General features: G+C 43.7%; 1 protein-coding gene and 1 pseudogene across 1 annotated transcript; one reads left to right on the top strand and one right to left on the bottom strand.

Annotated features, from left to right (window-relative positions):
- Window positions 1-4,166: 4,166 nt before the first annotated feature.
- LOC109730617 (small nuclear ribonucleoprotein G pseudogene) lies at window positions 4,167-4,396 on the bottom strand (annotated as a pseudogene).
- A 34,377-nt stretch (window positions 4,397-38,773) lies between these two features.
- On the top strand, window positions 38,774-141,486 carry TGFA (transforming growth factor alpha). The gene is made up of 7 exons (XM_012750167.3): window positions 38,774-39,059; window positions 39,160-39,474; window positions 74,949-75,002; window positions 124,940-125,060; window positions 135,355-135,504; window positions 137,921-138,030; window positions 138,846-141,486. Exons 1-7 carry the CDS (start codon window positions 38,774-38,776, stop codon window positions 138,851-138,853), a joined length of 1,044 nt encoding a protein of 347 aa, XP_012605621.2. The 3' UTR covers window positions 138,854-141,486.
- The last annotated feature ends 2,693 nt before the right edge of the window (window positions 141,487-144,179 follow it).

Genomic DNA, 144,179 nt, shown 5'->3' with positions numbered 1-144,179 from the left:
TTTGTAGGTTCAAAGAATCGGCCACTGTGGGAGTCTTGGTGGTATCTGAGGCCAGCCTTCTGTGACTGAAGTGAAGAAGCCAAATACTTGTCCTCCCAGAGCCCTAGCAACTGGAGCCCCGTTGGATGGCCTACGTTCAGCTAAGGAAAGCTGTCCGGGGTCTGAACCCAGAGGAAGGGAAATGAAGAGCAGAGGCCTGTGTCCTGGGGCAGTGGTCATAGCAGCACAAGACTTTAAGCAGGTGCTCTTGGGTGTGACCTTGGTCTAGCTTTCTGCCGCCTGCCTGCCCACTTCCCCAGCCCGGCTCCCCAGGCCTCCCACCAATTTCATAGGATCCACCAAGTACCCTTTCACTCAAATCCCTTTCTGTGCAAGTTAACAGAGGGCTTCTCTTATTTGGCAGCAAGATCCCTGACTAGTATAATACATCTAGTACATGTGTTGATAGATACCAATTTATTTTTGGCCTTGAAAAAATATACATATGTATAAACATATGAAAGTACATATTTAACCTAAAGATATACATAATCTAAATATGTATTTATTTATGTATATTTAATCTGAAGATAATCTGTAGTAGAATAAAATGGGATATAAAACTTGCAAATTACTAAAAAGAAATCAAATAAAAGTTGGTCAATACACCAAAAGATAGAAAAGTAGAAATGCATGTAAACATAATATTGAAGAGGTTAGATTAATCTTATTAGTTACCATAATAAAATGCACTGGGCTACACTCCCTATTTGAAGCAGAAGAGCTCTCAAAATTCAAAAGGATAAATTCAGCACTTCATAGTAGATTCTTGGATTGGCTCTGCCAACTTCCATTCCATCTTCCTTCTATTTGGAGAGATTGTAAAACTAAAAATTACCTTTTCCAAAGGCCTCCAAAATGAGAATGCTAGGTGTAAAGTAGGTTGGGCCAGTAAGATGCAATTGAGGGAGGTTTGGCAGGTAGAGGTGAAGTGAAGGCCACCTTCCTGCTGCTGGTTGATGGAAAACAAGTTTGGATAGACAGGACCAGTGGCAGTGGCCAGACCTGCCATGTCTGGTCACCAGCTTCCAGGGGTAAGAGGCAGTGGTGCTGGCAGCAGCAGTAATAGCTTTCTGCCGTGATCAGTGGATGTGGGCTATGAACTTGGAATCAATAGCCCACTGGAGGCCGCCAATCTCGTCACTCCTCTAGCCTCTCCTAACACTTCTGCAAGCACCTAATTCCCTGTATTAAATCCCTTTCTGCTTGAACTACATAAGGCAGTTTCTATTTCTTCCAGAGAAATTGAGTCATATTTATTGTTTACAAAAGGTAGGCCTAAAATAAAGTGACCCATAAACCTCTTCTTTAAAAGGATGAACAAAAATATAGTACGTAAATGAAAGCAAAACAAAGCAAAAACTAAAGCAGGAATGGCAATATTAATATTAAACAAAAAATAATTCAAGAAAAAACATCATATAGAATATCATATCAATACAAGATGCAAATCACAAAGAAGATAGGCTCATGAATATTTAAGTTCTGCACAAAATAGCAGCTAAATTTTAAAAATAAATCTGGTCAGGTACAGTGGGTCATGCCTGTAATCCCAGCACTTTGGGAGGCCAGAGAAGGAGAGGATCGCTTGAGGCCAGGAGTTTGAGACCAGCCTGGGCAACACAGCAAGACCTTGGCTCTATAAAAAATAAAAACTGGGCATGATGGTACATGCCTGTAGTCTTAGCTATTTGGGAGGCTGAGGCAGGAGGAGCACTTGAGCGTAGGATTTTGAGGTTGCAATGAGTTATGATTGTGCCACTGCCCTCCAGCCTGGGCAACAAGAGAGACCTTATCTCTGGTGGGGGAGGGGAGGAAGTCTTAGAAATAAAGAATAAGAAGAAAATGATAAGACTATCATCTTAGTGGTAACACATCATTTCTTTCATAGACTTTGATAAATCAAATGGACACAAAGGAATTAAATAATATGTTTCTCACCATTTACAATGCACAAACAGCTAATTTATATTCCTTTAAAATGGCTCTGGGATATTTATAAACTAAGATAATACATTAGACCATAAAAGAAATACTAGTAAATTCTTAGATATAAACTCTCTTTAACCTTAATCTAACAATACAAAGAATTAGTAAGAAAAATATTAAATAGTACAATACAAATACCAGGAAATTAAGCAATGTTCTTCTAAATAACATGTAGGTAAAAAAGGAAATAAAAAATAATTAAGGCCGGGCGTGGTGGCTCACGCCTGTAATCCTAGCACTTTGGGAGGCCGAGGCGGGCGGATCGCTCAAGGTCAGGAGTTCGAAACCAGCCTGAGCGAGACCCCGTCTCTACCAAAAATAGAAAGAAATTAATTGACCAACTAAAAATATATATACAAAAAAAAATTAGCCGGGCATGGTGGCGCATGCCTGTAGTCCCAGCTACTCGGGAGGCTGAGGCAGTAGGATCGCTGAGCCCAGGAGATTGAGGTTGCTGTGAGCCAGGCTGACGCCACGGCACTCACTCTAGCCTGGACAACAAAGTGAGACTCTGTCTCAAAAAAAAAAAAAAAAAAAAAAAAACTATAAAAAAAAAAAAAAAAAAAAAAAAAATAATTAAATACTGTTTTGAAAATAACAACAACAATAATAATACCAGATTTCAAAACTCTTGGCAGATGACAAAGCTATACTCAGAAAAAGAATCATATTCTAAATTACTATTGTAATTTTTTAAAAGTAATAATGAAAATAAATGAATGAAGTATTTATCTCAAGAAGGAAAACTTTTTAGTATAAAATAAATGTAAAGTAAAGCTGTTAAAAGATATTCATATTATGAGAGCAGAAATTGATCATTAATTGAAAAACAGAAAAGTATCATTAATAATTCCATCCAAGATGGGTTTTGTAAAAAAGAAAAAAATACCAAAAATAAAAACATCCTATGTGATGATTTTCAGGGAACAAAAGAAACAAAAACAAAAAACAGTAAATTAGACAACCCTTTAAAAATTTAGTAAAAAGAGGGAGAGAAAAAACTACACTAGCATGTTTGAGGATCTTGATGAAGGGTTTGGATCATAATCCCAAAAGACACAATCTCAAATGCCATAATCCCAAATGTTGAAATCCCAAAAGATCAAATCCCTAAAGTCTAAAATCCCTAATATCTAAAATCCCCCAAATCACAATGACAATATAGTTGCATCTTGTTAGAGGGAACTATTACCTAATTATTGTCTTTATTAGGAAATTAAGTATGGTTTAGATGACTGAAGTTACAAAGCTGGGTGCACACAATTACCAACCAAAGTGACCTGTGTTCATACATTTCCCTTTCTGACCTATTTCTTTATGAGTTTTTATGCTTGCAAAAAAATGTTATTATTGACTATTTTGTAGTGTAAAGTTGCCTATGAAGTATTCCGTAGTTTTTGTTTCTCAAATAAATCTCCTTTTAAAACTGTAAATAAATGCATTTAAAATAATTTTTAAAATTATTTTTTCCAGAATTATATTTTTGGGATTTTGATCTTTTGGGACTTCCACATTTGGGATTATGGTACTCAGGATTGTATCTTTTGGGATTATGATTGGCTCCCTTTGATGAAATGGAATGATTTTTGAAGGAACATGTAAGTTACCAGGCCAGGCATGGTAATCCTGGCACTGTGGGAGGCCAAGGTGGGAGGATTGCTTGAGGTCAGGAGTTCAAGACCAGCCTGAGCAAGAGTGAGACCCCCGCCTCCACCCCCATCTCTACTAAAAGTAGAGAAAAATATTAGCCGAGCATGGTAGCACTCACTTGTAGTCCCAGCTACTTGGAAGACTGAAGTCCAGGAGTTTGAGGTTGCTGTGAGCTAAGCTGACACCATGGTGTTCTAGCCCAGGCAACAGAGCAAAACTCTGTCTCAAAAAAATAAAAAATAATAAAAGTAAAAGGAACATGTAACTTACCAAAATGAACTCAATAGGAAGTAGAAAAACTGATTACATGACTCATTCATTTTTTTCTTGACTATTAAAAAACTTTATTTAACAAAAAGTTTAATATGAAAATGTACATTACCCAATTTTAACATCATAGTGTAATAATAATTTTTAAATTATTTTAAATTATTTAAAATAGGCCCTTTGGAGAGGGGACATGGATTTCTCTGCTGAATGGCCATTATTTATACTTGTTCCAAGGCTTCTAACGTGATGATACTATTTCTTCATATTACCACCATTCCAATATTGTTCTGTTGCCCACTAGTTGCCATTCCACACATTGATCTATCATAAGATTCATAAAGGGATAAAATCCCCACAATATTCCTGGGACACATCTGCTGCCAGTTAATTTCAATGATGACTTCTTGTCCATAAATTTTTTCAACTCAGGAGGGTGAGCTTTGCTCATGGTATCTATTCTGCTGGATCAGAGATGACTCTACATTACTCATTATTAAAGACATTTTAAAAGTTATGAAAGAAAACTTCTAGTCACAGTGTTTGGATGGTTTACTGGATGACTCTTGGGCACTGCTTGGAATCCTCTTGGCCTCAGCTCTTTTTTCAGCCACAACTATGGCTACCAGTTCCGCTCTGGCTTTGGACAGTATCCAACAGGTGTAATCCAATGGCACCTTGCCCCTGGGCTTCTCTGACACCCCTCAGTGTAGGATCCTTGGAACCCCATCTGCTCAACCAAGGTAAGGAGTAGTTAATGTCCTTTGGGGCAACCCTCAACAAAGAACTGGGGGGCAAGAGAGAGCAATGGACAAATGCTTTCCTGTCTCTTTCCCCAGGAGCAAGGCCTTGAGCTGCATGTCATAGTGCTGCTCCAATTGTCCACTGAGACTGAGCACCCTGTAGCAGTTGGTCAACTTGATAACACGTCCTTGTTTTGACTCTCCCTCTTTCCTTGTTTTGATCTCCTATCTTTTCTTTGCTCCTGTCCTAACATCTAGATCTACATTCCCAAATAATCACACATAAGCCTTTGTCTCAAGCTCTGCTTTTAGGGGAACCCAGGCTACAACAGTTGGCACTAAGAGCAGTCCTAGAAAGTGAGCCTTCAGGGCAGGACTTTAGATGGGCCACTCACTGGTCCAATGGCCATCAGTCTCTAGGCTGGTGGTTAGTAGGGCGACAAGAATTCCTCACATGCATTGACATCACAATTAATAGGACTCTTACCTGAGGTGGACTGGGATGAGGTACAGGTGGAAGGGGATGTGTGGGGTTGAGTGGTAGGGGTAGTTCTTCTATAGAATGTTTAATAAACCCCTTCTTTTCAGCAGCTATGGGCAGACCGTGTCAAAAATCAGGCCCAGGATTTTAAGTGTAAAGGTAGCAAAACATCAAAAGAGACAAATGCCCACAATATATCCACTGGGAACTGTCATTACCATTCTGGCCACCTGGTTAGTTTGCTGCCATCTCTTTTGACTGATTGTAACTCCAGCTCACCTCAGCCTTCTCTTTGGGCCACAATTAAAATATGAAACTTAAACATCCTTGGGCTTGAGGAAGAGGACATACACTGTTCAGTGCTTTGCTATCTTGGTGATGGGGAGAATTCATCTGTGTGCAAAAGTGCCTCCTAATCCTGACTGCCTTCCTCAACACATCTGCTTGGCTCTTCGATGCCTTGAACCTTTGAGGAGTTCACTCTAAAGTTTGGCATTATGTTCCCTTCTGAGGTAGAAGGGGCTAGCTTGTGAGAAATATGTTAAATCTCTCTTTTAGGGAAGCTGTGCATCTGAAAATGTCACCTTTCCATTCACAGCATGAGAGCAAGCCGTGTGTTTAAGATGCTTGGCTGCTGCAGGTGCGGAAGACTCCAGTGCGATGATCGGAAAGAGAACGTGTTCAGAAGGAAGATCTGGACCCATATGATGGAATTAACGTCTGGACTCAGTCATCTTTTGGAGCAAATTTTTTTCTGCTGTTTGCTTGTTGTTTACTCATCAGTCTAATATATTTAGCCAATGCAGTAAAACAAACAAAAAGAGATAAAGAAGAGAAAGACATGCATATAGAATACTTGAACTAATAAGATCATTCAGTCGTGATGTGCTCAAACATGTATTTAAAAAACAAGGGTTTTACTATATGTTAGCAATAACTAGTTAAAACTATCTAATGGAAAAAAGGTTTCCAATGACCATAGCTACAGAAATTGTCAAATATCTAGAATAAACTTCATATGAAATGAGCAGCAATTTGTCCTACCAGATGTTACAACAAAATAATACATAATATATAACATTAGTTGAGATAGGCTAGGAGCAACATAGGCAAAGGGTGACAAATTAATAAAAATGAATTTAAAGTCCAAAGAAAGATAAAAATATACACAAAATTTTAATACATGATAAAAGTGGCCCCTCAAACTAGCTATATAAAGGGGAAATTTTTCAACATTTGGTCAAATGACTAACCATTTAGAAAAAAATGAAGTTCCTACTTCATGTAATAAATCTGCCTCAGCACCAGATAGCTTAAAGATATGAACATAAAAAGTGAAATTACAAAAACCCCAAATGCAAATAAAGAAATAGTTATATACATTTTGGGTGGGGAAGTACTTTCTAAGAATCATACCAGTGACAGAAATTATAAACAAAACCATTAGATTTTGACAATATTTTTAAAATCTGTATATCAAAAAATGTCTTAAATAAAATAAACAGGCAGGCTGGGTAAGATGGGGGGAGAGGGCAATGAAGGGAAAAAAAGAATATAAATGTATTTATTACCATTGAACTGTATACCTTAAAATGGCAAAGATGGTAAATTATACATGTATATTTCACCTCAATAAAAAAATTAACAAAATGAAAAGGAAAAGAATAAACTTATCTCTCCTTAAAAAATTAATAGGCAAAAAACAATATGGGGGGAAATATTTGCAGCTTGTAAAGGAAAAAAAGATTTGATGTCCATAATATATAAAAATCAATAGAGAAAAAGACAAATTGTCCAACAGAAAAATGAACAAAGGACATGAGTATGCAACTCACAAAAAGAAGAAATATAAAAAAATAAGTGACCAAGCTCAATAATGATTGAGAGAGTGCAAATTTTAAGAAATGAGATACCATTGTATACATACCCACCACAGTGGCAAATATTTAATAATGATAAGTAAAATTAAACAAGACATGAGAAATGCGTACCCTCATGCCCTGATGGCCTCTGTATAATAGACACAAACTCTTTGAAGGACAAATTGGAAATAAATATTAAAAATCTGAAAAATGTTTATAAATTTTGAATCAGAAATTCCACATCGAGGGTCCATGTCCAGGGCATTTATATTCAAATATACACAAGACTTTGATCTCAAAATTTCATCGTCAGGCCGGGCGCGGTGGCTCACGCCTGTAATCCTAGCACTCTGGGAGGCCGAGGCGGGCGGATTGCTCGAGGTTGGGAGTTCGAAACCATCCTGAGCGAGACCCCGTCTCTACTAAAAATAGAAAGAAATTAATTGACCAACTAAAAAAATATATATACAAAAAATTAGCCGGGCATGGTGGCGCATGCCTGTAGTCCCAGCTACTTGGGAGGCTGAGGCAGGAGGATCGCTTGAGCCCAGGAGTTTGAGGTTGCTGTGAGCTAGGCTGACGCCACGGCACTCACTCTAGCCTGGGCAACAAAAGTGAGACTCTGTCTCAAAAAAAAAAAAAAAAAAAAAAATTTCATCGTCAATAGCAAAACCAAATAGAAGCAACCTAAATCTATAATAATTGGGAATAAATATATTAATATGTTTATATATTAACATATAATATGTTAAGTGTATATTTTAATATGTAATGTGTAAAATATTAAATAACATATAAAGCATTTTATATTTTAATATATAAATATTAAATATATTGAATAACATACAAAATAACTTTATATTTTAATATAGAAACATATATTGTATGGTCAAATCCTATGCAACCATTAAAGATAATTTCTAGAAATATACTTTGTGACTTGGAAAGACTGGAATATGTTGTGAAATTAGAAATTGGTTTACTAACATTTTTATAAAACAACATATTTCTATATGATTAAAAAAAGATTGGAAAGAAAGAAATACACCAAAATACCACAAGATATATGTCAAGAGTAGTTATTACTGACTTGTGGGATTCAGATTTAATTTATATTATATTATCTTTCATTGCTTTCTGCCTTTTCTAAATTTCTTACAGGAAACACAGCACTTGGATACTTTTAAAAACCATAACTGCTAAAACAAACATTAAAACGCTACTATAAGGTCACACCTCAGAAGTGGCTAAAATTCTTTCTGTTGGGCTTGTGAGCCACCCAGAACAAAAGTGGCAATAGGAAATAGGGAGTGAAGTTATTATTCTTGCATTAATTACTATTATTATGGATGCACAATTGTAGTCTGTCAGTTACCAAGTTCCTGTTATTACCTAAGTCTAAGTCTTCAGGGAGTCTGTGTTCCTCTGGCCTCTTTGATCAACAAATCTCAGAGCATCACATAAACATCCCCATCCAGATAAGTTAGAAATGTGGCAAAAACCATGCCCAGCTTTTAGATGGACAAACTGAGCTTCAGAGGGAAAGGGGAGTGGCCACATCCCAGCAGTGGAATCCCTAAATCTCAGACCTCAAAATCATCTTAGGAGGCATCATGTCACTCAGCTCAGTGCAGAGTTCCTGTTCCCCCATCTCTGGTGGGCCACTGAGCTTACACGTAGGGCCTGGGCGGGCACTACTCACACAAGGCCTTCCATCCTCGTATTGGACCTTTGTCATAGTCAGAAGAACCCTCCTTATACCAAGGCAAACTCTGGAATTTCTGCTCACTGGCTTTGGCCAGAGAAAATGGAATCTTTCCAGTTTTCTAATGCAGCTCTGGGTTGTGCTAGAGTCGCCAGTGGTTGTCCATCCAGAAGGAAAAGCAGCAGCAATGACTCTTGCATCTGTAACATTTCTCTGTGTTCCACCTTTTTTTTTTCTTTTTATTCAACAGCTTTATTGTGGTATAATTCACATATTATAATGATTTTTGGTAATTTTTAGCTAATGATTTTTAGTATATTTACAAAGTTGTGCAACCATTACCACAATCTAATTTTAGGACATTCCCATCACCCCAAAAAGAAACCCCATACCTAACTGCAGTCACTTCCCCATCTCCCCCCTTCCTACCTGCCTGCAAGGTTTCTGTTTAATGCAGGAGCCCACAGCTAGGGTGTCTCTTATCATCTTTGTGGCTGGCATTGTCTCCATACCCCATTTAAAAAACTGTTTGTAGCACTGTTCCCTGCTCTAAAAGGCCCAATTCTAAAGAATCCAGGCTAACTCAGTGCTGCGGTCTAAATGTCTGTATCCCTCTAAAAATCATATGTTGAAACCTACTCTCCAATGCAATAGTTTCCATATGGCTTTGGGAAATGATTAAGTCCTCAAGAATGAAATGGGTGTCGTTATAAAAGAGATTGAGCCTTTTCCAGACACCAGATTGGCTGTTACCTTGATCTTGGACATCCCCGCCTCCATACTGTTAGCAATACAGTTCTGTTGTTTCTAAAGTACCCAGTCTAAGGCATTTTGTTATAGCAGCCTGAACAGACTAAAACACTCAGGGTAAGAGACTGCAGGAGGCCTAAGGCCAAAGCGATGCCATGTCCTCGCTGTGCCCGGCTGCCTCTGGGCTAGGCCAAGCCTACACCTTTGCGAGCAGCTTTGGAATAAGGTGGTCAGTGTGCTCCTGGATGAGCATCTGGTGTGCTTTGGTTCAGTTTACTGGAGCCATCACAAAGCCCAGGGGAGGACAGGACCCAGAGATTCGCCTCTGAACGCTGCTGGGAGATTTAAAAATAAAGCCCTTGCTCCTTGCTCACCACACTGCCATCCGTGATGCCAATCCGAGAATAATGTCAGCCCCACATCACACTGAACTGTGACGGGTGCTGGGTGTCTTAGGCAGAAGCCCTTCATGTGGCATTTGGAGGCCAACGAAAGCCTTCCCAAGTCCATGTCCAGGGCAGCTAGGGATGCAGTGGAGGCAGAGACAATGGGATGGGAAAATTTGGGTGGGTCCTGAAAAAGAGACCAGTATTGCCATGCCAACACCCCACCACCACCACCACCATTTCCCAGGGAAGAAGGCTTGTATCCTGTTTGCTAAATACATAAACCAAAGCAAGGAGCCACAGAACGAATGACTAAATCCTGAAGACTTTTTTTCAAATTAAATCTCCTACCAGGAAGAGAAGTCTTAAACTGTGAAAACACATCTGTAGTGTACTACGCTGGCCATGTGTTTTTAATTAACCCAGTCATCTCCCCCCACCCCTTAACTTTCATGTTTGTTAATATCATCAAGCTAATCTCTTAATCGGCTACCCACTTCAGCCCACCCCCAGACATGATTTTTGGTTATGTTTTTAAATCTTCATTCCACAAATAAGATTGCAGCCATTATGTCTAAACTAAACCAAGATGTGTTTAAGGTCTCCTCCAGCCCTCACTTGCCATAGATTTTACAAAAAACTACATACCCAACTTGTTTCTCAGAAAATGCTTCCTCCCCCGTGAATCTGAAATGACTTATTTCTGGGGATGCGGTAGGGGGTGAGTGGTGAGTAAACCCTCCAAAAAGTAGAAATAAAGCTCAGGAAAGGGTTTTAAGTCCCTTTGGGGTTTACATCTGGATCTGGGACATCACCAACCTCAAGCCACCTTCCCTTCCTGTCTCTCTCTTACCTTGGCTATTTGATGATATTTTCCAAAAGACTTGAAAACAGAGAAAAGCTAGATCCAAAACTCTGAGAAAAATGTGTCACACCAAACCTGAAGCTGGTTTTTAAACACAATGGGAAGCTTCAGACTCAGCCCCCTCCCTCCTGCCTACACCTGTCCTTCCTCACGCCCGTCCCTCAGAGGCAGAAGCTTTTCCAAAGAGACGAGAAAACCACATCACACTCCTAAGTGTGAAACCACAAATTCTGATTTTTTAAAAATAAAGCTCAGAAAAGTAGAAATAAAGACAATTTTTTTAGTCCTTATAGGTATTTGTAAACCATTAGAATCTTACTTGAAGGTCTTGCCGGTCAGGCCTCCCTAGTAGATGGTCCCCCACCACATACACACACACCCACCACGCATGTGCGTATGTAACAGCACTACCCACACGCTCCCCTCACGTCCACACGTTTTTCCTGCGGTAGCTTCTCCAGCAAGCAGATTATAAGAAAGAAGCACAAAAAAGGGTTTGCGGAAGATGAGTAGGTCAGCAGGCAGCTACGATGTGCAGAAGAAACGTTGAGCGTTGTTCTGTGTGCTAAGAGGAGTCACCTGGTGGGAAACACAGGACCTGCAGAACACAGTGTTTGGAACATGTGGCATCGAGGAGGAAGGGTGAGGAAAGGAGAAAGGAAGGGAGAGAGAAAAGGTGGCCTCTACTTCTTAAGAAGTCTCAGCTCTGTCTTCTGATTTGGGATTTTTACAGTCTCCTCTTCACTCTACAACCTGCATTGCTGAATCAGCTATAATCTTTATGTTTCCTGGTGGACTATAGTACTATGCTTGGGTGATGTTTGGAGCTAGAACTATGAGCAGACTTTAACTTAAAGTTTGGTAGAAAAAAATTTATTAACCTATAGGTTGGGGGAGGGGAATAGAGGTATACACACATCCATATATATGCTTATAAGCACATATATGCTTACAAATATATATATATTTCCTTCTGTTGGCACACATGCAGAGATGGATAGTGGGAAGATAGTTTTCAAGCTGCACATTAGAATAAACATCAACTTTATGCAGTTGAATTAAGTTGCTTTATTTGAGAAGCAGCAGAATGGAGAGATACTGTGAGAGGCTTCATCTTGGGACTCACTGGGCTGTAGGACTCCCCCAGGCTCCACTGGTGTCATATCAGGGCATCTAAAAGCATCAGCTCCCCAAATAAAAAGTAGTTTCATAAATATAAAGTGTCAACCACTTTTTTCTTTCTCTTTCTTAGCACCAGGTAGTCAGATTGTCAATTTACTGCAGAACTATTTTCAGTTAGAGATCCTAGTACCCCATTCTTTCTGCTGTGTGGATGAAAGTTGGATTTTTGTTCTTGTTGCTCAGTTGTCCTCTGTCATATTATCAGCAAGCTTTCAACAACATCCTAGAGAGCTCATAAAGAATGCCACAAAAGAATTTATTGTCATTACCTGAATCGTGGCATCATGGTGCCCTTGGTTGGTATAGTTTTGTTTTAGCATTTGCAAGGGCAACGGTGTCTATTATTTTTAGGACACACTTAAAAACTACTAGTACCAGAAATGAGGTAAAATGTTCAACAGAGAATACTATGCGTGTATTCACAGACCATTTATAACAGAACAAATCGAAACTCTTACAGAGTAAACAATTCCAATTCATGCTCTACTAGAAACAAAACAAATAGACTACATGTATCAAGAATTTTGGTTGAAAGTGACGGATATAACGAATAAAAAAGAATAGCCAGTGAATATATTGAGAAAATGATAAACTTCACTGGTACACAAAGAAATGCAAGTTAAAGCTGGCCACGTAGAGTGTTGGTGGGAATGTAAAAAGTGGTTCCATCCGTAAGCTTCAGGCGGCAGTACAACTTCCATGGCTGCCAAATTGTCCTTGGGGTCGCTCTTAATTGCAAGTTACAGTTGTGTTTAGGAAACCCTAGTATTGCCCTTGGTACCCAAACCAGGCTTTACGAGCCAGAGACAGCAAGGCTGAGACTGGGGACACCCACAGGCGTATCCACCATAGCCACCGCAGACTGCTGGAGGGCTTCTGACCCTGATCTTGCCCCTCCTGTTTATTTTTTTGTAAAGGGAAAAAGTCTGGAAAAGGCACAGAAACAATTTTAGAATCAGCCCGCAATATTAAAAACTTTTCAGTTTGTTTCTTTGATGAGCCCAGGTCCCATAACAAAGGCCCGGAGCATCTGTGGGTGACTTCCTACAGTACGTTGCTCCTGAGGGTGTTTTCAGCGTCAGCTGCGTCACTCTGATGTAAACAACTCACTGACATCACATTAGTTAAAAACTGGATACTGACAACGTTTCTAGATCACACTTTAATGTGCTACAGAGCAAAAGAGCAATTCCTGAGGATGACGAGGTTAACACCATTGTGGTCCAAAGCGTGGGTGGGACCCGGGCAGATGCACTTTGTTATTTATAGTTGTGTGATCGAAACCAGGCCACCTCACCCTAAAGGGTTTCGCTATGAAGTTGATTGTCCTACCCTGCTTGATTTCCAACATGAGCAGGACGAAATCCCAGCTCATGAAGCAGACCCTCTTATTTCATGAAGGTTCAAAATTCATACCTCCAGCCCAGACTGTATATTCAGCTGCCTACTTGCCATCTGTGCTTAGCTATCTACTCTTAAACTTGGCATGTCCAAAACTGAACTCCCCCATCCCACCGCCAAATTGCTCCTTTCATTTTCTTCCTCATGTCAGTAAACGTCAGTTGCTCAGGCCAAAAATCTTTCTCTCACACGTCCATCAGCCAACCCTGCCATCCCTATCATCAACCTGTCTTCAAAATTCAACCCTTTCTCACCAGCTCGACTGGTATCATCCTGTTCCCAGTAACCTTCTCCTCCCACTGCATCATGGCTACAGCCTCTTCCCCGATTTCCTCGTGTCTATTCTTCCACCCTACATTCCCTTCTCAACTCCACAGCCAAAGTGATCCTCTCCAAAGATAAATCCTATCATGTGATTCCTCTGCCTAAAACCTACCATGGCTCCCGCCATCACTTGGCTAAAAGGCAAAGTCCTCACACCAGACTGCAGGGACCTACCCAGCCTGCCCCCACTGCCAACTCCATCTGTGCTGCTGCCCACCCATTTGTCCCCTTTGCTCCAGCCACACAGGCCTCCCAGCTGTCCCTCACAGAGGCAGGCATGCTCTTGCCTCGGGGACTTTGCACTTACTTTCCTTTTGCCTGGACCCATCTGTCTGCACAGCTCACTCCCTCACCTCTGCTAGGTCTTTGCTCAAATGTCATCTTCTTAATGAAATCTTCCCTGACCAGCCTTTTCACAATAGCCACTCACCCCTCATTTACTCTCCCCTTCTCTGCTTTATTTTTCCTCATGGTACTTATCACCGTCCTATATATTTTATTTGTTTATCACCTATCTTGCCACTAGAATGTAAACTCTATCGAGGTAAAAATTGTTGTCTGTTTTTTTCTTTTTCCATTGCTGTGTCCTGAGCACCTAGAACAATGCTTGATACATAGTAGGTGCTCGACATTGATAACTGTGCTAATGAATTCATTAACTTTGTCAATCACAGTATATCAGATTGAGTGCTACGGCTCTTTTTGAGTGCATTTAGCATGTTTCCCAATACCCGGAGAGGACAGAAACATTTTGCTATGGGAGTCAACATCAGTCCAGAAGGTTTTTGTGCTTTTACTTCGTAAACATTAAGGTGTCCCCAACGAAAAGACTTTTCTGAGCTCTTATGGGGATGATAACCATCATTCCACTTGGGGACGTAAACTTAAAACCGCTGCATATATTTTTCCATAACTGTGGATCACCAACAAATTGAAAAGCATATGATCCAATGTTCTGCTGCGGCTCCCACTCTAGGACTTTGTATTCTGTCTGATAATGAACAAAAATGTGGGAGCTGCCAAAGACATATGAGAAAATGGTTAAATACATTTCTTCTGACAGTCATACTCAGACATGGTTTGTGCTATGAAAACTATTCTAAACATTTTCCAAAACATGCTAAGTCTTTAGTTTTCTTGGATCTATCAAAGATGAAGATCTGTAGATAAATAAATACGTGCTTTGAATGGGGTTGGCTTCCTCGGAGCCTATTTCCTGCCCCCTTGTCTCTTCTCCCTTAACCTTTGCTCTAGAGGCTATAGGTGAATTCCAGATTTCCCAACTACTCCTACAGCCAGGGGGCCCCAAGGGACATAATCTGGCCCAGGAGACACGGGGAGAAGTCCGCTGGAGTCATCCATCTCCCTTTTATCTCCCATTTTCCAGCATTGCAATAAAAAGCATGCCTACAGCTATAACAGACATTCTAGCAAACATGAAATCAAAAGAAAAAATGTGCGGCACAGTGAACCAAAATGCCAAAGGGACCAGGAACACTAATAACCTTGTGGAGGGTGACAGCAGCCTCTGCTTATGATGTGAGAAAATGAATATCCACTTTGAATATACAACTATGGAGCTTTCCTATTGCTGGCCACCAAATGCATTCCCAAATTTTACAAACAGAGCAGGTGAGGTAATCTTATGTCTAGGATGACCAAGTTGTCCTGGTTTGCCTGGACTTCCTTGGTGTGGACACTGAAAGTCCTGCCTCCCTGGAACCCCTCAGTTCCAGACAAACTGAAATGGTTGGTTACCCTATATTTGTGCAGCACGTACATTCAAGGGCAAACATCGGGAATCTTCAAGGGTGTAGGCTGCCTTTAACATGCATTTGTTCATTCAGAAATTCATCTGTGCTATTTTGAAATTTTGCCTTTATTGTTCATCAGTCAAAGTATTTTGGCAGATGCTGTACTGTGGAACAACTGTCGCTTCGGAAAATGAGATGGACACTATGTCACACAGTGCAGTGGATAGATACGCATAGAGATTTAAACCTTAAACATTTCACATATTTGACCCTTTAAAATTGCTCCCAATAAAGTTGGTAATGGGATTTCCTGGAAGCAAGAGCCATTTTCTACATTCAGCAAGAACAGCCAAGGATCTTTAAAGTTGGTTTAAAACCCGTAAGAACTCTAAAGTGTTGTACCTCTGTGCAGGTAATAAAGACTATGAGATAAAGAATCAGTGTACTGGGCTTGATCCTCAGAGAAAGCTGTGTCATTAGTGCAATATCCTAAAAATACTGGCAGTGGCATACCTAGCATATTTGATACATGGAGCAGAGTGTTTTTATTTTTTTTAATCTCCCTCTCCTGTTTACAATAAAATTATTTTTAGTAATAATCATGAAATGAAACAGATAATAATAATGACAGAAGAAACAGTGAAAAATTTCTTTTATTGAAATTTTTATATATGATCATGCCAGTAAAAAATTAATATGAAATATTACTATATAACGAGGGAAAAAATATAGATAAATACATTTTAATTACAATTATATATTTTTTTGAAAGAAAAGAAAATATATACCTACATATTGGTCTGCTACAGAATTGACTTATGAAATAATAATAATAACAGTTCCTCGTTTTGTGACTTAACTTCTATAAATTTGTCACTGTTTTCATAAAAAGTGAACTTTTTGCATGTTCATATTCGTTGAATGGTATGGCCAGATTTATCAACATATCTTTGTTCATAGTTGAAAAAAGGATACTTTTTATTCATTTTAATTTCAAAAGATTTTGTCACACAAAGCACCAGATACACAAATAGTTAGGAAAAGTCTGAAAGACAAAGATGAATTTGTAGAAATTGCACTTTCAAAAACAATGCTGTCACTAAAATATCATCACCAGGAGATTCATCATAAATTTCTATTATATTTTATAAAAACTTATGAAGTTTTTCTTCTTATGTAAAAAGCATAGAAAATAGGTAAATGATAGCAAACATTGCCATGATTTGATCCACTGTTTTTGAGTGAGTTTCCAGTTCTTGAAGAAAATGATTGAAGCACTCAAACCTTGCCCTTTTGAATTCTTTATCAGTGGTCACATGGCCAGATCGAAGTAATTCGAGCTGTTTGTTTGTCCTTACAAGTCACTGTGCTATTATTGTTTATTGCAAATCTACTCTTTCAGTTTAGGACTATGTAGTGCCACAGAATTGGAGACACAAAGTGCCCCTGAAGCAGGATCAAATGATTCTAAATGGTTAGAAACTTACTTTCCAAACAACCTGTGTAACTAAATCTATGTGTGTCAGCCTGTTTACTAGAAGGTCTCCATTAATTTCCATGTAGGATACAATGTTTATTAAAGAATAAGTGACTGGGCACAGTGGCTCATGCCTGTAATCCTAGCACTTTGGGAGACTGAGGCAGAAGGATTGCTTGAGCCCACAAGTTTGAGGTTGCAGTGAGCTACGATGACCCCATTGCACTCTAGTCTGAGCAACAGAGCAAGACCGAGTCTCAGAAAAATAGATAAATAAAAAAGAATAAGTAATGAAAATCTGCTAACTTGAAACTTACGTATTATTAAAACTCAACAGTTACTGCAACTATTATTGTTTAGAAGTTAGACAAATTATTTTTTAGGGGGAAGAGTATTTTATCACTGACATTGTTTAGAATTATCCCTGTAAACTGATAATAAAAAGAAGCCAGACTTCTAGTGAATTTATTATTGTTTTTAAATTCTCTAAAGGCAATACACCCGTGTATTGCCTACACTCAGGGAGGGCTGCTCCCACCACCCCATCCATCTAACACCTTTCCAGGTAGAAAATTTGATCATATCTTTAAACTGATCATTTTTTTCTCTGCCTTTCCAATCTATACTTCTTATTTTTTTAAAGATGTAATTGCATCGATTAGAACTTCCAGGAAAGTGATAAGAGTTGGTGATAGGTGTTCCTTGTCTTTTTCCTGGTTTGAATGGAATATCTCTAATGTTAATCATTAAAAATAATATTGGCAGTTGGTTTTGTTTAAATATATTTTATCATATTAAGAAAGAATTCCTTATTTTCAATTTACTAGAGGATTCATAAAAAATAAATTTTGACTTTTATCAAATTACCTTTGACATCTATTAATATCATTTTTTCTCTTTGACTTAAAAATGTGATAAACTATTATGCTGCATATTTATACCATTCTTATATAACTTCAGTAAGGTCTACTTGGTCATGGAGTATTTTCTTTCAAATGACAGCTGATTTCAATTTACTAGTATTTTATTTATGATTTTTTAAAAATGTATACTAATAGGTAAAACCAATAATTTGAAGTACTCTATTTTTTTTCATAATCATTGTCAAGTTATCAGGGTTATGCCAGCTTTGAGAAATGCATTGGAAAACGTTTCATCCTTTCTTGTTCTAAGATCATTCAAACAACATGAGAATTTTCTGTGCTAGACCTTTCTACAAGTCTTTGTTAATACAATAAATGTTCATCACATTACATTTAAGGTACAAACAGTTGTTATTTCCTTTTAAATTGTTGTTTATTACTTTTGGAGCTTTTTTTCATTACTTGATCAATATATTTTCTCTTCTTTTCTTTGTGAAACAGTCTCTCTCTGTCGCCATGGCTAAAGTGCAGCAGTGCCATCATAGCTCACTGCAACCTCAAACTCCTGACCTCAAGCAATCTTCCTGCCTTGGCCTCCCCAAGTGCTAGGATTACAGGTGTGAGCCACCAAGCCCAGCCTAATATATTTTCTACCTATAAAATTTGTTTGAGTATCTTGAGTTGCAATGGAGTACATCGTTATTTTTCTAATTAAAGTTAATGAAAATATATTTTCATTTAATGGCTTTTTACTTAGCAATAGGGATTTCAAGAATGGATTAAAGTCATTAAGCAAGAGATATGTATATGTTTCTTATTTTTACCTGATCTTTTTATTTCATATAAATGGAATCGTATTATATGTATTCTTATGAGACTTGCTTCTTTAACTCAACATTATGTTTTTACATTCATCCATATTGCTGTATATATCTGTAATTTATTTATTTATTTATTTTGTTTTTGCTGTAATTTATTGTTGCTATGAATATGCCACAATCCAATGGACCTACTTTTGATGAAAATGTTGGTGGTTTCCTATTATTCACTACTATGAACAATGCTGCTGTAATCATTTGTTACTTATAAAATATGTAACTAGAAGCTGAATTGCTGGGTCACAGGGTAACTACATGTTCAACTTTATTGCGTAATCTAAATAGTTTTCCAATGTAGCTGTACCTCCCCAATCAGCCATCTATGAGAGTTTTCATTGCTTCATATTTGCTGAAACAAATCCAAAAATGTCAGCAGCCTAACACCATGAAAGTGTCTAATGTGGAGTTTCTGGTTTGTGATGGAGCTCAAGGAGGAAGCTCTGCTCCACACAGTCATTCAGGGACCATGGCTGATGGAACATGTATCATCTTCAACTTGTGGCTTCTGAGGTTATCTGGGACATCAAAATCTCTCTGGTAGAAAGAGAAAAGAAGGTATAATAACTTTTTAATTGCAATAGTCTGGAAATAGTATGTGTAACTTTCATTGATGAGAAGTAGTGTATGGCCTGTGCTAGATACACAAGGTTCTGGGAAATGTAATTCCCGGCTGTGAAGCTGCCTCCCATTTTGACCATTGCTAGCCCACTTTGTTCCGGTTCTTCTTCAGTAGTGTCAGTTAGCTGAAGGTTGGTCACCAGCCTCTTTTGTCCATACCCATAATCTTCTCTCTCATCCTCTAAATCATGAAATAGATTTTCCTGTTTTTTCATTCTCATAATTACTTCAGTTTTCTTCACCACCAATTCTGCTTTTTACTGAACTCAAAGTGAATTTTAATTTGGTTATTACGTTTTAGTTTCCATTAAAAACTTCCCTGTGTCATTCTTGTTCTTTTCCCTAAAGAATAGGTTGATGGTCTATCCCAGGTTTCTCAGAACAGTCTTTTTTGTACACTTGTTATACTGGCATATTTTTTTCCTTGTTTTTCTTTCTATTTTTTAGTAGGGGTATAATATACATGCAGTAAAGTATGGGGAATCACTAATCTTAAATATATAGCTCAATTAATTTTTACATGTGTAACTGCTATCCAGATTAAGATACAGAATGCTTCTAGCATCCCAGAACACTGCCTTATCCACTGCCCCCCAAAGGTAATCACTATTCTGACTTCTATCATCATAAATTAATTTTGTTTGTTCTTGAACTTCATATACAATAGTTTTTGATTAGCCATGGGGTATATGTTCTGAAACCCCTGGTGGATTCCTTAAACTGCAGGTGGTGCCAAACCCAATATAGACTATGCTTTTTCCTATACATACATACCTATGATAAATTTAAGGCCAGTTGCAGTGGCTCACATCTGTAATCCCAGCACTTTGGGAGGCCAAAGTGGGAAGATTGCTTGAGGCCAGGAGTTCGAGAGCAGCCTGGGCAGCATAGTGAGAGACCTTGTCTCTACAAAACATTTAAAAATTAGCAAGGCATTGTGTCATGCACCTGTAGTCCCCACTACTTGGGAGGCTGAGGCCAGAGGATCTCTCGAGCCCAGGGGTTTGAGGCAGCAGAGTAAGACCGTGTCTCCAAATAATAAAAAAATGAAGACAAGTTTTAAAAAGAAAAAAGTTTAATTTAGAAATCATTTACAGTAAGAGATTGATAATAACTAATAGTGAAATAGAATAATTATAACAATATACTGTAATAAAAATGCAAATGTGATCTTTTTCCCTCTCTCTTTTATTCTTTCTCTCTCTCCCTCCCTCTCCCTCTCTCTCAAAATATCTTATTGTACTGTACTCACCTATTTTCAGACCCCAGTTGACCATGGGTAATTGAAAGCAAAACTGTGGCTAAGGGAGGGACTACTGTAAATGGAAACATATAGTATGCGTTCTTTTGTGCCCTGTTTCTTTGGCTCAACATACTGTCTGGGATCTTCACCGATGTTTTTGTGTGATATCAGTAGTTTGCTGTTTTTATTGCTGAGTAGTATTCTGTTATATAAATATATCATAATTTATTTCTTCTGTGTATGAACATTTTCATTGTTTCCAGTTTGGGGATGTTATCAATTAAGGTGCTATGAACATTGTTACATATGCCCTTCAGTGAACATATGTACTCTTTTCTACTGGGCACCTATGTAGCAGTGAAATTTCTGGGTCATAGGGGAGGAATATATTAATGTTTAGCTTTAATGGATATTGCCAAATATTTTCCAAATAGGTTGCACTGTTTTACACTGCCACCCTATACTGCCACACATAGTATGTAAGAGTTCCAATTTTTCCACGTCACTGCCAAGACTTGGTCTTTTTAGTTTTAATTTTAGTCATTCTGTTGAGTGTATGGTGGTATCTCACTGTGATTCTAATTCCTATTTTCTAATGAGTAATGATATTGATAACCTTATATATGCTTATTAGCTATTTATACATTATTTTATTTTTTTACTTAATTTTTTTTTTAGGAGACAGGGGTTTCACCCTGTCACCTAAGCTAGAGTGCTATGGCCTGATCATAGCTCACTGTAACTTTGAATTCCCGGGCTCACGTGATCCTCCAGCCTCAATCTCCTGAGAAGCTGGGATTACAACAAGTGTGTGCCATCATGCCTAATTTTTTAAAAATTTCTGTAGAGGTGGGGGTCTCTCTATGTTGCCCAGGTCTCAAACTCCTGGTCTCAAGAAATCCTCCTACCTCAGCCTCCCAAAGTGCTGTGATTACAGGCATGAGCCCCCGTGCCTAGCAACATTCTCTTTTATAAAGTGACTGTTTAAGGATTTTGCAAACTTTTTTATTGGGTCATTTGTTGTTTTTTTCTTACTACATTTCTGGCATTCTTTTACGTTCTGCATACAAGTCCTTTTGTCAGATATGTTTTGTGAAAATCTTCCCCCAGCTTATCACTCACCTTCTCACTCTCTTAATGGTATTAATATACTTTGACAAATAGAAGTTTTTAATTTTAACAAAATCCAGTGTGTCATTTTTGAAGGTTTATGGTTAGTTCTTTTTGTGTCCTGATTAAGAAACCTTGTGTACTCCAAGGTCCCTGTTTTGGTAATTCTTATTGCATAAAAAACCATCTTAAAATATAGTGACTTAACAAAAACAGTCATTTATTATTTCTCATGGTTCCTGTGGGCAGTAATTCCGGAAGGGCTTAGCCCTATGCTTCTGGGGTCTCTCATGCAATTGTGGTTGCATAATGGCTAGGGCTGGAAATCAGGAACTAGAACAGCTGGGGATTGGCCAAGCATTTATAGTCTTCTTTTCATATAGTCTTTAGGTCTCTCCATGTGATCTCTCTAGATAGGCTACTTGGGCTATTTAGTACAACATGGTGCCCCAGTGTAACTGGACCACTTACCTGGCAGGTGAAGTCCGAAGAGTGAGTATTCCAGTAATCCAGGTTGAAGCTTCACTGCCATTCATGACCTGCCTAGGAAGTTATGTAGCATACAAGCCCACCTATATGCAAAGATAGAAAAATTAGATTTCCTCCATTGAGGGGGCAGTGGCAAAATTGCACTGTAGAAGAACACGTAGGATTTGGAATTTGGATTGAGATTATAATCCAATTTGGAAAAAATTGACATTTTATCAACATTATGTGTTTTGATTGGTGGATATGGTATATTTCTCCATTTATTTTGGTCTTTTAAATATTTTCCTTTCAATGTTTTGTAGTTTTCAAGGTAGAGATCTTAAACATCTTCTGTTATATTTATTTCCAAGTATTTGATTATTTTATGGTGTTGTATATAGTATTTTTACTTTATTTTAAATTATTTATTGCTAGTACATAGAAATTAATTGACCTTGTATTCTGCATCCTTGCTGAGGTCACTTATTAATCCTAAATGTTTGTGTATTCTATTGTATCTCCTACATAGCTACATATGCATCCCCCTTTCAGATCTGGAATACAAGTTGACATGCGTGGATCTGGACCAATGTTCAGTTCCTAGCAGGCATGTACCAATGCAGCTCCATTCTACTGAGGTAGCACATTTCCCCACCTGGTTCTCTAGTCCTCTGACCCATGGAGTCACCTGCAAAACTGCAATTGATAGTGCATACTGCTATTAGAGATCTTCCTGTCCCCACCCTTGCCTGTAGTGTTTAGCTTGCAGAGGTTGCCCTTCCCAGGATATAGTACAAAATTGCTGGGTCCCCTTCCTCCTCCTCCTCCCCCTTCCCCACACATATACACATGCTTCCTGACCAGTTGTTTCCTGGGAGGTGCTACCTCCAAATAGATGTAGTATTAGCATCCCAAAAAAGCAGCACTTCCATGGCATATGGGCGCCCGCCCAGTGTTCTAGCTGGTACAGACCTTGAATCTCAGTGTCTGTAACAAAAAGTAGGGGCAGCTGGCTTCCCACTGACCTCTATTACATGAGGCATAACTTGGATGGGTCTGTGTCAATCCTGTGTGTACTTTAAAATTGATAAAAAATGCCTCCAAGAATCTGGGTAAGTCAATGATCTGGTCAAAGCTTCTGGTGTTTACTGTTTTGAGTTCTTGTCTTTTTCTTTGTTTTCAAAAATATCATAAGGAAAGTTGGGAGAGGCTGACCGAGACACTTCTACCCAATGGCATTTAAAGCCAGAAATCATCTCTTTGTGGCCACCTACTTTTATCTATGTGTTTAGAACTGTAATTAAGGGAAGAGGCAAAGTGCCAGAAATCTGCAAAATAGGACTGTTTTTGGTTGGGCAGAATGGCATAAAGAAATAGAGTCCAAACATTAGGGAATGCTATTATCTTGTCACTTGTAATGACATATTTACACAGGACCTGTTTTTCTCTATTCATCAAATGTCATTGCATTGATTTCAAAACGAAGGAACCTCCTTTCCTGTCTCTCTTCCTCTACCCCCTCTTGGCAGGTCACATTTTCTAATTATTGGACACTGCACTAGTGCCTTTCCCATGAGCTGAAACCTCCTAGAATGTTCATCTCCACTCAGTAAGTTCTCTGCAAAGTGAAAACTCCAGTCTTGGCTGCTTTTCAGAAGTCTCCATCCTGAGTTTATTCTCATAAACCCATTTGATCAGGCTGTTAAATCTGACATTAAAACAATGACTTTCTTTTGGCAAAAGCTTCCAATAAAAGGACTTGGAATTATTAAAAGATTTAAGGATAATTTCAAAAATTAATTCACTCATTCATTGAATGAAAATTGAGAATCAACCACTTTCAAGACTTTGTGCTGGGTATATAAAACTTCTAACAAGGGAAGGTAGACATAAAAACCAACAATTGTGGAAGTCTTTATGTAATTACTATTGTGGTACAGCTATAATAGTTATGAATTTAAATAAAAGAAAATACCCTTTATTTTTCTGAAATCAAATTAAATCCAGCTTGAGAAGCTACTTGCCCAGGTTGATGAAGCTTGTCCAGGTGGCCCCTGCTGTCCTTGGGCTAATGTCATGCAGGAGAGTGTGGTAGGCCTACTGCTCAGGCTGGGTGGCTCCCACGTTGCTGGCCCTTGCCTGGCCCACGCTGCCCTGCAGCGGCTGCCTGTTCTTCAGGAAGCTCCACTTTCTCCTTCCAAGCTTTACCATGGCGAGCTCCCACTGAGGGACCCAACTTGGTGGGCTTGGTGCCTGAACTGCACAGCACCTTAGTAGCTCCCCATCTAAGGCTTTGCCATTGCAGGGAAGATGGTGACATGCACTTGGGCCACAGAATCAGCAGATTTCTCCTCCAGGCCTAATCCCCATGGTTCCACCACCCAGCTTGGCTACCACCTCCACCCAGGAGGCCCACAGCCTCCAGATCCAGAGCCTTCTGGAGATCCTTCCTCCTAACACCCCAGGATACTTGCAAGGCCAAGAGAAGCTAGTGAAAGGTGCACTGGGATGGAAGGGCTTCCATACCTGCACTTTGGGGTCAGATAAAACACCCTGAAAGGGGAGGAAAGGAAGTGCTACAAGTGGGAAGCCTGCAGGGCACCATCAGATTCCGCAGGGGGCCCTGACTCTGAGGAATCAAGAGAGGCTGCCCTGAGGAAGTAAGGTTTCAGCTGAGCCCTGAGGGGTGAGTGTGAATTAGCCAGGAAAGATCGAAACTTGGTAGCGCATGTGCGTGTGTGTGTGCGTGTGCGTGTGTGTGTGTGTGTGTGTTTCTGAGAATGTGAGAATGTGGTAAGGGTGGGAAGTTAATAGAATCAGAAGGATGACCTTTTGATTGTGAGCATAGCTGGGTGAGTACAATTCCCTCAACTAAATCTCATGTCTACATATTTCTTATCTTCTTCAGATTACTGGAGACATCCCCAAGGTATTGGCTCTTAATGCCCTGCCGAATTCTGCAAGAGCCATTCAGAAATGTCTCCCAAATTTTGGGTCATTTAGAGTAATCTCCAGGAGTAAATCATTAAACATGTCCCAGGCTGTTTGTTCTATGAGTTCTTTCAGATCCTTCACCACAACCATACATGTTAGAACATGTTCGGTGTCAAGACTTTTGTGTGTGAAGAGCTGCACAGGTAGAGCCCCTCCCAAGGAAGGACATACTTGTCATTCCTCCTTCTCTTAGTCACTGTGTTCTCTGCCCAGCTCCTTTGTAGCTTCTTTCGGCTGTAATGATTTCAAGCAGTTTTAAAAAATTTCCCTTTCTTCTTCTTTTTTTTTCCCATTCAAGTTTTTACAATAAGAAATGGGCAAAGCCGGCTTTCTTTTGTGAATGAAAATACAGAACAAATGGAAAAATTGTGGTATTTAACCTTCACAAGTTTGAGCCTTCACAAATAATGCAACTGAGTTTTATATTTTAAAACTTGGCCTTCTATGTACACTTAATCTTCTCTAACTTGGTTCCAAGCCTAATCTTCATTCCCAATTACACCAATTCCATTGTTATCTAAAAAGCAAAAGCCTTCCCAGTTGTTGTCAGAAACTACTGTTTAGCTTACCCCTCCCCGGCCTGACCAACCACAGAGAGGGCAGGGCACAGCTGAGCAGCACATGAGGGCTGCTTCATCTTTACATGAATCTGGTTGCTCACATTTCTACTGTATTGTGCTAATGACTCCCAACTCTTATCCTCTGTGAGAAATGGGGGATCCCTTTCTTTTTCATGAAGGTGGTATATAAAACCACGGTCTCAGCAGCTGAGCTGGCAGGGGAGATCAAAGGGGCCAGGAGAGTTCTGAGATGTGAATAGTGAATATCACAATAGGACCAGGACTAATTCCTCTGTGCCAGGGATCCTGGAAAGATGGGCCTATGGGACAGAAGCAATGACTTTTCTTTAGCCTGTGGCAGATGTGATAGGAAGAAGATATGTTTACTGAGCCCACACTGTGCCAGGGCTCCTGAATTTGGAGTTCTGAAGGTCGGGGTTCAAGTTCTTGCTCTGATACTTCCTGGCTGTGTGACCCTACATAACTCACCTAGTTTAGGGATAACATTAGTAGCTTCACCTTACAGGGCTGACATAAGGATCAAATGAGATAATTATTCAGAAGCTCTTTGTAAGTGGCACCATGAGAAATAAATTTTGGTTATCTCATTCAGGGTGATCCAACAGCAGTGTCATAGGACCTATCCCACCTAGAAGTCCCATCCAAGGGAATTCCAGGGTCCTGTCCAAATGGAGAAGCACGTTACTTGCCCGATTTCTGTCTGGCATCAGAAAGAAGCCCATGCTAGCTGTCTGGCCAGATCTCTAGTGACATTTAAGTCAAGGACTGGGCAGGTACATTTTTCTCTGAACTGGGGTGTAGTTTCAGGGCAGAGGTGAAGGCTGTATCGTGGGCAGGAACTGAATTATGCTGATATCTCATGTCTAGATATTTCTTAAGTACTACTACACTTACAAACATGTACCGTCCACTTTATACAAACACTCGCAAGAAAAGCAAAATTAAAACCAGAGGTCCAGTTATCTAAGACCAAGAAATAAAATAGCAGGATAAAGTATCTTTCAGATCAGGATGGAAGTCAAAGGATTGTTGTTCATTGAAAATGCCATACACACAGAAAGGAAAAAAGTCAAGTGAATCACATCTGAATAAAGGTCAACTAAATTTAGGTTTTTTGATTAAAACAAGATAAAATGTCAACATGGTCTCTTAAAATCAAGGATGTTAAAATTTAATAAAAAATCATATGAATGCCTAGTTTCTCCTATTGCTGGTAAGCGGAGGGAGAAAGTGGGAAACGGGCAGAGTAAGGAAAAGAGGGAAAGGAAGAGTCAGTTGACAGCCGGAGGGCGAGACAGGAAGCCAGGCACCTGTGGGTGGCAGGGGAGAGGGCACAGCAGGGGGAGAGAGGAAGCAGCGAAAGGCCTAAAGCTGGCCCGGAGCCAAAGTGATTCCTCTTGTCTTGAAGCACAGACCTCCACGTAAATCGTCACTGACTTCCGTTTTCTGATGCTTTCTCAGAACAGTCACTTCTGCCCTAACATCACTCATCTATGTGTTTGGGGAGTAAATGCTTGTTTCCATTGGAACTCGGAAAATGTTATGAGGTGTGAAGGAATGACTTAAGTTTGGGAGATTTGTGTGTGTGTGTGTGTATGATCTTGGCTATATCTTAAAAATCTGTTGGCTCATGGCAGGTCCTTGTTTCGTTACACTTTTGGGAAAGAAAAACTGATTCCTGGCTGGGCCACGGTTTGTGTGGGATCTGCACGTTCTGCCCATGTCTGCATGGGTTTTCTCCAGGTGCTCTAGCTTCCTCCCACATCCCAAAGATGTGCATGTTTGGTTAATTGGTGTGTCCAGTGGTCCCAGTCTGAGTGAGTGCACCTGCAATGGGATGGCCTAGCGTCCAGGGCTGGCTCCTGCCTGACACCCTGAGCTGCCAGGAGAGGCTCTGCTCACTCATGAGCTTGAACTGGAATAAGTGGGTAAATAATAATCTTACTTGTTTTTATTAATCCTTCTTAAGTGTAAATGTATCATAGCTCAGATTTATTTCCCTTTTTGTTTGTTTGAGATAGGGTCTCATGCTATCATCTGGGGTAGAGTGCAGTGGCATCATCATAGCTCACTGCAACCTCAAACTCCTGGACTCAAGTGATCCTCCTGCTTCAGCCTCCCAAGGAGCAGGGATTGCAGGTATGCGCCACCACATCTGGCTAATTTTTCTATTTTTTTTTTTTTTTTTTTTAGAGATAGAGTCTCACTATGTTGCTTAGGCTGGTCTCAAACTCCTAGCCTAGAGAGATCCTCCCACCTTGGCCTCCCAAAGTGCTAGGATTATAGGCCACCGCGCCTGGCCTATTCCAATGTTTAATATTAGAAATGTTTTTATCTTTATTTAGAAGTTTGGTGATGTCTTTGTGAACAGAAATAGGCCATAAGACTTAACTCTTGTGTATGTCAAGTAGCCTATGGTCAAATTGGTTTCTTTATACATCGTTTCTCATAAAGTTGCCGTTTCCAAGAACCTACCGATAACATTAAGCGAGGACTTACTGTACTTTTTTTCTACATTCCTGGTGGTGACCAATAGAAACTGGGGATAAAAGGAAGTGAGAAGGCTCTGGCATGAGATTCATCACTGAACTGCATTCCCAGAAGGGCTGACTGAGTATGAGTCAGGGTTCTCCAGAGAAACAGAACCAATAGGAGATATGAACATACATAGAAATAGATTTATTACATGGGCTTGGCTCACACACTTGAGGCTGAGAAGTCCCAGATCTGCCATCCCAGGAAAGGCATTGGTGTAGTTCTAGTCCAAGCCCAAAGGCCTGAGAGCCAGGGGAGCCCGTGTTGTAAGACCCAGTCTCAGTTCAAAGACCCAAGAACGGGGGTCCAATGGTATAAGCCTGTGTTCAAGTCCAAAGACCCAAGAACCAGGAAAATTGATGTCCAAGAGCAGAAGAATATGGACATCCTAGCTTAGTCAGAAGCAAATTTGCCCTTACTCCAGCTCTTTGTTCTAGTCAAGCCCTCAGTGGGTTGGACCATGTGCATTCGCACTGCGGAGGGTGGATCCTCTTTACTCAGCGCACCAATTCCCATGCCAAGCTCATCCAGAAATACCCTCACAGCAATACACAGAAATAATGTTTTACCATTATAAGGGCATCCCTTAGCCTAGTCAAGTTGACACATGGAATTAACCATCACACTGAGAAACCCTTATGATCTGGAATATTACAGCAAATGTCACTTCAGATATTTACCCCAATGATGCTAGTAACGGCTTAGAGTTGACAAGGCAGAGGATGATAAAATGGATCTAAATTATTGGGCTCACTTTCCCCTTTGCACACCATTCATGTGCACACCACACCCCTGTCATCACAGGTGGCCATTCTCAGTCTCACACTGCTACAAGAGCAGGTTGGACTCTGAGGACAGGGTCAGACATGGAGTGCAAAAGCCCCTCCCCAAGATTTATGTATCCACTTTCTTTGATGATTACTGATATTATGATAGCTACTCAAAATACTATGGTAGTTACTCAAGAATAACCCAACATCGGACAGAAAATTGCTGTCCTGGAAAACTGTAGTTTGCCAGTCCTATCCATACACCAGTTTCGCCCCATCTTCCTGAATTTGGCAAATGCTGTAACTGCCTATTCCGTGTAAGGTGATAACAGCTGCAAATCACAGCAGTGATGACAACCACTGTGCATAGAGTGGTCTGCATGTGCCAGGCTCCGACCTCTACCCTTTAACACACATCATCTCTTTTTGTCTTCACAGTGACTCTGCACTGGGTATCATAATATCCTCCATTTTATAGGTAAGGAAATTAACAATTACAAAAGTTCAGAGTGTGGTCCCTGGGTCCACTTAGAGCCAGAGCTAGGATTTGAACATAAAATCACAAAAGTCCATACAATTTTCACCATGCCACTATGATCTTCAAGGTCTCATTCCCTGTAGTTGCAGATACAGCAGGACCACCTTGACTTTTATGATTCAGACTCCTATATCTGATTAAACTTCTACCCCTTTGAAGGTCTTATTTTATAAGAGAAGGGGGTTTGAATGAACATCTGAAAGGAGAGGAGTATTCCAATGTGTGGGAGGTTGGAGGGGAGGGAGGGAGGAGGAGTGTGTACAGGATTATGTGGGTGCTTCCAACCTATAATGAGACTATTGCAAAAGGGCAAAGGTCACTTGGCTCGGCTGACCAAGGAATTGGGAATGCCCCATTTTCTTGGGAAATGAATGGACAATTCAGGGGCCTAGTCAGTCACTGCTACTTCTTAAGCTTTAAGCCATAAATCTAAAAAACATAGTAAACAAGGGAAGCTCTTTAAGACTCTCTCAGCAATCTGGTCTGATTTCTATTCACGGAAGATGCCAAAAAAATCCCTGACTTACTACAATTTGTTATTTTGTAGGAAACTGAAAAGAGGGAAAACTCAAATGTTTTTGCTGTCTCTCATTTGAGCATTTCTAATCCAAAGTAAACAGGGGACCTCTGTCCTTTGTGTTGGACAGTGGAAGACACAGGGCCCTTGTTCCAGGAAGGAGCCCCACCGGCCCATCACAGGCCCAAGCTCACACTGAGGCCTGTGTCCAGGCTGTGAGATGGGCACAGATTCCTGCCTGCGCTGGTGCGGCAGCACAAACAGTTGACGTTCAGACTTCGTCTCTGCATGACCCTCATCATCTCGACCTCTACCAAGGAAGGGAAACCCTCCCAGCTCTCATTCCCCACAGCTCTACAACCCCCAAACTGCCCTCGCTGCCTTTCCTCTTGAAAGCGATGAGTCTGTTTCTTATTCCAAATGTGAAATACATTCATTGTGGAAATTTTAAATAAAGAAAAGCAGAGAAGAATAGACAAAGAATGACTCCATTTTACCATCCAGAGTATTGAAACATGTTGGTATATCTGTTTCTCTGTGCAGATACAGTAACATATTTATGGGGGTAGGGACAACATTTGGATCATTCTATACGTTTTTTAGGGATGTATTGTAAATAGTCATCAAAATTAATTTCCATTGGATTAAAGAGTTAAATGTAAAAGTTCTGGAATACAGATGAACATTTACTTCAGATGTTGTTAACCTGGGGGTCCATGCATACACTCAGAGTCTATAAACACCTTTACTAACATGTGTAATTTGGTATATAGAGATACGGACATAGATATAAATAGAGATATATGGAGGCAGCTGGAAAAACAGTTTATAGTTTCCATCAGATTCTCTAAGGTATAGGTCATCTAAAGAATCAGCAATTTATATTAATGTGGCTTGGGAAAAATATCCACTGTTGGAAACAGCCTAAAACAGAGCTGGTAGGAATGTTATTTAATAAAACTTTTCTGTAGGGCAGTTTGGATATGTGTGTGTGAGAGAAAGGTTTAAAATAGCCATAAGAATATATTATGAAGTTAAAATAATGCAAAACAGTGTGAAGTTGGGGGGGGACAGAGATAGACAAACATATCATTACTATAGAAGATAAAGCTTGGGCAGGGAAGTTGAGACCAAGAATATAAAACAATTTGTGATGTGATAAAGGTACTATCTCAAATCAGTGGAGAAAGAATGCATAAAGGTAATGAGTATCAAAAAACCTTAAGATTCTTCACCACCAAATCAGACTGTATAAAAAATGTTACATAATGGAGATTAAATTAGCATCCTTGTTTGGTTCCTCCCTCTAATAGGAATGCTTCTAATGGTTTAATATGAAGAATTTTATCAATGCTGACAGAGCTACTCCTCATGTTAATGAAGTATCCTATTTCTAGTTAATGAACAACTTTTCCAGTCACTCTAGAGAAAATGATAAGTTTATCTTTGATGTAAAAATATAATTGTTTATATTAATAAAACATTACCTGAATTACTGGAACAAACTCTATCTGGTCACAGTGTATTATTTTTAATAACATTGTGCTTTTGATTTGCTAAGCATTTTATTTATGTTTTTTCATCTAGACTCTTAAGTAAGGTTGTTTTGTTTTTCATTTTTTGTTTGTTTTCCTTGCTAATTTTGTTAGTTTGGGTTAATTTAGTTACTGTCAGGGTTCCTTTAGTTTCAAAAACTGAAATGGGGCCATTTTCATCCTATTTTATGTTCTGGAACATTTTAAACAGCAAGAACATTAAATTCCTTGAGGGTGAAAAGAAATCCACTGTATAACTAATTCTATAAAGCAGGATTCTTTTATGGAATAATTATTTATTTAGCAACCTTTCCCTTTCTTCTCTGATTATTAGTCTTTTCAAGTTTTCTAGTTCTTGTTGAGTCAATTTGGCAATTACATTTTCCTAGAATATGTATTCATTTTAATAAGATTTTCCAATTTGTTAACATTGAATTATACATACTATTTTCTTATAATTAAAGTAACTTTTCCACATATGTTCTATCCTACTTCTCATTCCCAACACTACACATTTTAAATTTTCTCACTGTTCTTCATAGTCTTGTCATGGTTTTATTGTTCTTTTTAAAAATACTCTTACATTTATTTTCCAATTTTTGCATTTTTTAATTCATTAATTTCTGCTTTAACTGTGATCCCATCTTTTTGCCTTCCTTAGATTTACTTTATTCTTTTTTTCTATTTCAGTGAAATTGTTACTTTATTTAGTTTTGTTTCTTGATATAGTTTTAGCTGAATCCCAGATGTTTTGATTTTGTGCTCATAACCATTTTACAGCATAGTTTCAATTTTCTCTTTGGTCCAAGAGTAGTTTAAGGAAAAAATTTTATTTCTAAGTAATTGGATGTTTAAGGTGTCCTTTTGTTATTAAGTTCTAATTTAAGTGTCCAGGCCGTAAGATGCGTACACACACACACACACACACACACACACACGCTCCCAGCTTTTACATCTTAATATTACATGCGATCTCTCTCTTTCTCCTGTTCCCTCCTTTTTTTCCTTTAGAAATGTGGGTGTTGTATGTTCTTTTTTATTCTATTACTAGTTATCTTTAAATTTTAAAAATATATTTATCTGACAGAAAAAAAGAATCTCACAGTAGCTGTTATGTCTCCTCAATGAAAGATGAGAAAATAAGCACATTTTTACTTTCCCTTCTCTGATGCCACCCTGTCCTCCCAGTTTCTATGGCAATAATCTGGGCCTTTAGATTTAGATTATCATCATTATTATTATTTAATCCCAACTCCTAATCCATGTATATTTAAGAATTGTCTTCCATCTCTCAGACATTAAGGACATTTGATTATATCACACAGAAATGAGTGTGAAGGAAGCAGGTCGAGGGCTGGTTCGGAAGCTCTGCCATGCCAGGGTGCTAGGTGGCATCTCCCAGGTGCTCTGGGCCTTCTCCTCATGGTCACAAGATGGATGCCACAACTCCTGATAGTTCATCCTTCAAGGCAGGAAGAAAAGTCAGCATACCTCACTGCCTATCTTAATCAAGAAGCAAATTCCTCTCTTAAAAGTCTAACAGATAGACTCCCCCCGACATTTCATTGGCCACACTTAGTCACGTGCTCACCCCCAGGCCTATCATCAGCAATGGCCAAATTTTGTCGCACCTCATGCTATGACAGCATGCCTGACAAGGCATGCTGTCAATCAAACAAAATTGGGACTTTGTTAGCAGGAATGAAAGGAAAATTTCCACTCTACTGGCAACCAACAGTGAGTGCTGCCACATATTAAAAGTCAGAGATTAGGCTCAAAATTAAATTTGACTGCTTTTGTTATTCCCTGACATTGCTTTTACACTGTTGAGTTTGCATGGCTGAAATAGTTTCTGTGGATTCTTTTTTATTTTTTTCAGTTGGGGTGATACACAAATGTTTACTTTTTCATAGCTTCTTATCTGATCTATCTTGGTAAGAAACAGAAATTTGCGTCTCAATCGTTTCCCCTCAAAATTCCATGGATACTGCTTTGTCTTTGGCATTTATGTAGCAAATGTCAGTTACGACTGCTTTTTCTTTTTTTCTTTTACTTTGGAGGCAATCTGATTCTTCTGCCTGCGTGGCTCCACAAAGCAGAAAATGCTTCCTTGTCCAATGTCAAATCCCCAGTGCCTAACTCGGTGCCTGGAACACAAGAGGCTTGCAATGGGTAGGCGTGGAATAAATAGATGGAAGAACACTATTAAGAGCTAATTGTCTGTAGGGACTCCCTAGAGAGCAGAGTTTTACCTTCACATTGAAGAGTTTCTTTCCCCCAAGTGTTGTAAGCACATAAAGCTAGCTGGGAGCCTCTGCTGCTGCCCCACTTTTGGATATTTTCTCTGTGCCAGGCGCCAAATGTGAGCCCCGCACAGTGGGATCCCTGCTGTATATGCACGCCAGTGCCCGGGCACTTCCTGGATGCTTCCAGAGGACGGTTGGCCCCACCTGACCTTCCTGTGGTTTACTTTTGCCTGCAGCCCTTGTCACAACAAACTTGGGGAGCATTACTGGGTTCTGAAGGAGGTCCCTCCCTAAAGAGGCTTTTCTCTTCTATGAGGTGAATTGAAGGTTGTCAAACCTTTCTTTCAAACTGGTCTCATCTGCATGAAGTCTTATAGAAATTCCTTGAAACGTCTGGTAGGTGGGTGGAATCCTTTCTCATTTTTGAACAATGACATAGATTTTCCCCTATCATTATTTTCCTTTGGTGCTTCAATGGCAGTTTGGAAGGGAGCTGGGATAAGAAGTTCAGTGTGAGGGTCTGGATGTCTGTCACAGAATGGAAGTCTGTCCTTGCACTTTTCATAGTCCCTTTAAACAAGATCCTCTCTACCTCGCAGACACACCCAAGGGAGGTATACCCCCTCCTCTCATCACCAATCCCTCCCTTTGTGGGATGTGAGAACAGTTTCTCTTCTCTCCATGCTGTGCTTTCTGAGGTGCCCCTTAAAAATATTTTGGATATCCTGGCTTTGTCTTTCTCTGTCTCATATCTTAGCTCTCCTATTTTCCCCCCTTTTCCTCTGAGCTTGGGAAGAATTTTAAAAAAAATAATTATTAAGCCCCTTTGTAGCTCTCTATAGTTCTTTGAATTCTCCTCCCTTTATATTTTCTTTTTCCTATCTCTCTTTTGCTTCTGTGGATCATCACCACTCTCTTTCCATCAACATCATTTAGGAGCACTTGCCTAAGGATTTCTGGGCATTTGACTTGGGACTTTCCCATGGGCGCTCCTGAAAATTCTGGGGACAGTCCTCCCAGTCTCCGAAGGGTGTGGCTGTATGGCTGAGGTTGCTGAGCGACAGCAGCAAAGACAGCGAAGACAGAGCTAAACGCCTAGTTCTTTTACCTGCAAAATTGCTTAATGGGAGGGTTTGACACCAGCTGTGCTGAATCCTCTGGGCCCCTCTACTGCATCCTGGTCATCTGGAAGTTCATGAACTATATGATCTCTTTCATTGTGGCTGCCACCTGATGACCCTGAGTCCTAGAGACTCTGACCTAGTGCCTTGACTAGGACTTGGAGCTGCTTGGACAGCCCATGGAACCACCCACCTCCAGACTTCAATACTGGGCTTTAGAGCCATTCTGTGATATCTCCTCTGGAAAGGAACCCAGTCAGGCTCCCAAGTTACTGCAGGCAAAAATCAACCATAGGAAAGTCAGGTGGAACAAATCTCCATCCTCTTGAAGGAGGGATTCAGAATGAATCCACAATTTCTATGTGCTTTCCAAAGGTAGACCCAAGAGCTGGGGGATGAAAGACGGTAAGCAGAAGGTCAGACCAGTCTTTGGACAACATTGGCAATGAAAATCACCCAGGTAGCTGAGGAAGAAGCAAATGCCTTTTATTGCTTCTTACCCCATCCATTATGCCGGTAATGAAAACTGTGTAAAAATGAGCTCAGCATACTTTTTCCTTTGGTTAGAGATAAGGAACATAATAATAGCTGAGGCCTCGGCGAGGGCTGATACTTGGACAGCACCTTGCTTTGGATTAGATTTCTTTTTCTAAATCCCTTAACACATTAAAATCTCCTTACTCTGTCTAAACAGAGTTCTCCAGAGTCCTTTATAAAACTTCTCTAATACACAGATGAAATCTGACCTTTGCCCTCCTACTGTGCCAGGAGCCCCCCTGTCTGCTGCAGCCACCTGAAGCTAGCAGGGTCATTGCTCTCGGGGCTTGTCTGCAGGAACTGTCATTCCTCCCTCGCTGTGGTCCATGGCTGCGCTTCCTCCCTGAGAATGTCTGGACTGTTTACTCATTAGTATCTTGGGTAACTGCCGAGCTCCATGGAAAACTCAGCTGTCCTGAATCACCCAGGGAAGACTCTGGTGCTTGTAGCCCCACAATCACTTCCACAAATGAATCAGGAAGGAGGGGGAGGCTGATTACAGTGAAGAAGGGGACTCTTTAAACATACCCTCTGTAATAAGCACGTAGAAGAAAGGCAAGGGAAAACTGACAGTGGGATGGCACTGGCCTGTCAGTAGAACACAACATAGTTCTCCTGTTTGCGCAGGGACAAGGGGCTGTGACTGGCTCGCTCTAGGAGGGATCATACTGAGCTGAAGGCCAGCTGCAGTGAGCATGCGCAGAGGCAGTGCAGGCATATTCCTAGTGGGGACGCCGCGTAGTCATCAGGTCCACAGGCAGAGAAATAGGAACTTCAGCAACCGAGCGAGACAGGTGCAGAGTCTGTAGGTGAAAGAACACCTGAGTCTCCACCCAGCTTCAAGGGGCTACAGCTGGAATTTCACTCAGCTCAGACAGCAAGGTATTCTGTATTGCTAAAATACAAAAATGTCACACTACTCTCTGGAAAAAATGATTTCTTTGCTCTAAATTGCATTCTGTAATTTTTTTTCTCATTCCTCTCACACCACAGGCTGAGAAAAAAAAACCCAAAAAACCTATAGCTTCTTATGTACCTGTGAAACTATTTCCCATAGGAAGGGGTGTGCACGTGTACACACATGCATATGTCCAGGTGAAGGAACTGATATGAAAATGATAAGAGAAAGATAATGATAGGGAACTGAGAGAAGGGAAAGGCGTATCCACTGTGGGGTTTTTTCTTTAAACAGTAGCTAGCTTTGTTGATGTCAAACGTTGTGCTAAGCATGCAAATAAATTCTTGTATTTAGTCGTCGCATCGACCCAATGAGTTAGGCATTATCCTTATTAAAAATGTGAAAACTGAAGCAGCACAGCATAGACCCCAACACACGAGCCTTGGAACCAGCTTGTTTTGCTTTCAAAATCAGGCTCTGCCTGGTTTGAGCTGTGTAATTCTGGGTAAATTACTAAATTCTCTCAATCTCAATTGTTTTCTAATAAAAGGAAGAGAGGCTCTATCTCATAAGGTTGTTGTGAGGATTAAATGAGATATATAAAATGCCAAAGCCAGAATGTCAAAAATTTAGGATATGAAATTTCCTCCTAGTTTTATGAGTAAACATTCAAAAATCATTTCAGTTCAGTTCACAAAAAATGATGTTTAAGTTAAAAAGGAAAACCTGATTATATGTTTGACTTGAATGAATTGGAAGGTTATAAAACTACAGATATAGACCAGCTTTTGAAAAATCTTGGGAGAGAATTACTGATTTTCAAGCATTAGGATGCATTTTGATTTGGCTACTCTTCAGTTTGCAAGATGGCAAATTATTTCTTGATTTAAAAGATTTTCTAATCCTGAAGGGTACAAGCTTGACTCTACTACTTCCCTCCACCCGCAACTTTGTGTGTGGGCAGGGGAGAGAGAAGCTGAAACTGCTTAACCTGCTCCTCAGCTGGCTGGGCAGCCAACCCTCAGCCACAGTGAGCTTGATGTGCATGTTCCAGAAGGAAGCAAGGTGACAGGTCCTTTCTCCAGTCCTGGAGAACCTGCAGCCAAGGCAGGCTAGTCTAGGGAGGAGACAGGGGAGCCACTGAAACAGATCAAGACCAATCCAAAGGAAGTAGCCCAGATGCTAAGGGAGTCAGGACAACCTACTAGAAAGTGCATGTGTGCCCTGTACATGCCTGGGTGGAATGAGGGGAAAATGTATCCCAGAATTTATCATAAAATCTTCCCTGAGGCCAGGGGCTGTGGCTTATGTCTGTAATCCCAACACTTTGAGAGGCCCAGTCAGAAGGATCACTTTAGGCTAGGAGTTTGAGACCAGATTGGTCGATGTAGCAAGATAGCAAGACCCATCTCTACAGAAAATTTTTAAAAATTAACTGCGTGTGGTGGTACACGTCTATAGTCCCAGCTACTTGAGAGGCTGGGACAGGAGGATGGCTCGAGCTCATGAGTTGGAGGTTACAGTGAGCTATGATGGTGCCACTGCACTCCAGCCCAAGCAACAGAGTGGGATCCCAACTGGAGAGAGAAAAAAAAGCTCTCCCTGAGGATCATTAAGGGTTATTAGGGGTTGAAAGAACAAAGTACCTTCTGACAAATGTATTGAAAGGAATGATTCATCAACGTAAATTTACACCTTTTTCAAAATCCTTTTATACTGGCGCTTTCTGCAGGAATGTGGAGACCAATGGCCTGGTGCTCCCTTCTTGAAACCAGGCCCCTCCCCGCATAGGAAACAAACTTGGCAAGTCAACCCTGAGTCTGAGCCGCCTGCCAAGGGAACAGCAAGAGATTCCCCACCCCGACACCCCCACGCCCCCATCTCCTAGAAGAGCGGGTCTACTCCCGAGCAGCTAGGCTGGACGAGGCAGGGGAAGAGGGTCAGTCCGTGAGCTCAGGGCCCCTGGAGAATATGGCTGGTCACTTACTCCCCGGGTGTACTGTCCCCTACGCACAGTCCCCAAGGAACCTATGGATCTTCAGTTCTCCACCCAAAATGTCTTCCTCTGTCCCCACTGCCTCCCCAAATTCCTGCACCAGGGGTCAGCTGAAAGCCACAGATCCTGAAAGGGCCACCCAGGTGACTCTGACCCACACAGCCCTCTCTCGGCACACACCAGGCAGGGTGGGGGTAGTGGTGGTGGTGTATAACCAGATTCCTCGTGGACAGGGCCCATCTTCATTATCAGCCAGAGGCCAGAAGAACAAAGACCCAATGATCTTGACAATGTGCCCCCCTGGGGACATAGGGTGGCTGTGCCCAGGCAACAGGGATCTCCAGAATTGATGGGGATGGGGCACAGGTGGGAAACCTGGTTTAACAAATTCTTTGCTTGATTCTGGGAAACACTTTCCTTCACTTGGGACCAGGTCTTGGCAGGTGGCCGATGAAGGTCATAGGTCCTTTTACTGGCCCCATCCCAGTTTCCCAGTTCCGGGCCCCAGTGCGGCCGCGGGAGCCGCCCTCGGTGCAGGTGACCCGCACCCGGGCGGCTCCGCTCCGCCGCCTAGAGCCCAGAAGCTGCCACTGCGCGCCGGGACCATCCTGCTCTGCCAACCCCGCACGCTGGAGTCCGCGGCCGCACTGCGCGGGCAATCCGGGGTTGGTGTTTGAAGTCAGGCGCTTCCTGCCGTTTTCCTTGGCCCGGGCGCCTGGCCCGCGCGCGGTGCCCGGTTTGGGGATCCCGAGTCGCCCCGCCCCGCTGGCCGCGCCCTGCTGGTGCGCTCAGCGTCCCCGCCCCCAGTCCCAAACCCCCACCCCCTGTGTCCTTAGGGGGGCACCCCCATTGGGGCGGGAGGAGGTCAGCCGTGCCCGGGTCGCCGAGTGGCGGGGAGGTGACGGTAACCGCCTTCCTATTTCCGCCGGGCCGGCAGCGAGGTGGGTGCGTGCCAGCAGAGAGGTGCTCGGTCCTCCCTCCGCCCGCCCGCGCCGGGGGCCGGCCCTGCCTCGCCCGCGCCTTTTTCCCCCGCAGCGCGGCGCCGCTCCGCCACTCGGGCACCGCAGGTAGGGCGGGAGGCTGGAGCGCCTGCTGCCCGCTCGCCCGTAAAATGGTCACCTCGGCTGGACAGCTCGTCCTGCTGGCGCTGGGTACGTACGCCGCCTGCTGCGCGCCCCGCGCCCCCGGCTTTCCCCTGTCCCCTCCGTTTCTCTTTCCTGGGGGTTCTGTGCTCCGGCCTAGGCGAGTGGAGGGAGGCTAATGCTTTTAATGGATTGGTGCCTGGGAGAGAAAGGGAGTCCCTAAGAATTACAAGAGGGGGACTGTGGAGCGCCCCGGCTTTCTCCCGAGAGTGGCTGCCTGGGCCGTGCGTGAGAGCGCCTGGGAAGGGGGAGCGGTGTGAGAACAGGCTTGAACTTTAATCTGCGGCGGCTGTGTCTGTGCATACACATGCCCACACCTACCTGCTTACCTGGCTGCCTGCAAGCCCGTCTTCACGGGCGTCGGTGCAGTGTAGATGAGCCGCCTTCGAGCGCGTGGCGGGCGTCCGACCCTCTGGCCGGGTCTTGCCTGCTCCCCTCTCCTACCCCCGCCTTCCCCTGCGCCCAGCGACAGACGGAGGTTCACGATCAGCGGAGGGGCCCTCAATCTTCTAACTTTAAGATCTCTTAAGCGTTGGGGTAGGTTTTGGATTTTTGTGCGGATTAATTGTTCTTTTAATCGACTTCCCTGGGAGAAGTAGTTTCAGTGACTGCGGAGGGCAGGAGTGAAACCCTAGAGCGTTGCCCGTTTCCTTTGAGTTTGTTCTTGGAAATGAAGGAGGGATGGGGCAGGGGTGGGGGAAGGGAAGTTAAACCCCGCAGAGCCAGGTCGGGTCTGCGGAGCAGGTGCGTTCTCCGAGAGTGAAGTCCACAGGTCTGTCCGTAAGCGATGAGGGGCGCAGTGCCGCGCGCCGCCTGGCCTGCTTCTTGCCCTTCGTGGTGTCGGGTCTTTTGGGTGTTGAGGCGGCTGAGTAACAGCCCAGGTGTCCTGGTTATTGCTGCAGCCTTCCGTGAAGTGTATTGTTCGGTCGGTATCTACCGAGTTTAACCCTTTATAGCATGTTGCTCGCTACAGGGTCAGAGTCTGTGGAAAGGCATGGAACTCCTCCCCTAAAATGCCCAGAGCCGCAGCCTCACCCGGTTCCGCGTGCAATTCCAGGGGGTTCGTGACCCCGCCGGCAATCCTGCCCTTGAAACGCGGGTTAAGAACCGCTGCTGAAGGAGAGGCATCCTGTAAGCCTAAGGCAAATACAGGGCAGTCGCGGAACCGGATGCTCCCAGCTGCACCCCCACCTGAAACTCACCAACAGGTGACAGGATTACGGGCAGCCTTTCTTGCCCATCCTTTTTCCCAGAGCTAACTTTTTTGTGTATTTTGACGATGGTTTTGATTTCAAAGTTTCTAAAGAGCAACAAAACATTACCGATACAGTGGAAGCCTCCTGGATACGATTCTCTGTTGTAATGTTTTTGCAAACAATAGTAGTGAATAGTAATAATAGCTAAGGAGCGCTTTACTCTGTGTCAGGCAGAGTTCTAAAGTGCTTTACATTTATTAATTCATTTAGTCTTGACACCAATCCGATGAAGAAGGTGTTGTTATCATCCACATGTTGTAGAAAAGGAAAGTAAAGCACACAGGGTCCACAGTTTGTAAGTAGTTGGACCAGGAGTATTAAAGAGTATAGAAGAAGTGTGGATATCAAAAGTCACTCAATTTTTGGTCAGTATAGTCCCAGCTCCCAGGTTTGGGACTTTACCTTAAGGCGAGATCATGTGGTATATCATGGAGCTTGCTGTTACATTGGATTTTCTCTTGAACTCCTAGCATCTCCTAGGATCTCTAGGTGGTTATTCAGTGAAAAGTAGAGGCAGAAAATGATGATGGTAAGCAAATTTGAGGAAATCTTTGAAATTTGTCCCCAATCCCCATCGCAGTATACTTGCCCATGAAGACTACATTCATTCATTGTGTAATTTTTCTCTTTTGCCTAGGAGTGTTCTCTTCAGCTTGATCTTTGTTTCTTAAAAAGAAAAACAAAGTATAAATTTAAAGATTGATCAATATGTAAAGCTGGCTGGCTCATACAGCGTCAAAATGTAAGCAGTTGAAAAAAGTAGAGTGAAAAAAAAAAAGGCAGGAGTAATTTACACCAGTGAGGAACTCCTTTTTATTTATATTTCTTTAAAAGAAAAATCAGAGCCGTTAGCTCTGTGCATTTACTAGAACTGCTGCCTCCCACGTGCATCCTTAATTTGCATGTTTCCTCCAAAGCTGCTTGCCTCTCTAATTTTTCTTAAATAGTTGAAGGCAGTTCCAGGCAAATCAGCCAGTGTTTCGTCACTAACCAAGATCTAGAAAACCTTCCTAGGAAATTGTCAGAGAAGGAACTGGCTGTTAAGAGTCTCAGCTGATGCTTGGTGACTTGGAACCTGAGCAGTGATTAATGTTTTGAGTGAAAGAATGTGGAGACTGTTGCCCAAATGGCAGCACTGAAAACATAAGCCAGGTTTATGTGGTGGCTGCCCTCCCATCTCAGGTTTCCATCGCTGGCAGGCAGACCTCACAGGGGCTTGGCACTTCCAGTTGCATGTCCTCCTCTGTGTCCAGAGAGCAAGATGTGTAATTTTGGTGCCATGTTTTTCTCATTTGTAAAATGGGGAGATTAGTAGGGTTGTTGAATATATTTAATGTATGTGCCTGTCACATAGTAAAAGCTTGATTAATCTTACTGCCATTGTCATCATTGTTGTTACTTTGAGTCCCATGGAACTCCAGACATCATTGCAGGTTATGTGGGTTCTGTAACTGGGAGAGTTTGTCCATTTTAATTTATCTCATCTTCCTGCTCTTCACCCTTCCTAAGCCAGAAAAATATCCCTCAACCTAAACACCTGCCTTAGTGATTTCTGGTGAATTTGGCAGATGACATATTCAAGCAAGTTCGAGAGTTCTTCTGGACCTCATGAATTCTTTATTTTTTTTTATGCAAAGCATTTGTAACTCCTTTTTAATATTCAATGATTATTTATTGAGGTCAGCACTAAGTTCAAGTTTTCTTGTCTGTCAAGTGTGAGTAATAAAACTCTGCCCACCTCACAGGCTGTTATGAGAATCAAATGAGATGATTAATATGGAAGCTATTTATAAACTATGAAAATTCAGGCTATAGACAAAATAGAATTGATTTTATGATACAGAAATGGGTTTTATAATCTGGAGATAAACCTTATTATTTTTATGACAACTCCCATAAGTGAGGACTGAATGTAGACCTGGAGAAGGATGCCCAAGGACACGAGGAGGCATTAATGATGGGCAGAGGTGAAATAAGTCACCTTCCCTGTGGAATTCAGGACTGAGAGACCAGGAGGAGGACAGAAGTAAGATGTTTCTTTTCTCCATTCCATGGAAATGATGTCTTTCAGAGCAGACAGTGGAGGTTTCCCTAGGACACATGTTTTCCGTATTAGGCAGCCATAATTAGTGTTCACTTAGAATGTGGGCTGTAAAGGTGTATATGGAAGCCTTAGAGGCTAAGTTTCCCGTATTTGCTTTTCCAAAATATGATTTCTTCAGGATAAAGTGATCTTTCTGTAAATACTCAATGTCCCCTGCAACAGGGACTTTTCTTACAAGAATAAACGATGCTTCGTGTCACTGTTACTGTGGGTAACACATGAGAAACAGATGACTTTTCTGTTAGACCTATCTAAGGACCTTTTCAAAGTGTGTTTTGAACAAGGTCCTACTCTTTGCGCTGCCCACAAAAAGGGACAGGCAATGGGAATAGGTTGGGTCAACTAAAATGAAAATGACTCGCACACCCTGAATTGGGCCTCTTGTGCTTGGTTTCACACTCAAAGTCTCTGTGGAATCTTCTATAGCAGTTCTTAAATCAGAATCATTTGGAGAACTGGTTAAAACAGATTGCCGGGGCTTCCCCCCAGAGTCTCTGATTCAGTAGGTGGGAGAGTCTGCATATCTAACAAGTGTCCCAGTGTGGCATGTGCTGCCGGTGAGGAGGAGGGACTCTTCCAGAACCACTGCTCTTCAGTCATTCACTGTTAAGGCAACTTCTGGCTTAATGTCAGTATGTTCTGACATTTATAAATGCCATTGTGGATTTATAAGCCCTTATTAAAGACACTTTTAAGACCTGTCTTGCTGACCAGGGCAGTTAGAACTCTTGCTGAGATATCTCAATTGTTGTAAGTGTCCTTGTACTTCACCCATGGAAAATATAATGAATTACCAACAGTAATTGTGTCATACTTCCTTTTATTTGGATTGCCAAAAATCAACCATTGTTTTACTGCCATTTCAAATCACTTAATTTTAAAATAACATAATTCTATGCTAAAGGGCTAATCTGTTTAAGATTGCATCTAGGCCGGGTGCGGTAGCTCACGCCTGTCATCCTAGCACTCTGGGAGGCCAAGGCGGGTGGATCGCTCAAGGTCAGGAGTTCGAAACCAGCCTGAGCGAGAGCGAGACCCTGTCTCTACTATAAATAGAAAGAAATTAATTGGCCAACTAATATATATAGAAAAATCATCTGGGCATGGTGGCGCATGCCTGTAGTCCCAGCTATGTGGGAGGCTGAGGCAGTAGGATCGCTTGAGCCCAGGAGAGTGAGGTTGCTGTGAGCTAGGCTGATGCCATGGCACTCACTCTAGCCTGGGCAACAAAGCAAGACTCTGTCTCAAAAAAAAAAAAAAATTGCATCTAGATAGAAGAAGATTGGAGGATTTTTATGGTGCCTTTTGGTTTTGTTTAGCTTTTTTTCCCTCCTATGAAATGTCAAGTATAAAAGTTTTTCACAGAATCAGGAAATTCAGAAATCTAGACTATCGGAATCATCTCTTAGGAGTTCTTTATTTCAAATACAAGGCACATTTCCTTTATACCAGCTGTAAAATCTGGGTAAATTCTTTTGAAACGTCATGAATTTATTGTATTGAGTACGACAAGAAATAGTTGGTACCTAGGCCTAGAAAAAGTTGGAAGTTTATTGAGATGGAATTTATGTGTTTTGCTAGGGCTTTGTCTTAAGTCCGAGGAAACACTTTTTTCACATGGAGTCTTTCCTCTAGTCAAGTGAATTCTACACTCAGCACTTTTGCCTTTTATTTTTTGTTGTCTCCTCACCATGAAAGGCTTTCTGTTTTTCTCACCTTAGAGTTTGCACTCTTAAAGTACCTGTAGATGCTTAGGGTTTCCTCGAGAAGGAACTCCTTTGTGTAACAATCAGCCTGCTATTGCTTTGCCTTTTTTAGTTGTAATCCTCAAATTTGTTGACTTTTCCAGCTGGGAACCCTAGTGGCAAAGAGAGCCCTGGCTCCTCGTTGTTCCGTCTTGGGTTGAGACTTGGTTGGTGCTTGGCTTCTGTCCGCTAGTTTGAGGGCTCCTTCGTCTTCCGCTATTGGCACCTCTGAGCATAGGCCAAGCCTCAGTGGGGACCAGTAAATATTTGATGACTTCTTGGTTTGCCCAGTGCAGGATACTCCAAGGATAAACTCACTTGACAAACATTTGGCTATATTGTTAATATTCAGCCTGAAAAACTCCTTATTATCATAATCAAGGGTAGTCGCATATAAATGCTTACATTACAGAGGCAACTAGTCTTCAGAATGGTGTTTTAAAAGAACAGATTGGCCAGGATCGGTGGCTCATGCCTGTAATCCTAGCACTCTGGGAGGCTGAGGTGGGAGGATTGCTTGAGCTCAGGAGTTCGACACCAGCCTGAGCAAGAGCAAGACCCCGTCTCTACTATAAATAGAAAGAAATTAGCCAAACAACTAAAAAAAAATTAGCCAAACAACTAGAAAAAAATTAGCTGGGCATAGTGGCACATGCCTGTAGTCAGCTACTCGGGAGGCTGAGGCAGGAGGATCCCTTGAGCCCAGGAGTTGGAGGTTGCTGTGAGCTAGGCTAATGCCATAGCACTCTAGCCCAGGCAAGACAGTGAGACTCTGTCTCAAAAAAAAAAAAAAATAGATTATGATTTAATGTTTTTACAATTCCAAACATATATTTATTCTCTGAAACATTTGGAAAATTAAGGAAAGCATAAGAGAGGATGTCTTAATGACCTATAATTCCACCACTGAAAGTTAATTATGATTAACATTTGGTTTAGAACCTGATGGATGGGCCAGGCATGATGGCTTATGCCTGTAATCCTAACACTCTGGGAAGCCAAGGTCGGAGGATGGTTTGAAGTCAGGAGTTCAAGACCAGCCTGATCAAGAGTGAGACTCCATTTCTACTAAAAATAGAAAAAATTAGCTGGATGACCAAAAATAGAAAAAAAAATAGCTGGGCATGGTGGAGCGTGCCTGTAGTCCTGGCTGCTTAGGAGGCTGAGACAGGACGATCTCTTGAGCCCAAAACTTTGAGGTTGCTGTGAGCTAGGCTGATGCCATGACACTCTAGCCTGGACAACAGAGTGAGACTTTGTCTAAGAACCTGATGGATGAATGTATAGGTAGATATTCTTTAAAAAGCACATAGGAATTCCAATGAGCTCCAAAGCACATAGGAATTCCACAGTTTCATTCTTTTTTGTAACTTAATAATCTTTTATAACAAACATTTTTTTATGGCATCAAACATTCATCTACAACATCATTTCTAGTGACTGAGAAATATTCCCTTGACTATAATTTAACAAATTTTGAAGCATTTTTACTTTATAGGTTTTTTCCTATAAAGTATGAATAATCTACACATTGTTATTAGGAATATCAACTGATACAGTATTTTTTGAAAGTCACTGTGGCAATTGTAGTCAATTTTAAGTGTGCATAGCTTCTTAATCATCAACTCCACTTCTTGAGAGAGCCTACATAAATACTTGTCTAAATGTGTAATGAAAATTTAAAAGATGGTGATTGTCGAATTATTTGCAAGAGCAAGTAGTTTGCCAGTACCATACTATTATACCTATTTAAGGAGATTTTGCAAACAATTTTTTTTATATAACAATGCAATGATTTGTTGTGTATCTATTTAAAATAATAAAGGTTTTCATGATATACTATATTTAAAAGGACAAATTCCAGAACTATATGTATAATATAGTACCTTGGTTTGAATTGGCTGATTTTTTTATAACAAGCATATATATATTAAATTTCTAATGCCTAAAGTCAAGGAAGATAAATAATGTCACATTCTTGTCCATAAATATTTGATATATTTTTTGATTATTTAGTATAAATTCCTAGAAATTGATCTTTTCTCTTACCTTCTTGAATCTTCCATAACACTATAAATTAGATTTAACATTTTCCAGGCTGGTTGGAGAAAAATAATCTCAGCTCAGTTTTTGTATTTAGTATTTGTAAGGGTGAGTAAATTTCTTGGCCATTTGTCATTTTGTTATTTGAACCTTAACCTTAAAAAATGTTTTTCTTGTTGGTTGATCATCCTTTTCTTGGAGTTTTATAACAACACTTTATATTAAAAGGATATTAATCCTTTTTCAGTCATAAATTACAAGTATTTCCCCCATTTATTATTTATCTCTTATTGTATGTGTTATTTTGATATACCTAAGATCTTTATTTTTAGGTAGCAGAAACTATAAATCTTTCCCCTTAAGCTTTCTACCTTTTGGTTACTTATTTAGGAAAACCATCTCTTAGCCTATGATAAGGCAAGTATGTTCTTACTTTTTTTTTTCTGTCTCATTCTTTAGTGGCTTCATATTATGTTGAAATATTTTATCTATAATTTATTCTGGGTATATATGAGAGATACAACTTGTATTTCATTTTTTAAAAACAATCAACCAGTTAGTAGTCTCAATTGCCATTTATGGGATAACCTATCCTTCCCCCTGTGGTTTGCAGTTCATTTTTATCATATGCTAAATTCTTATATAGATACTTGAACCTGTATATGGAATTTCAGTTTCATTATTTTGTATTTTTCCCTTATTGTGAATTCGTTCATTCATGTATTCTACAAATATTTATGGAGTACTTGCTCTGTGCTGAGATCACTTCTGCATGCTGGGGAGTTGGCCAGGAATGAGACAGAGGCCCCATGCTCAGGAGCCGTGTCCTAGTGGGTGAGACATTTCCCCCGCTATCTATTCCAATGGGTTATTGCTGCCATATAAAAGCTTTCTTTCATATTTATATTTTAATGAGTTTTGTTAATTCTAATAGTTCTTCAGTTGATTCTTAGGTTTTCTAGGTAGGTGATTATGTAATCTTGAATAGAGATAACTTTCTCTTCTTCCTTTTAATATTTTTATCTCATTACTTTTTTTCTATCGTGCTGACTACAGCTTTAAAAACAACATTTTTTAAAAGGTAGTAAATAACACTGTATTTTTCACGGCTACACTGATAATGTTTGTGCATTTAGCAGTTCATTATGAGGCTAACTTTTTGATTATATATGTGTGTATACATATGTATACATCTTTAGATAATGAAATGTACTTCTCTTCATAATTTGCTAAAATATTTGGTATTTTGTTTTCTAAAGCAGGATGAGATAATGTATGAGTTTTTCCCCCCAAATGTTTTGAGGACATTTATTGACTCAATTATGTTAAAGCTCTCTTTAAATTCTTGAAATAAACTCTTTTCGGTTATGTGGTATTCTATGTATATACTGTTAGGCTTGGACCATTATGAAGTGTTCAGGGCTTTGTTTTCTTTTTTAGGATTTGATATCAGCATTGTGTCAGCTTTATAAAGTAAATTTTAATAGCATTTTTTTTTTATGTTCTGGTAGTTGACATATCATGGAAACCAACAGTTCTATGAAGGCTTGAAAGAAATTGCTTATGAAGGTTCTGGGCCTGGTTGCTTTTTAGTGATCAGTTCAAGTTTTCTACTTGAGTAAGTTTTGGTAATTATGTATCTTGCTCACAGTTGATTCAACTCCAATATCTAAGTTTTAGCATAGATTCATAAATGATCTCCTTTAAATTAAAATTTTTTCTTTTACACCTGTAGCACCAGTTAATGTGACTTTAACAAATGTGAAACAAAACAAGCATCAAGGCCCCCAAAATAAAATATATCTTAAAGTTTGTTTTTCTTGGTGATATTTAGAAAAGAACTTTAAAAATTATTAAATAAAATTGAAGGAAAAGTTTTATAGTTAATAGTGTTCCCATAAGCCCAGGGAAGTAACCTTAGTTTGTTTGCATAATTGCATATACCAAAGCTAGTGTAATAATTCCAGTTCTGATTTGGAGGGTACATGACTTTGTAATTTCTAGCAGAGAAAGTAGCATCCTGATACCTTCTTAAGCTTTAAAAAGCTTAAAAACTTTCAAATACACTATTGCGTCCATTAAATGCTACTATAGCACAGCCAATGCTTATGTGAGAGAATATTTTGATTTTTGTTTTTAAGATCAGTACTTCTAGATAAAAATCATATATTCTTACCAAGAGACCATATCTTCAGCTTGGGCTCTTCAGGGCCTTTAATCTGAGTTTGAATGAGGACAGTTTATAATTCTCATGGGTGCGCGGAAGATAGAAGTGCCTTTACTCTCATTCATCATCTCCTGCCAGGTTTGAGGCATCCTCTGTGTAATTACTGTGCTTCCAAGAGGCACAGGAGATTAACTGGCTAAATGGTTCACATAATGTGGTGACACAAAAGCAGCCAAAGCTGATAAATGAGAGGTTTGCAATTACACACTTTGCTCCTTTCCCTTAGCCAGGCCTTGGCAACCAACAAGAATAACTCAAATTTAGGACATGTTTTCTGGTTAACAAACAGAGCTAACGACCTGTAACTTTTACCATGGTAGTAGCCCTGAGGAATTGGTATATGAATTATGGATGACATAACCAGGTCACCTTTTTGCCACTGAGCTCAGTTGGAAACTTTGGGCTTGAACCCTTCTCACCTTGGAATGGTGTCTGGGTTATAAGTTTTGCATTGGACGAATGCATCATCGGGCCGGTCTGCATGCTATACACACTCCCTGCCAGCAAATTTAAACAATGACAGATGTTTTTTGCACATAGCAGACTTGGGTGTTATAATTAGGGTTTCAGGGGATGAATCACAGGTCCCTGAACTGGAATGAAAGCAAGCCTGGGGCCTGAGCATTTTTTAGGGATGTGAGGTAAACTCATAGATCACACAGATGGGGAATCCTTCTGGATTTGAACTCTCCCTGAACCTCATCCACTACTCTCCCCTCCAAAGAAAACCCTCAAAACAAACACCCCCCTTGTGCCGGCCACAGTGCTGGCCACTGCCAGTTCGTAGAACACGTGCACCCTATGTGGGTTGTTCAGGACATACTCCTTTTCCACCAGCTTGGTTAAATCCTACACTTCCCCTTCCCCAACTGAAACACAGATCAGAATCTACAAACAAAAGAGTCTAAACACCCACAAATTTGAGTCACCAGAGGCATTGGACTAGTTTTAACTGCCAGGTGTCCTACCACCCTCTTTCTGGGCATGGATACAGATATTTGTATATTCACTTTTTTTTTTCCTTCAAAAATGGCATTTGGTAGATTCTGTTTTAAAATCTGCTTTTCACTTACAGTATATAGAGACAATATTTCTGTAGCAAACATATATAAATATAAACCTATTTTTAATGGCTATTATGTACTCTGTGATACAACTCTAACATTTATGTATCCATCCCTTATTGATGGAGATATAGATTACTTCACACTTTTAAATATTCAAATATGAAATGAAAATTCTTACAGCTTAGTCATTGTCAGTATCTTTTAATTATTTTCTATGGATAAGTGCCCAGAAATGGATTACTAGGTCAGAAGGTTCACACTCTTAATGTGTTTTGACAACCTGCCCTCCAGAAAAGCTGTACAAATTTATACTTCTGCCACCTATGTGTGAATGCCTATTTATTGACAAATTTATCTGTGGTGAATGTTATCATTTTTTAGACTTTGCTAATTATGTTGGCAAATGATATCTCATTGTTTTAATTTGTATTTCTTTGGTTTTTAGTAAGAGTGAATGCTTTTTCACGTCTGAGTCTTTGAATTGATTTTCTTGTGAGTTACCCATTTGTGTCCTTAGACTGTGTTTTAGGTAGGTTGGTTATTTTCTTTGTGAGCAGCTTTCAAAAATATGTTATACATTGAAAATATTGTCTCATTTTGCTTTTTAAATTTATGTGGGTTATGTTTGGGTTTATGAAAGTGTGATTTTGGTTTTCGTTTCAGCTTTTAAGTACTTAAAATCTGTTCATAATTTTTTTATGATTTCTACTTTTGTATACTACTTAGTCTCAGGGTAGAAAGGGATTTTCTGTGACTCTTTGATATCTGATTTACCCTCGTACTTTGTCGTTGTTACTTTTCAGATCTAAATTTTAATTCTTTGTGAATGCATTTTGATGTAAGATGTGAGCTAAAGATCTAATTTGCCTTTTTGTCAAACAGTGATCCAATTATTCTAACATCATTGGTTGAATAATTTATTCTCTACTCACTGCTTCCAAATCCCACCTTGTCACTTAATATATTCTTAGAAGTACTTGGGTCTGTTTGTGGAATTTCTGTTCTGTTCCATTGATCTGTGGATGGTGCCTGTAACAAACCACTCTTATGAGTTGAAACATGTCATTGCACCAGGAAATTGGGACAGAAAATATTAAGAACCAGGAAGGTAAACAGTGTATTACAGTGGATATCCATCACTTCTCACCTTCTTGATCAGACTAATGCTTTCCTCCCACCTAGGGGGTGTTGGAGGGAATGATTACTTAGCATGTTCCTTTCCCTGGAGAGAAAGGATGACTTACCTCATTCCATAGCTTGGCTAGAGACTGATGGGCTTTGGGTCCCACTGTACTGGAAGACATGATGACCCTGCATACACTTTCTCCTGTTCTTTCTGGAACTTTATGCTCTGCAGGAGTTGGCGGTCATGGCAGCCTGCAGTCCTCCATATGACATTCTGGCAAATTAGGACTATGTATTTTCATCTCCCCATCACAAATGGGAGTACCCTTGTGGAGTATGCCATGACGTGTGTGGAACCACAGATCAAACCAGAGACATCTCTCTGGAACAAAAGATAGTTAGAGAATCAAAAAGGAACTTAACTGGCAAGTCATAACATTGTTTTCTATATCAAACTCAGATATGTTAGTGAATAGAATGCAAGATTGAAATATATTAATTTTTAGGATAAAACATAAGACTTCATTATCAATTGTGATTTTCTTTTTTCCATTGAATTGTTTCAGACTGTGCTCCCTGACTAGAGAGATGGATAAGAATTTCTTCTCTTTGCCAATTTGTAGGGGTTTTTTTTGTTTTGTTTTTTTGAGACAGAGTCTTGCTTTGTTGTCCAGGCTAGAGTGAGTACTGTGCCATCAGCCTAGCTAACAGCAACCTACACTCCTGGGCTCAAGCGATAATCCTGCCTCAGCCTGCCGAGTAGCTGGGACTACAGGCACACGCCACCATGCCCAGCTCATTTTTTCTATATTTATTAGTTGACCAATTAATTTCTTTCTATTTATAGTAGAGACGGGTCTCGCTCTTGCTCAGGCTGGTTTCGAACTCCTGACCTTGAGCGATCCGCCTGCCTCAGCCTCCCAGAGTGCTAGGATTACAGGCATGAGCCACCGCGCCCGGCCCAATTTGTAGGTTTTGATGGAAAAATTTGAAAAGTACAGACATACCTCACAGACATTGCCACTTTGGTTCCAGACTACCATGATAAAACAAATATCACAAGAAAGGAAGTCACATTTCAGTTTCCCAGTGCATATAAATACCATGTTTATAGTTACTGTATTAAGTTATGCAATAGCATTGTATCTAAAAACATGTACATAATTACAAATATTTTATTGCTAAAAATGCAAACAGTCACTTGAACCTTCAGCAAGTTGTAATCTCTTTGCTCGTGGAAGGTCTTGCCTCAATGGTGGTGGCTGCTGACTGACCAAGATGGCGGTTGCTGAAGGCTGAGGTGGCTGTGGAAATTTCTTTAAACAAGACAACGATGAAGTTTGCTGTGTCAATGGACTTCCCTTTCATGAAAGATTTCTCTGTAGCGTGTGATGCTATTTGATGGCATTTTATTCACAATGGAAGTTTTTTCAAAGTTGGAGCTGGTCCTCTCAAACCCTGCTGCTGCTTTATCTGCTAAGCGTATGTAATAATCTAAATCCTTGTTGTCATTTTACCAACATTCACAGCATCCTCACCAGAAGTAGGTTCCATCTCAAGAAACCACTTTCTTCACTCATCCATAAGAAGCAACTCCTCATCTGTTCAGGTTTTATTATGAGATGGCAGCAATTCTGTCACATCTTCAGCCTCTAATTCTAGTTCTTATTATTTTCACTACATCTGCAATTACTTCCTCCATTTAAAGTCCTGAACTCCTCAAAGTCATCCATCAGGGTTAGAATCAATTTTCTTCCAAACTCCTGTTCGTGTTGATGATAGTCTGACCTCCTCCTGTGAATCACAAATGTTCTTAATGGCATCTAGAATGGTGAATCCTTTCCAGAAGGTTTTCAATTTCCTTTGCCCAGATCATTCAGAGATATCACTATCTATGGTAGCTATGGCCTTAAAAGGTATTTCTTAAATAATAAGATTTGAAAGTTAAAATTACTCCTTGATCCATGGGCTGCAGAATGGATGTTGTGTTAGCAGACATGAAAACAACATTGATCTCCTAGTACATCTCCATCATAGCTCCTGAGTGACCAGGTGCATTGTCACTGAGCAGTAATATTTTGCAAGAAATCTTTTTTTCTGAGCAGGTGGTCTCACTGGGCTTAGTGGGCTTAAAATATTCAGTAAACCATGCCGTAAACAGATGTGCTGTCATGAGGCTTTGTTGTTCCATTTATAGAGCACAGGCACAGTAGATGTAGCACAATTCAGAAAGGCCCTAGGCTTTTGGAATGGTAAATGAACATTGGCTTCAACTTAAAGTCACCAACTGCAATAGCCCCTAAGAAGAGAGTCAGCCTGACTTTTGCAGCTTTGAAGCCTGACATTGACTTCTCTTTGGCTGTGGAAGTCTTAGATGGCATCTTCTAACAGAAGGCTGTTTTGTCAATACTGAAAATCTGTTGTTTAGTGTAGCCACCTTCATTAATGATCTTAGCTAGATCTTCTGGATAACTTGCTGCAGCTTCTACATCAGCACTTGCTGCTTCACCTTGCACTTTTGTGTTATAGAGATGGTTTCTTTCCTTAAACCTCAAATCAACCTCTGCTAGCTTCAAACTTTTCTTCTGCAGCTTTCTCACCTGTCTCAGCCTTCATAGAATTGAAGAGGGTTAGGGCCTTGCTCTGGATTAGGATTTGGTTTAAGGGAATGCTGTGGCTGGTTTGATCTCTATCCAGACCATTCAAACTTTCTAGATATCAACAATAAAGCTGTTTTGCTTTCTATCATTCACGTGTTCACCAGAGTAGTGCTTTTAATTTCCTTCAAGAAATTTTCCTTTGCACATTCACAACTTGACTACCTGTTTTGAGCAAGAGGGCTAGCTTTCAGCCTATTTCTGCTTTCTAAGCTTAATCATTTCTAGCTTTTGATTTAAAGTGAGAGATGTGGGACTCTTTCTTTCACCTCAACACTTAAGAGTCCATTGTAGGCTTATTAGTTGGCCTAATTTTAACATTGTTGTCTCAGGGAATAGGGAGGCCCAAGGAGACGCAGAGGCAGGAGAATGGCTGGCCAGTGGAGCAGTCAGAACACACGTTAATCAACTAAGTTTGCCATCTTCTATGGGCGTGGTTCATGGCTACCCAAAACAATTACAACAGTAACATCAAAGATCACAGATCACCATAACAGATATCATAATATTGGAAAAGTTTGAAATATTGTGAGAATTACCAAAATGTGGTACCAAGACATGAAGTGAGCACATGCTATTGGAAAAATGGTGCCAATAAATGCCACAGATCTTCAATTTATGAAAAACACAGTATCTGTGAAGGACAAAGTGAAGTGTAATAAAATGAAGTATGACTGTGCTATCCCATGAGGATGCCTAGTTTTCAGATACGTAGCATAGAAGAAAAACAGTAACTAAAATGAATCACTTCATCATTCTTTGGATTACTTTGTATTTAATTTGATTTCCTTTTTCTAGTTTCCTAAAGTGGAAGCTTAGATTATTGAATTTAGGTCCTTTGTTTATAAAATATTCAATGCTATAAATTTCCCTCTCAGCACCACTTTTGCTGTATCCCACAAATTTTGGTGTTGTATTTTTATTCAGTTTCAAAATACGTTTTAAACTACTCTTAAAAATCCTTCTTGGACCCATGTGCTGTTTAGAAACATGTTGTTCAATCTGCAGTATTTGGGGATTTTCCAGCTCTCTCTCTGTTACTGATTTCTAGTTCAATTCCATTGTGGTCTGAGAGTGTATGTTGTGTGATTTCTATTCCTTTAAATCTGTTAAGGTGCATCCGATGGCCCGGGATGTGGTCTGTTTTGGTGAATGTTCCACATGAGCTTGAGAAGAATGTGTCATCTACTATTGTAGGAGTTCAGCTTTGTCTTTACTGATTTCTGTCTGCTGGATCTAACTATTTCTGATAAAGGGATGTTGAAGTCTCCAACACCATGGTGGATTCATCTGTTTCCTTTTGCAGTTCTATTATTTTTGCCTCATGGATTTTGACACTGTGGTTAGGTGCATGTCCACATTAAGAATTGCTGTGTAACTTCATCATTCTTTAATGATTCAGAAGCTATTCCAGGGCCTCTCAGGGCCTAAAGGGCATCACTAGTAAACTCTTTAAGATCCCCATGTGGTACCTGTAGTTGACACAAAGTCCCCATTATTTACCTGTGAATGGGAAGTTCCAATGAGTTGTTTTTCCCGATGCTTTTCTTCCTGACTTAAATAAAACTCTGCTCTATTTTAACTTTCCTTGTAGAAGAAGAAAAAAAGACATTACCCCAATTTCCTGGACATGTGCTCTGTTAGAGTCAAGATAGTAGGACCTTGTTTTATTGAGGTCATCATTTCAAATAAGTTCTTTTTTGAACCCTCTATGGATTGTAGAAGATTTCGGCTAATGAACTGGTTGCGCACCAGTGAACCACTTGAAAGTCAGAGGTTTATGCTTAGGAAAACAGCATCAACCCACTATGTAGTATGAGCTTATTTGCTTGTGAAGTGTCTCTTTCCCATCCTGTGCAGCAGAGGGAAAAATAAACAAAACAGTCCTTTCAACTAAATTGGATTTTTGGAGTTTCAGATAAAAGGCACAGCATTTTTCTTTTACCAATAAGAGCAGAGGCATGTGGAATATCTCAGCTATCATCCCTTGTAGGATATATCTAAATGATCAAACAGTAGTTGTGATTTTTGTGAACTAGGCCTAATGAAACAAACATTTGGTTCTTCACCCAAGGCAGCCACTTTGTTCACTTAATGCTGCATTCTAGAGCCAATGGGATGAATAACAAAAATAAGATCTCTCAGTGCAAAGTGAGGGATCCTATGTATGCATATATTTACTTAGGTTATTTATGCATTGTTCACTTCAGTCAACATTTAATCGTGTACCCAATGCTCTGCTAACTTTGCTGATATTAATGCTAACGAACCATGACCTAGCCCTTGCTCCCAGCCCCTGAATTTCTCTTAAATTGTGGCAGAAGAAAACATACTTTTCTCACAATATGACATCAGGTACACAGTGGGCACCTTGGGCTCAAAAGGGGGGTTCTTGGTATGATGGGGCAAGGGTACTTTCTTTGAGAAGATGATGGCCAACAGTTAAGAAGGGTTGCCTGGCTCATAGTAAATTCTTTGAGTGCCTTACATGTTGTACAAGCTCTTTTAACCCACTTAGCAATCCTACAAGCCATATTGAGTATCACCATTTTGTAGATGAGAAAACTGAGGAACAAAAATATTAGGTAATTTGCCCAAGCTCCCATAGCCAGCACGTGGCAGGATGAGGACATCCTAGCCACCCCACCATTCTGATCCTATACCAGCTGTGGGTGGCCGTGGCTGCTGAGGTGCCTGGAGTTGTCCATGCGTGAGGGCACCATGGTGTGGCAGACGTCGGGCTGAATGCAGGCAGGCTTCCAGACAGCCACTCCCCTACATATTTACCACCTTCAGAGTAATTTTCATGCAGGTGACATTCATGCTGGTTCAAAAGAAATTCCGTTCTTCCCGATGCTATAAAATATGTCATAAAGAAACGATTATGGTAGAGGGCTTTTTTCCCCCTCCTTCAGTCAAGAGTTCAGATGTTCAGAAGACAGCTCATTCATGAGGCATGCTATTTGACATATTCTGTTGTGACCAGGGAACTTCTAATAATAAATTTGTTAATGGTCAGGGGGCTGTTTATTGTTTTGCCATAAATTTTTTAAAAGGCGTGTGATTGAAAGGGCGATCTCTTCTGTTCCTCAGTCTGTCCCCCAGCGGATAACATGCCTGAAAGAGCACGTGAGCCGCAGCCTCTAAGGCTGGCTGCTGGGGCGCTGGCTGCACCTGCTCCTCACCTCACCTCCACACCTCCCAGTCATCATGTCCCCTGCCAACGTTTCCCCCAAATAATGGTGAAAGGCAGCAGAGTCTTTAACACTTTTACTTTAACACTTTTAGTTCTTCACAGTCCGACTAAACATAGAACCTGCGTTAGCACAGTTGCTAATAGCTGGCTTACTTACGGACCCTTTCCCCACCAACTTCAGTGAAGACTTGGACCTGCAGAAAGCACAGGCATCTCTGTTGATTTCGTAGAATAGCAGATAAGGACAAAAAAGAGCATTTGCTGTGTTACTTGTATACAGGAACTTCTTTCAGCTGGCAGCATTTTTTGATGGCCTTCGTGCTTCTCAGTAGACACTTCAATCTCTGGTTCGGGTCTGTGTCCCCATGTGTCGGAGCAGGGCCACAAAGTGGGCATTCTACAAACGTTTGTTAAAGGTGGGGTTACTTTTCCTTTAGGTAAAGGTAGGGGAGTTGTACACATTGGCAAACAGTGTATTACTAACAGAAAAAACAGCCACTAGGACAGACGTCTTTGCACGAGTGAACTTCCGAAAAAAAAAAAAAAGTGGGTTTTAAAAATCCATCTTATTTAAAGGACTTTATTTGATGATCCTGTTCTAGAACAATCTCACCTTTATTTGTTAATCTGAATCATTCACATCACCGCATTGCTTAAAGCAGATTGCACCCACTGCAGTGGCCTCTTCCTCCCCCAAAATTGACTAGTTAGTGACTGTGTAAAAAAAACCCATCCTGCTGGCCCATGGGGGAGGAAGATTTGACGTTTTTTGGGAGCCAAGGAACTAAACTATCTGAGATTTGAACTATCCTGAGATTTGAACACACAGACGGCAGCTCCTTAAAAGAATTCTGTTGCTCCCAGAGCAGAAGCCCTCCTTGTATTTTCCGAGGGTTTTTTCCGTGTTGTACTCCAGGCTGCTTTGATCTTCATTTAGGTCACCTAATCTCTTGGTGACCCCTAGCTAGCATCTCTTCCTCATCCGTGTCCTCTTCCTCATGATGCACTGTAGTTGCAACTCTCAGCAGGAGAGGGGAACAAAAGATTTAACCTCTTGGAACAGAGCAGTCCCTTGGGGTCAAAATTTCTTCATCTTTTCAGCTCGCACCTCAGAACCTGAGGAGCCCGAGTTGCACAAGCTGGTGATGATGACAAGGAAAAGACTCAGGTGAAATGAGTCTCGTTGTTTTCCAGCAGTAAAGAAAATAAACTTGCTTCGTTATTTGTAGATGTGCTTCACCTACAACCGGGGAGCAGCACTTTCCAGCTGTTTTCAGTTCCTCTGTGGGAGGAAGAGCCTGAAGCAGGGGCAGGACTCTGCCCCAGCAGGGGCTGCTGGCAGGCCCAGGAAGGGGATGGACTGTCTGACAGAGGATGGACGGTTTATCTGACTCCCAGCCTTGAGAAATGAACTGCAGGTGTGTGTGTGTGGGGGGGGGTATGTTTTTTAATCCCAGAAAATAAGATACGATATGCATCTTCCCTTGAGTATACTCTAAACAAGGTAGGCTCCAGCTGCCTCTGTGAATGGGGAGGAGGGTCAGGTTGGAAGGTTCACCCCATCTCTATGTGAGTGGCTGCCAAGGCCCCAGAAGCTGGTGCTGACTCAGCCCGGAACGCCCTCTGGGGGCTGTGATGTCATCTGACTCCACTGGGAGCAGAGCAAACGAGGACAAATGGCCTCCCTGTGTGGCCTTGAAGATAAAGTCATTAACTTTTGTGAAAAAGCATGTTTAGGCTCCCAATAAAGTAATTAGAAAGCACTGAAGAAATCTAGATGATTCTAAGCTACCTAGCTATGTGCTGCTTTTGTTTTCTCCATTTTGGCTTCTTCCAGAAATAGTTCAGGCATTGTTTTCACCTGGGTTGTTTATCACCTGATGAGCTATTTTCAGAAGCTTCACAGGCAGAAATTTTCTGAAAATCTGGGGCTTTGCTTATATAAAAACCTTTTGCTTGGAGGAGGTGGATAAGTCTGTTCAAATAGCTACTGATATTACGTACTGTGTCTCTTAGACTGAGGAGGAAAAGAATCCACTTTCATTTCGCAGTCATACCAATGGGTGTCTTGGGAGGACCTCTTGCTCCATTGACAATAATTTTGTCACATTGTGTGTGTTTCATTTATAGGTTTCATTTCCTACTTTAAGGACTTTTTTAATTACGCCTTTCCTCTTGCACCATGTTCAACTTCTACAGTAACACTGACCAATATGTTTTTATTGATGACAAATAATTTCCCTTCAGTGTCTCTCATCACTTCCCTCTTTTCTTCCTGGTCCTCTCCACCCCTCCACCTCTTCCTCCCATAACCTCATTGATATTATATAGAAGCAGATATTTTTTGAGCATAAGTGGGAAATAGTTTATCTTCTAGGCCAACTGTGATCACTTGGCAGTGGCTGTGTAGGAGGACTTGGAGGCCACATCTGAGTTCAGTAAGAAGTAGTGCTGTGATCAATTGGTAATGTCTGCTGTGGGCTCAGCACAGGAGTGGTGATACAATGCATTGTATTTGTATTCCTGCTTAAGGCGGTAGGCCATTTTTCTTAAGAATGTGAAAAAGATGTGTTTCCAAGAATTAGTTGAAGGTGTTCCCACTTATGTTGCTTATATTTCATGCTTTACAATTTTTTTTTAGTATAGTCCTTGGGTTTTTTAAAAGGTGTTCCATAAACCTAATACCATAGCCATGTAGAAGCATTATGAGTCCTGTTAGACAGGATTGGCATCCCAGGAGGCAAGGAGCCTGTAAGGGTGGGGACTGGTATTGTCCTGTCATCCTTCAGGACACACTAGGATATTTGCCTCCCTTCAAGTAAGAAGCAGAAAAGCAGCGCTAATGCGGGATAACTTGCATTGGTGTTCAGATCTGCCGATCCTGGGCCTTGTTGGGTTATTAGCAGGAGTATTCTGGCTGCCTCCTAGTTAGAAGGAACACTGCCTTCTACCTTTTTAAGGGAAGGACTCCGTTCCCTGGATGATATGTGACATATCACAGTGCTCCAGCCCCAGCAGCCATCTCAGCATGGTGACATGCACATCAATGGGGACAGCCATCTCTGTTAAATTCCCTCCCAGGCACTGTGGGGGGATATGAAGGAAAGCGAGGACCTGAGCCAGGCCCTCATGGGGGCTGAGCGATTGCTGCAGAGGTGGTCCACTGAGGACAGAGAAACCTAGATCAGAGCACAGTTTGTGCAGTCGTCACTTGCCCGTGCTCTGTTGCTCTGGTTGCAGGTCAGCACTGAGCCTGTCTGCCTTGATCCTTTGGGCCCTTCACAGCTGAGCCCAGGATACTGTCAGGCCAGCCCACAGGTGGTAGTGCTGGGTATGTGCTTAGCAGGATGAGATACTGTGTGAGCATCCAGAGAGCCTTGGGCACAGCAGTCGTCATCTGAAAGCTAACTTATCCTGGGTGTTTAACATGTATCACATAAGTAAGCCTTGGACTGAGATTCCTAGGACCTATATGCGCATGACCAGGCACAAAACCATTCCAGATGGTGGCATCTTGAAGTATCTCAGGGGTAGCAGGCAGACCCTGGAAGGGAACGTTTAGGCTCTTTAGAAAAGTTATAGATCATCAGGACCAAGATAAGATTTGCTTGTGTAGATTTGACTTGCAAGGGAGTCAAACCTGTTGATGGGTATCTCTAAGCCTGGGATCTTAGTTAGTCATGTGTTTGCTTTTTAATTTTTTGAGGGAGACAGGATCCACTGAGCTGGTCAGGAAAGGTTCTAGAAGACGTTGCTATTTGAACTGGCCTTGAAAGTTGAACATGGCCTGGGAGGTGAAGGGAAGGCAGTGGGCAGAGCAAGTAGAGGCTGAGGGAAGAATGAGGCCAGCGTGTGTACCCCACACTCTGTCCCTTGGTGTGTCCTGGAGGCTCTGTTTCAGTGACATTCTACATCCCACAACTTCTCATATCCTCTGTGGCCACCACCCTCATTATTCACCTGGACTTTTGCAGTGGTCTTGTCTCACCCCATTCTCCCAGTTTCCATTCTTGCCTCCTTGAGGCCTCTTTAGTCCCCAGCACTCTGAGTGACTCTTCTAACACATACATCGGTGCTATTGCTCCTCTGCTCAAAACCCTCCGGGGGCTGCCCAACTTGGAATAATGTCCAGATGCCTGGTGGCCCCCACCAGGAGTGTCTGTCATTTCCCAGCATGCCGTTCCTGAACCCCACCAGCCGCTCACCCTTTCTGGGACTGGTGAAGTTCACGCCCACCTTAGTGCCCTTGCTGTTCCTTCTGCCCTGGATGCTCTTCCCCCAGATATTTTCAGGACTGATTCTCTCATTTTATTCCCATCTCTGTCCGATGTCACCTATTCAGAAAGGACATCCATGATGACACTGTTTATCAATCTGCACACCTGTGATGAAGAACATGCTCCAATGTCTCTGTTATTTCTTAGATAACCATCATCACAGAAAAGTTGTAACAGTATCTTCTTATTCCGTATCTAGATCCCACAAGGTCCTTCGAAAGTACTCCTGCTCAAATAGGACTTCAAGTGTTGTCTTGCTTGGTTCACTCTCCCTGGACCCCTTTGTGAAACTGCCTTGCAGATTTAGTTTGAAAAGAAACTGAGTTCATGCAGCAAGTATTTGCTGAGCACTGTCTATGTGGCAGGCACTGTTCTGGGCACTGAGAACATGGTGAACCCCCAATTACTCCCTCCCCACTGTACACTGAACCAGTCCCAAGGAGACAGAAAATAAATACCCAGGAAAATGTGGGGTTGCAACTGGGCTGTGGACAAAGACAACGCCAGGAACGGGGAGTGAGCAGTGTCTTGACCCCACACAACACTTTCACAGTGCCGGGCAAGCGCTCTCTTGTTCCGTTTCTGCCTGGAGTGTAGGAACGGACACGGGGAGGAGAGTGGAAGAGTTCTCTGTCGCTTCATGTTGTGAGGAAGGCTGCGTCTGACACCCACTTGAGAGCCCTCTCTTAGATATAACTGTGGGGTCAAGAAGTTGAATTCAGCCACATTTCTGATGTTCTGCTCCCTCAGTCACAGAGCTCGCTGGTAACAGAGAGAAAATTGTGTTGATAACTTATCCCCAGCTGAGAGACTGCTCACCTAAGATACGTCATCTATTTCATTCAAGAAACCACACAGGCAAGGCCGGTTGCCCTGAAACCAGGATCCTGGGTTTTCTTGGTTCTTTCAAAGGCTCTTCCAGATTCCTGGCTGTGTGCCTGTCAGCCTCTCTATTGGAAGGTTTCTCTGGAGGACCCCTCACGCATCGTCCCTCCCTTCCTTCCTTCCGCACCTGTCCCTCCCCTGCCTTTTCCATGGTCTGCTTCCAGAGGGATGGAGGTTTTCCTCTGCTTCCTCTCCTCTGACATACTCCCAGCTTGAGAGGAAGCCTTGGGGTACTCTTGGTGTTGTACATTCTTGTGTTTGGACGGATTTATAACGACATGTGTCCACCATCATAATATCATGCAGGTGGAATCGCTAACAGTCCCCCATGCTGCACCTAGCCATCCCCCTTCCCACCTCCCAACTCCCTGGCAACACCTCATCTATCTACTGTCTCCATAGTTTTGCCTTTTCTGGAATGTCATACTGTTGGAATCACACAGTATGCAGCCTTTTCAGACTGTCTTCTTTCACTTAGTAATATGCACTTAAGGTACCTCCATGTCTTTTAGTGATGACACCAAAGAAATGGCTTGATGGCTCACTTCTTTTTATCTCTGAATAATATGCCATTGTCTGTACCTACCGCAGTTTGTTTACCCATTCACCTCTTGAAAGACATCTTGGTTGATTCCGAGTTTTGGCAGTTATGAATAAAGCTGCTATTAAACATCTCTGCACATGTTTTCTGTGGACATAAGTTTTTAACTATTAATAATTTGGGTAAATACTGAGGCGCACTATTGCTGGATCACATGATAAAAGTATGTTTAGTTTTGTAAGAAACTGCCAAACTGTCTTCTAAAGTGTCTGTAGTACTTCATCAGCTGGTTTTGATTCCTAAGCCACTTTCATTTAGATGAGTCTAATTTTTCTAGAAAATACTTCAGAAATATACCAAATATGAATAATACAAGACCCTTTTCTCACTGCGCTTTTATGTGGGACTTAAACGTGAGGCACAGCCAACTTCCCTCTTCCTTCCATGGTCTTCCTGCTCTCACTAGAGCAAAACCATCTCAGCAGAAAATGTCCTCTTTTCCCTGCTCCCTCTTCCCTTTTGCTTCCCATTTCTGCCCTTCCCCCACCAAAGTTCAAGGGGTAACTAGGGAAATGGGCAAGAGCAGAGTTGGTAGGGAGATCCCACTCCCATTTTCCCACAGAAGAGCTATATTGCATCTTCTCTGGGATTTTTGTTTTCCTTTAAAATGCTTTAAATTGGCACTGCTAAAAGGTACACAATGCTCTCTTCCCCGAAACCCTGGGGACTGCATGCCTCATTCCTCACTGGTTTGTCTCCAGAGTGAGCAAATGAGATTCTGCCCATACGACTAAGTGCATTTGGGGCGTTCGCTGAGCAGCTCTGCTACACGTGGCCGTAAGAATGCACATTGGCCTGAGGAGATAGGACAGGGGCCCTAAAATCGAGCAGTGGACCAAGACAAAGTCAAATGCATCACCCCTGTGTGTTTCCTCCCTCTTGCCCCCCCCCCCAGTCTCTTTGGAACCCACAGCTATAAAACACCAGGAGTGAGTTTTGTTTGTGACTTGTCAGCCTTGTTACTTTATAAATAGGCTTCATGTTGTGCAACCTGAACACTCTGGGTTAATATAAAGAGACAGACAGGCATGGACAGATGGACAGAAGGACAGAGAGAAGCACTGATAGGGGAAAGGAGCATTCCAGGTAAATAAGGGCAGATCGGATCGTGGAGGTCCCGCTACAGCCTTTCGCAAGGCTCTAATGAGTGGCCTGGTCAGCTCATGTGGCTGCCAGTTTGTTCCATTTCCCCTGAGTTTGGGTACTTCTGCCTATCCACAGTTGGAGTCTCGATGACCTGCAGCTGAAGGGACTTTCCCTGTTGCGGTCCAGAATTTTCCAACAGGGTGCACTATTAGCATGTTAAGCAGGACAAAGTCCTATGTATTACAGAAATTTAGCATCCCTGGCCCCGCCCATTAAATACCAGCAGTGCCACCCTAGTTGTTGTGATAATCAAAAAACAATCTCCACAAGTTCTCAGTTCCCCCCAGGGAGTACTATAAGCAGTGACAGCCCCATGGGCAGTGGGGTGGTCTGGTTGGGGTCTCCCAGTGAAAGGGCATAAATCTGAGCCCCACCCCCACACCTGCCCTGGGCTCCTCAGCAGCTGGAGCCTGCACTTGTCACCCAGGCCTTTCTCACCTACTCTTTCCTCTTCTCCTTCCTCCCGCCTCTTGCTTCTGAGGCCCAGGAGGAGAACTAGAGATCTTGCCAGTCCCCAGCGTGATGTGGGCTGAGAAATGTGAGGCTATAAGAACTTCAGGGTGTTTTCCCCTTAACTCTTGAAAATCTGCCATTCTGGGGATTTCTTTCCTCCTCGGTCTGACCTTGCTTCTTAATCAGCTGCCCGTATCTAGTCAAATGAGAGTTCCCAGGGGCATTTACCAGCCCCAGTGGTGGATGGTGGTGACTGGCATCGGTGCGCCCCTTCCCCAGGCTCTGCCCCAGGCTGATGCTGCATCCATCTGGGATCCGGCCGAGTCACACTGGCATTTATGTTGGCTCAAAGCCCAAGCTTCTCAGTGCCTCCTGCAGGGTGGTTCCAGGGTGCCCTGAGTGCCGTGGAGCAGGGGGAAGAATGAGTCTGTCATCACCAAGCTATTCACATGCAGGAAATAGGACACAGTTCAATAGTTGCTTATTTTTACCTCCTCCCTGCTCATACCCTACTTCTAACCCACTCGAGTAAGTGATGTCTACACATGGCCTTGATCGAGCTGAGAGGATGGGCCTGGCTTGACTGGGGATGCCAAGAGGCTAACTCTGCTGGCCTGGGGTCCACATGAGCAAGCCACTGCTGACCTGCACCCAGAAGATGGCAATTCTTGGGCCCCCACAGGCCATGGCAGCTGAGATGGGGCCAGTGGGCCTTCATGGTTGGGGAGGGGCTTGCAACATCCCCACGGATTCTTCCAGAGTTGGCGTTTGGTTCCTGTACTTCCTGGCAGCCAAATGCCGTCTGCTGAGCTGGTTCCCAGTGCCAAGGGCCCAGAGCACCTCAGGTTGGCACGGTTTCTCTGCAACCTCAGAGCTCGGCCCTAGTAGAGCCTGTTGGTGATTCAGCAGCTGGGGAACTCCAGCCAGCACGAGAGGGCTCAGTGATACTCACCCTGTTTTCTTGCAATTCCAGGAACTTGGATGGGGGCCCTGGGAGCAGGCCCAGGGGAAGAGGAAGTTTGACTCAGTACCCAGCCCCTGGTCCAGGTCTCTGATAAGGCTTTTACTCTGTGGGAAAGACAACTGCTTCCTCCTAGCAAGATAGGGTGTGGCAGAGATCTGCGCAGATGGGAGCGAGCACCAGGCCTTCCTCACTCCTCACAGATGCTCGGTACTTCCTAGTTAACTAACTGGTGGTTGGCCAAGAACGTTTTATCTCTGTATGCTATTTGCTCTGCTTTTAGGAGGGGGTCCTCTCTGACCACCAGATCCGTGGACAGCCGTGTTCCATACGGCTTGGAAGTGGGCAAGGGTATTGAGATAGTAGAGGAAGATGTCTGTGTGGCAGGGTGAGGTGTTGCCTGCAGGGCCTTAAAAACAAAAGTGTCTCTAGAGGCTGTGCCCGGCTTCTCCTAAGAGGGTCTCTGTGCTTTTTATTTAGTTTATCTTTTGCATGCTTCTCAAGACGTCAGGAAGAATGCATCACCTCCTTTTGCAGCTGCGTCACCTCTCTGATGATCCCATGTTACAGTGTCAGTCTTGGGCATTTATTAGGGCCTCGCCTCTAAAAAGCTCCAAGTATTTTGTGGATATTCTCATTTGTCCCTTGAAGTAGAAAAAGAAAGATAGTAATCAGTTCTCCTGAGTCAGAGATGATGGGAAGGACGTCTAGGCTGAGAGGGAGAGAGACAGGGAGACGGGTCTATGGGCAGGACCTGGGTGGGCTCTGCCCCCAGCCCAGCACTCACAAGCCTCAGGAGGTGCAGAGAGAGAGCCTGCCTGCTGGAACAGTCAAGAAGCATTGCAGAGGACTTGGGGATTGGAAGGCTGGGTAAAAATGAGGTCAGGCAGTGAGGTGAATTTTCTATGTAGGAGAGAAGATGTTAGCATATCTAGGAGACCTGGACCAGACAGACACATTTGGATGGAAGAAAGGGCTTGAATCAGGAGCATTGCAGAGACTACAACACCACTGAGCATGTTTATTCCCATCATCTAGACTGTAAACTCCTGGTGGCAAGTCCTGCCTTTGCTTGAGGAGCCCTTGGACACACAGTGCTCAGGAAGTGCCCATCAGGCTGGGTAACCTCCCGCTGCGAAGCCATCTAACGAGCTCTGCACCCCTTTTCACTCTCTCCTATCCTCCTCATGATATGGTCAGGCCTCTTGGGGGTCACTGCATGCAGGTCTTTGTTTTCTCATAAAAGTTTCAGGAAAAGCCTACAAAATGAGTTAAGGGTGGGAAAATAAAACATTTCATGGGTCATCTGATTGGGTGACCAAACAACTCAGGATCAACTTGGCAGCCAGTGCATCATACGTAACTCCAGGCTTCAGATAAAGTTGACACATCCTTCGTTCCTTCATGGATGGTTCTGTGTCCTAGAGAGACTGTTTAATATCATTTAAATAGAAGATACATTTTTAACTTGCCACCCAACTGAATGATAATGCAGCTGTTTATATTAGAGTTCAAAGTAATGGTTTTTAAGACTTAGGATTATTTCTCATAGGGAGAGTACGCTGTAGATGCTATGAGAGAAGGAACTTTTAGTTCCTCACTGGCTATCCAGCACCTAGAACAATGTCTGCTGTATGGTACATTAGGTGTTCAGTATGTACTTATTGAATGAATGAATGTCCAGATTTAAGCGCTGTCCATCTCCACTTAAATCAGAATAAGAACCAAGACCTAGGCCAGGTGAGGTAGCTCAAGCCTGTAATCCTAGCACTCTGGGAAGCCAAGGCAGGAGGATCACTTTAGGTCAGGAGTTTCAGACCAGTCTGACCAAGAGTGAGACCCCATTTCTACTAAAAATAGAAAAAATTAGCCTGGCTTCGTGGTACACACCTGTAGTCACAGCTACTTGGGAGGCTGAGGCAGGAGGATCACTTGAGCCCAGGAGTTTAAGGTTGCAGTGAGCTATGATGACACCACTGCACTGTAGCCCGGGCAACAGAGCAAGACTGTCTATCAGGGGAAACCCCCCCCCCAAAAAAAACACAAAAAACTGAAAAAACAAGACCTAGAGCTGTAGCCACAGAAATTTAGAATAGGAGTGAGAAAGGAATTCCTGAGGATCAACTGGTTTTCCCATTTCCCATCTGCATACTATCAGTACTCACTTTCCTCCAACTCTGTTTTTAAGCTTGTGACCTCTTAGAGAAATTCAGTTCAATGCACATGTATTAAAAACCTAAGTAGGTGCGACAGCATTATGCCAGCTGTGAGGATGGAGATGAACAAGCCACAGTTCCTGACCAAACTGGAAGGGGGAGACAGATAAGACCTGAAAACATGCAAACTACAAGGCGGAATAAAATAAAGACTGCCCTAAGGAAGAAATGATTATTTCTGACATTTGAGCAAGGCTTTGGGGGCAGATTTGATTCCTATGGCTAGAGGATGCAGCATGCCAACTTGAGATTTCAGCATAACATTAATGAAAACTGTCAATAGCAGCTACTATTTATTGCATGTTCACTATGCCTCACTCAGCATGCTGCACGGTCCCCTTGTGTGTCCCCTCGTTTACTCTCTACAGATCCTCTGCGCAGGAGACACACATGTTTATCTCCTTTCACAGCAAAGGAAACTGAGGCTCAGGCAGCTAAACAAAGGTCAGCAGCTGAAAGGACTCTTGGGTCAGGATCTGAGTGGCGTGAGCCCAAGGTGCCAAGCTTGGGGATGGGGAGCCCTTTGCAGGAAAAGGGGCCAGTGCCAGGCAGCTGGGGTCAGAGTGCATTGGTGGAGGGCATTGGAGGAGTTTAGGAAGCAATTGGGTCTAGGGCCAGGTTATGCACTTCAAATCTCTGCTCAGGACTTTGGACTGGGTTCTGTCTCTGCACGGGTCTCTGCAGTGTGGAGCCCAAGGAGAGTTTAGAGGAAAGGAGTGATTTGGTCCAGCAAGCTCACTCTGGCAACAGGAGCAAAGGTTGGGGAGAAAAAAGGCTGTTGGCAAGAAAAACCAGTTTAGCAACTATTGTGATAGCCCAGGGAGGGATGATGAGGCCTGAATTGGGGCCCTGGCAGCAGAGATGCAGGGGGATGGATAAGATGGACTGTGCGGAGGCTGGGTGTGTAGGAGGGCTTGGCTTGGATGTGACAGAGGAGAGGGAGGGGCTGACAGTGGCTGCTGGGTCTTTAGCCCTGCCCAGGACTGAGGAAGAGGCTGGAGGAGGTGAGTTTAGTTTTGAACATGTGACTTGGAGGACGGGAGAGTGGGGAAGTTGGAGGTGATGTTTGGGGCACCGAGGCAGGGAAAAGATCCATGGTAATGCAGAATCAGTCCAGTGCCTTTGGTGGTCTGTAGCGCTGACATCAGCAGCCCACGCTTGTCTGCCTTTGCCATGGTATGGAAGATTCCCCCATTCTCTGGTAGTGTGGATATTGTTGCTGTCCCGTGTGGCTTGGACATTTTAAGGATAAGTCACAGGTCTCAGATTTCCTTTTTTTCTTTTAATTTACTCACGGTAGGTAGGTGCTCAATAAATATTTGATTAATTAATATAAGCAATTCTTTAAACCCTCAAAAGGTATAATATTTCAAGATCAGTCCATAGAATATCAGTGGCCTGTAGCAACCCTGGGGCCTTAAGTAAAGCCCTTTTGTTGAGGTCCTCTCGGTGAGTTCTGGAGGGAGGGCAGGGATGGGGATCGTGACCACCTCCTTCTTGCCCTGAACATCCCAGAAGTTAGGATGAAACAAGCCAAGGAGAAAAGCCAGGAAGAAGCACCATCAACTGCCATGTTTAGTGGGTGCTTACAGTGGTCTAAGGACTTTGTGTCCTTTATTTTGTGTCATTTCATTTAATCCTTGCACTAGTCCTGTGAAGAGGTGTTATCCTTACTTTACAGATGAGGACACTGAGGCTCAGCAAGATTAGATGATGGAGCCAAGGTCTCAGTTGGGGAGTGGCAGGGTCGGGATTTGAACCCAGGCCTGCTGGCAAAGCTCCTTTCTGTTCTGCCATGGCAGACTCCGAGTCACATGTAGAAAATGGTCGAGAATGGTGGTGCCGGTGCCAGTCTGCTCGTCGCTCCTGCCTCCCTGATCCTGAAGGTTCATTCTCAATGCTTTGTTTTTTACCACTTCCAGATGGATGTGGAAAGTTCCCGTGGGCTTTCAGGTAATGCTGGCTTATTTTCTGTGATGTCATCATCATGAGGTATTGCCTTAGACTCATCAAGTTGGAATTCGCTGCTTGCGGCCACTCCAGGAGTCATTGGGAAGGGCAGCCGGGGGCCCAAGCTCACGGACCCAAATGCATTCCCTCCTGGGTTGCGATCTTGGAATATATTGGCGAGCCCGTGTTAAGGCTGCTCCTATAGGCCCATCTGCCCAAGGGATCCGATCCTAAGTCCCTTGTTTCTAAACCCCACTCCTTGCCATTCCCAGAGTTTTCCCAGTCCCGCCTCGCCAATGCCTCCACACACTCCTCTGCAGCTTTGCCCGACGAGAGAAGTGCCCATCTGGAGCCAGTGCACTGGCATCGCTGTGAGCAAGGGCAAATGTGAACTGTCACCTCTTCCTGGGAGAGCGACTTGGCCTCTCTGAGGGCCGGGCCGTCCTCCCACGGGGAAGTCACATGGCCGCCTTGGGCCCTGATATCCTAAGCAGGGTGTGGGCAGTGCCAAGGGGAGCTCATGGGGCCCCAGTCCTACCAACTTCCCTCATGGGCCTTCTCTCCCTTTTCCTCCTCCTCAATCACTTCTTGCCCTTGAAGCCAGCACCTTCACCTGACTGTCGACCTCCTGGATTTAAAAATATTGATAAAATTGTATAATTTGGCAGTTTTTGCTATACAGTTAAAATTCTGCTATGTTTGCAGATAAAATTTAAACGTTGGGATGTGATTCCTAAAGGAAGATGCCACGGCCTGTGCTGGCCAGCCCTGCATTCTGTGTGACCCATTTACCTAAATTTTTGTGCCCTCATGAGTGTCCCCGCAAACCTGGAGCTCAGCTGCAGTGTTCCCACCCGCAGGTACCGCCCACTACTTCCTGAGCTCCTGGCTCTGTCCTCATGACCCCCAGCTCTATGCATGGTAGGGGAGGAAGGAGGAAACCTGGCTGCACCCCGAGCACTCACACTCCCTTCTGCCCTGCTCTCTAGCACAACTCCCATCCCTCCCGCCCTGAATTTGTTCTTCACACAAAGGCCCTTTCTTGCCACCTCCTCTGAATCCAAAGCATCCTTCAGCCGAAAGGACCTGCTGCAACCTCTCTCCATCCTTTCCACGTCTCCTGACAACAAAACCTCACTCTTCACCCCTTCACTCAGGAAGCCTGGTAGGGGTGCCCCAAACAGAGGAGAAGCAGAGCTCTTAATATAGTGGAGGGAGCACCTGGTCCACACCGGGGACTAGTTAGGAGCCTGCAAGAAAATACTGGCTGCAGCAGAGGCCGGAATGGGACGTGGCCACTCAGCTGGGCTGGCCAGGGGCCCCAAGATGCTCGCCCCAGGTCCAGGCACCACAGCTGAGTGTCCACAGAAGGAGGTGGTCACCAGGCTTACGGGTGGTTGAGGGCTGAGAGTGTCCCACACTGAAGGCTCAGCCTGGTCTCCATCCAGAACGGCTAGTCCCATGCATGAGCGAGGGGCTGGAGTGGGGGTGCCCTCCTCGGGGGCCTGGGGGGATGGGTGCCCAGCCTCTCTCAACAGCACTTCCCACCAGCAGCTCAGTGGATGGGTTTCAGGGGCTCACGAGATAAATAGGCTAGCCTCTCTTTATACATTGCTTTTGTTGGGAAATTTATCTGAGTCCCAAACAGCTGAATTAGACACATGGCAGCCCTAGTCCTCCCTTCAGGGCAGCTCTGGGTTCCCACTGTATTTGGGGACTGGGGGAACCAGAAGGGTTTTCTTCCGTTGTGTGTGGTTTTCCCCTAGATGCCTCCCTCTTCTTTTCATTTTTCTTTTTGAAGTCCACCCTTGGGATTCCCCTCTTTGGAGCTATTTAAACAGACATGGGATGCACCAGGAGCAGCCTGTGAGGAAGGGGTTCCTGCCTCCCCACCCCAGGGCCCGTGGCAGGCGAGGGCCAGCTTTGAAACTCAGGCTATGGAGCTTGTGGCTGCAGGCCACCACACCTGTCCACCTTGTCTCCCTGAGCCACTGCATGCCAGGGGGGTCCCTGTGGCTGTCCTCTCCCCACCTTTCCTTTGTTTCTGATGAGCCTTGGAGCCAGCCCAGGCCACGCATTTCCGGAAGGCCTTCCCAGAGCCCAGCTGTCCATGCACAGTCGTGTGGCCAGAGGGCCGGTCCCTGGTCTTATGCCTATGGGGCAGCCAGCGAGCCTGGACACTCCACCTTTGCCCCTCAGCAGACCTTGCTCTCGGGGAGGAAATCGGAGGCAGTGGGAACATCCCAAGAGGCAGCGGATATGGCCTCTGGAAGACAGGGTCACACCCCAACTGCGGGGCCTGCTCATGTGCTGTGTGGACTCATCTGGGGACTCATTTGTAACCGAACACACTCCTGTCAGTGTTGCATGGTCAGAAGGGCTGTCCTGTGAGATGGTAATTAAGCACTCTCTTGGGCATGGGGGCTGGACAGACTTGAGTTTGAACTTGAATTGCTGCAGGAACTTGGGCAGATTTCTTTTGGGTATTTCCACCAGCTGGGCAGGAAGGCAGGGAGGCTGGGAAGTGCCTGTGTCATGGGTTACGGTGAGAATTAAGTAAGATAACACATGCAAACCCTAGTGCCGACCCGGAACCAGTGCATGCCCAATAAGAGCTGCACACCCACCTGAGGAGCGAGGGGCCTGACCCCTGTTGTCCTGGCCCAGGGCCCTCTTGGGGAGCCCACCGGGTAACTACATGGAAGCAGAGGCCTCGCCTCTCATTGCAGGGCCCCCACGTAAGTCATGTGTGAAGCAGGACTGCAGCCAGCAGTTGTTTTCCATGGGAATGTGAAGGTGCAGAAAGGAACTATTCTTCTCGTGTGGCTCAAATTATGCATAAAAACCCAGCAGCTTTCATCTGTGGAACATGGTGGTTTTGCAAACTTTAATTCATTTCCAAAACATCTTTGTCAATTTGGCAGCTGCTGGCTCACAGGTGAGGAGCAGAGTGGGGGAAGTCACTTGCCCCAGGGCTGGGGGAGCAGGCTCCCATCACACACCCTCGTTGTCCTGGAGAGCGGGTATTTGTCTGTGCTGTCTTCGAGGCAGTTGTATGGCAATAGCTTTCTTGTCTTGGTTTTGCTGAAGCAGAGGTCGACGTGGAGCCCGGGAACTGTGCTGACTGTTCACCCTGACTGACAGGATGTGGGGCAGGGAACTAGATGTGAACATAATTCATTAGTTAAGGGACAGATCGTGACAGCCGGTCACGCTTCCCTTTGAGAGGTATGCAAAGCATCCCCAGTGTCGTCCTTTGACATTATTATGGGTCACTGGCTGACCTTAGCCCAGAGTGGTTTGTGGTGGTGCCAGCAAAGTCAGAATGTGACCGTTCCCCTGCTTTGAGCGTGCAGCCACTAAGGCTTTTCCTGGCTTGAGTGGGAATGCCTCACTTCCACACCCGGTATGTGGATTGTAGTGTTACCCTTTTAAATGTGTCTGGAGGAAACCTCAGAGCCTCAAAATTAGCATCTATTGTGCAGCAAGAAAGAATTGCTCAGGGAAGAGGTGTCTGATTTTAGTGATTTTTCTCTCCCCATTCCCCCATTCCCAACTTCCAACTCTAGAACCAAACATCTGAACCAAATATCTGGTTCAGGACTCTGAAAGTCATGGGGATATCCGTGCCAGACTTCCAGGGAAAGCAGTCCAAAGTTCTCATGATGTTTCTCATTTCAAAGGCCAAGAGGAAAGTTGTGAGCCTGATTGCTTTATCTGTGCCAAGTGTGATTTTCCTTTGAGAGTCGGGACTTCTATGTCTACACCCTAAGATGTAGGGGCAAGGAGCTTCCACAGTCTGCAGAGTAGGGGATTGCATCTTCCCTATAACCCAGCGGTCCCCAACCTTCTTGGCACCAGAGACTGGTTCCATGGAAGACAATTTTTCCACATACCAGTGGCTGTAGGAGGGATGGGAGGCATGGTTTCAGGATGATTCAGGCACATTCCATTTATTGTGCACTTTATTTCTATTATTATTACATTGTAATATATAATGAAATAATTATACAACTCACCATAATGCAGAATCAGTGGGAGCCCTGAGCTTGTTTTCCTGCAACTAATGCTGCCGCTGATCTGACAGGAGGTGGAGCCCAGGCAGTGATGCGATCAATGGGGAGCAGCTGTAAATACAGGTGAAGCTTTGCTTGCTTGCCCACTGCTCACCTCCTGCTGTGTGGCCCGGTTCCTAACAGGCCACAGACCGGTACAGTCCTTGGCCTGGGGGTTGGGGACCGCAGCTGTAACAGGTAGAACTTTGTTTTCTGTGCTGACTTGATTCACCTGCCGTCTAGGCTGACCTCTTGGAGGCCCCGCCCCTTTGCACACTGTGGCATCCTTTTGTGTTTCAGTTTTGGGAAGTCATTCTAGTTTAGTTCATGCTGATTTCATAACCCATAAGAGGTTCCTTTTTCAGTGGAAGTTTGCTGCCCCGTTTCCAGAAACCTTCTGTACTGTAATGTGAGGGCACATATGGTCATCTGTTGGCAGGGACAGCTTCATGGGCATGCGACCTGTGTGGTCACACAAAGCTCCACGCTCACAAGGACCCTAAGCTTAGGGTTTAACACTCTACAGTTGCAGTCTTGGAATTCTTATAGTTTTATCTGTGAGTCTGTGTCTTGTAAGTGAAACCGGTGGGACAGTGGATTGTACACTGGGGGCTGGAGCCGTGGTTCCCATGATCTTGGCTCCTGCCTCCCCTGAGTGGGTTCTTGCCCCTGCCACACTCTGCCCCTGGTGGGGCTACACAAGAAAGGCTGGGGTTAGGTGCATGCCCCCCATAGCATCTGGGGACAGGGCATGTGGCAACTGTCCCCATGCTGATCTGGCAGCTCCCTGCATGTTCAGTGGGCAGCTGGTCCAAGTACCCTGCGCGTCCTGGCATGAGGATGCGATACCTTTAGGGATCACCCAACTTGGGTGGGGGCAGCCAGTCCTGGGAAGAAGAGGTACCTGACTTAGACTTCCCCACCCCAACCAGGCCACAGCCTGTTGGTCCAGCTGCTCACTTGAGAGAAAACCCCAGAGGCAGTGGGTCCCCGGCTCACTTGCACACTCTGTCACTGGGGTCCCCATGCACCTAGAAGGGGCTGCACTCAGCCTGCAAGTATCCTCATGCCCAAAGGAGTGCAGTGACTTTTATAGTAAATAAAAAAAACATGATGACGTGCACAACAATGTGAATATACTTAACGTCACTGAAAATGTACACTCAAAAATGGTAAATTGGTTATGTATATTTTCTCATGATAAAGAATATATTTATAAGGTGTTAAAAAACAAAACCAAAAAGCCCACCATGACAGATGGAGAGAGCCACTGTGGAAGGAAGGAAGAAGTTTTATATTTTAGTACCTTTAATGGGAATGTTTTTCCTGCTTTTTGAACACGGGGTCCTAGGTTTTCATTCTGCCCTGAGCCCTACAAGCGATATAGCCGGGCCTGTCTGTTGGCCACTTTGTGAAACTACCAAGCCTTTGCCTTTCAAAGGGCCTGCCCTGGAAGGCTCTGAGGACATCATCCATTGCTGAGCAGACTCTTACCTTTTCTTTCTTCTCCACCCCACAGGTATCGTGTTGGCCATGTGCCAAGCCCTGGAGAACAGCACGTCCTCCCAGAGCGGTGAGTGCAGCTGCCCGGGCGTGTGGCGTGTGAAGGGAGCAGGCCTGCCAGTGTGTGCAGCCCGAGCTGTCACCTGACGAACTCCCACCATGGCCTCCTGACACGGAGCCCACACCTATGTCTCAGCCCCTTCCGCCCCTCCTCATGGGCCGAGGGACAGGTCTTCACTGCAGTCCCCAGAGGGGCTGTCCCTGCTCCCTCAGGGTCCACCCTCTTCCCTGTGTCTCTCTCTTCAGCTGTTCAGACAATTCACATGGGCAAGTGTGCAGGACCCGACAGCTCAGAACTAGCCATACTTTCCCAGCTCACATGATATAGTTCATCTAAAGAACAACCCCAGTTCCTAAATCCCTTTGTCAGCCTCTGCCTGGTGATCTTTGTTTAGTTATTTTCTGGTTTATGTTTTGATACTTGTAATAATAGTTCCTTTTTATTTTTTTTCATTTTAAAGATCCTAAGTCCAACATATTGGAGAGCTTGGAAGTGTAGGAGGCAAACTGCCCACGATCATTGCGCTGCGGGAAGCAGCCCCGTTCATTGGCGTGTTGCTTTTAGCCTTTGTTGGTGTGTGTTAATATTTTATATGATTAGTCCTGGTGAGGAAACTATTTTGATTGTTGCTTTTTAAACTCAAATGTTGGAGTTGTGCATTTTTCCGTGTTGCTGGAAAGTATTGAAATCTATTCTTTTGAAATGTCACAACATCCTATTAAAATGGATACATGTGATTTAATGAAACGTTCCCCACTGGATATTTATGGTATCTCAGGTTTACATTATGGTGCTATTAATGCATCTTCATGCCTGGAAACTTCTTCCTTCTTTTGAATTTTTTCTTCAGAATATATCTCCAGGAGCAGGAATAAATACATTTTTGACCCTTGGGACAAATTGCAAATAGCTTTTCCAGGTGAATTGGGCTGGTTTTTATCAGCGGCGCGTGAGCATGCCAGTTTCACTCCTCCCTCGTTAGCACAGAGATGTGCCCCTGACTTCTGCTCCCGTCTGTTACTGCAGCAGCCTCCTGGTGTGTCTCCCAAGCAATTTCAGGGAGGTTCTACTGGGATGGGGTGGGTTTTTAATATGTTCGTAAATTCTCTAACCAACCCCACAGCGTCCCTGGTGCTTTGCTATTCTCTTCCAGACGTTTCCCTCCAAACCCACTGGGTACCACTGCTTCTGCAGCCCAGAGTCCCACCCCCCCGGTACTGTTGTCCTTGATGCACTCGGACCCTTAAGATACCCAAGCCACTTGGTGGTCCATGACTCTGTGTCATGCTTTCTTGGGGCTGGAGGTGGAAGGGTGTGAGTGTGTCCACCCCTAAGCGGTGCTTCTGGAGTCCAGGGTTTCCATGGAGTAGTTCTTGGAAGCAATTCCATGAAACAGTAACAGTTGGGAGCAGAAGTCAGGGAAACATACTCTATGCTAACAAGGGAATAGTGAAGCTGGCATTGAATTACCTCCCACACCACAAAGGGCTGGGATATGGATGTATGGGGGAAGGGGAGGATAGCTGAGTGACTTCACCATGCGGTTTTCAGAATTGCCCAACCCCCTTCCCTAGGATGTACTCACCCCCAGGTGCATCTTCGGACCCTCCTACAGATAGACCTCTGGTGACCTTCCCAAACACTGGAACGTCCTGATACTCCAGCAGCACTTGCACACTGGATGTCATTTGAGAGAACCTGGACCCTGGGCCAGTTGGTGGTTACCACTTGTTCTGATACTTGTCACTATTATCTCCAGGTGTCTCCATGAATCGAGATGCTTCCATGTTTTCTCTGCCCTTCCTGTTCCCTTCTGGGACAAACTCAGTGGAACTGGGCCATAAAGACCCTGACATTAGGCCAGATGGGTGAGGTGGAGGCCTGTGCCCAGGTCTCTATCGCTGGGTCCCCATCTCTCTGGCAGAGGCCTCCCTCCAGTCCCTCCTAGTCCTCACTGTAGGACCTGGTAGGCCAAGAGCCAGGTTCTCTACTGAGTCTCTTTTAGGTGACAAGTAGCAATGATGGCAGATGCTGATGCTGCCACCCACAGGGTAGAGGGTACTCCTAGTCATTCCAATCCCTCCTCCAAGTCTCCATCCATTTGTATGAACAAGAAAAGCCTCAGTAAGGGATGTTGTACCTGAGCCTCTTTCCTTAGAGACCTGGCGTGGCTCCTGCCTAGGCCCTTTGGGGTTTCCCAGGCCCTCCTGGGCAGAGCTGATACATTTGTCCAGAAAACAGCTGTCCTTGCTGCAGTAGTGACCAACCTCTGTTCCGTCTTTCCTTTCTGGACTTCCTCATATGAGACTGACACGGAGAAGTGGCTGAGGTTTACTTTCCCTCACGACGTGTGGTCAGAAAACCGCAGCTGAGCCCCTGCCGTGTTGCACATTGCCCTGCACCTGGCTGAGTGCCACTCTGTGGCCCAACATGGGCCTCTGCATGGGAGCAGAGGCAGTGCCACCGCCTCTAATGTCCAGAGAGCTTGAGCCGCAGAGTCGGCTGCCAGTCTGCGGAGAAGGGAGGTGGGCTGCCCCCCTCCCCCGGCCTCTGTGTTGCTCTCTGTCTGATGGGTCACTTAGCTACAAAACTTGTGACCTGGTGTCTTAGACATAGCTCTTTCCATTTTTACTAACTCTCTGCCCTGCCCCATGAGACCCAGACATGAACCCAGAGAGGGCTGGGTTAAGAGACAAGTCTAAATGGTGACGACCGCATTGTAGTCATCCCTCCAAAGGCCAGGGCTTTGTGACTGAATCGGGCTTGTTTGCTTAACTTTCTCTTCCTTTAGGGTGACCTTACTATCTCCTGGAAGACTGCTCAGGCCTTCCCACCCCACCAGACAGGGCTGAAATCCTGCAGTGGGCGCAGCTCAGACTGGGGTCCAACCCCACCAGCCACGCCCCCTGCCTGGCGTTAAAGTGAAGGTGCATGTGTGTCTAACTCGTGGCTAATTTAATAAGCAAAACTATCTGCTAACATTGTATTATATTAATAGAAATCTCCATTTCTAGGAGAGAAGTAATAGCAAAACCAATCCCTGAATACCCATCACCCAGCTTTGACAACCGACATCACGCTGTCATTTTCCTTTCATCTATTTCCCCCACCCTTTTTATTTTTCCCTTTGCCGAGATATTTTAAAGCAAAGCACATTTCATTTGTAACACTCCAATACATATATCTAACAGATAACAGCTTTTAAAAACATAACCACAACTCCATTACCACACCAACAAAGGCAACAATTCGTTTTTGTTAGATCCTCAAATATTGACAGTACAGATGATGCTGTACTTGATTTTGTGGCACTTCATTTTAATTTGCGGTTTAGTGTTTTCATATATTACTTTCTACTTATTTCTTTTCAGGTGAACACTTTTCATAAAATGTATTCATTTAGGTGCAGGTGACTCTCACATCGGAGTGCCCCTAACTCCTTAACCTCTGCATGTTGCTGGGCTCGTTTACTAAATCCCAGCACCAAACCATCCAGAACCACATAAATGGTAGGAAACTGTCTACATCGTCTGTGTATAGACATGGGTAATTGTAGGCAAAAAGCTATAAGGGCTTTACCATGACATAAATATGCAGGCCTTTTCATTCTAAGAGTTTACCAGAATGAGAAATAAAGATGGCTATAAGAGAAGTTTTGATACATTCCTAAATGACAACACTGGAGCAAGGTGTGCTAGGAAGACACAGGTGAAGCCCTGACATCTTGGAGAGAAAATTGCAAATTCTGTGTACCAATCAGGGCAGGCACGTGGTCTTGAAAGACCATGGGGCCAATCCCATGTGGCTTTCTTGTGCATTTTGAAAAAAAAATTCCATGTTCTTATTGCTTGACAATTGGCCTTGGCCTGCCTTGTTGGTGGTTCTTCCTTTCTTCCTTTCTCTTAGATCCCCAAATATGGAGGGTAGATGATGCTAGAGTCATAGAAAACCGATGTTGTCATCAGTAAATGCTTCTCAGACATCTACTTTGGGTGGGACAGTGGAGGGTCTGGAATCCTGGACATTGGACCCACTTGGCCTCAGTTTTTTCAAATCCCTATGCAAGTTGCTCATCTGGTTCCTGTTTGGATTAGTTTCTTCATCTGTTGGGCCTATAAGAGTTTTCATGTGGCCACTCTGATAGATTGGTAGCGATAACTTGGAGAGCTGTGCTGGGAAGGACATCAGGCTACCTTCAGGCTTTTGGGAAGTACCGCAGTGGTCAATTTGAGATGCCCGTTGCAGGCCCAGGGTAGGGGAGTGGTGGTGTGACTGCCACATATTTGATTCTAGCTGCTATTTCACATTCAGGTTTGAACATTCTGGTTGCTAGAGCTATACAAAGAAGTAGGCCTTCTCTGCCTTGCCCTCAGGGAGCCCACCACACAGGTGAGAAGACAACATGGGAACCCACAACGAGAGGGTATCGGGATGATGTTGGCAACCTCAGCCGACTGTTAGTGCATGATTTAGAAAATAATTGCTATGAGAGTAAATTCAATAGTCTGGGGCTTGAGACAGCATTTTTATCCGGTTGGTTGTCGATTTGTAAAGCACACAGAGAAATATTAGCTGGAGGCAGGGTAAGGGAGGCGGCGCCTACAGCTCAGAACATGTCACACCCTCCCAAGGGAGGCGTTATGACCTATCTTCAAAAGGCACTTTTTAATGCCCCTTAAAAGGGACAGAATGCACCCTGGTTGAGAAGTTGTTGGGTGGCTGCTTGCTTAACCCTCAGAAATGTCTCACGGTTCCCAGGCTGCCCATCTGGTTCTCATATTTTCATGGGACTCACTCTAATGACTGAGCGGGTGTGGTGAGGGCCTTGCTCAGGCACCTGGGAGCCAGGCCTCAGGCTTCCTTCTGCTATCTGCCTTGCACGATCTGGGGACCCAGGGCGTCTTTAAACCTCTGAACTTCTGCTCCTTTTTCTAGCTGTGTGTAATGGCACCCACCTGGAATCAGGGCGTGTTTGAAGGCTTGCTTAATTTAGTGTCTGGGAGACTTTTCAGAGGTGATGATGAAAGAACATGGAAATTTTACAGTGGGGTTATTCACGGGGAATGTCACCATTATCATCTGATTTGGGGAGATGGTGGTCAGATCTGGGTGGGGACCCTGAGCTTAAATATCTTGAGGTGGCAAGATTGGGCTGGGGGTGCACAAAGGGAGGGCAGATCAGATTATCATGAAAAGCCTTTGAAGCCTTTACTTGTTTGGAAAACAGGTAGAACGTGGGTCACCCAGCAAGCACAGGATCTGGTTTTTGCTCCTGTCACCTAACAAAAGCTTTTCAGAACTGCAAACTGCTTCCCCATTCCATTGTCTAGAGTTTTCCCACGCGGAGCTGAAGTCATTCTAAAATTAGAAGGCTCACGTGTTCTACCCAGGTACATGTTTCGCCTGCTCCAAATATGTGTCTATAACAGGAGAGACTTGGTGTGCCTTAGTTTGGGGATAAAACCGCATACACCTGCGTGTGCTTGCTTTCGCAAACGCTTACAAGAGCGTTAAGAAAGAATGAGAGATTCTTCCTTTCCTCACTAAGATTTATGCTTGTCATCCACTTGCTCATTTTACCTTCTGCTTTCTGCAAAGGAAATTGTACTAGGTCAGTTGCTTTTCGAGCAAAGGCTGCTCAGGGTTAGTAGACAGAACACAGGATATGGAATCAAGAATTGTAATTCTGACACATTGACTCAGTCTTCCTGAACCTCGGTTCCCCCATCAATAAGATGAAAGAGTGGGATTGAGTTCGTGTCTTATCAATCTCTGCGTTTCAAAATGACTTTAGTAGGTCACAACCAACGTTTTTTAAAAATGAGATTGAATAGCTTAGAATAGAACATTTCAGAGTGCATTGCATGGGGGAAGGACAGGTACTATTTCATGGTACTCTTGTTTTTAGTTTTTAATAGATTCATATGTTGGCATTCTGCATCATTTTACTTGCATAAATTATGTCCATATTGCATCTTCCATAACAATGGTCCCCAACATTTTTGGCATCAGCAACTGGTTTCATGGAAGACAATTTTCCCACAGATGGGAGTGAGGGCGGGCAAGGGGTGGGAGTGAGGGAGGCAGGCAGTGATGCGTGGCTGTTTTCCTAAAAGGCCACAGACCGGTACTGGGCCATAGCCCAGGGGTTGGGGTCTGCAGCTCTATAATTTCCAGAGTTGATTTCTTCATAAGTAAAAGCTTAGATGCTTGCAGAGTAAGTACCATAAATCTCTCTAGACCTGTACGTTCCCCTTACACAAACACCCCTAGTCTTTTATAGTTGTCTGGTCTACCCCTAATTTGACAGCAGTTCTTTTATCGTACTCATCTTCATCAAGTCTTTCCAGAACACTCAACTTATGGAAACAACAGCTCTTTCCTTATACACAGATATTTCATTAATTTGCATAATATGTAATTAAATTACGTAAATACAGTAATGAGTACAACTGACATAAACAGGTTTGGGAACAAAAACAAGTGACCTCTTGGTAAATATACAGGCTAACTGGTTAGAACAGCATAGGCTGGTAAACTAGAGTAGCCAACTAACTGAGCTTTTGCATGCTGAGGGCACTGGTGTATGCTTTAGCAAAGGAATGGAGAGTATGGGATTGGGTAAGTTGGGCTTGATTTAAGTAGAGCTCAGTTAAGAAAGCCTCTACCATCTTGGAAGGAAAAAAGGCATATGACAACACTTGTGGGTTTTTTAAAATCTAGGCCTATAGAAGTCTTAGTGTTCTCCCACTTTTAGTTTTATTTGGCATACATGTAAGTACTACCTCATACAGGCATTGTGTTCAGCCTTGGAGGTACACATGAGAATTAAACACGAGCCCTGCCGCCAGAGGCCAGCAGGTCAGGCAGATACTGTTGGTAATTTCGACATCTCAAAGGCAAATCAGAAACGTAGACAAAGCCATGATCTACCATGATGGATTTCTTTGAAGAAAACAGCACTCTTGCCATATTCAGACTTCCATTTGTAATCTAGTTCCAAACTGCATACTTTGCATTCTCTTTGCTATATTGCCTCTTGCTCAGTTTGGTGCTGGGTCAGTGTTCTATCCGATTAATCACTCTTTGGGGCTGTGGCTGTTATCTGTGAAGTTGGCAAAGAGGGGATCTCTGGCGGGCACCTTGTGTTCCAAGAACAGAACCTGAACACACAGCAGCCGAGATGGGGTGGGGGAGGGTGTTGCTCTTAAGGAGTCAGCTTCAGAGAATCCAAGGAAACGCTGCCCAGCCAGGCCCCAAGCAGTGCAGGAGTCAGAGTGACTGCAGGCGTCTCAGCTGCAGCAATCTGTGCCATTTACTCTGTACCTACCATGAGGATAGTCCTCATACCAACTCATTCCATTTCCATATCTCTTAGCTCACAGTGTGAGAGAATCAGATTGGTTTGTCTTTTTTGGCTGAGTGGCCTTAGCAGCTTTGGTGAGTTTGGGAGGGGAAGGCTGCAGGCAAAGAAGGTGCCAGACGGCAGCCTAGGCCTTGCAAGGCAGAGTTCCTCATTAGACCTGGAGGGGACAAAGAACAGCATCCTTAGTCCAGACTGATTCTTTGACTCATTCCTTCCATCAACAAATATTTAGTGAGCACTTATTATGTGCCAGGCCCTGATCAACACAAAGGCCTTGTTCTCAAGGACCTTATATTTCCCTGGAAAAGATAGATGTAATATGATCTTTCAAACTATCGTATCAGCATATTTAAAGAATGATGATACTGAACGCTAGTGTGTGTGGCGTGAGACAGCTACATATGTTGTCATGATGGGTGTGGATATTGCCATAACCTTTCTGAGAAATAGCTCAGCATTAGTGGTGAACTTAATCCCATTGTATTAGTGGCAAGAACTTTAAAATTGTGAATACCTTATGACCCAATAATTGAACTTTTAGGGATCTATTTTACAAAAATAATCAGATGTTAAGTTACTATCCACTATAGTGAAAAGGAGTCAATTTAGATGTCAGCAGGAAGAAAACAGTTACAGAACAGTAGCTAGATAGGCTACTGTATAATCCCTTTAAAGTCATGTTGATGAGGACTATTTAATGATAAGGGGAAATGCACACAATATGTACATAGAAAAAATAGTATATAAAATTGAATGATATAACTCTAATCTGTAAACTATACACACAGATGCAAGAATACAGGGCATATATGACACAGTGTTAACATTAATTTTCTCTGGTTAATGAGAATATAAGTGATTTTCATTGGCTTCGGACTTTCCTGTTTTCCCACAGCATCTGAAAAGAAAGAGGAGGCAGTGGCCACGTGCTGTCGGCAGCAGGCACTGCGTGCAGGCCACCTCTGTCTTGCTGTCCAGGGGCTGCACCTGTCACTGAGGCTCATGCAGTACTGCTGTTTCTGGAGCATGGGCACCTGCCACGCTGGCCTCACCTGAGGGCCACCCTAATCTCTGCAGCGTGGCACCCAGGCCTCACTCCGCGGCACAGCAGCCTCCCAGGTACCTTGCTGCCTGAATAGGTGTCCCCAACAGCCACCAATTTACTTCAGAGTTCAGGGGATGCTCATTCAACTCTTCTTCAGTAGCCCTGTGGCTCCTAAATCAAGATCCACTTTGCATAAATTTTAAGTTCTTGATACATCCAGGTTCCAACAGAGAAGTTGGGCCTTTCTGGGCTTCCAGCCCTGGGATCAGTCTCTCAAATGTAAAGACTCTGGAACTAGACATGCTGAGTTCAAATTCTACTTGTACCACTTACAAGCTGTGAGACCTTGGGCAAGTTACTTAACGTCTCTGTGCCTTGGCTTATCTGTAAAATGGGAATAATAATATTACCTACTCATATGGTAGTTGTGGTGATTAAGAACTTACTATATATAAAGCACTTGAAACTGCATATAGGGAAGCTACTCTAAGTGTTAGCTGCTACTATTACTACTCTTACTGTCATTACTGGTGATGTATATGTTGTAAAGCAAAACCTGTGTCTTTGTGGGGCTGTTTGTCACCTGGAGTTAAGCCCTGAGGCAGTGCTCCTCACACTTCAGTGTACATAGCAGGCATCCTACTATGTTAAAATGCAGATTCCTGGGCCCCCCAGCAGCATACAACCCAGAAATCTGCATTTTTAGTCCTCAACCATGTTTTGTTGGAGCTCAGTGGGAAGATGAGCTCCATCTTCCTGAGTGGCACATGTCCTTGGAGGCTGAGATGCTGTCACCTCAAGGTGACAGCACTGTGCCATCCCTGGAGCTCTTGCTCCCCCTCAGCGGGGCAGTGCTGGATTCTGGGAGTCCGTGAAAAGGGCTGACTTTCTAGCACTCACCCAGGACTTCGGTAAAGAGAAGTCAAAAACCTCAGAACTTGGGCCATCACCTCAAACATCCTCTTTCTCATTAGCCTCATTGTGATGAAATGATGAACACAGCGGCTCTTCGGTGAAACATCAGCTTTGGTTTCCAAGAGCACAGGCCCAAACCCCAGGTTTCTGCGTGTGAGGATCAGCCTGGGGCACCTGCTTATTGACTGCTGAAGAGACCGTCAGCTGTTTTAATCCAGCCCAGATAGCCCCTTTACCAGACTCTGCAACGGTTTTACAGATTCATCCTGAATCTCCCTTCTGAGTTTCCTGTCTTGAAAGGTATGGCCCAATTCCCGTATCAGAATGCGTAATGGAAGATGACTTCACACCTCCGGTCATTTTAACACCAGGTTGCTTTGACTAAAATGTTTCCTAAATAGCAAAACCCAGGGGAAAAAAGGATAAGATGAACGGAATGGAGTTGCCTCGACTCTGCTCGCATGCTGTGTGACTTAGCCTGAGTTTTTTCTTCCCATTTGTCACTTAGCAGCTTGAGGAGGAATCCTTCTTTCTGGGTCATTTTTCATCTTGACTTTTGGGGGCTTGGAATATAGTGAACATCACTCTCTGCCTCGCGTAGAAGGTCTAGGAAGGTATTTCCGAGATCTTGAAAGTGGACTATGTCACAGATGGCTGCGAAATCTGCCACAAATGAACCTTCCTGGTGCTCTGAGGGATAATAAAGAGAAATATAATTACGAATCCAGTAATGGCCAATGGAAAGCTCTATAAAATTCTGTTTCTAGCAGGCTTTCTACCTGATATCCTATTAAATAAACACAGCCCAGTGTGGTGACAGACTCTAAAAACCTAGACACACGCCCGACCAAATGATAACCAGATTGGAATTGTCACTGTGGGCAGTATCCCAAGGATTTAACCCTTGATCAGCACTTTCCAACCTTTTTCAGAATAAAGATACATTTTTAACATCAAAAGTGTGTGACGCCCCACAGATAATAGTTGTACCTTTAATATTAAATTATATTAAATGAATTAATATATATAATAGCTAAAAGCTGCTATGAGAACCCAGTAACACTTTAAAATGAATTTGTATTTTATCAACCACAATAGATTCATATAATAATAATATGAACTAACACAGAGCACTCACTATATGCTGGGTGCTTTTCTATATATCCCCATTTAACGCCTACAACTCTAAGAAGGTACTATTATTAGCTCCATCTTACAGTTGGCAAAATTGAAGCACAGAGAAGTTAAGTAACTTGCCCAAGGTCATATAATTAGAAAGTGGCAGAGCTGGGATTTGAACCCAGTTAACTGGCTGCAGAGTTGTAAGCACTTCACCACTATGCTTTAAAAACACACTCATGGAGATGCACATATACCATGTTTCCCCAAAAATAAGACAGGGTCTTATATTTATTTTTCCTCAAGAAGACACCCTAGGGCTTATTTTCAGGGGATGTGTTATTTTCCCCTCAAAGCCTCAGCTTGCAGCACACACAGGATGGCCGGGACCTGACAGAGAGCCGACCTTGGTGGTGGGGCTGCCTGTACCTTTCCGGTCACCTTTGGGATAGTAGCTGTCTCGATGGGGCAGATGAGAAGGGCTGCTCATCTTCTTTACCGCTCCATGACGAAATGCATGGGTTGTGCAGATACACTGCATAGCCAATCCCATCACCAGGTCTTATTTTCGGTGTATGGCTTATATTGTGCAAATGCTTAGAAATCCTGGTAGGGCTTATTTTATGGGTAGGTCTTATTTTCAGGGAAACATTGTAGGTATCTCATTCGGACCACAGATATTATCTGAACGGAGACTTACAAACACTTTGCATTGAAGAACTCTGTGACTCTTTCTTCCCCTTCTCTAAGACAGATTTGGAATTACTTTCTTGGGTTTTTAATTCTCCATTTCATCAAAAATTAGACATACATCTTAAAGTATGTATGTGTATAATTATATGTATGAGGGCTGTCTGGAAAGTATACAGCCATGTAACATGTTCTCATTAACAATGACTGGATACTTTCCAGACCTAGTATGTATGTACACATGTGTGCATGTGTATACCTGTGCACCTGTGAGTGTACCTGTGTGTGCACGCATGTGTATATGTAAGCTTTTAGTTATCTTTCTTATCACAAAACCATGGGATCTTCTTTTATATATTCTTCCATCAACAAAGACTGACTCAGTTCCCTTGATGGACTTTGTTCTGAGCGTCTAAATCCTTTTAAGTGTTTTTGCACAGATCTGGTCATGGATAGGTGTTTCCTGAAAGATTCTTTTCATAAATCTATTTGAGATGACTGTGTTGGTAGGCTTATGAAGCACAGGGGACGGAACCTATAGAACTCCAAAGTCACAAAGTCAGTGGAGATGAAAACACAGACCTCTCACCCTTTAGCTTTATTGTGTGTACAGTGCTCCCATTTGCTGGCTCCTTAGGTATATGGCCAAGGGAGGTGGTCTCTAGGTTAGAGCTGTTGCTTTACTTGATTTCCACTTTTCATTAGCAGGTAAGGGAATTATACCTTTTTCATCACTTGAATTTGGCTTGATGAAAAGTTACATAAAAATACAAGCCACAAGTATTTGTTAGCACAGTAAAATCAGGAGCCAGATAGCCTGGATTCAGATCGTAACTGTGCCCCTTGGGGACTATGATCTTAGGTGAGTTACTTAACCCCTCTGTGCCTCACTTCCTCCACATGTAAAGTGTAGATGACAATAGAACCTATCTCACAGCGTAGTCATGAGAATTAAATAAGATGATATATGCAAAGTACATAGAGCAGGGCCAGGTATGTCTTATGTGTTTATTGTATAAGTCTTTTTATTTAGACTTACAAAGATAGAAAGTGAGAAAACCATGGCATACAGGTAAGAGATAGTACCTGAAATGCCAAGATGGCTGAGCCAATTGGTGGCGGGGATGTGATTAGAATTTAAAGTCGTAAAGGACCATGACGGGGTAAATCACATAACTCAATGCAAAGGAGTACCCTCTTGACACTTAAGGAATGGGAAAGCCCCACTCTGTCGGGAGGTGGCATTGTGGAACCTGCTATTCCAGTAGATGCCAAAAAATTGAACTTGGTTTTAGAATTGTACCCAAAGCAGAGGAACGCAGTCTGCGCCCTCAGTGGTCCACCGTCCTTGTGGGAGATGGGGAATGTCGCGCCCTATTCCAAGCAGCAGGATTCAGGGGGAAGAGAGAGAAATTGAAGAGAACCACCAGGGAGGCCGGGCGGAAAGGCTGATGGCCAGAGAAGCGGAGGCTCAGGAGGGAGGAAGGGAAGACGGAGACAGATCTCAGCTCCCCAGCCAGCACCCGGCACCTGCCACACGAGCACAGAGGAAACAGCGCGACCACGCCATTGTTTCAGATACAAACGGGCTGTTCTCACGTCGAGAGTAGGGTTCAGGGAGAGGTTGATGATCATGGGTGGGGACTATTCATAGCAATTTATGTGGGAAAAGTTCACTCCTAATTTCCCTTTTGATGCTAATGCTGTAAGAATCGAAGTGGGAGTACAGGTTAGAAATGTACAAAGATGGAAAAATAATTAGATCATTACACAGAGAGTATACCTGTTTGAGGAACTAAAACTATCCAGGATTAAATTCTTAATCATCCAGGGGGCAACCTGGAAAAAAACCCTATCTTTAAAAAAAAAAAAAAAAAAAGAGCAAGTTCTTTGGTCCTCTGGAGAAAAAGAATGATATTATACTGAAGGGCTCTTTGGTCCAATTTAAGTTGACCTCCTTTCTTTTTAGTTGTATTGTTTTGTTTTTAAGAGATACGATCTCATTCTGTTGTCCAGGCTGGAGTACAGTGTCGAGAGGGTAGCTGGGAGTACAGGCGTGTGCCACAACGTCTTTGCTGCCCAGGCTGGTCTGAAACTCCTGACCTCAGCCTCCCAAAGTGCTGGATTGCAGGCCTGAGCCACCACAACCAGTCTCTTTTTAAGTATTCTTTTTAAGTATTTTTATGACTGAATAGGAGGGCTTACTACATAGGGCTTTCCTGGACATCAGGGATGAACAAGGGACAGTCGCTGCCCTCAGGCTCTTTTAAGTGGTGGACATAGAGTAGAGTAGAAGTGCAAACCATTGCCTGAATCAAATGACTGCCCACCAGAGTTATAAACAAATTGGTGTTAGGAAGGGCTGGGTGCAAGTTGTCCTTACCAGAGGGCACTGAAGAAGGCTGCCTGGAGGAGAAAAAAAAAATTTGTTAGCAAATAGCACTTTAAATTTTTTTAATTTTTTAATTGAAAAATAAAAATGTTATACATATATATGATGTATAATGTGTTTTGATATAGGTATGCATTGAGGAAAGGCTACATGAATCTAATTGACATGTGCATTTTCACATACTTAAGACCGTAATCTCACACCATAAACAAAAATTAACTCAAAATAGATTAAAGACTTAAATGTAAGACCTGAAATTGTGAAACAGCTAGTAGAAAACAAAAGGGAAAGCTTCAGAACCTTGATCTGGGCAGTGATTTTTGGGGTAAGACCTCAAAAGCACAGGCGACCAAAGCAAAAATAGACGAATAGGATTACATCAAACTGAAAAGCTGCTGCACGGCCAAGGAAACAAATCAATAGCACGAAGAGACGCCCTGTGCAATGGGAGAATGTATGTGCAAACCATGCATCTGACAAAGGGTTACATGAAAGAAATGTAAGGAGTTCCTATGGAAGGAACTCAACTCAATTCTAAGTATGCCCACGGTGGGTGGCTAGAAGGATGGAGAGCCCCTTAGACTGAGGATACAGCAGAGGTGGCATCAGACAGCCTGTTTTACTGTGCCAGGGGAAGGAGCTTAGCAGAGCATACGTTCCTCCCTACTGGTCATGTTGCAAGTCAAAATGATCAACCGAGTGCTGGTATTATAGGGCATTCAAATAGTTGCTCTTGTAAAAAGTAGTACTGACGAGCCAAAGGAATTCTCCAAAGATACGTTTTTACCATTGAGGTGGAAGTTAATTTATTTTTTTAAACTTGGCTTAAGTAGTATAACTTTGTGAGTGAATAATCCCCCAAACCAGGTAGTTTGGGGAGAGGGCTTTGACCATATCAACATTTTAAAGTATCAGTGATTGGTGTTCAAAGGCTAACATAATTAAAAATCTGGCCCAGGGAGGATGCTCAGATAATGTTTTGTTTTTAGATGAAAGAGTTCCTGTGCTCAGGCCACTTAGCTTGTGTGTCCTCCTTGAAAAGAGTATGTCTCTAGAAGCTCTGTCTAGAACTGTACTGTCCCATATAGCAGCAACATGTGGTCACAGAGCACTTGACATGTGGCTAGTACAAATTGTGTCCCTATACTTGTGAAAATGCCTTGAGTAGGGAATGACTTGTCCAAATTGAGATGTGTTGAAAATATATACTATATACCAGATTTTTTTAAGACAATACATCTTACTAATGTTTATATTAATCACTTATTGAAATGACTCTATTTTGACTACATTGGGTTAAATAAAATATATTATTCCAGTTAATTTTACCTTTTTTTTCCTAAAGGTGGTTATAAGAAAATGTAGAATTACTTATGTGACTGACGTTTATTTCGCAGTTCTAGAACCTTGCAACACATATGTCTTCACTCTTGTCCCTTCCTTCCATCTCATGTTTCTCCCTAATGCCAGCCCCAGGGTCATCTTTCCTCAGTCTCATCCCAATACTGTGCACCAGCCCAACTGTTTAATGCTTTCTTGTGTTCCTGCGCTTGTGAAAATGCTTGTGTAGGCAATGACTTGTCCTTTAAGATCCAGGTCGTGCGTCTCCTCCTTCAGAAAGCTTCCCTGTCCCCGTTTGGACAAAAGTAATATGTCCTTTTTCTGTCTAGTCCCTTGTTTTTGAAATTTTTTCCCTGCTGTCCCCGCTCTGACAGCTCCTTGAGGACAATGGACTCTGTCCATCTCTATGTAAGATGAACCTCTAGTGCAATGCCTGACACAATAGATACACCATAAAAGTTGAGCGAATAAATGAATAATAGCTCTCCGCAGCTCACCAATTTCTTTATAAAGATACAAAGCACAGAAAATTAACATGGTGTTGGACTTACTTCCAAAAGTGAGGGCCACAGGCTGTTGGCATAAGAATCACCTAGAATGCTTGTAAAAATTAAGATTCCTAGGAGTCACTCCAGATTAGCGGGTTCAGTGAGAAGGTATTAGGTTACGCTGCAGTAATAAAATATCCTTGGCTTAATAGCAAGTTTAATTCTTGCTCACTTGATGTCCGCTGTGCCCTGGGTGACTCTCCAGAGAAACTGATAGTTCAAATCAGACCTCCCTATCAGCGAGTGGATGTGAGGTCTAAGACCAGAGTGGGATGCTCCCACCCAGATATGTGCTCACATTTCATTGCCTGAAGCAACTCGTATGGCCGTACCTAACTCCAAGGGGATGGGGGAAACCAAGCTTTCTGCGTACCTAGAAGTAGAGGTAAGCATGTTAGTAAGCAGGAATGTCTGCTGCACAAGTTGAACGCAAACCTCTGAGGTGGGGCCTGGAAGTCTACATTTTTATCTCCTTTGGTGATTCATATTCACCCTAACTTTGAGCATCATTGGGTAGGACAGCAGTTCTCGACCTTGGCTTCACATTAGAATTACCCAGGAAGTTTCAGAAACACCAATACCCTGACCCCACCCCAGAGATTCTAATTTACATGGTCTGGGGGTGGAGTCCAGGCCTCAGTATTTTGTATATCTTCCCCCAGGGATTCCAGTATGCAGCTAGGGTTAAAAACCTCACATGTGAAGAAAAAGAAGACCCTTAAATCCTGACTCTAATCACCCTGTCTTGCTTTGCATATTTGTTGATGGCAGTGAAGATCAAAGAAATGTGAATGTATTGGTCAACTACAGTATGGAACAAATATCAGCCACTGCGCATTGGCAGGTGTGGACTTTTATGCAAACTGGATCTGTGCAAGCTGACATATACCTAGGAGGTGATCTTCCTCCCCCATACAAAGCCAGGGAAGAAGGGTAGCATCCGCCACACCCTTGTACCTGCCTCCTTTTATAGTCAGTAAATGGTGGTCCCTTCTCTCTCTCTCCTCCCCTCCACTTATCTTGTGATAAAAGGGAGAAAAGAGAAGGAAAAAACTCCTTCCTTGTCTTGATTTTTCTTTTCCTTTCTCCAGCCTATTACAAGACCCTTAGCCTAGAGCTTTTATCCTGCTGTCCTCTCTTTCCCAGACCCTGTTCCTCTCACTTCCCATTCAACCTGAGACCTGTGCCTCCCACCTCTGGTCCTCTGCAACCCAGTCTCCAGCCACTTCCTGTGGCCTTGCCCTCACCTGACACCCCAGTCCTGTGCCAGAAAAGGCAGTGCGTGCTGTGGCCCTGGGAGAGCCCCATGCCTGCTTGCTGATGGCTTGAGCCCCATAGGAAATCCATATTCTCAGAAAATTTGTGCCCAACGCAAATATCTAGTGGTATTTGTGCCCAACACAAATGCCCAGTGGTATTGTTAGGAATGGCAGGTTCAGCAGCACACTGTTTGAAAGCTAAGGTGTGCAGTGGGTAAGATCAGCTCTTTGTGAGCTGGTCTAGCATTCGCACCCACTGTTTGTAATATTCCATTTCCTTTGGATTCTGAGATCTCACCAGCTGATTTGCAAACAAGCTTTTGGAATGTTACCATTCTGTAAGCTGGAAATTGCACCAAAAGTCAGTTTTCCTTGGTTATAAAAATAGCATGTCAGCCTTCTTTCACTGGCAGGGCTGAGTTAATGCTGGAATAAGCTGTTTTTAATTATTTTTCCTCTGTGCCTAACAATTTTCAAGGCAGAACAATGCAAGGGTACGTCAGTAAATAAATATAACACCTTTTTTGTAAATACAGATTTGTGCATTTGCTTTGAGTTGACTTTTAAAATGATGGAAAGAATCCTTCAGCTTGGAGGGCTATGAAATTAGGTCCTTCAAGATGATTCTTACTGGTCAAACTCAGCTGATAGGGCTGAGGTTCTTTTTTTTTTTTTTTGAGACAGAGTCTCACTTTTGTTGCCCAGGCTAGAGTGAGTGCCGTGGCGTCAGCCTACCTCACAGCAACCTCAAACTCCTGGGCTCAAGCAATCCTCCTGCCTCAGCCTCCCAAGTAGCTGGGACTACAGGCATGCACCACCATGCCCGGCTAATTTTTTGTATATATACTTTTAGTTGGTCAATTAATTTCTTTCTATTTTTAGTAGAGATGGGGTCTCGCTCAGGCTGGTTTCGAACTCCCGACCTCGAGCAATCCGCCCGCCTCGGCCTCCCAGAGTGCTAGGATTACAGGCATGAGCCACTGCACCCAGCCAGGGCCGAGGTTCTTGGCGGTGGAGGTTTTTTGTCAGGCAGCAGATTACAGGTCACCACAGCCTTTCCAAAAGCTGGTGGCCACTTTCTCTTGTGCTGCCCACCAGTCTGAGGCTCCTTTCCACAGCTGGTTCTTAATCAGAAGTTGGCAGGGCTAGATGTGCTGTCCAAAGGAGAACATACTCCCGGGGCTCAGCTTGTAGGCAGGGACTACTCATGCTGGGTTTTCTTATCTCAGCACCTCCCACATAGTAAGTGCAGTAGATGCCTTCTATTTGTTGTGTTGTGCTTGGTGTTAGTCCTGGTATAAACATTGGAGATTTGCTGAATTCAACATAAGAGCTTAGCGATCTTAAAATGAGCCTCCAAAGGTAAGATCTCTGTGATGTATTCTGTTGCAAAGGAAATAGTTGAAAATGTATGCAAGCTTCTGGCTTAAATGGCAAGCCCGATATCGTATCTCCCACATCAATACCACCTATGAGAACAGCGGCCATAGTAACATGCTCTCAGAGTAAAACCCAAGCTCGCTCTTGCCCTGCAAGGCCCTGCCAGATACAGACGGCACCACCCTCCCTCTCCACCTGTAGCTCGCACCTCTTTCCTCCTCACCTCCTGCACTCCAACTCCCCCGGGCCTCCTTTGTTGTTCCCAGATGTGTCAGACCCTTGTCCAACCTGTAGGCTATTGTACTTGCTCTTCCTTCTGCCTGGAATGCTCTTTCCCCAGTTTTTCCCAGGGCTGACTCATTCATGTCCTTTGGGTCTGGATGTGCCTGCCATCTCAGAGATGTCCCCCCTGCTAGCACCTCATCACCTCTCCATGCATTTCCTGCCTAGCACTCTGTGCTGTCTGTAATGATTTCAATTTGTTTATTTACCTGTCATTTGCCTGCCTCCCTCATTAGACTTAAGTTCCTTGAGAGCAGGGACCTTGTCTATCTAGTTCATTAATGTATCCCTGGTGCCCAGTGCAGTGCATGACACATAGAAGGCACGGAAGGAAGGAAGGAAGGGAAGGAGGGAGGGGGGAAGGAGACAAAGAGCCAAGATGGGAAACTGAGGACCAGGGAGTTTCAGTTACTTGCCCAAAGTCAGAATTAGTAAATGACAAAGAGCCAAGAGTTGATCTAAGGTCTACCTACCTGCCTATGAAAGTTCCTGCCAGAGTTGGGTCTGGGGTTGTGGTTCAATCTTTAGTTTTTGCCATTTTTTGTATCTCCATAGGTATATTGGTAGGAAGTATTTTGTTTTTTCTTGTTGCTCAAAATTTGTTGTCGATGGCCTTTGAAACAAGTCCTTTCCTACTGTTTTCTGCAAAAGAACTCGGTTGTAACAAGGAAGTGTTCTGGGAGAAGCATATTTGGGAGGGAGCTATAGAGATCTTCCTTGAGCATGAGAATGATTCTTATTTGAGAAGTAATGCACAGCTTAAAGTCTAGTTGTTGAAAAGCAATAAAAACAATTATGGCAGCAACTGGAAAGCAAGGCCAAGCTCCAGACAACAATGAGGATGCTCCGGTAACACCTCCTTCCCCCAGTCGCAGGAACTTCAAGGTTGACACGTGTGGATGCAGCGTTGCTGAGATTTCTGCAGCAGCCAGGCTGCTCAGTGCTTGGGAAACTCTCATTGCAAAGGAGATAAGTTGCTGTTTCTCCTGGTTATATAATTATGTACCAAGAAAACACACACAAACCGCCATAATGTCTATTATAAATAACAAGAGTATCTAGTAGGGTGAAAGTAAGAAAATAGTAATTTTCCTGTATTCCATCATAACCCATTAAAAATATACTAAGTAGGGAGAAGAATGGGGAATTACTACTCAATGAGTATAAAGTTCCAGTAATGCAGGATGAAAAGTCCTAGTGATCTGCTGTGCAACGTGTGCTTGTTGTTAACAATACTGTACTTCACACTGGAAGGTCAGACTTGTGGACAGAGGGAAGAAAGGGCATTATTTGAAACCTTAAAATTTGTAACCCCATAATATGCTGAAATAAAAATAAAAATAAAATATTTTAAAAAATAAACTAAAAAAATAACTAAATAAGTAAATAATTAAAAAATATTTTTTTAAAAAAAATTAAAAAACAATACTGTACTGCACACTTAAAAATTTAAGAGGGCAAAAAAAAATCCCCCCAAAATAAGAACAATAATCATAGCAACAATAAAAAATATATTGGAGAAGATGACCTTCACAATAGTTATAAAATATAGACTATGGACTAACTAGGAGTAATCTTTGAAAGATGTGTCAGAATGTCAGAATGTATTTGATATTGGGTAGTATTTCCATTATAACTTTAGAAATCTAAGGCAGTTCTAGTTACTCTTTCCATAGGATCAGGATGAATAAGGAAAATTTATTGATTCTAAAGAAATGTTGATTTTAAAAGTAGAGGGATTTGTACCATCAAATATTAATAAACATTAAAAAGCCGAAATAATTAAAACATTATAAAACTGGCACAAGAATAGGTACATTCATGAGCCAGCATGGAAAGCTCGAAAGAGATCTAATTATACACAATTGACAGGTGAGCAAAGTGGCATTTCACATCTGTAGGGACAGAGTGGATCATATCATAAATGATTCTGAGATGTTAGGCTAAACACATAAAAAGAAACAAATTTAGCTAAAAAAAAAAAAACATGACATGCTAAAATAAGTTCTAGCTGATTGAAATATTTAAAAATTGGAAGCATAAAGTTTTTACAAGAAAATATAAGTGAATATTTATCTAGTTTACAAAATATGAAAATCAAAACATTTAAAACAGAAAGCATGAAGGAAAATAGATACATGAAAATTATAATTTTCTATGTGGAAACAACCTAAGTGCCCATCAATACATGAGTATATTAATAAAATGTGGTATATGTGTACCATGGAGTACTTAACTCAGCCATAAAAAACAAGGTGAACTAGCACCTCTTGTATTATCCTGGATGGAGCTAGAGCCCATTCTACTAAGTGAAGTATCCCAAGAATGGAAAAACAAGCACCACATGTACTCACCATTAAATTGGTACTAACTGATCAACACTTATGTGCACACATGGAAGTAATATTCATCAGGTGTCGGGCACAATGGCTGGGGGATGGGCATGCTTGTAGCCCTGCCTTGGGAGGTGCAAAGGCAATATATGTAACCAAAATGTTTTTACCCCCATAATATCCTGAAATTTAAAAATAAAAATAATTATAATTTTCTGAACACTAACAGAAAAAAGCCACTATAAAGAAAATCCATAGGCAGTACTTGCCAATATTTGAATCCTAAAGAGGATTTATATCCTTAATATATAAAATACTCTTACAAACTAATAACCAGAAATTTTAACACACCAGTAAGAGAATGAGCAAATTATTTGAACAGGCAAGTAACAAAAGGACAACTATCTAATACATATGGCCAATAAACATTGAAAAGATGTCTAGCCATGTTAGTCATCAAAAAAATGCAAATTAATGTGAGATATCATTTTCATTGATCAAATTAGTGAAGATAAAAATAAGTGTAGGTGTACAAAGCAGATAAGAATGGAGACTCTCCATCACATACTGGGCCATTAAAAAAAAGGAATGGAGACTCACTGTTGGGTGTGTAAATATTACAACTTTTATAAGAGCCATTTGGTAATATTCATTATAAGGCTGTAAAATAAGCCTCGCTTACCCACTGACCTAGAAATATCACTTCTAAGAACATATCCTAAGAAAATAAGCATGGGTGGATTTGTGTCAGACTTAGCTATGAAAGTGTTCATTACAGCAAGATATTCATCAGGAAAACTCCAAGCGCTGAGATGATGAGAGTTGCTGGGGAAGGTTAGAATTACTTTGCAATGGATGCGCAGGGCCTGGGTTGCTATCACCAGACCACATGGAACATCTTGTGCTCAAGTCGCTGGCTGAGAGTGAATGAGGCATACACGAAAATGGCAGTGATACATTTGGTGGTTTATCGTTTTGAGGTGGTTGGATTTTTTTTCCATTTTGATGGAAGTTTTCCAAGTTTGTATCTTTTGTTTTCTTTTCGTTTCTTGGGTTTGTTTTGTTTGTTTGTTTTGAGACAGGGTCTTGCTCTGTTGCCCAGGCTAGAGTGCAGTGGCATCAGCATAGCTCACTGCAACCTCAAACTCCTAAGCTCAATCAATCCTCAGCCTCCAGAGTCGCTGGGACTACCAATGTGTGCCACCACACTTGGACAATTTATTCTATTTTTTGTAGAGATGGGGTCTTGCTGTGTTGCTCAAGCTGGTCTCAAACTCCTGACCTCCAGCGATCCTCCAAGATAGGCTTCCCAAAGTACCAGGATTATAGGCATGAGTCACCACACCCAGCCCGTATCTTTCAAGTTACTTTGAGTTTGGGGCCAAATTTCTTACTTTCAGTTTTGATATTTTATACCTGCTTAGGTTTTTGTTGGACATAGATATTTGCTTGAATTTCAAAGACTTCTGTTTGGCCCATAAATTATAATTATGTGAACAAAAAGTATAGATTTCATCTTCCTACTTCTCTGCCTACTTTTGCATTTTAAAAGGGACATCGAACTTGAAAATATTTTTCTACAGACAACAGATGATTGAACCAACAGAAGGAAATTTTTTTGTTTGTGGTGGTAGGCTGAACATGGTCCCCCCAAAGATGTCCACCTCCTAATCCCCAACAACTGTGAAAATGTTACCTTACGTGGCAAAAGGGACTTTGCAGATGAGATTAAGGACCTTGAAATGTATAGAGTATCCTGGGTTCTCTGTGTGAGTCCAGTGTAATCACAAGGGCCTTCATAAGAGGAGGGAAGAAGGTCAAAGTCAATACAGGAGATGTGATGTGGCCCTAAGCAAAAGGATTTCGGCAGACTCTGGAAGTTGGAAGACTGTTCCTACAGTCTCCAGGAGAAACCAGCTCTGAGGGTGATGACACCTTGAGATTTAGCCCCATAACCCTCATTCCAGACTTCCGACCTCCAGAACTATAAGGTAATAAATTTGGGTGGTTCTAAGTCACTAAGTTTGTGGGAATCTGTTATAGCAGCAACAGGAAGCTAATACATTTGGAAAGGAGGAAAAATCAAATGTGTACTAATGAATACCATAGTTATACATGGGTTGGTCCTGAATGAGAAATTCAGAGACCTGAATTCTTGTCACAACCTTAGGAAGTCACCTCTCTGGATCTCATTTTCTTCCTCCCTGAGGTTCCCTTCTTGCTCTAAAGTTCTGTTCCTCCTTAAGCATTTGTTTGCCATCATTAGCTGCATCCTTGTTATGCCACTGATAAGTATGGGTGAGGCTGGGGAGGAGATTTCAGTTTGTTTGTTTTGGAAGCTGGCTACGCTATTGTTAGCATTTTCCTTTTTGGGGCGGGTGCTTGGGTGAGTGCTGTGTTCTCTTACGGAGGATCCTGGGACATTTCAGTGAGTGCCATGGAGGCAAACGAAGGCGTACACAGGCTAGATGCCCTTGGAGCCCCGACAAATGGTTGCCAACATGCACCTGAAATTGGGCATGTGGGCCTCACAGAGGCTCTCGTGGTGGTCCTAGATCTTTCCAGAAGGATTTCCTAGACGATCCCTCCTACTCCGAATCACTGCAAGGTTTTGCACATACAGAATGAGAGGTTTGAGACTATAGGTTCACATCAAGGCCATGCAGTGGAGCGGCCTGGGTTCCCACGGTCATGTGCCCAGAAGGCGAGGTGGGCTTTATTCCGTCTCCTCACATGCCGTCTGCTCTCTGGCCCACAGAAAGCAACAGTCAGTGTTGCTGAAGGAAACTAAAATGTTAATGGTCAGAGTTACCGCTTGATAGTACAGAGTGTATGGCGTTGAGTTTTATAAATATCATATACATTCTTTCTTCTATTAATACATCTCAGAACAAGAACCATAGTCAGTATTCATTACTGTTTGAGTTTAAATATATTAAAAAGATAAATATATACATGTAGTTTTTAAATTCATGTATGTGCCTATAAGGAATGAAGGCTTCATTTAAAAATGAAACGAATTAATCTTTATAACCATTGGAAACAAATTGCTATGGAACTTAGCATTCATACCAAAAGTAAAGTTGTTCTTTATCAGGGAATGACATGAAAGACACCTTTGTTTTCCAGAGCACATTTGAAGCACAATCAGTGATTGAGAAACACGCCAAGGGGTCGTGGTTATAACTTGTCACACTAACGTGTGGAAAGGTTGTGAAATGGAACCTGAGTTTTGAAGTTAAAGATGAGAATATGGAAAAACCCCTACTTGATGCAAATTCAGTTCAATAATCAAAAGGGATAGCAAGGAACACCAAGGTGAACAAAGCAGCCTAGCACAGTGAGAGAAAAAACAAATCGAGGCAGTCCCAGGTCCCTGACGTGGCCCTGCTGCCAACCAGCAGAACACCTTTAGACAAGTCACTTAACCTCTCTGAGTCGGTTTGCTTGTCTATGAAATGGGAAAATAATGCCCACTTGTCTGGTGATGGTGAGAAATAGAGCGTGTGCCACTCAGCTTGTCCACGTCTGATCTCAAGGGACCACAGTCTGGCTGAGAAGATGCCAGGGCCGTGCTCCACTGACAATGATCCAAGACAGCCCATTAATTCCTGCTCTAGAATCCTCTCCCCTCGGCTCCACCTGGGCCAGGTGTGGGAAAGGAAATGCCACATTCAGGTACCTGTTAGGGTGCAATTACAGGGCTATCGAGTGGCTCAAATCAGTATGGAACCAGCTCCCTCTCTCTTCTTCCCCTTCCCAGGCCCTTGCTGTGTTGGGTTCCAAGATTTTGTCTGTAGTCTTTCCCTCTCCCACGTCTTCCCTTCTTGATAACTTTCTCTCCCTTATATCACCGTAAGTTGGAGTGAGGGTACTAACCTCACCCATGTCTAAGATCCTGTAAAAGTAAGGTATGACCTGCACATGGTTTTTCTCTTCTGCGACATCTAGCAAGTTTTCCTGCATAAGGAAAGAGCTCATTAATATTTGGTAGGAAAAAAAAATTGTAGAACTGAAGGTCCCACCCACAAGAAGCTGGAGATGTACCCTCGTGCAGCTCATTTACTGAGTTTTATGCGCTCTTACTCCATGCTGCATGGAGTGGTGCCCTAGGACTTCCCAAGGGATGAGTATAGGAAAGTGACAGAGGCATGGAAACTTCCACCTGGCAGGGAAGCTGTATGTGAGCCTTTCCTTAGAATGCCAGAGAAGACCAAAGAGGGCCCTTCACTCATCAGAGAAGAGCCCTTCTGAGAAAGAAGGCGGTGTCAACAGTCATGTGCATAAGACTCTGTATGGCCCTGTCTCTGCGAAGGGAGTCTGGCTGGCTGGGGACAGGGAGAGAGGGAGACTTTTCACAGTAAATACTTTTTTTCTTTTTGAAACTTCAAGAAGATAAAGGGAATGAACCTTTTTTTTATTATTATTTTTTTTATTTTTATTTTTTTTTTTTTTGAGACAGAGTCTCGTTTTGTTGTCCAGGCTAGAGTGAGTGCCGTGGCGTCAGCCTAGCTCACAGCAACCTCAAACTCCTGGGCTCCAGTGATCCTTCTGCCTCAGCCTCCCGAGTAGCTGGGACTACAGGCATGCGCCACTATGCCCGGCTAATTTTTTATATATATATCAGTTGGCCAATTAATTTCTTTCTATTTATAGTAGAGACGGGGTCTCGCTCTTGCTCAGGCTGGTTTTGAACTCCTACCTTGAGCAATCCGCCCGCCTCGGCCTCCCAAGAGCTAGGATTACAGGCGTGAGCCACAGCGCCCGGCCGGGAATGAACCTTTTTAAAAACAAAGTTTCACATAGGCCAGTTCACGATCCTAGGAGTCTCATGGAAGGACAGGAGGGCTTTGGTAGAGCCACCTTGGGTAGAGTGAGTTTCCTTTGCACATACATAGTGGAGGTGACTTCTGGATCTTGCCAACTAGAACATTTGGTTCAAGTTGGGAGGGTTGTTGGTCCCCTGCACTTAACTGAACTGAAAGCCACTGGCCTTGGCCAACTTCCCAACACCTTATTGTTGCCCTGCCTTCACAAGGGTTTGTCCTGGGGGGGACCCTACTCCAAACCTGTTCCTGACACTGCATACCTGGTTGCTGAGTAGCCTGAAAGAGGCATCATCCAGGATCTCAGCCCGTTGTCCTCAGCCCCATTCTCAGTGAACTTACTGAGTCTCTGGTGGAACCACGGGAGCTAACAGTGCCTTCTTTAGGAGTTAGTTAAGAGTGGGTAGGTGGGGCTGTGAAATCTGTGCCACCTCTGAGCTCAGAATACAAAATATCAACCGTTTTTCTGCTGTCAACTCCCACTGAATATGGTCATATCATATATAAAACCTGATCTGATTGGGAAACCTGAACCAAGAGTCACTTTCTATGTTCCTGAGTCAATTTTATGAATGGCCTGAATTGAAAGGAAAGGCACTGACTGGACCACAGACATATCTGCACTTTGTTTTTTGTTAACAGAGTCCAGGACCAGATACACATGCAAACATGGGAAGCACCGTAAGCTGAGACTTGTCTTTGGGGCTGACATCCCGACTAGGTGGCTGGAACGTTAGGGCAAATGTCTTTTCATACCTCACCTATGAGTTGAAAGCAAAATAAGACAGGAAGTTAGAGAGAGAGAGACCAATTCATACCCCCTTGATTATTTACTCAACATGATGCTGAAAGACATTTGTGTTTTTTGGAAGTTCTATCCCCTGGCAGTGAAATAAAACCTCCTTTCTAAGCTAGAAAGATTGATGTCCAACTACATTAAAGGAGTATGTGAGTAAAAGGAAACTCTGTGTTCAAGCGAACACAAGAACTTCCACTGTGCTTATGTAACTAGTGCAAAGAGCATTATCAGACCAAAATTTCCAATGCAAAAATAAAATTGTGCTAAGAAGGCTGAAGCACCATTTGCCATGGTTTGAAAATTCTTATATGAAGAGGGGCTTTTTTCCTTACTAGTCATAAGGTGGAAAGAGGATGGGAGAGAGAAAGTGTTACCTTTTAACTTCACCAGATAGTGCAATTCAATGTTTTTCTTTTTCTCTTCCCAAATACATCATTTATTGACACTGTATGGTAAAGACCTCAGATTGGTGGTTATATGTTCAGTTTATTCTCAGTGAATTTTGCTATAGTTATTTGCAAACGTTCTGTGATTCTAAATATAGTCCAGGAAGGGATTTCTCATTTTTTCTGTTAATCCATTTCTATGTATACTAGACTAATGGTCCTCAGACTTTGCCTTGTATTAGAATCACCTGGGAAGTCTAAAAATCCCATTGTCCTGGCTGCACCCCAGAACAATTAAATCATTATCTCTGCCTGTAGGGGTGGACCCTGGCACAGGTACTTTTCCAGGGTGACTCCAAGGTGCAACCGAGACTGAAAAGCATGTCCCAGAGTAGGACATCTCAGCCTTCAGTGTTCAGAGGGCTCTGCTAGGCATCTGGTTAAATACAGGTTGGGATTCAGCAGCTCAGGGGGGAGGCCTGACTTCCTGCATTTCTCACATGCTCACAGACAGCGCCAATGCTACTCATCCGTGTACCATGCTCTGAGCAGCAAGATTCTAGACTATAGAAGAGAACACAGAGCTAGACACTGGATTGTAGACACAGTGAATATAAAATGCCACACAGGTTCCCACTTGTCCGTTGACTGCTTTGTAAACAAACAGCAAAGCTACCGGAGCCTTTAACCTCCTTTTTCTATAAGGATTTTTTGTTGTTGTTGTTTCTTTTGTAAGCCTCAAAAGAAAAGCTATTCTTTCTCTGGCATTACCTGATGATTTTCTTGTCCCTGAGAACACACATCAGTGATCTCCAGGGTTGGGTTTGGGGTCTCCCTGTCTTCAGTGGGTGGTACAGGATGGCGACCCCGTGGTTCTCTACCCAGCAGCTTACCAGTTATGAGAACATTCCCCAGGCAGCCCCGGGAATCCTGGTCTCGTGCTCTGTCTGGTGGGGAGGAGAGATTCTAGTAAACATTGCGTGGGAAGGGGAATGAAATGGGCGAAGAATGAGGTTAAGGATTGGGTGTGTGAAACGCCAGGTTGAGAGAGGCCAGGGTGCCTCAGAGCAGCATTCCAACGCCCACCTTTCTCTAACAGCTGGTGGGAGAAGGTGCTCACCTGCCCAGGGAGCCTCTGCCCTTGGCCTTGGAGCCAGGCACCTTCTCCCCGGCAGCAGGATGGCGGTACAGAGCGTCAGAACGCGTGTGCCCGTGAGCGCACCGAGGCTCTGCGCCCTGGCGTGGCTCTGGGAGCACGGCCTGTCTGAGCCCCTCTCTCGGGCCTGGAATGAAGGGGCAGCTCCTGCCCTTGCCTCACATACCTGGCCCTTCACAGAAAGTCTCCGTGCCCTGTACCATCCTCCTGAGCAAGGACAGATCTTACTCTACTTCCCATGCCTCCTCAAGTCCCGGAAAGGTCTAAGTAAAGCCAAGACCCGCAAGTTACTTTACCTGGATTCTTTGATCATCCTTTGAACCAAGGACTGATCTGTACTTTCTCGACTAGGCCCTGTCTGCTTTGAGGGGGTGGATTCTGTACGGCTGGTGGAGCTCAAAGAAACAGACGTATAAAAACGTGCTCAAGCTCCGTTTCCCTGCATCACCGCTGCTCTCTAGCCAGGCTCTGCCCTGGTCCCTGCTCCAGCCGCATCAGATCTAATCTGCCCCCTCCCACCCCAGCCTGCCTCTGCAGCTTTGCCCCCACATTCCACATGGGGAGACTGAGTCCACATATCTGCTGTGTCTTTCAAGACATCACGTTCAAGCTCACTGTCTCTGAGTTTTCTCAGATTAAACTAGCTGCGTTTAAACAATCACCCCTTTATTCTTCACCCCTTCAGCACCTAAGGGTTCGGACAGAATGCTTGAATTTCTCTGGGGCTTCATCCTCCTCCAAGGACTCTCTCATCCACTATCTCCTTTTGTGATAGAATCAGAATTGTCATCTGAAGGAAAACCTGGCTCTGGAGACCAAACCCCTCATCTTACAGAGAAGGGAACTGAGAGCCAGGGAAGGGAGGGATTTGGCCAAAGTCATCAAGAACAGGTGTGGCAGAGCCACCACTGGTACCCAGGCTGCCAACTTGGAGTCCTTTGTGTTGCCATCTTTCCAGCCTAGGTACACCGTGGTGCATGGTATTGCAGCAGGCCACAGTGGCCGGAGGTGTTTTCTGTTTCTATCAGGGATGGTTAACAGTAAGCTGAGGGCATTACACAGAAACAATAAATCTGGCAGTGGCAGCTGTGTGCAGGACTTCTGTGGAACTTCACTGCATGATGCACAGCAGAAATTTGAATAAATGGAGAAGCATAGCACATCTGTGACTAGAAAAACTCGTTTATTGTAAATGGGCTCTTTATCTCTAAGTTAATTTATAATGTCAGTCTCCAAGAGATTTGGATATGGGGGAGAGAATTTATAAATGATTCTAAAGTTCATCTGGAAAAAATAAACAGGTGATAATATTCAAACTTTTTTAAAAAGGGGGTAGAGCAAGGGAAGATGACAAATTTGTACTGCCAAATAGCAAATCATATTACACAGTTTATTACAGTTATGGGAAATAAATTCCTTGATATTTATTTGTTGGTGCAGAAATAGAATCTCAATGGAACTAAGTAGAAAGATCAGATAGTAAGTTCTTAACATACGATAAAGGTAACATTTCAAATCAATAAGGAAATGATGAACTATTCAGTAGATGGTGTTGGGATAATTGGTTGGTCGTTTAGAAAACAATAAAGTACACACTATACGTTAAAATAAATTATAGATGGTTTAGAATTAAATGTAAACAATAAAACAGTAGAAGTAAGCAGAGGTAAATATATAATCTTAAAAGAAGGGAAGGCCTCTAATGTCAAGGTGACTTCTGCATAAACAAAATGAAGACACAAACCACAAATTACTTGCAATATATATAACAGGATACAGAGTTGTTATTCTTAATATTAAGGAGTGCTTACAAATAAACAAGAACATATCAATAGAAAAAATAGGCAAAATATAAACAGCTAACCAGAGATGAGATACAAATGTTATTAATCATATGAAAAAAAAAAATTCCACATCATAAGCAATCAAGAAAATACATCTAACATATAAGAGATTCCCCCTAAATCTTGATAAAATTAGCAGAAAGGGCAATGAAAGATAATATCCAGTGTTAGGAAGGTCATGAAGAAACACTTATCTCCTCCTCAGGGGAGTGCAAATTGTCACAAACGTCCTGTAATACAGCTTGACAATATGTCTCAGTGGTCTTAGAAATGAGCATTCCTTTGCCACACTAATTCTACTCCCAGGAAAATAATCATAAATGTGCATGAACAAAGATTTAGAAGGATGTGCTCATTTCCATATATCACTTTACAATAGTGAGATATTGGGAAACTATCACAATGCCCAATAAAAAGAGACCGGTGAAATAAAACACACTAGTGGAAAATTTCAGCCATCAAAGATAGCCTTGTACCAGCTGAGCATCCATAAATCTAAAAATCTAAACTCCAAAATGTTTCAAAATCTGAAGTTCCTTGAGTGCCAACATGACACCACAAGTAGTAAGTTCCACACCTGATCTCATGTGATGGGTCACAGTCAAAACTTTGTTTCATGCACAAAATTATTTAAAATATTGTATAAAATTACCTTTAGGATGTATGTATGAGGTATATATGAAACAAATGGATTTCTTGTTTAGAATTTTGTTCCCTCCCCAAAATATGTCATTATGTATACGCAAATATTCTAAAATCCAAAATCTGAAATACTTCTGGCCAAGCATTTAGGATAAGGGATACTCAACCTGTAGTGCAATACTATTCAGTATAATGCTACAGGTTGCAGTATAATACTACTGAGTGTTGTACTACAGGTTGTTCGTTAATAATATCATTTTATTCCCTGTTGGAGACATAGTGGGGCACAAAATAAAGACAAATGTTATATTCCAAAGTTTTAGCAGGGGTTATCTGTGAATGGTGGGCTTTCAGATGACTTAGGTTTTTTCTTTCTTTGTGCTTTTCTGTTCTCTCAAGTTTTCTGCCTTGAACATATGTTGCTTTGAGATTTCAAAGATTTCAAAAGTTATTGAAAACAAGAAACAAATAAAAGCAGGGGGTGCAATTGTAAGAATCTGGGTGGAATTTGCTTAGATGGTTTTGAGAGACAGCTTAGGCCCTTGGGGTCTTGTACAACCAAGAGGAATATACCCTTAAATTATCCAGACAAGGATCAAAGGAGGTAAAATATCCTGCCTTTGTTTCCAGTGCCCTCCTTCCCTTAAGGGCCACTGTGGAATAAATCAGAATGTTCATTGTTTCACCATCTGGGTCTACACAGGGCATTTTTGCCATGTTGGCTGGAGGCAAAATATAGACCTTCTTCATATGCAGGGACCATCTCATAGGTGGTGAGTACATGAGGGAAAGATCCACTCCAGTAGGCAGTAGAATGCAATGACTTCCTAACTTGGCAGGCTAGGAAAAATATATTCAGAACACATTCATTAAGATACTTAAGATACTATGTGAACTTTTTGTCTTACAAACACCTTCATCTTGATACCTGGGAGCATAGATGATTCTAGAAGTCCTCAATTCCAGGAGGAAACAATATGGTTGTGAATTGTGACTTCCTGCTGAAGAGTATGGTGTTGCCCCCAATGTAGCTAATTAGTGAGCATCTGGTCTATCTTGACTGTCCATCCGAGACATGATGGAGAACGGCCAACACAGCCACCAAACTGAGCTTGTTGCTCACATGAACACAGTACGTGACTGTGACTCTGATCTATAAGGATTTTGGCAAGATATGGACTATAGTATACAAGACAGGAAAATAAGTACATGTTTGGCAAAAGAGCCACTGAACTGATCCATATGTCCTATGACAGAAACAGGGAGGATTACCAGATGCTGTGGAGAAGGTGGCAGGGGTAGTTTGAAAACTTAAGCATCATGAGTTGATTCTCAGTCCTTAGATATGATATTGGATTTATTTTTCAATTTCATAAAGCATTAATAGGGGCTGTGAAGTTATGTTGATCAATTTAGCAAGCATAAGCTTGAGTTGAGAAAGAGGAGCAGTAATGATACGGAACCCAGCATTCCTGTAAACAGTACTTATGACCTCGGATAGCCACAGACTCAGAGCTCATTTAGGGGCAGTGAGTAGACTGGGAATTTTAATCCAGTTGCTGCCTTGCAGGCTTGTTAATGAAACGTTTTTGAAAAACTGAAGTATATAGATGGTTCCAGTGAATTGAGTGGGTGATGCCATGATCTTGTGGGCACTGGAGATTTCGTGAGAAGAAACAGCATTAAAACAAGTCACTGGAAGAATAGTGCTTATCCTCAGTACATCAACCAGGTCCTTTGGTTGCAGTAATCAATTCCAGCTAATTTGGACAAAAGCAACCTTGTTGGAAGGCTGCTGGGAGCCCACACAATCAGCAGGAAAGCTGGAAAATCACACTTAGAAATGAATGATAACCCGGGTGATTCTAGGGAGCTAGCAATTAGGAATTCCAGATTCTATTTCAGAGCAGAAATGCTCAATATGCCACAGTTGGAGTGCATGAACTCCATCGGCATTATCTTTTTGTCTGTCTGCTCAAGATTCCTATTCCAGGGAGAGAGGATATAAGGGAGGATAGCACATCTGATCGTGGTGATAAACCAGTGTAAACCTGTAGAGGGGGAAGTAATTCCCTAAAAGAAAATTTGGGTGCGGTTAGGAAGTGGAGAAATGTTTGCCCCAAACCAACAACTTGCTCAACAGAGACATGGACATCTGATTCAAGATAAAAAGAAGGGACTATCAAAAGTAATATCATCTTAGATCAGTTCTATGGATAGGTGGCTTATCCAAGAAATTAATACCGTCTGGATCCTGATGACAAAGTAGTCATAAGAATAGAATGCGGTTTGACAGCAAACTTCAGATCGGTGCCTTTTCTGGAAATCTCAGCATGCCACAAATTGAACACCTGAAAAATTCTTTGCATACCTGTTGGTTGTGGTATTAGTCAGAAGGCAAAGAAGACACTAGGGACACCTGCTTCTGTGAATGCAATCTCCGCCGGAAAGGACAACAAATTGGTATCTATATGTGCTATTTTTAAGTTTATAGAAGTGAAAGAAGGAAGCACTAGGCATAGTTCAACTTCAGGAAATCCAAAAATTCAGAGAAAAACCAGATGTGAGCCCTTAAGTGGGATTCTCAAGGGGAATATGGCCTGTGGAGGTTGGGAGGCTCATAATAGTTCTCAGTGGATGGTCAGGGGCTACATGAGAAAGTAAAGAGGGGAAAGACTTAAAGAGCCCAAGTGCAGCTACAGAGGGAATTCTCTGCGCACCTTCTAATAGGTTATGCATAGAAGACCAAAAAAAGGCCATGTCAAAAGAGGTGACAAAGAACAGTATGAAAGGAAACTTTGTTGCGTGAACAAGCCTGTTGGTGCCTCCTAGGTGGCAGATGTCTATGAGAATGTCAGGAAAACTGAAGGACGGGCTAAGGCTTGCCCACATGGCTATTGGCTACACACAAAAAGGGCTTTCTAAAGCTATATTTGGGAATAGACAGGTAAAAAAAGGCAGGAATAAGTCCATTTCTTGGGGAGGTAGAATAAGGTTCATGCAGAACCAGAAAAAAAGGCTACTATTGACAGAATTTGGCTTTTATATTTTCTGTCAAGATGAAGGATATGACAAACATAGTAAATAAGAAATCAAAGGCTGAGTGAGGATCCTAGTAAAAGACTTATCTATGCCATAAATGAATTTACTTTTCAGGGGTACAGATGAATTATACTTCAGGAAACTTGTTGCAAAAATCAGTCCATCTCTGCTGGTGATTTTTAAGAAAAAAAAATAGTAGCAAATGTAAATGTTGCTCAGAGAGTAGAAAAAGAAAAATGTATTTCTGACTTTATGTAAAACTGCCTGAAGATTGTTTCAAATATAAAAGATAAAACATGATACTCCTGGAAAAATTCTAGGCCAAATTATTACAGGAGATAGAGAATGAAAACGTGGGTCCTTGAATGAATCTACCAAAAATGAGTCACAACAGAATAACTTCTTTTTCAGTGTGCTAGGACTGATGAGGGAAATGCTACCAGAATAATGCTATCAAGATATACAATTTGATTTCAGTAAGGCACAAGACATAAAGTATTCAGTTGGACAAAATGGAGAAATATAAGTTACAAGAATTCACAGTTGGCTAGTCGGTAAGATGGAACAATGACAGTGAATAATGACAGTGACCTACTTAAATGGATCCCCACACATCCCTACACCAAGCTTTTGGGAAGGGCAGGACGGTTTTTATCAGGGCATCTTCAGAAAACATTAGCTGATATATTCATGTTGACCTGGAAGGGGCCCTCCAGGGTGTACCAGCAGGATTATCCTCCTTTTCCTGTTGAGCATTTTATGAGCAAGTCAAAGGAAGACATGCAAGGCAAATTTATCAAATTTAGAGGTGACACAATGCCTAGAATGATAGCTGAAGTATTGGATGACAGAATAAAGACTCAAAAGGAGAAAAAAAGTATTGAGTTAGAATGATGGATCGAAGCCAACCAGCCAAATTAAATTGAACAGTGACACATTTAACAATATTTAGGTTAAGAATAATGATTTAATTATGAAGGATATGAGTCTAAGTTTGACAGCAACAGGCCTTAGCTGACCGTAAGCTTATATAATCCAACAGCATTCCAGGGCTGCTAGTTAAAACTGAGGGAGATTTAAGTTATGTTACTATAGAAATCAGGTCATGGGAGGTGGTTTTGCTACTGTACTCTGTTCCCATAGCCCAGAGGTTTAGAGCAAGAGCGCTGGGGTCACACTGCCTGGTTTTGGATTTCCCCTCTACCTCTCTCTAGCCCTACCTATGTTTGGGGGCAAGGCCCTAAACCTCTCTAAACTTGTGTTCCTCATCTGTAAAATGGGTAGAAACTATGTCACAAGGCTTTTATAAGAATTAAATAGTCAATGTGAATTCCTTAGCACAGAGGCCAAGACCCAAAGCATTTGGTAATTGTTTTTATTATTGTCATTACTCTGGACTATTTCAAGAAGGGCACTAAAAAAAGTCAGGATTTGTTCTGAGGTAAAAGGTTGACTGACTCACTTGTTTAAAGAACGTTCATAAGAACTCCAACAGTATATTAATTACTTATTGCTATGTAACAAATTATCCTAAAATTTAGTGGCTTAAATCAATAAACATTTATTATCTCATACATGTTCTGAGAGAAATTCAGAAGTGGCTTATCTAGAAGGTTCTGGCTTAGGATTTCTCATCGAGGTTGCTGTCAAGCTGCACTATCATCTGAAGGCTCGACTGGGCTGGAGAATGGCTCACTCACATAGCTGTTGGCTGGAGGCCTCAGACTTGCTACATGGACCCCTCCATGGAGTGTCCTGATGACCTGGCAACCAACTTCCTCCAAAGTGAGTGATCCAAGAAACAGACAACAGGGCAGAAGAAGTTACAGTACCTTTTATGACCTGGCCTCTGAGATCACACACCATCCATATTGTATTGGTCCCTGAGACAGTGTGGGAGGGGACTTCACACGGCTGTGGATTCCAGGAGGTGGGGATCACTGGGAGCCATCTTGGAGTCTGGCTGTCAGGGGAAGTTTAGGACCGCAAAGACTCAGAGGAGGTTTGGTGGCTGACTGCAGATACATGAAAGGACTGCTGTGTAGAAGAGGGAGACTCATTCTATGTAGCTTCCAAGGACAGAATTCAGAGCAGTTGGCAGGAGTTTCAGGAAGGCCAAAATCAGCATAGTTTAAAGAAAAAACTAACAACTGCCCCAAATCGAATGAGCTGCCTTAGGGGTAATAAGTTCCCGTACACTGGAGGAGTCGAGCACAGGCTGGGTGACCCTCTCAGGGACACTACATGGAGGGGAAGGGCTCTGGGCTGGCTGCAAAATTAGCTATGAGCACCTCCTACACTGTGATATTTCATTTCTGGAGTAGGGAAGAATTTTGTGAAATGGGACTCTTTCAGGCTTTGTTTCTATTGCTTTTGATGGAAAAGAACTTTTTTTTTTTTTTTTAATCAAAATATGAGGTCTTTGTTTCTGAACCAATGTGGCTTAAAGAAACTGTTAAGAGGTAAAATGACCCTGGTGTTTCTGGAATCCCCTAACATTTCTCCTTTTAAGAACAAAGTTCCAAGGTAGTTGCTTTACGCTTAGCCCGCAGGATTTAAACCAGGAATTCCCAGATTTTTTACAAGGCAGAGCCTTTAGATCATAGAAGGGGCAGGAACATTGGCACCAAGTTTTTCTCACTGGCAATCCTGGCAGACCATGGAGAGAGGGATGGGGTTGCAGCTCGGGGGGATATTGGCCAGGTAAGGCTCAGACACCCACCAGTGGAGACCAGTCTGCTCTTTGAGTGTGCAGAAACACTTGCTGACATTTTACAGGGGATTCCCATGGGGAGAACTGGGAATGTGCTCATTTAAAAATAGCCTCCAGGAGAAATTTTTTAAGTGGCCAGTGGGGTGGTAAGTCACTGTTATAGTGGTCACCATTGTGCCCATAATGTAGAAAATGTCTATAAAATGAAAACTAGAGCATACCACTTTCAGTCCTCCTTTGCCTGATCTGCCCTTGGACACTCATTGAGATGAATGATCAGTGGAATAGGAACTATTATTTCTAAACTCCTGTCAGTACTAGAAGCTCTGAAGAATTTCTGCCAGTGAATGTGCAGACGGGAGCCATCACACCCTAGTCCAGAAACCACTCCTCTGGAAGATAGGATTGTCATGAGCAGAATCACCCCAACAGCCTGACTTTGGAAGGCGAAGGTATGGGGGTGAAGGCAGGCCATGGGCAATAGGGCTGGGGATGGCCACCTGGAGCCTATTAGTGCCTCAAGAAGGGACACGGTTAAGACCACACTGAGCGATGAACTCGGTCGGCTCTCATGGCTGGCGTGGCATGGGTGCCTGGCAAACAAACACAGGGGGAAAACCAAAACAGTTTCTGGCCCAAACACAAAACCCTTTGCTGCACCTATTCTTTCCTGCTTCCGTCAAACAGATTTCTTAGCTATTTGATATATATCTTTATCTGGGCCCAAAACATTAAATAAGGACACAGTCTCTGATGGAACCTACCTTAATTCCCCATTAGACTAGGAAAAGTAGATCTTTCTCTGTAAAGATAATACAAGAAATTGCCAGCCACATGACAAGATTCATGATATCTTGAAGATGGAAAAGATGCTTGAAGAATTTCAATGAATGTCTCTACTCCTAAGAAATGGGCAAAGATGTTGGATAATCTCTAATTTGTGTCTTCAAGACGGAAGCTGACGTTGCATCTATGAAACAAGAAACAGCTGCAAGGAGATGAAAGAATATGGCCACCAATTTTGAATCTACCATCCACTAATGAGCAGGAGATTGGATATGACAATGAATCAAATCAGTGAAATAAAAAAAAATAAAATAAGGTGGGAAATTTCTCCCAGAATTCAGAAGGACACAGGCAAAAATAATGAGAAAAAAAGAAATCTGGAAAACAGAACTAGGTGGTCCAATATGTAGACAATAATTCCAAAAGAAGAAAAGAAACCAAACTAAGGTTGACTTAATTATCAAAGAAATAATTAAAGAGAGCTTTCTTAAACTGAAAAAGATTACGACTGAAAATATTGACTTCGATGTAAATTTAACTAGTTTTCATTACAAAGACAAAGTCTTATAAACATCAAGGTGAAAAAAAAAAAAAAAAACAGTTTACTTATAAAGGAAGATAGTAAATCTAGCTTCAGGTTTCTTATCAACTACAGCCAGAAGTCAGCAGGGGGAGGCCTCTGGGGTCTGGAGATTGTCACCCAAGTTGTCATATGTAAAGCCATGAACATAAATGAGAACATAGAAAGATGTTCTCAGGCATATAGTAGTTCATTATGTGGACATACTTCTCATGTGTCCTTCCTGTAAACAATGTCTAAAGATTCTCTTCAGCAAGATAACAGCTATATCAAGATAAAAAGCCCCAAAATGGGAACAACGTGGTATAGAAAAACAGTGACAATGTGTCCAAGTAACTGTTGTCAATTTAGTTATGCTAGTACAGATGTCAAAATTACCAATTTTAATAGAAGTTACATGTAAAATAATAGGATATGAAATCAGACTATAGTAATAAAAACTGGTAACTGGGGACAAGAAGGAGGAAGGAAAAGTATGCTAAATCTGGTACCTAATGGAACATCATATTTCATTCCCAGCATTGATAATTATAGAAAATAAGTTAGATTTTTTTAAAAAATTTAAACCAACAATGGATTTAAAAGAAAGTACATATATTCTAAATCACTACAAGGGAAAAGAAGTCACAGAATCATGATATTTTATGCAAAGAACGAAAGAAGGAAAACTGAAAATAATCACTTGTAAAATGTTTTGTAAAAACAGAGGTTATTAATGATAAGATGGCAAGTAATTTTTCTTAGGATTTTTGTGTTTTGGTTTTTTTTTTTTTTTTAAATAAATACCAGCCCAGGCTGGTCTCAAACTCCTAAGCTCACATGATCCTCCTACCTCAGCCTCTTGAATCTCTGGAATTATAGGTGTGAGCCACAGCACCCAGCTCTGGATTTTTGTATTTTCTAAAATTTCTGCAATGAACCTGTGTCACTTTGACAAAACCCTCTGTGGGGGCTGTCATAAAAAGTCATTTGATGTGTGACACATCACCAGCAAAACATAAAGGACAGAGGAGAAGCCCCCAGTGATAATGAGATCTGATCAAGATCTTCTGGGCCACAGTGATCTGTATTTCTTTTTCTGGTAGTATTAAGTATTTTGCAGCTGGTGAAATACGTGATCATGGCTATTTGGAGAAATTGTAGGGCGCCCATCTTCTGTGTCAAGAAGACTGACATATTAATATAATAGTAGTTATCATCCTGTCCTGCCTTGGTGATTTCTGTCCAGAGGATTGTGAGAACACAGTAAATTTACATCAGCTGTGTCATTTCCATCAAAACAGCTATGTCCTGCCGGCTGTCGACTGTGGCTGTACTGCTGTACTTTTTGTTTTGTTTCGAGACTTAGAGTTTGCTCCATCAGTACTTTGCTGAATTACAAAGCCAACCTCATAAACATCCAGAGCAAGAACAGGTCATTCCTCTCCCCCAAAGACTGTTACCACTGCTATCGAGGTTTGTGAGCATTGACCTGACCCCTCCACAATGGAGAATGGACAGAACCCACCTTAAGCTAAAGCAAAGTTTAAAAGTGAAGCCTTCCAATCAGGGGCAGACTGACTGCATATAGTAAGTGCTGGTGTTTGGGTGAGGTTCCCAGAAGAAACAATGGGAGAAAGAAAGGATATGATTTATGAGGATTTCTTCCACATCAGAAATTCTCTAACCAACCCCAAAACACTGTTCAGACTTCAGGCTTGGCATTAGAGTAACACTCTCCACTGTAACAGATAAGCCCTAAATGTTTATTTCCTGCCCATGTCAAAGCTGTGCAGATATTCTCAGCCCTGCAGACTTCTTTCCATGTGGTTGTTCAAGGACCCAGGCTCCTTCCATCCTGTGGCTCTTCCCTCCTCCTAGGCAACATAGGGAAGTCTCTCCATCCGGCAGTTGGGAAAGAGAAAGGGAGGTCACACAGGGAGGTTTTTATGGACCAAGCCTGGAAGCCAAGCGTATCACTTCTGCTCAGATCCATTGGCCGAACCTGGTTACATTGCCACACCTACCTGCAAGGAAGGCTGGGGAATGTAGTCTGCATGCCCAGGAAAGAAAGGAGCCCAGGTTTAGGGGAACTCATGGCCCAGACTTTATCATTGTCATATTCCTTGCTTCCTTCAGAGAGCAGTTTCTCTGCTGAGCTCTTTCAAGAAAAACAAACAAACAACAACAAAAAATTATATAAGTGTCGTGGTTGGAAATGGAATGGATCAAATATGCTGTATTCTTCTGGGATTTTGTTGTAGTTCATAGTGTGTGTATATGAGGTTTCTGGCCCCAGAGGAGAAGCCTAAGGTCATCTCTTACCAAACATCTTTCATCTGAGCATCTTCTGTCTTCGCTAAATAATTATTTTGTCTCCCTCCTCATTCCCTTTTCATGATAAAACATGAGACAGTAACATGATTTTTCTTGTGCAGATTCAAATCCAGACTCCTAACGGAGAGTCTTTTATAACATGACAGTTCTATTTGTGGCTAAATCACTAAGAATAAAAATCGTTTAAACTTTAACTATGTTTATAATGTTGTGAGGTTTTAATTTTAGCATTTGTTTTTAAACTCTAAAATGCTCATTTTATGAAAGTTGGAAAATTATTTTTAAAAAATAATTGCCCATATTCCCACCACTCTCTTAACATCTTGATGTCTTTCCTCTGGAATATAATCTTGATTGAAGGGCGTTTGTCTAAGGGCAACCAAAATTCATCAGTGTAAAACTCAAATGCAAAAGGAAAATGAGCCACATTTGTGTCATGAAACTAAGTCTCCACTACAAATTCACTTCTACATTTTTAAGACAGTTGAGCTTTGCCTTAAATTTACCTCCATATGCCTCAGCTTCCTCACTTAAAATGAGTTTTCTTCATCTACCCAGACTGCATCTGCAAGCTGCAGATGAAAAAGGCATCTGCCGTAAGTTCTGAGGACATGAAATGTTACAGAAAAACAATCATGGGGGCAGTGCGTCCATGTACTCAGCATGGAGGGTTTGAAGGGATTATGGTTCAAAGGCTCAACAAGAGGAAACATTTTTTTCCTAAGGGTGGATTGAGGGTTTCCTGCCAACGATTTTAACTAACAATTTTGATATTTATAAGGAGAATAGAGGCACACAGACACCGCAAAGGCAGGTAGCCCTGGGCTCCAAGGGGGCTGTTCCTCCAACAAAGCCACACCAGAATTCCCCATGCAGCGGGACTGGGCTCTGGCTCCCAGGGCCATTCACATTCCAATTCACAGCAGGCTGATGAGAGCCAAACATAGGTACCCTTGTTTACTTTGTGAATGGAAATCATAAGTGAACTGTTTTCAATGCTGGTTGACACCCAAGAGGATGTAATTAGAATAAGGGGCTTTCTGGTTTGAAGATTTGAAAGACAGAACTGCTCTCTCTCTTTAAAATCAAATTATTAAACATTACAAGAGAAAGGAGAGGTGTTGCTTTCAGTCTTCAAAGCAAAATCATGACCTGCAATTTTCTTAATTGGTGTTTTGCTTGAAATTATTAAGAATCAAGGTAGGATTACAAGGAGCGAGGTAGGGGCTGGAGAAATAGGGTCACGAGGAGAAGTGCTTAGTGAGGAAGGGAATAATTGTCTTTGTCCAGTGTATTTCCCCGCTGTTTCCATCTCATCCTAATCCATAATGAATTTGGAATGCAGATTGGCAGTCTCACAGCTGCCTCCCCTCTCCTCTCCTCGTGCTTTCTAGGGGAAGCAGTGGGGTTCCTGCAGGAGTTGGGGTGCAGTAAGAGGCCACGTTGACGTACGTGTGTTGTGCATCTTTACAAGGATACACACAGACTCCAGTTTTAGCCCGCCCTTCATAGGATTTCACTGAGGTTTTATTTTTGATTTCTAAAGCCTCTTCACTAATTAAATCCACTGACTTTCGGATTCTTAGCCTTGTTAATTCTAAAATATCTCTGAAAACTTCCCGGTAATTCCTGATTTGTTTATTCTCCAAATGAAAGAGTCATCTTGAGTGCAGAAGCTGCCCGTGAGGGTTTCTTAACGCACACACCCTCTAAAGTGACAGCGTGATGTCAGAGCAACACAACCATGAGGTCTGGTTTCAGCTCTGCCACTTACTGACGGAGCGACATGGGACAGCCTTAACCTCCCTCAGCTCCACTTTCCTCATCTGGAAGACTGAGGTGGTAACGGCTCCCTCACAGGATTTCAGTGAGTATTAAATAGAATGCTCTCTGTAAAATGTTGGGCCTAGCACTTGCAGTTAGTAGACAACCTATCAATAGTAGCTGCTGTTAATAATAAGTTGCCATCGTCATCATCATTATCGTAGTCCAACCTCAGAAAATCCACAATCGGGTTAAAAACTCTAAGCCCAGGTACTTCAGGTGGAATAGAAACCCGGCAAAGTATTTCTATGTTTGTGTTATCTGATAATAGAAAAAAGTACCATAAGTGATGCAGACTCTGCCTTTGCCTTCAAAATAAGCATAAGCAGAATGAACCCCACTGGGGTCAGATAGTACTGGGGACTCTGACTGCATATCTGCTTTCCCAACACACACACACACACACACACATACGCACACACACGCGCGCACACACACACACGCACGCGGCTGCTGTGTTATTAATAGCCAGTATCTCTGTAGGCAACAGGTTGTCTGTTTCTTTACGAATACCTTTCTTTGAATCTGGTTCCATGGCCTCCAACGCCCCTTGGGTTTTGCCCAAAGCAGGAAATGATCAGAGGGAATGAAAATGGCTCAGATGTTCCCTTAGGTTCCTCTGCAGCATCTTGTTTAAAGCTGCAAAAGCAATTTAGGAGCCCTTCTCTGAGCCAGATGCCCCTGGTCTCTTGGGCACGAGCGCTGTGTAGCCCAGAGGTACGGGCTCTGGCGGGGGTGCACTTAGTGGAAGGCAGGGTAGCATCTTGCGCACCAGCCCCTACCCTGCTTCCAGCTACTCCTCGGTAACTGTCATCCCTAGACATGTAGAAATCTCTTTTGTGTCTGTACTTTTAGCCGTTACTGCCTCGTGGGAATAATAAGTTCCATGTGTATAGTTCTCCACTCCTCCGCCAAATAAAGTAATAGTTCCCCACTCCTCCGCCAAATAAAGTAATAGTTCCCCACTCCTCCCCCAAATAAAGTAATACTTCCTCTTGTTTCTCCTAAAAGTGCCCCTTCCTGATTGCTAGAAGCTGCTTCGCAAGTGAAGTGTTCCTCTTCCTCACTGCCAGCATGATATGTAAATTTCCATCATGCGCCTTCTCAGTATTTGTCTTACTGGATTTGAATGGCATTGTAATTTTCTACAGCGCTTCCATCTCTTAAAATTAGAGAAAACTGAGATAAATTCCAGTTCTAGTATTGTCTGGCAATGCGTCCATTGACAAGGTTATCTAAGCTTTAGATTAGTTTTCTCATCTGAAAAATAGAGACTAGTAATGCCCACCCCATAGGGTGGTTTTGAGGCTTAGTCAGATAATACGGTTTTCCCACCCTTAAGTAGGGGTGGAAGGGTAGGCAGGGTCTAAAGCTACTTGAAAATCAGGTAAAGATAAAAATCAAATAGGGTTGAAATTAGCCAGTGTTGGAAAAGATTGCTGAAGAATCAGGGATTATGTTATAGGAAAAACATGTTCTGTTTTAAGCATAGGCATTCCCTCGGTATCTTGGGGTTGGGGTTAGTAGTGACAAAAATGGCTCTGTCCTCCCCCACCTAGCCCATCGAGTGGGACAGCTAGAGGAGCTGCAGCACCACTTCCAGTTACTTTTCTCTCTTCCATCGCTTAACTAAAATGAATGCCTCTTCTCTCTCAAGTGTGAAGCTCTGTTTTCAAACTATTTTGTAACTACTATTTAAAAGATGCTCACTGTTCACTTGCCCCAAAGGCGACAAAACTGACTCCCCTCGTGAGTCAGTAGCACCTGAGAACAAGATGAATTTCCCACTCCTGCTGAAGATGTAACCGGGGTGGCTTCCTGAACTCTGCCGGTGCCCACTGCTTGTTTGAAAACTCCCTTGTCCTGCCCACTCACATGGCCTCAGGAAATGCCCCTATCGATTACCTTCCTTGCTGGGTCACTGCTCTCTGGTAAAGGTCAACAGTATTCCCACACTAGGTGCTGACAGTGCCCTTTCTTGTTGGGATCATTTGCAAAAATTCTAAGAATTGTCATTTCACCCCATAAACACACACACACACATGCATGCCCTGCTCACCAACATCCATCCAGTCAGGCACCTGGGTTCTAGACCGTTTGCTTCTCGAAGCCCTGGCTTAGCACCTCTTCCACCGGAGCATAAGCCTCCCTACTAACCTCCCCTTCACACCATGACCGAGTTCACGCATCGCTCCTGAACTTGAAGTTCCATCACTGGAAACTGGGCCTGCTGCCACCCTGCAGCAGGCCTCCCACCCCAGAGCTGAGCCCGGTCTGCGGTGACTGCATCCTGGACTTGGGGTCAAATGCAGGCGCTGAGTCCCGGAAGTCTTGAGTGCGCCTCTCAGGTGGATACCCTCCTTCGCTTGGCAGGGGGCTGCCGGCTCACTCCCGCCTTCGCTCAGTCTACTGCCTTTTCTCCTAGGCGTTCAAGAAGCATTCGTGGGCTTTGCCATTGTAGTGTCTGAAGAGAAGATATTCAGTCCCAGGTCAAAAGCGTTGGCTGAAAGTTCCTACTGAAAAGCGAGACATCATTATTAAATTGTCAGAAAGTTAGCCGTGGTATTTGAGGAAGTTACGAAATGGCTATAAATGACTTAAGCTTTGCAACGGGCAAACGTGTTCACAACTTTGGACATCCGGGGAAGACAGATAAGAGCCGCAGCCTCAGCCGGTTCCACTTGACCAGCGTGGCATGAAGTCCAATTAGAGTTGCTTTTCAAGGGGGCGACTGTGCTCATGGGTGTGGACGCTGCTCCCCCAGGAGCAGGGCAGCTGGAAGGAGCCGTCCAGATGGCCACCTTCCTGGCTTCTCTGAACTGCAGAGACCCCTCCTGTGAATTGAATCTGGGATTTCCTTGCCCCTAGATTGCTATCCCAGACCCTCTTCCTGTGAGTGGGGCTGGGCTCCAGGCCCTGTTAGTGGGTCTGTGGGCTCTGGGCAAAGCTCGCACAGCTTCCCCCGAGAACAGCGGTGTCTGCAGGGTGTGCGTTTGGCTGACACGTCGGAGGGGCCCCTCGTAAATTTCATGGCAACAGGAACTGAGCAGCTTTGAAACTCTGGCTGCTGGTGGGCTTGATATGACGTCTGTTCTGAAAACCGGAACATTTGCTTTTCCGATCAGCCCTGAGGGCAAATCAGACTCGGTGCCTGGAGGAGACGGTCCAGGGCCCTGGGGGCCGGGGCCAGCCCTTCTCTTCCCTCCAGTGGCGTGTCTGTCTCAGGGAAGCCTTCACTGCCTGCCTTTTCTAAGTGATTTTGGCCTTTCCTTCCTTCACTTGCTATTTTCTTGAGTTTTCAGAAAGAAAAGAAAGAAAAAGTAAAAGGAGGGGAGAGAGAGAGAGATTAGAGGAAGGAAAAGAAAGGATAGGATGAGAGAGAAAAGCCAGAAGAGAAGAAAAGGAGATACAGACTCAGAGACTGAGAAGTTGAGAGACTCATTCTTGGGGAAGATGCTGGGAATTTGGGGGATTCCTTCCTTATAATGCTCACTTTTATAAAAATAACTAGAGGCAGTTTTATGCCCCCCGAGGAGATGGTGCTGAGCAAATCCCTGCCCTGCGTGGCCACCTGTCCTGCCTCCATTCAGAGACAATGTAAGGAAAGCACCTGGCACCTAGCAAGCACTCAGTAAGGGGCTCCCCTGCCGCTCCCCTCCCCAAAGTGCCTTTCCTCCTGAAGGTCAGTAGGAATGGTCTTGTCTGTCTGGGCTGACCATGCTGTGGTGTTGGGGGTATTCTTTGCTGCATCTGGTGGGATCTGAGAAAAACACCTGTAAGGGACCCCAAAGGAGAACAGCAATTACTCCTCCCTCACGCGTTGCAGGCCTCACACTTTGCACAGGGCTTTAGCAAAGTATGGTAGCCCACGAGGCTGTCACAGCACCCTAGCGCCGGGGAAGTTCTGATGCCTCCCCTCATTCTGGCTCACCCCCAGGGTGCACAGGAATTACAAAGTGGCCCTTCCCCTATCTTGATTTCCAATGACCTTTACTTCTCTTTGTGCCCATTTGTGCCCATATGTTAGCTCCCAGTTATTAGAGAGCACATGTGGTGTTTGGTTTTCTATTCCTGAGATACTTCGCTTAGGATAATGGTTTCCAATTCCATCCAAGTCGCTACAAAAGGCATTATTTCATTCATTTTTATGGCCAAGTAGTACTCCACGGGATATGTATACCACATTTTCTTAATCTACTCATGAATGGATGGGCACTTAGGTCAATTCCACGTCTTTGCAACTGTGAACTGTGCTGTAATAAACATTCGAGTGCAGGTGTCTTTTTGATAAAAATGACTTCTTTTCGCTCAGGTAGATACTCAGTAGTGGGATTGCTAGATCAAATGGTAAATCTACATTTATTTCTTTGAGGACTCTACATACTCTTTTCCATAGAGGTTGTACTAATTTGCAGTCCCACCAGCAGTATATAAGCGTTCCTTCTCTCTGCATCCACACCAGCATCTATTGGGGGTTTTTTTGACTTTTTAATAATGGTCATTCTGACAGTGGTAAGGTGATATCTAATTGAAGTTTTATTAACAAATTTACATTTCCTTGATGATTAGTGATGTTGAGCATTTCTTCATATGTTTGTTGGCCATTGGTCTATCTGCTTTTGAAAAACTTCTGTTTATGTCTTTGCCCACTATTTAATAGGGTTGTTTGGGTTTTTTGTTTTATTTTCTTGGTGATTTATTTGAGTTCTTTGTAGATTCTAGGTATTAGCCCTTGACCAGATGTATAGTTTGGGAAAGTTTTCTCCCATTCCATAGGTTGTCTATTCGTGCTGTTGATTATTTCCTTTGCTGTACGGAAGCTTTTTAATTTATTCAAGTACCATTAATTTATTTTTGTTATTTTCAAAAAGTTTCCCAAAATGTTTCACTTTTATAGTTAGGAAATGTGTGGAGCTTTCAAAATAGTTTTGAAAGTAAATGTATCACATTTGTAATTAGGAAAAAGGAGTTTTTTAAAAAAAAAAAAACAATCTCAATGATTGCAATAGTCCACTCGCATGAGCTCCCTTCAGTCCCCTCTGTGCCATTGGGTTGAGGTGGACAGATGAGACGACAGAGGTCCAGCAGCTGCATTTAGAGCATCAACTCCTCATTTTCACCCTGGTCTCTGAATGCAGAGAACAAAAGCACCATGTGTCATCTGCCGTCACTGTTCCCCTCACCGTTACCATTGCATGGAGTTTCTTCAGAGCTCAGACTCTTCTGGCTTCTTAGTGAACTGTGTGGCGCAAAGGACACAGACACTTTACATCGGCCGATGCTTCTTTGGGATTTGGGAAATTGTTCAAGATGTTGCTTACCATAGCGCATGAAGTCCCCTTCAAAAACACCTGCAGAAGAGAAGTTGCTCTCTGACCATAGACTTAGGGAAAGTGGAGCCCGTCCTGCCTGTGCAGAACAGATATGTTTCTATCTAGCAAACCTCGTGCATCCTTACTTAGACTGCTAGGAGGCACCAAGCTTGATTTGCCATTCAGCTTTAGCATGTGCACATGCCTGTCTGATATGCATCCTTGTGTACCAACCTGACACCTGACTTCTTTGCTCTCTGCTACTCCTTACCTTTACTTTCCTTTGCCCTGATCGCTCCTTCTCTCCCTGCCTGCCTCTGTCTCTCCCTGTTTCTTCCTCTGTGTCCCTTCCTCTTCACCCTCTCTCTCCTCCCACTCCCATGTCTCTCTCAACACCCCTTCACCTGTCTTTGTCTCCCTCCCTCCCTCTCTCCTACACACACTTCTCTCTCATTGGCCTCCCCTTCTTAAGGCACCTATTTTTCTAACAACTCCTGCTGCCTCTGAGTTTACGAGAAGAGGCAAAGCATCAGTAGAGGTGAAATGAGCCCATAGCATTGAGTCCACCAATCAGTTCTGGAGAGAAGTGTTCCCAAAAGACAGGTCCATGGTTATGTTTTTTTTCTTTTAATATATTTCTGTTGACCTGATACTTCACCACCAAGAATCTCAGCAGATTTAAGGCTTTAGAATCACACAGGAGTTTGAAAAGCTGGAGGAAGACTGGCTCCATAAAGGATCCCTTATGGGACCCCTGGCCTTTATACCTTTCCAAGAGGCTGTTAGTCTCTGTCCTTTGTTTCCTGTGTAGCACAGGCCTGTGTGTCTCAAACATTAGTGTGCTTCAGAATCCGCTGCAGGGCGAGTGTCACTGTATAGCAATTCTACCTCAATTAACTCGATTTTTAGAAAATCACCTGGAGAGCTTGCACATGGCTTCCTGGGCCCCAGCCCAAACATCCTGATTCCTTAGATCTGGGGTGGGGCCCATGACCTGGGCTTTCTGACAAGCTCCTGGGGATGTGACACTGTCTGTCTGCAGCCCACACTTGGAGGAGCCCAGCTCGAAGCACTGACAAGGGACTTCCTCTAGCCACTTAGAAGTGGTGGTTTAAATGGCCTTTTGTGCAGCTTATCAAAAGGCTTTGAACATCTAAATCAAATTAGACCCACAGCTTTTAGCTCCTTCGTCTCTCCATGTTTGCTCCTTGATGAGTTCAGTGAGCACAGAGAAGCCAGTGATGCAAACTGCAGGAACCCTTCCAGTCCCAGTTCAGCATCCTGGTGTCCACTGTTAGCGAGTGACCAAGCCTGTTCATCAGGCTCCCAGGCCCGGGACTGGCAGGGACTGTAATCAGCCAGGCAGTCCTGGAGGCTGCTGCTCCACAGAGAACCCCGCAGCCCCAGGTTGACGTCCCCCTGGCTTTGGGCTTCTCTGCTTGTCCTCATGTGTGGAAGAAAGTAACTCATTAGGAGCCGAAGGGGGCACTTGGACTTTTAGTTACATGTCACTGAATTGATGGGGGATCACATACTACAGTGGTCTTTTCACATGGGGGATTCATTCGTATCTTGGGGTTGTCAGTGATAGTAGGAGAGCTAACAGCTGAGTGCTGTGGACCAGTTGGTTGAATGCAGTACTTAACAAGCATTACCTCACTGCATCTCAGAGCACCCAGGAGTGGGGGGCAGGACTCCCCATCTTGTGGGCACAGAAGCAGGCCAGGGGAGGCCAGCTGCTTCAGCCAGGTGGCAGGACGCAAACCCCTGTCTCTCTTGACTCCAAAGCCCATGTTTTTAACCACTACCCACTCTCCCTCCCACATCAAGGATTCTGTTGTATTTTTAGCCTCTGCTTTTTCCACTAGAATTATGGGATTTCTAAAGTGATGGTCCTTCTAGAAGCAATCCATGAATATACAGCAACAGGAGTTTAATATTTAGTGGTAGTCTAAAACCCCACAATATGAAATGTTCTGCCCTTTCTCAGAGAGGAAGAGCTCTGAGAACAAGTGTCCTCCCCCAGAAGCTAAGTGGGAAAGACCCACTCCTCAAATACCCAAAACACAAGCATAAGGGGACCTGTCGAAAGAAGCGACGGAAACTGCCTCGATGGTGCCATCTCGAGACAGCTGCCCACTGCGCCTCCAGGGCTCTTGGGACAAAAGGAGGCTGTGTGGAGGACACGTCTCAGCCCCGACTCTGCCACTTTTTTTGTCCCCCTCGTGGCTTTCTGGATAGTGACTGTGCCACTCTCACATGGATTTCTTCGCTTTAAGTAATCTTGGTAGCCTTATCACTCCTAGTCCCACCACCTGAGAGAAGCCCTGCTGCCATTTCAGTGTATGTCCCTCCCGGGCTTCTTCATATCTAGATTTCTATTTGTGTCTTTTAGTAAAGTAGAATCATATTAGATAGACCCTATTGGAAATCCTTCTATGTCACTTACAGTATATCATAGCATCTTTTTTTTTTTTTTTTTTTTTTTTGAGACAGAGTCTCACTTTGTTGCCCAGGCTAGAGTGCCATGGCATCAGCCTAGCTCACAGCAACCTCAAACTCCTGGGCTCAAGTGATCCTCCTGCCTCAGCCTCCCACATAAGCATCTTTTTGCAGCATTAACTATTCTGCCTCTGCACTCATTTAATGGTTACAGAATACTTTATTTCCTTTCTTCTGGTTTCTTTTAAAACAAACTTTATGAAGGCTATCTTTTAAAAATGATCCCTGTCACTTTGCAAAAGGAAAATTAGGTAGCTCTTGGGTTGAAATAGTAAAAATGCTCTGGTATCTTTGAATTACACTGATTCTTTTACCCAGATTGCTTTGCTGTCTATAGAAACAAAAAAAGCAAAAAAGCAAGAAATCACTCAAGGAAGGAGCTCTGGTCCTGGCAGTTAGGAAGGGAGAGTGGAGGAAGGGGTGCCCAGGTGGGGACCGGAAGTCCCAGCCATCAGAGGCTTCACCTTCTTGACAGGTGGGGTGGGGGCCACAGGGGTGCATGTGGCAGCTGTGCCTGGATCTGAGCCGAGTGTCTTTCCTCTCCCCAGCAGACCCGCCCATGGCTGCAGCAGTGGTGTCTCACTTTAACGACTGCCCAGATTCCCACACTCAGTTCTGCTTCCATGGAACCTGCAGGTTTCTGGTGCAGGAGGACAAGCCAGCATGTGTGTAAGTATCCCCTGGTCTCCGAGAGTGCTGGGGCTGGGGGTGGTCCAGCATCCAGTTAAAAGAGCATTTACCTCCACAAGGCTTGCCAGAGACCCCTGAGATCCCTGGAGCCAGGCATGTTGGAGGATCAGAAAAGCAGGCCGACGGACACCCGTTTCAAAACCAGCTAGCTAAAAATCCAGGTTCCAGGGCCCCCATCCCAGAGCCACTGAGGCAAAATCCCTGGAGGTTGGAGCCTGAGGCTCTGTATTATTAACAAGCATCTCAAGTGACTCCTGGGTTCAGCAAAATCTGAACATTTCTGGTTTAGAGTTTAATTCACTACTTAGAATTCCTGGAGGGCAAGGCATGGGGCTGGATGCCTTTGCATGGCCCAGAGTCAATAAGATGAGGTCTCTGCCCTCCAGCATCTTTGCAGTCCAGCTATGAATAGCGAAATGAGCTGGAAATGCATGCAGAGGGCCAGCATGCAAAGTGTTCACAGAATAAGGAGCAACTTAGAAATAAAGATGCACACCAGGGCACGGTGGTTTCCACACCTGGCCAAGCATCACCTGGCCAAGCATCACCTGGCCAACCATCAGCCTCCTCACGGTTTCTTAAAGTATTGCTTAGCCCCACCCTGACCTGCGGATCAGAATCTGCAGGAGTGGGACCCGAGAATCCTGTTAGGTAAGAGCCATGGTCATTGCTGTGGCCAGCCAGCTCGGGGGAGAAAAGCCCAGCAGGAAAGTTTCCCAGAGCAGAGAGGTTTTCCAGACCAGGAACCTGCTGTGAGAGGTCAGTGTGGCCACAACAGGGAGGCAGGGAGGAGACAAGTTGGAGGCCAGAGCCTGCTGGAAGTGAGCCTTTCTTCTATAGGCAGTGGGAGCCTGGTAAATTTTAGAAAGAGATATTTTGAGACAACCTGTCCATAGAATACTATCAGGTGGGCCTATACTCAAGCTCGGCACTATTGACATTTGGAGCCAGACAGTTCTGTTGTGGGACCGACCTGCGCATTGAAGGGCACTAGCAGTGGTCCTGGCCTCTACCCACTAGATGCCAGTAGCACCACCACCCCATGGATTGTGACCATCAACAATGTCTCTATTGTCAAATGTCCCCTGCAGGACAAAATCACCCCCAGTTAAGAGCCACTGAACCATATGAAATTGCTACATTTATAGGTCAAAAGTGGTTGAAAGTCAGCAATTTCATATGGTCCAACCTAATAGTACCAGTGAATCATACTTAATGTTAATAAAAACCAGCATTTCTTGAGGTTTTGCTTCATGTCAGGCACTGTTTCAAACACGATCCACGCATGTACATACTCGTTCCTCATAACGACCCCAGGAGGTTAGCACAGGCTGTGCCCAGGCCACGTGGCAGAGCTTGGATTCAAAGCCAGCCTCTCTGGCTCCTGCAGCTGAGTCCTTAACCATGATGCCTAAGGGTATCAGATGCTTCTGCCCGGGACAGCCTGGGGACCAGAGAGCCAGCTGTAGTCAGCAGCGGGGGGCGGGGCTTCCCTCTTGCTGCAGTACAGCTGCGTGAGCCTGGGCGGGGCCCTTGGGCGCCTCTGAGCCTCACCTGGAGAGGAAGAGGGAGAGGCCGCTGGCCACCTCCCTCCTGGGAACGTCTGCAGAGCTAAGAGTCTCTCTCCGATCAGAGGCCTCCCTGCCCTGTAAACACAACGCATGATGATGACAGATGCTGTCATTATTCATGATTATCATTCTTATTAATAATTAATAATTAACACATTAGGGGCCCCTGGGGGACTGATGGGATTGTTTTCATTAGTGCCCTGGTCATTGTGGAAAAACACTGGCCCTGAAGGAAGTTTGGCCTCTTGACCCAGATGTCAGGAGGCCTCCCTGAACAAGCGGCAGGAGGCACTGTCCTCGCCGGCTGTGCCCGGTGCTGGGCCAGAGTCAGGCATGCAGGGCCTCCGTGTGTACGGGCTGCGAGTTGGGACGACCCTCTTTAGAGAGACAGGGCAAGTCTTTACCTGGCTGTGATCGAAAGTAGGTCAGAAACCCACTTTTTCCTCCTCATGTGCCCTCCGCACCAGATCAGGGGCTGCCTGGAGCCTGGGCCACCAGGCAAGCTGGGCCATCACCATGTCTGTGGCTGAGACCCACCTTGGCTTCTGGAAGCCTGCTAAGAGCTGGGGGTGGACAGCTGCCCTTCTCTTATCCTCAGTCTGGGTCCCAAGCCCTGCTCTTGGTCCAAGAGAAATAATTCTGCATCACATTCACACACCATTACATTTTGATGAATGTCTCCCCTCTCACCCACCCATATCATAAGTCTTACTATTCATCAAAAGCTCACAATAAAAGCTCAGCTTGTCCCAGGCATGGTCCCCAGGAGTAACTGCTGGAGTCCTCACAGCACCCCTCCAAGGGGGATCGTTGCCCTATTGTGTGGAGGAGAAAGAAGTGAAGCAACGTAGCCAGAGTCCCAGAGCTAGGAACTGGCAGAGGTGGGGCTCAGTCTGAGCACCCCAAACCCAGAGCTCATGCTGTCAGCTACTGCCCAGAGGACACTCTGCTTTAGCCTGACAAAATTCACCTCCAAGCACTCAGCTCTTTTGTTTCCAGCATCATTTCCTGCAGCTACCTTACCCCAGAGAAAGGTGAGGTCATTCCCAAGCTCAGTCCTCTGATCACACTCTTAAGTTTTTCCTGGGTGCCAAATGTGGGGTCTGCAGAGACAGCCAAGATCCCCTCACGTCTGGAAAGCTGACTATCTGGGGGAGGCACAGCCATGCCAGCAATTACTGCCTTTTTACCTCAGTTTCCCCACTGAATCTCGGTGCCTCAGGGGCAGTATTCAGCCCACAGACATGTTTTATGTGGCAGTAGAACATGTCCCACATTGTTGTTTCATGGCTTTAATTCGTCATGCACATTTTAGAAGGCAGCTTCCACATAGCCACGCAGATGGCCAGCCTCTCTTGACTAAACTGGACAATGGCAGTAACAGTCCTGAATTCCCAAACACAGCCACTCCGCTGGGACTCCGGTGTTCCCACTCCTCTACCCCAGACGGGGCTTGCCCTTTGCAGCCCTCCATTCTCCACCTGTCCCCACTATGCCCTGACACCAAAGCACAATGTTGTCCTCGGCCACCTGTTGCTACAGCTATTCTGCTCACACTAGCCCACCTGGCTCACTTCAGCTGCCCACATGCCCCCCAGGGCTTGTATGTACCCAGCCCCTCGACAGGGTCCTCCGCACGCCCCTCCAGCACTGACAGGGCAGGGTAGTGGGGGGCCAAGGGTGAAGTGCCGTCCCACCCTCCCTTACCCCCATGCTGGCTCATGAGCTCTGGGCAGACAGGACCACACCTTATACCTTTTTGTATTTGCAGCACCTAGAAGAATGTTCTGATTAATTTATTCCCATTAGACCAGAAACTCCAAGTCTGTGCAGAGAAAGCAGAACATTCTGTCCCTGCTGCTATGAACCGCCCCAGCTTCGGGGAGCTGACATGCACACATTCTGGTCAATAAAACTGACATTCTTGAGGTAGGGCCCCATCTGTCATGGCCTTATAAAGAAAACCCACAGGGAGCCAAGATTAGAGTTTCGAGAGAGGGAGCTCTTTCTAAAATATTGTCATTCTTAAACTTTGTCTTCCATAAGAATAATAGTCTTTACGTTTCCAGAGAACCTAAAATGATATCTCACACTATAAAACGAGGGGAAGAAGAAAAATGAGAACAAATAACAAAGGTAGTGAAAATTATTCTTAAATATATATGCTTCAGATGAGCCCTAAATTGTGTATTATGTATGGCTCCTTCTAATAAACCCCCACCCCACCCTGAGTACCTGACCACATCAGAATCAAATGGGAAAAGAATTTCCAAAGACAGTCAAGCTATAGAAAGGCAAGGTTAGGATGCCAGCATCACTTTTTCCCTGAGGCAGATTCCTCAGGCTGTTGGTCTGGCGCCTGTAGAAGCCTTCAAACAAAAGAAAACAGGTAAAGGAAACCAGACAGGTGACAAGATTTAAGGGTTCTAGTGTAGGCAACCAGTTTGAAGTTTCTCACCTGTCCAAAATGCTCCCTGGTGACTGAACTCCCTGACAACTTTCCCACAGCAAAGTGTGAAAACAATTTGCTGTCAGCCAAGGAAAACATTCCACATGGCCCTGGCCACAGGACATTCCGGTGGAATCCAAGCAGACTTAAACACCCGGAGAGACCTGACCACCATCGGTGCATGAGCAGGCTGCCCATGGGACCAAGAGGTCAGGATGGGGGCGGTTTTCTTGTTGGTACTTGAGCCACTCTATGTGGATCACTATCATGTCGACAGTCATCAGGTGTAGGGGCAGGGTTTAAGATGCGTGACATCACTCCCATCCACGTCTGGAGAAAGTACATGTCCTCCTCTCCCCCTACACCCACCAGAAGCAGATAGTGAGGGTGACACACCAGACAGGATAAAGTGGCAACTAAAGGCGTGAATTGTGGTGGAATCCCGCTGAGTCTCTCATGCAAGTGACTTAGCCCCACTGAGTCTCAATTTCTTTGTGTACAAAACTATATATACAAAACTTTCTGCGTGCTAATACTTCATAGGATTGTAATGAGGACTCAGCAACAATAATGCATATAGAGCAATTGCTTTTAAGACAAGAGCCACTATGCATGGGAGGGCTATTTAAATGAATTGATTTAGTTGATTAATTAAAATTTAGTCTCTCAGTTGCACTAGCCACATTTTAAGCACTCAGTGCCTCAAGGTGGCTAGTACTGTGTTTATCTACCCAGATTAGACTCTGTCATTTCACAGAAAGTTCTATTAGACAGCACTGGAGAACATTCAAGCCCAGTTCCCCACAGAGCTTAAGATCTCAAGTGTTTGCTGGTGCGGCTGCTGTCACTGCAGCTAAGGGACGTTGTAATGTTCTGCTGAAAGGCGTATGAAAGTAGGACAGACCACAGACCACGGAACCCATAGCTGTCCCAGTCCCATGAGACCCTTGTATCAAAGCTGAAACACTCCTCCCCAGCCCCTGGGGCGGAAGGTTACAGGACTTGGCAAAAAGCCAACAAGGGGTTAACCCTATATGTATGCCCTTGGACCTGGTGCACCTACTCCCACCCCAGCCCTGTGGGATTTCTTCATGTTAAAGGCAAGTTGGCATAAAATATATTTCTAAAAGTAGTTTAATTTGGTCCTTGACCCTCATATTAAAGACTTTATCTTGGGACCTATGCCAAAGACTTGGCTAAAAATCAGGGTACTAGCCTCCTGCCTGGGAGTACGTCACTGTTTATGAAGATAACATAGCCTTAAAAATGCTCCCATCTTTTAATTTACATTTTTAGCCCTTATATAGCCTGTTGTGTCAAGCACAGTTTATTGCACTTTGCAAGATACTAACTCGTTTAATGCTCATAACTCTATGAGGTAGGTCTTTCTTACTGTTGCATTTTAAAGATGCTGAATCTGGCACAGAGAGGTTAAGTAACTTGCTCAAGGTCACATAGGCAGTAAGAATGGAATTTGAATCCATGACAATTTGGCTGCAGGGTCTGTGCCATGTTATATCTACATTTGGGACCCTGTCCTAAGGAAATAATCTCAACTGCAAACAAAGATGTGTGCACAACAATCACTTGGCATTGACTATGATATCAAAAGTGGTACATAAATTAAATCTGTGCAGGCATTTAAAATGACTTTTGCAGTGTTTTCTAATGACATAGTAAAATGGTGAAGCAATATTAAATAAATTGATTTTGTAAAAAAATAATTTTTTTTAACCCCATGTCTTAACTATGTTAAAAAAACTACATAGAAATAGTGTGGAAGAAAACATGTCCATTGGGCTGCATTTGAGGTGAGGGGGTACAACAGTGTGGGCTTTTTTCTTTTTCTTCCTGCCTTATTATAATTTATGTACCTTCCAATTTGCTTGGAAATAGTTGGGGAAATTTTTTCTTAAGGTAAAAAAAAATTAAAAATCCATGGGACTGTGAACCAGATGAGAGAGGGACTGAGGAAAGACCAGGTTGCTGGCAGGGGGGAAAGGCGTCTCACACACGATTTCATCATTCTTGCTAAAATGGGAGAAGCCTACAGCCACAAAGTTTGCTCCTAAGAAAAGCCACCAAAGCAACCTCCAGACTTAACTAGTAACAAAAATGAAAGGGCCTCAGAGGACCCACCTGTCTGGAGCACTTGACTTTGTCTCCAGCCTAAATGGTTCCCTTTGCAACTCAGACAAGCTCCTGATCCTTCCTGTGCTATTATTGCATTCCTTCCTTTCTTTCTCTTGCACGCCTGTCCTTTTTTTGTTCTTATTTCAGGGAAACAGCCTGAAGGTGATTCTAGAGCCTCATTTTCAGAATCATGAAGATAAAACAGCATTCCAGAACCTTGTGTTCTGAACCAATCACTGGATCACAAAACCCACTTAAAACAGATGAAATTAAATGGTCAAAGGATATAAGAAAATATTCAGTCTCACATATTTCCCATTCCCCTTTATGATAAAATCACTCCCATGTTGTTTTAGATTCCTTTCGTAAATGGGGACACAACATCTCCCACTTCTCCAGCATCTGATATGAGGGGCCCACGCACATTACAGCCACTGCCCAGAGGTTTGGGGGAGAGGGACAAAGGGGACGTGGATGTGGCAGATTCTGAATTTGTTGGTTCTTGTTTCCCCACACCTCCTCCAGTGGTTCCCACCTAGCTGCATGTTAGAATCACCCAGGTGCCCAGAACAATTGGATGGGCATCTCCAGGGTGTGTCCTCAGCCCTGGCATTTTCCAGAGCTTCCCAGGTGATTCTAAGGTGCAGCCAGATGGGAACTGGTGCCTACCTGAGGCACAGGAGACAGCAGCTGAGTCAAGAGTGATTCACTTGTAGCCAGGTAAGGTGACTCTTCCCCCTCCTTCTGTGACTTGTGCCTAAAATAATCAGCATAATTAGGTCTAATATTAGTAGATGCCTGAGAAGTTAAAAAAAAAAAAAGTCACCAACCCTTCTTCTTTTTCCTCTCTCATAAAGAGCAACTGAGAAGCGTCTCCATTATTGTAAACGATCAGGAAGAGAAAGGACCTCTGAATTCTGGCTGCCTGGTGGAATCATCTGCGAGCTTTAAAAATTCTAATACCCAGGACTTACTCACAGGGATTCTGAATTAGTTGGTCTAGGGTGTGGCCTGAGTATCACTTTTTTTGAAAGCTCCCTACGCAATTCCAATGGGCAGCCAAGGATGAGAATTGTTGGTTTCACCATTGAAACTTTCATGATGTCCTCAACTCTGGCTTCATCAGAATTACCTCTGGCCCTTTCTTTAAAATATCCAGGCTCCATTTTCAGGGAGATTTTGATCTGGGAGGTCTCGGCTGCAGTCGAGACCCACTGGGCTGCTTGGGGCCAATGTGTGCTATTCCGGGAGCTCACCTAGGCCATGACCCGGAGTCTCCCGCGCCTCCCCGCTGGGGAAAGCTTTCATGTAGAAGCGTGGTGGCCTCCCTAACTTGATGGGACTGGGATTTGAGTATTTGCAGCTGTAACACCAGGGTGACAGAGAGGCTTTCTTGGCTGGGACTTCTGCCAGGGTGGTTTTGAGGCAGGGCTGGTTGTGCAGGGCCCAGCATGCATGAATGGCAAATATTCCTCTGGGAGGAAAAACATGGAGAGTCGGCAAAGTGTGACCCAGCCCGGGGGGTTATCTCCCCGGTGAGTTAAGACTGCACCATCTGGGGACACCTTTGCTCCCTGCCACACAGACAGCAGGGGAACCTTCTGTGGGACGGTCAGCAGCCACCTCTCCTTAGTCTCGTGCGGTTTGTGTTTTTCATTGACTCACTGGCCCAGGGTATCTTCCAAACCAGTTAGCATTAACTTAGAAAAGTAGCCTTAATGGATGAGCTTGTTCATATCTAAGCTTCTAAAAACTTTTGTTTCCTTATCTGTAAATCAAGGTAAGTAATAGCCCCAAACTTATACGTCAGTTGTGATTACTGAGATTAAAAGAGAACTTGGCCGGGCGAGGTGGCTCACGCCTATAATCCTAGCACTCTGGGAGGCCGAGGCGGGCGGATTGCTTGAGGTCAGGAGTTCGAAACCAGCCTGAGCAAGAGCGAGACCCCGTCTCTACTATATAAATAGAAAGAAATTAATTGGACAATTAATATATACAGAAAAAATTAGCCGGGCATGGTGGTACATGCCTATAGTCCCAGCTACTCGAGAGGCTGAGGCAGGAGGATTGCCTGAGCCCAGGAGTTTGAGGTTGCTGTGAGCTAGGCTGATGCCACGGCACTCACTCTAGCCTGGGCAACAAAGCGAGACTCTGTCTCAAAAAAAAAAGAACTCTTCAGGAGTTTACCTAGTACCTGCAATAGATGTTACGTATTGTAATTAGTGCTTGGCTGATGCTGTTTTATTTGAGAGTTCTTGAGGTCCCCAATGTTGATTTGTTAATTCATAGGGTTTTCAGAACCACATGGTGAATGAGGTGTTAGAATCCTTCTCTCCCAGGGCTTGTTAGCTAAAGTATGAATATTTCAAGCTGTGTGAAATTGTCATGAGGTGCTGGCCTTCCTTGACCCTGGGCCTTTCACAAAAGATCTCTGCAAACCCTCATCACACTGCTCTTGCCCAGGAGGAAGCAGCCCTAACACCTTCTTCAGAGATGGCCTATTACCTGGCTGCAACTCCTGGGTGGAAACCTAACAGTGCACTCCAAAGCCCAGCCACCAGCCCCATTCTGTTCAGTGGTTGACCAGAGGTTTTTGCAGAGCTCGGCTCCGCCCTGCAGGAGCAGGAGGCTGGGCAAAGAAGAGCCATCAGAGAGGCAGGCGTAGTCCTGCGGGTGTTTGAAGGAGGCGTTGAGGGTAGTGAGGTCCACTGAGCAAGCTATGGAAAGTGGAGGGACGTGTGACAAACATAAATGAACAAGTCTGTAAATTACATCTTTGGGAAGGACGTGGTCCTTGAAATGAAGTCTAAGTAGGAGAGGAGGAATAACATTCCAGGCGGAGAAGTCAGCAGGAGTTGAGATGGGCGAGTAGAGGGTAGTCATTCATTCCTTCATTCTGCAGGTGTGCCCCGTGTGGCCTGGGGGCCAGGCACTTCACTAGGTGCAGCGTATTTAGCACTGGGCTAGTGGTGGGGGTGACACCTTGGATTGGCAGGAACCTGGATGGTAGGAGATGAAGTGCAAGGGGTAGATTAAGGCCCTGCAGGGAGAAGGTGTCAAATACCACATGGAGGGAGCCCACAACTCAGGTGGTCCCTCCAGAAGGTAAGGGAGCCATCTGGGCACAGGCTGAAAACTTGAGACAGGCAGACTGCACTGTGGAAGCCCGTTACTTACCACCTCTCAGCCTCCAGTCTCGTCCCCTGTCAGCTTCTCCCTCGGGGGAAGGGCCAGCGCCTACAGGGTGACTTCTCCAGTCCCACAGTGACCAGGCAGGATTTAACCTCCTGTCAGCTACTCCAGGAGGTTCCCTGTGCACTAGGCCACTTGGTAAATACTTGCAGAGCTAATTATACTTGATGAAGAAGATAAAAAAGCAAACCACAGCCTATGTCTCCAAATGATTTAACATGTTTTCTTTCTGTCATCATCAAAAACTGTGAAAATACACATTTGATTTAAAAATAACCTTGGTTTCTCTGAACTGCTAAATGAAGTTCACGGCATGAATACAGTTGCTGTCTTTTTTTTTTTTTTTTTTTGAGACAGAGTCTCGCTTTCTTGCCCAGGCTAGAGTGAGTGCCATGGCGTCAGCCTAGCTCACAGCAACCTCAAACTCCTGGGCTCAAGCAATCCTGCTGCCTCAGCCTCCCGAGTAGCTGGGACTACAGGCATGCGCCACCATGCCTGGCTAATTTTTTCTATATATATTAGTTGTCCAATTAATTTCTTTCTATTTATAGTAGAGACGGGGTCTCGCTCTTGCTCAGGCTGGTTTCGAACTCCTGACCTCGAGCAATCCACCAGCCTCGGCCTCCCAGAGTGCTAGGATTATAGGTGTGAGCCACCGCACCTGGCCCAGTTGCTGTCTTTATTCCCCCATAGTAGCAGTAACAGTGGAGCTTTCTCGTCCAGGTGATGAGGGTGACTAGCTTCACTTCTCCAAGCAGGCAGTGCCTGTGGCAGGGAATAGGAGGTATTTTGCTGACACCTTTGCCTCCCAATAGCAAAAGACGACAGGGCCCCTGTAAGCTCTAGGCCCCTCCAGCCCAGCCCTCCCTGCGGAGTTGGGAACAGACCTTCTGTCGGGAGAGTTCACTGACATTCCTTTCTTCCCCAGCTGCCATTCTGGGTACGTGGGTGCACGCTGTGAGCACGCGGACCTCCTGGCCGTGGTGGCTGCCAGCCAGAAGAAGCAGGCCATCACCGCCTTGGTGGTGGTCTCCATCGTGGCCCTAGCTGTCCTCATCATTGCGTGTGTGCTGATACAGTGAGTATTTACTGTCCCTAAGGTCAGGTCACCTGCCTGCTTGCCCTACCACAACCTGCTGCACATCTGGCTAACAGGGCCACCTCAGCACAGCTTAGTGCTGTGATGTCTGAACAGCATCAGCAAAGCTAAGAGGAACTCCGGTGCCTCCTGGCATGTCATGGCAGCCACACTGTGTAAAAGCCTCATGCATCCTGGGCTAGTCCCCAGTGGTGGCTTCATGTACTGTCAGAAGCCAGTGTAGAGCAACAGGCATGCTCTTTCTCTCCACCGCTGAGTTGGAGCCTTCAGAATAGTGATGAAATGGGCAGGTGCTCAAGAGAGAACCAGAAATAGCTCCCAGCCTCCTTTGGGCTGTAGCAGAAGTGCTTCCTCCCTGCAGAAAGCACTTTATAAATCCTAAAGCCACATTGGGAGCCACTGTTGCTACTGTTACAAGCTAATGGTCATCGCTCTGCACAGCTCTTTGCCTTTTTCTTCTCTGCCCCTCCTCATCCTCCAAAGCTCAGTCTCCGTGTGGCATCTTCCAGGAAGCCCTTCCTGAGCCCTAGAGAAGCCCTTTTTGGATGTGTCTTAGTCTCATTAGCTTTTGGCTGCTTTGCAGGGTCAGAACTTCTGGGAATACTGTACTATAGTCCCAGCCTGTGGCACTCTACCAGGTTTATTCCCTGGGAATATCTGAAGTCTGAGTTGCACAGCAAGCTCTCAGAGGATTTATACCTAATTGGATATGCATGAGGAATTCACAGAGCAGTCAAAGGCTGCACCCCAGTTTGGTGTGATTAATTTATGGTGGAGACAGTGGATGGGCCACTCTGGCATGGGCTGGGGTAAGCAGCTCCATGTCAACGCAGGAAGCCAGACTTAAACCCTCTGATGTTGCCTAGGATTCAGACAGATAAAAAAGAGACTGTCCTGTTGGATCATTGCTATTGGAATATCTGAATGAAGCACATGCCCCTGGTTCTGGTAATAAGTGGGGCACCCCCTAGAGCCCCAGCTGGTTGACAGAAGCCACAGCCTGCTCACACCCTTCTCCCAGCCAGGCCAGCATTAAATGGTGAGGAATGAGGTCTGAACTGCACTGGCCCCACCTCCCTCCCCACGCAGTATCCATTCCACTCCCAGGGGTCTTAGGAAAGTGTGTTTGCAGGAAGAAGATAGCCCTGGTTCAAGCTGGGACACAGCCAGGCCTCTGCCACTCAGAAGGACCCTCCCTAGAGGCACAGGAGCAAGCTAGAGGGCCACCGACCTCACCTCTCATGGCCAACTAGCTGGGTGTGCTCACCCATCCTTCCATAGTCCTGTTTCTGTGGCCAGGAGGGTCCCAGAGACTTAGGATCAAGAATAAGGAAAGTCCACATGGGCCTCCCCAAAGGGACCTAAAGGCTAATTTACAGACTTTCTATAGACAGGTATGATCTAGACACCTAGACAGCATCTCTCATTCCCAGGAAGGCAGCCAATCTCACCTCTCCTCTGTCCCTTCCCAGCCAGTCCCTGCCAGAGACCAAGTTCATAATCAATGAGCCAGACACTAAGCCCTCAGCCCTGCCAAACTGCTGGTTGCCTGGGTATGGGGTTCTCCAGAGTTGCAGAGTTCCAGTTGGGACCAGCTTAGCCCATCCTGGAGGGATCTAGAGGCCTTGATCCCACTGGGATTCCCCAGGATCCTCCTGCATGGGAAGTCACTGGGGCAGGTGTACCTGGCTAGCTGGCTGCAAGAGAGCAGTGATGAATGGGTCTAGAATCAATGGGATTTTTTATTTATGCTAACCCTGAAAACTGTCCAGTCCTGCCCACAGAGGGAGGCAGGAGCCTTCATAACCCTGATGCTCCAGGATTCCGGCAACACAGGTTTACAGAGAGATTGGGTATTCCAAAGCTAGAGAATTTTAGTCCTCAGTGGAGGATGTAAAACCATTGAGATCTGTGACTCACTCAGTTTTCCATGGGTCAGTTCAGCCCATCCAAGTTCCCTGCTTTGCTACTGGAAATACCTGATAAATAACCTCTTCCTAAACCCTCACAGCCCTGCCAGCCTGAGGTGGCTGCTTTAGCCCAGTTTGGAAGCCATGACTACATGTGTGGAATTACCCACCTGGTTCTTCATGGAGAAAGCAGCGGGGTGGGTGGCCAGTCCCCTCTGACAGCCGGGGAAGCTGGAGCCAGGCTGGGCTAAGAAACAGAGCTGGTACTTTGGGGCAGCCAACAGGAGCTTTTGTTGTTGGCTGGCATCTGCCCCACAGGACCACCGCCCTGCAAGGCCATCAGCCCCTACAGCCTGTCCCTCTGGAGGCCCCATGGGAAGGCTGTTTTAGAACCTGGAGCTGCCCAGCTGTCCCTGGGGCTGATGTTGCGCCAGCCAGCCCCCCCTGCCTGGCTCCTGCCCAGACTGTGTCCTGTGTCTCTACAGCTGCTGCCAGGTGCGGAAACACTGTGAGTGGTGCCGGGCCCTTGTCTGCCGGCACGAGAAGCCCAGCGCCCTCCTGAAGGGAAGGACCACTTGCTGCCACTCAGAAACAGGTAGGGGGCCTTTTCTCCATTGGGAGACACTGTTGGGTGGAGAAAACCGTCACCTTCCCCAAGTTGGGACATAAGTTCCTGGAGGATGAAGCAGGAAGAGGCTATTTGATTCTGCCAGGTTGGGTTTAGTTTATTCTAAGGTAGGTTTTACTTAGAGGGGAGCTCGTTTATTCTGGCTCGTGGTGAGGGCTCGAGGGTGAACTGGGGCTGCTCACCCGTGCGCCCTGCTGGAGCACATCAGCAGTGCTTCACTCCTGGGCCCGGGCACTCCCTGCACACGTCCAGAGGAACCACAAAAGGGACCAAGGACCAGGCTAGGAAGACGCCAGGCTGGGCAGACTCAGGAGCTGAGGGCTGAGTCGATGCTGCCTCACCACGACAGCCACAGACAATACCCTTAGCGCCCATCCATTGGAAAATGGGCCATTCTTATATGGCCTTAGGGGAATCTATTCTGTCCCCAGAGTCCTGAACCAGTTCATGAGCTGCCCGCCAGGCCACCCCATACCAGGGAACTGGCCACAGGCTGAGGGAACTAAAGCCCTCACAGCTGAGTGCATCTCCCCACCCGCTTCCTTCTGCTACAACTCGTTCACTCTCGGTCAGCCCTTCTGGCTTCCTCTGGCACCAAAAGCACAATGTCAGAAGTTGTGGCCCCTGAGGTTAAAGCAGCAGAAGTTGGACTTGAGTCTGACTGCCCCAGAGAACCTGGTGACATCGGCTGATGCCATCTCCACGTCTCTGTCCCAAGCTTGTTTTCCCAACATGGCTGGGGGCTGGCCCACAATTTTTAACCTGTTTTTCCTTCCTGCCAGTGGTCTGAAGAGCCCAGAGGAGGAGTTTGGCCGGGGGACTGTGGCAGCCCAATGAAGAAAGGCCTTCTAGAGGACAGGACCGCCAGAGGTACCTGGACAAGCTGGCAGACCTTCCCTACTCTGCCTGTGACCACCCACCCGCGCAACATTTCTGTCTTCTCTGGGCCTTTAAAACTCTGTCAAGAACTCTGTCTGCTTGGGGCTATTCAGTGTGACCTCAAGGAGCAATCAGTGGGCCACAACTTAAAGACTGGTCAAAAAAGAACTGCAAAGAGGTGGCCTCCTGTTTACCTAGATAAGGTGTGTGCGTCGGTCGGTGTCTGAGTCCAGGTGTATGCAGTTGTCTTCTGCCAGTCACAGATTCCAGGCTGTATTTCTTTCTCATGGGACACCTCCCTGCAACAGAATCCTGCCCAGTGTGGGAGATCTCTGTAGTTGTTACCATTTTCTCTCATCTGCTTTTCGAGAAAGAAAGCAGAGAAGGGGAAGCTGCTTATTGTTACATGAAGACACCAACTTCAAGAGGAGCCATGTCCTCTGGCCACAAGACCCTCAACCAGCCCAACATCTTCCATGGACACATGATGTTGAAGACCGTCCCATGCTGTTGCCACCCTCAAAGATAATTTCTTATTTATTAGATGGAGAATGGTTTTATTTTTAATCCCTTAAGTCAGACGTCTACATTAATGATGTACGTACTGCTATACTGATTACAAATGTCTGGCCTCTTTGGCACGGATCAGGCTTTGGAAAAATCTTCCAGGGGGCTGTGGAGATGGAACCAAAGGATGAGTTACTGATAGGAGCAAAGATGGGGGTTCAGAGGTCATGCCATTTAAGACACAAAGCCGGTCAATGTCCTGATATGTTCTGGTAGAAAAGTTAGCAAATCCAGTAGGGAGATCTGTCCCTTCTGTTGGGGAAGAGAAGAAGAGAGTGGCTGTGTGTGTGTGTGCACAGTACAAACACAATACTTGCTATACTGCTCGGTGATTGAATGGATTCACTTCCTTGTGAGCCCTCTAAGAGGATGTTAGAAATAGTCTACAGCCATACCACCCTGAACGCGCCTGATCTCGGAAGCTAAGCAGGGTCTGACCTGGTTAGTAATTGGATGGGAGAAATAGAGCCTTAGCAAGGAGCCATGGGCATTTCAGGCCAAGTTCATTAAAGACAGACCAGTCAGTCATTTATTTTCCATTTTGTTGCTTGGTTGGCTTGTTGCTTTATTTTTAAAAGGAGAAATTTAACTTTCCTATTTATTTTCAAGCATTAAGAGACATATTCCAGTGATTTTTTTTTTCTTTTCCATTCAGGTTGCTAGTTTTATTAACAAAACCTCTAACAAGCCACCTCCACCATGTGGGTCTCGCTTTTCCCTCAAGAGAAGGAGAAATTGTTCTCCTGAGCATCCGGGTATGTTCTGACCCATTGGGCCTGCTTGTGGGAGGCCATGGATCGTGTCAAGTAAGATGGGTAGCACATCCCTAGGGTTGTTCCTTAAAACTTGGAGACAGAATAACAACGAAATGACTATAAACTCCTTGTGTGAGGAAACTCCTTATCTACTAATACTTGAAAAGTGAAAGATTTCCACCCATTAGCCCTTCAGTGCATCTAGCTAATCACAACGCGAAAGGGGCATTTCAGATACATCAGACTGGCTTGAAATTTCTGTCAGAAAATTTTGTCTTCTGCCTAATCTTCTCTGGTCTGGAAGAACCATTTCTGTGCACTTTCTCTTTATCTCTTATAATTGAGACAGTTCTATGGCCCCTGTCTTCACTCTGGCACTCTGATTTACTGCTGCCACACCTGAAGCACTGCATGCGGAAATCAGATCTGTTCAGAGCTGGCCCCGAGCAATGTGTTTACACAGCTCTAGGGTTTTTTAATTATTAAACAAAATAGGTGTAAGTTTCCATTCTTTGAGCCGGTCCTACAGCAGCAGATATGTGAGCTAAGGCTTGACTATAGCATCCTGCTCAGAGACCAATTAGTTGACACTGGTTTTTAGACCCCAACAGCAACTGGCTTTTAAGAGATTTTGCAGAGGCGCTAGAAGATGAGGATAGACAGACGGTGGAAGCGGAGGTTCCCTGCAAGAACTTTAGATTTCATGTCTGCAAATGTTCTGGTTCTCAGGTCCAGCAACTCACAGCTGCCGGTGCCCCCTTCCCTGTGCCTGTACACCCGGGCAGGGAACGGGCTCAAGCACGTGCCTCCCTAGAAGTGCCTTCGGGTCAGTCCTATGTAAACCAGCAGGTCTGAAAAGGGTTGAAAGCACAGGTGGGTCCAGGCAGGCCTGGCTGGACCGTTGTCTACACTCCAGGATAGGAGAGCCTCACTTCTCTGCTGCTTTCTCCTTTAGAAATCAAATGACTGGCAAACGTTGGCTTCCTCTGCCCCTACATGGCAGTGCTCATTCTTTGGCTAGCTGAAAAAATGCTCCCTTTTCAGGTGACAAATGCACCTTCTGATCCACCTCTACATCTTCCCTGTTTTTCCTTGCCCTTTTTAAAGCTGTTTTCATTACAATTAGAGAATCTTCCTAGAGACCTGACCTGTAAACAGTGACACTCCTGGCAGTGGGGAACGTCACTGTTTCCAACAGCTCAGGAGACAATGAAAAGCCCCCATTTAAAAAATAAATTAAAAAAAAAAAAAAGGCTTCCAAATCTTTTATGGAGCCTGGATTTCCCCACTACTCCACAGGCTCCAACTTCTTAAAGCATACTGGTGGGGAACATTTTCTTCTACTTAGAAAGAGAGACAGCAGCCAACCCTGGTCTAGAAGACAGAACCCCAGCTGGACACATGTGGAACCGAGCAGGGGATGAGCTTGCTGTTGTATCCCAGCAGCAAGGGGGACAGAAAGGCTCTAGAGTCCTTTCACCTGAGAGAAGAGAAGGAGGTGAGATTGACACCCATCAACCCACATTGAGGAGGGAAGAGAATTTTCGGTTCTGGAACTTCTTGAGAGACTGTGCCTTGTGGGTATAGAAAACCGCCTGGTATCTTCCAGCCAGGTGTCTCAGGGCACATTGGCCACTGGTTGTTTCTTTAGGCAACTTGACAAGGATGGGCAACGAGGATCTAACACTGCTCAGGAGACCCCTACCCTTAGTAGCTTCTGGACTTTGATCTCTCCCAACCTGCCCAGCCAAGGAAGGTGGAATGACTTAACAGCCTAGGACCAAGGGTACAACACAGAAACAAGACAAACACATGTTTTTAATGCTCTAACATAGACCCATTCTCTCTAGCCATTGGTTTTATTAGGTTTCTGAAATGTCTAATGGTGCACACACACAGAGGACTGAAGCCCTTTTCCTAATGTAATAACTTACCAAAATGTTCAACTTTTCATTATCTTTATTGTAACAAACCTGATGTTTTTTTTAAAACTCATTACTCTGACTTCTGTATATGTTGCACTGAAAAGGTTAATATTTAATGTTTTAATTTATTTTGTGTGGTAAGTTAATTTTGATTTCTATAATATGTTAATGTGATTAGCAGCTCTTTTCCTTAATATCTGAATTATACTTAAAGAGTAGTGAGCAATAATAGATGCAGTTGTTTTTCAGTAATGTGCATTTTGTTGTTCAGTTGTACTGTACCTTGTTTGGAAGGATGAAGGAATGAACCCTTTTTTTCCTAAATCAAGACTAGAGTTTTTCTTGAATGAGATTGGGATATTGCTGAAACAAATTAAGATTTTTCTCTGCGAAAAACATGAATGATTAGAAGAGATTAGATGATCTTTTGCAAAATGTGGAAATCCTAAAACTAATCATAGTTGATCCCTATCTGCTTGAAGAAATCAAGGCCTCTGAAATTCTTCCCAGTACGGAAGTATTTAATCTATGTGTCCAACAATGCTAATTGATGTGGAAGAAAATATATAACACACAATCCCTGCCCAAGAAGAATTGAGATCTGTCTGGAAAGACAAACTGACATGCAGAGAGTAACTCTGGACTATTTCTAGACAAAATGCAAGTAAACAGTGAAATTACAAGGTGGAGAGTATATGTTAACAGCTGTGGTTCTCAACGTGTGGTTCCAGACCTGCAGCGTCAGTGTCACCTGGGAACTTGTTAGGAATGCAAATCTTTGGGCCCCAGCCCAGACCTACTAAACTCTAGGGGTGCCCCACACCCCCTCTGCCCTTCAGGTGATTCTGACACAGGCTCAGATTGGAGAACCACTGTGCTACAGGACTCAGTGAAGGGACAAATAGTGTGGGGATATAGTTTTTATCCTCCCACCGTACCCCCACCCACCCCAGGCTCGCCCACCCCTATTCCCCACTGCCCAGCCTCTAACTGTAATAAATTGTTCTGAAACTGTCAACCCAGGTCTTACAAGCCCGTAGGAAAGCCTCTAACACTTCTAACTCGTGTGGGACTCACATTGCAATGTATGAGGAGCTAATGGAGAAGTGAAGAGTGACATAGTTGCTGAATGGCGTGAAATCCTGGTACCCAAAGAAGGTTCAGTTCTTTGTAGCCAGGGATGAGCATGTGGACCTATTGTCCAGGCCCCAAAGGCCTCAGGGTTAGCCTAACTTACAGAAAGATGGAAAGTCAGGCAGCTCTTTGTCCTGAGTTCCCTGGCCTGGTGCCTGGCCCTCAATAAAATGTTTCCCCACTTCTTAAGAGAGGAAGAGACCTGTACACTCCTGATCTTCCCCTCATGACCTTGTTCAATCTTCAGGGACGTCTCCAGGCCTTATTTCTATCTGTGGGATTTTTCACTTGTCTCCATGTTTCTCCCCCCTTCCCCCAATTTCTAAGCCGCCTTCCTGCCAACACTCCCTGCCTGCCAGAACCAGGGTTCAGTGGCTGTCCCTGGTCCCGGTTAGGGGCACTAACCTATCTGGGGTTCAGAGGACCCACCCCAGGAAAAGAAACTATGAACTTTGAGTCAAGCCAGACCTTTCCCCATTTATCAGATGACTTGCTATTGAAAATTTGAAATCCATGTTCTGGACTGTTTTGATCCAGCCTTTTTGGGTCCTGTTGGCCCAAACTTCAGACTCTTATTTTTCCTGGTTGCCCTGACTCATGCCTGGCCCTGTCTGGGGGCATTTGAGTGTGACCCTAGCCTGGCCTCTTCTCTGGCTCAGAGCTCCCGCCCTACAGCCGCCTGGAATTCCAGCACCAGCACCCGTTCTCCCCTATCCCCTGAAACCCGTTCTGCAATTGCTGTTTGCAGGACTTGCCACTCCCAGCAGGCCCTGAGCTTTCTGCCATAGTCTTTCACCTCCAGCAATCAGGGTAACTTGCCCATAGACACAGAAGCTGGGTCCAGCAATGCCTGTTC

This window comes from Microcebus murinus, chromosome 3 (assembly GCF_040939455.1).
Source record: "Microcebus murinus isolate Inina chromosome 3, M.murinus_Inina_mat1.0, whole genome shotgun sequence".
Classification (NCBI taxonomy): Eukaryota; Metazoa; Chordata; class Mammalia; order Primates; family Cheirogaleidae; genus Microcebus; species Microcebus murinus.
This window is presented reverse-complemented; position numbering and strand designations above follow the sequence as displayed.

Excerpts from the sequence above, each read along its gene's own strand:
- TGFA (XM_012750167.3), top strand. The coding sequence starts at position 38,774 with ATGAAGGTCATAGGTCCTTTTACTGGCCCCATCCCAGTTTCCCAGTTC. Across the intron at positions 125,061-135,354 it reads GAGGACAAGCCAGCATGTGT|CTGCCATTCTGGGTACGTGG; the intron begins GTAAGTATCCCC and ends TTTCTTCCCCAG. Across the intron at positions 135,505-137,920 it reads ATTGCGTGTGTGCTGATACA|CTGCTGCCAGGTGCGGAAAC; the intron begins GTGAGTATTTAC and ends GTGTCTCTACAG.